Source organism: Eschscholzia californica, unplaced genomic scaffold (assembly GCF_041429995.1).
Source record: "Eschscholzia californica isolate CP2 unplaced genomic scaffold, dmEscCali1.0.p SCAF_2, whole genome shotgun sequence".
NCBI classification, from domain to species: domain Eukaryota; kingdom Viridiplantae; phylum Streptophyta; class Magnoliopsida; order Ranunculales; family Papaveraceae; genus Eschscholzia; species Eschscholzia californica.
Window position 1 is genome coordinate 16,383,744 of NW_028238309.1, and position 144,179 is coordinate 16,527,922.

At 35.7% G+C, this 144,179-nt stretch overlaps 7 protein-coding genes and 2 long non-coding RNA genes across 10 annotated transcripts; 3 read left to right on the forward strand and 6 right to left on the reverse strand.

The window, feature by feature from the left end:
• Nucleotides 1-7,816: 7,816 nt before the first annotated feature.
• On the reverse strand, nt 7,817-8,449 carry LOC147556546 (protein FAR1-RELATED SEQUENCE 6-like). The gene has a single exon (XM_086658657.1). It carries the CDS (start codon nt 8,447-8,449, stop codon nt 7,817-7,819), a length of 633 nt encoding a protein of 210 aa, XP_086514783.1.
• A 7,034-nt stretch (nt 8,450-15,483) lies between these two features.
• Nucleotides 15,484-57,866, forward strand: LOC147556547 (uncharacterized). Its single transcript, XR_015235455.1, has 10 exons — nt 15,484-15,671; nt 53,046-53,085; nt 53,204-53,255; nt 54,449-55,153; nt 55,237-55,376; nt 55,594-56,511; nt 56,589-56,757; nt 56,982-57,224; nt 57,396-57,511; nt 57,597-57,866. It is a non-coding gene; the product is annotated as an uncharacterized LOC147556547 (long non-coding RNA).
• LOC147556548 (uncharacterized) lies at nt 20,589-25,221 on the reverse strand. Its single transcript, XM_086664258.1, has 9 exons — nt 25,034-25,221; nt 24,321-24,337; nt 24,071-24,208; nt 23,809-23,889; nt 23,629-23,715; nt 23,435-23,488; nt 23,267-23,338; nt 22,872-23,024; nt 20,589-22,760 (listed from the first exon to the last, which is right to left on the reverse strand). The coding sequence occupies exons 4-9, from the start codon at nt 23,878-23,880 to the stop codon at nt 20,589-20,591; spliced, it is 2,610 nt and encodes an 869-aa protein (XP_086520384.1). The 5' UTR covers nt 23,881-23,889; nt 24,071-24,208; nt 24,321-24,337; nt 25,034-25,221.
• A 1,086-nt stretch (nt 57,867-58,952) lies between the features above and the next one.
• Nucleotides 58,953-61,639, reverse strand: LOC147556549 (protein FAR1-RELATED SEQUENCE 6-like). Its single transcript, XM_086658658.1, has 4 exons — nt 61,514-61,639; nt 61,182-61,383; nt 60,295-61,095; nt 58,953-59,986 (listed from the first exon to the last, which is right to left on the reverse strand). Exons 1-4 carry the CDS (start codon nt 61,637-61,639, stop codon nt 58,953-58,955), a joined length of 2,163 nt encoding a protein of 720 aa, XP_086514784.1.
• Nucleotides 61,640-86,883: 25,244 nt separating this feature from the next.
• On the reverse strand, nt 86,884-87,573 carry LOC147556550 (protein FAR1-RELATED SEQUENCE 6-like). Its single transcript, XM_086658659.1, has one exon. The coding sequence runs from the start codon at nt 87,571-87,573 to the stop codon at nt 86,884-86,886; it is 690 nt and encodes a 229-aa protein (XP_086514785.1).
• A 5,072-nt stretch (nt 87,574-92,645) lies between these two features.
• Nucleotides 92,646-100,057, forward strand: LOC147556551 (uncharacterized). Its single transcript, XR_015235450.1, has 12 exons — nt 92,646-92,761; nt 92,888-92,927; nt 92,994-93,037; nt 93,388-93,728; nt 95,713-96,429; nt 96,522-96,662; nt 98,207-98,376; nt 98,678-98,847; nt 98,924-99,092; nt 99,290-99,518; nt 99,611-99,725; nt 99,809-100,057. It is a non-coding gene; the product is annotated as an uncharacterized LOC147556551 (long non-coding RNA).
• Nucleotides 100,058-101,269: 1,212 nt separating this feature from the next.
• LOC147556552 (uncharacterized) lies at nt 101,270-102,931 on the reverse strand. Its single transcript, XM_086658660.1, has 2 exons — nt 102,766-102,931; nt 101,270-102,303 (listed from the first exon to the last, which is right to left on the reverse strand). The coding sequence occupies exons 1-2, from the start codon at nt 102,929-102,931 to the stop codon at nt 101,270-101,272; spliced, it is 1,200 nt and encodes a 399-aa protein (XP_086514786.1).
• Nucleotides 102,932-123,645: 20,714 nt separating this feature from the next.
• LOC147556553 (uncharacterized) lies at nt 123,646-128,883 on the forward strand. Of its 2 annotated transcripts, none has more exons than XM_086664563.1 (10): nt 123,646-123,858; nt 124,004-124,043; nt 124,160-124,203; nt 125,594-126,297; nt 126,381-126,519; nt 126,706-127,588; nt 127,666-127,834; nt 128,034-128,276; nt 128,414-128,529; nt 128,615-128,883. In XM_086664563.1, exons 6-10 carry the CDS (start codon nt 127,251-127,253, stop codon nt 128,640-128,642), a joined length of 894 nt encoding a protein of 297 aa, XP_086520689.1. In that variant the 5' UTR covers nt 123,646-123,858; nt 124,004-124,043; nt 124,160-124,203; nt 125,594-126,297; nt 126,381-126,519; nt 126,706-127,250; the 3' UTR covers nt 128,643-128,883. The 2 variants fall into 2 exon arrangements, with proteins under 2 accessions (XP_086520689.1, XP_086520690.1); XM_086664564.1 differs by having other exon boundaries at nt 126,445-126,519.
• A 5,691-nt stretch (nt 128,884-134,574) lies between these two features.
• Nucleotides 134,575-136,317, reverse strand: LOC147556554 (UDP-glucuronate 4-epimerase 1). The gene has a single exon (XM_086664566.1). The coding sequence runs from the start codon at nt 136,042-136,044 to the stop codon at nt 134,746-134,748; it is 1,299 nt and encodes a 432-aa protein (XP_086520692.1). The 5' UTR covers nt 136,045-136,317; the 3' UTR covers nt 134,575-134,745.
• Nucleotides 136,318-144,179: the final 7,862 nt, after the last annotated feature.

The following is a 144,179-nucleotide window of genomic DNA, read 5'->3' on the forward strand; positions in this document are numbered from 1 at the left end:
TTATACACACTTTCGAAATCTTCAATATGTGATTTGAATTCTAAAAGATAGATTACCCATGGTTATGTAGAGAAGGCCATAGGTTTTGCAGCGTCCATAGCCATGACAGAGGACTCCACAACTAAAGCAGCAACAAAGCATGGTTGGCACATTCTTTTGCTCAAGATTATTCTATCCAAACAATTAGTGTTGCTATGAACTGCATCATAATTGAGTCCTTCTTGAAATACTTCTTCAAGGGGGGTGTATTTTTGGGAAAGAGAAACCTAGATAATTTATACCACGAAAAAAAGTAGCTGGGATAACCACTAATGAAGAGTAGGAACCAAAGTTAGCATCTATAGTAGTAAGAAAGAAACAATCAAAAGCTTTCAACAAACTGCGAATCATCAAAATAAAATTATTTGAGAAAATGAAAAGAAACAACTGAGTAGCGATGATTTAACTCAAAATGATCACAACCCAAATCACCAAATCTAGAGAGAGTGACATATCACGCAACTTTGGACTTCTTTAGAAGAAGACGCCTTTCTGCCAGGGTCAGAACTGTTAGGGACCATCATCATCTTTTGGTCTATACATATACCATAAATATATATATATATATGTAAATAGAGATTGATAGAAAACTAAGAATAAAAATCTCATTATCATTTATCATTAATTATGTTCATTCGGAGAAAATAAAAAGAAGGTAAGCTTAGTTAGACTAAAACTATAAATTTCTAACTAAACTTGTGATTTGTGAACTATAATTATAACACTTAAAATCAATCAAGCGTAACAAGTTTCAACTTTATGAATTGCTTGATAGAAAGTTTTTTTTTTCCTTCCTTCAAAACAGATGAGATCATTATCCCATTTGCACTCCAAAAGGCATATTATAGATAAGATGGAAAAGAGTGGGCACTTGACAAAGATAAAATAATGGGTTGAATTGGTCCATAAACATCCAATGACTTTAGCTACGGTATTTCCTAGATTTTGCCTGATATAAGCATTACTAATTTTTCAAAGATTTGTGTTATTGTCAACAAAACAAAGTAGTCATCATACCCGAAGGTCAACCAATCAAAATCGACAAATATAGATCATGGGATTCACGCGGCAAATAGAATTATTAGAAATGTCAAAGAAAGACTTGTGATGTACGAAAGTACATTTTATCGACTGATATAATGCCTACTAAAGAAGTACAATATTAGACCTCTATTGTCGTGATACGGTTATATCGGTTTGGTTCTTATTTACCTGTAACAGATTTGTCGGTATAGTGCACCTCACATGTATGCTCATCGAACACCACATTTTCTAGTACTGCAAATAGAAAGATTTGGTATAAACAAACCAATGTTTGAAGAAAAAATTGTATGAAGAAAAAGACAAAGGAGGTTAATTACCAGTTCCAAACTTAATGACATTCCAGATAACTGATTCTTTCTCCCTTGAAAGATCAATGCACTTGGCATAACAACCACCCTCGATGTCTAAACACCATTCTCGCTCCAACAATGTTCATCATCTCCAATTAAATACCTATTATGATCTGTCGACAATGTTGTCTTCCCGGTACCTATTCAAATTTCATGTTTCTATAGATGGTTAAAACAGGACATACTAAAAGGACTCCATAAGCGCGACAATAAAAATTTTGAAGTTTACCCGACAAACCAAAAAAGAGACCGACATCACCGCCTTTCCCATATTACAACCAGAGTGCAAGGAGAGAATTTGACGCTTAGGCATTAGATAGTGCATAACGCCGAATAGACCTTTCTTTATTTCACCAGCATATTGAATTCCAAGAATGACGATCTCTCTCCTAGCAAGACTAAGGTCTACGCTGGTCGAGGGCATCATGTAATGGGTGTGACGGTTACACAGGAACTGCCCCGTGTTGTATATGGTGAAATCCGGTGTAACGAAATTATTTCTTCAGGGATAGAAGAAATAATTGTAATTGAGAAAAGAAAAAATGTTTTACCTTGTTCAATGAATTTAAATAATGAACAACTCTTTCTCTGTTCCCCATGAAGGTGTGCTCGTCCATTTCAATGTCGGGTGAGCCTCCTAAGAGATAAATATATGGATCAGATTAGTATCTAGACCAAAGCGCAATAAGTACGGTCTTGTTTCTGGCAGATACTAAACAAAAAAAAAAACAACTACAAAAGCAAAAAAAAGAAATTAAAAAGGGAATGACAAAACATTTGACTTCAAACCTCTAAGAGACATTCTCTCAAACAGTTAGTGTCTATATAAAGTTTAGTGGTAAAAATCGAATCAACCTGCAGGATTTTAATACCTTTGAGACATAAATTCAAGTTCAAGATCTGTTGTTTACCTGGGAAATGAGAATAGAAAAAAACTTATCAATTTGCTTGTAAATAATCAAATCTTTGACAACCGCAAACAATGAAATCAAATAAACATAAAAAGTAAGCAAATTAGATTCAATTCCAAACAGATTAATATAAAAAAACTCTCTAATTTGAACTACAGATTCATGATAGTTTTTATCAAATAAGCATATAAATCAGAGTTAAGGAACTCAAGGATTGTTAGGCCTAATTGATTGAGCCTTTAAAGACTTCGATTTCTACACACAAAATCCAAACCTATCTTAGGAAGTGTTCGAACTACATGAAAAATCAACCCCATCAAAACTCACGGAACTCTTTGATTTCATAGATAATTCGAAAGATAATAGTTAAAAAAACCTAGACCAGAAACAAATCACATTGAAAATGATGAGATAAATAACCATCTTACCTTCAAATTTGGGAAAGACGTGAGAGAGAAGCGACAGAGAGAGGGCGACTGAAGATGATGAGAAGCTATTACCTTGAGTTTGTTTCAGAGAGAAACAAAAGAATAAAGTTGTAGAGAGGGAAAATGGAGGGTCGTTATCAGAGATAATTGAGAATAGTAAGTGAAGGGACATGGAAGAATGGACGGACAGATTCAGTCTTGGAGAAGAAGATGGATGGCTGGATTTGTTTTTTTATATAGTGGTTGTCCTACTTGGCTGGAAAATGTATTAATTTTATCCTAGTCACATTGCCAAGTCACATTCATTTACATTAATTTTGTCCTAGTCACAAGGATCTGTTTTGTATAATAGATGTTACGAATTTCAGTTGCAGTAGTTTAAAACAAAGTTCCAAAGCATTGCAAACTCATTGTAGAGCTTTGCAATCTGGTTTGCAGAGCTTTGCAATTTAATTTGCAATAGGTTTCCGCCGCGTCCTACAGACGCTACATATCCCTCTTGAATAACGCTGGAGATGACATTTAAATCAAAATTCCTGAGAAAAGCTCTCTTGAGATGGAAAAAAGAGAGAACGATCAATAATAAAGATGACGTCGATTTTGGAAGAGTGACAGAAAATTGTGGGTAAGGAGAGAAATACATAGGTACTAGTTATTGTAGGGATATCCTAACCGATTTTGGTCAATTTACACTAATACCCTTATATTTGATTTAATTTACACTAAGAAGATTTTATATTAGCCGTCGGATGTGATCTCTGTCAAACTCCCAATAAAAATAGACGACCAGACTTATCCCTCATGTAACCGACTGACCTGTTTTAATTTAGAGTTAATTCCTATATGGCCCCCTACTTTGTGACCAGCTTCCTTTATGGCCCCTTTTTTTTCGTAAATTCAAATATGGCCCTCTATTTTCAAGTAAATGTCATTAATACCCTTCTTAATTCTAACTTTAAAACATTAAAAAAAAGTTATTTCCACCTCACCCCTCTCTCTCTCTCCACCTCATCTCTCCCTACACCTCATCCCTCTCTCTCTCTCCAATTCACCTCTCTCTCTCTCTCTCCAACTCACCTCTCTCTCTCTCCAACTCACCTCTTTCTTCTCTGGCAAGGTCGTCGGCCGAAAAATTTTCCCGCCGGCGACCTTCAAACCTAAAAAAAAAAAAAATTCTCTTTCCTCTCTCTCTAAAATTTAAAAAAATTTTAGAGAGAGAGAAGAGAGAGTGGAGAGATTTAAAAAAATAAAAAATTTAGAGAGAGAGAAGAGAGAGAATTTTTTTTTTTTAGGTTTGAAGGTTGCCGGCCGGAAAATTTTCCGGCCGACAACCTTGCCGGAGAAGAAAGAGTTGGAGAGAGAGAGAGAGGTGAATTGGAGAGAGAGAGAGAGGTGAATTGGAGAGAGGGGTGAGGTGTAGGGAGAGATGAGGTGGAGAGAGGGGTGAGGTGGAAATAACTTTTTTTAATGTTTTAAATTTAGAATTACGAAGGGTAGTAATGACGTTTACTTGAAAATAGTGGGTCATATTTGAATGTACGAAAAAAAAGGGGCCATAAAGGAAACTGGTCACAAAGAAGGGGGCCATATAGGAATTAACTCTTTAATTTATGGATAGCTTGCAATCTGGTTTGCATAACTTTGTAACTCAGTTTCAGAGCAATAAAATTTGAGCTTATAATAACTAACCAACATTCCGCTTGTAAATTTCATATAATATAGGTGACGAAGCCCAATCTGCATGACAATAGGCTTTCCAATGAGGTATTATCTGATGAGAGAAGGTTGTAAGAGCAAATTGTGTCTTGCAATTTGAAAGGAGTAAGTTATAGTGTACTTTTTTGTACTTCACCACCACCAATTATGGCGTCACCATCATTCTCGGGCGCCACCACTCTCTCCTTCATCTCTTATCTTCGTCACTCTCTTTTTTTTCTCTTCTCTCTCTCCATCCCTCTCCGTCTTTCTCTCTCTCTCTCTCTCTCTCTCTCTCTCTCTCTCTCTCTCTCTCTCTCTCTCTCTCTCTCTCTCTCTCTCTCTCTCTCTCTCTCTTTATAACTTCCAATAAAGGGGAAGGCCCATTCGCCGGAACCATCGTTCGATTTTTTAGATGAAAAATGGTTTAAAAAGTGGAAGGATTTTGACAGAGGGCCCTCCCCTGTGCCGAACTTAGATAGAGAGAAAAAGAAAGGCAGGGAGAAGGATGGAGAGAGAGAGACAGAGGAAAGAAAGAGAACATAAAGAAGTCGTCGGCAAGAGTCGGTCAGCAACATGAGAAGAAGGGTATTCTTGGAGTACATTTTTTTTATTTCCCATCTTATGAAATTTTGTGCCCCGCACGTTTGTTAGTTCCCCCCAAAACATCTACCTTCTTTTTACTATTTGAACCCCACTCTTGGCCGTGGAGATACAAACAAGTTACTATCACGCCAGGGTGGGTATTGAAAGACACTCGTACAGATTTCCAAACATCTCCTTAGAACACAGAGTAGGTCAACTACGATCCTCACTCGTTACAACTTAGCCGTCAAAAAGAATGAGTTAGTTAGAAATATAGTTATTTCAGTTATAAAGTTGTTAGCTCTCTTTCTTCAAGACTTTTATTGAAAGATCCTCTCTCTTCTTCTCTATTGTCTTCTTCAATGGCTACCCACTACTCTAATACTAATTTCCTGGTTGTTTTTTTGATCTCTTCTCTCCTAATCACATTCTCCATGGCTGAAACACCACAATCTCAAGAACAACTTCAATGCATTGTTGAAGTTTTAATCAACAATGGGGGTTTCAATTATTGGGCTAAACTTCTCTCTGAAACTTACCCATCATCATTCCCACTCTCTTCTGCAACTCTTTTCATCCCAACTGATGATAACAACCCTCTCTTCAATATCTCATCTTCCAAACTTGATTCATCGATCATGGCTTACCATAGCATCCCACAACTACTCACTTTCTCTCTCCTTGAAACCTTCCAAGTTGGTTCAAGAATCCCAACTCTCTTACCCAACAACACAATTCTTGTCACAAACAACTCAATCTTGAATTTTACGATCGACGATATTGGTATTACTCATCCTGATTTATACAAGAATGAAGCAATTGTGGTTCATGGAATTGGGTCTCTTCTCAATTACTCTGTTTATGGTGGTGAGATTAATATTCTTGATTCTAATGATGGTCAAGATAATGAAGTTCCTACTGGTTATCAGTCACCACCTGTCGAATCCCCTAACGTAGGAGGAATTCATCATAAGAACCCTAAATTGGGTCTTCATAGTTCCAATGGACAAAATGTGAACCCTTATAACAGATCTGTTGTTTTCCTTCTCAATTGTATTCTTGACGTTCTTTTAATAAAATGGTTAAGAGAGAATGTGGATTTTGAGAATCACGTAGGGCTTCACTATTGTTTCACTGTTCTCATGTTCACGAAGTTGCTTTACGTTATGTTCTACTAGTATATGAAGATGAGCAATTAATGTGCTTTGGTCACAACTATGGTTCTGTTGATTTTGTCTAGTTGATTTCGAGGAAGAGATCGGTTTGTTCTTATTTTGGTGCAGTGTGAAATTAGATCTTGTGGATTAAAATCTTGTTCTTTTTTTTTGTTGTTGATTGTAAAAAGAGGAGGTTTATAAATGGGCTTTTGCTCTGATACAATGTAGTAATTGGTTTGGGTCCTGTAATTCACTCATCAATTAAATGTCTCAATAAATGGCTTTCTTTTGTTTGATTTTTTCCTTGTAATCATGTCCTTTCAAAGAGAGAGAGAGAGAGAGAGAGAGAGTTTTTGCATAAGAAGTAAATTTCTTGAAAATATTTATTATCCGTCTCAAATTTTGGGCGAATAAATACCAAAAAATTCATTCCATAAGAACATATTGTCATGAGAAAACATGAGAAATGATATTGTGGATAATGCTTTGGGGGTAGAGATGACAAAATGAACTTGAACTATCATGAATTCCTTAAAAGTAGTCCTTATAAGTTGATTTTCATTTTTGGTTTGTGAGTAGGATTACTACAACATAAGAAGAGAAAAGAAGTTTGTAGGATGAATAGAATTGGAAGCACACTGACCAATAATTAAAACATATTGGGATAAGCTGCTATTATTCCTTCCTTCCGTCATTCGGTTCCTTTGTTTTTATTCATGTTTAGTTCGTCTTTTTTGATTGTTTTCATTTTGGTCCGTCGTACTTAAATCAACAGCCCAGATTTTAGTCTCCCACCTAACCAAGCAGAAATTGAACTCTCTGTGAGTTTTTCTTTCTTCCAGAGCTAGGTTTTCATCTTTCTTCTGTTACATCTCTACAACAAATCAAGTACTAGAGATGGACATAATTAACCACGTTGAGCACAAATCGAGCAGCCGAAGGTTTCAACCCCCACCGAAGCTGCCGAAGGTTACCCAAATCGAGTTCTAGATAGAGAGGTAAGCACAACACCTTATTTCAAATCCAACACATTACTCATCTTGGAAACTTCAAGGTATGAGATCTTAATCTAATTTTTTCGGTTTTTCTTTCTCTAAAATTGTCTTATTACTTTAGGATTTTCAACTTATATTCATGCTTAAAATTGTATGAGATCTTGATCTTATTTTTTCGGTCTATCTATCTTTTACCCACGTCAATCTCTAGATTGCTTTAGAGTTTGATATACAATCTTACCAAGAAAATAACTTATCTCGTCAAATTTTTTTATTTTTTGAGTTTTTCAGGAACTTTTTTCATTACATGCCAAAAACACCATCGGTGTCTTGTGTTGGGATTACGCCTGCAATGGCGTTTTGCATAGCTCTATCTTGGTTTGTAATAATGGCAGATGGAGCTATTTCCTCCATACAAGCAAGTCATGTCGTAAACAACCAAGTGAATGTATTTGTGTCTTTGTTAGACAACAAACTACAAAGCAGAAGAATAGAATATCCATGATGGTTTACTCTGACAAACGGAGCAAAAGGAAGACCATACTTATTTGTTAATTATCTCGTATCAAATGTCACAACATCTCTGAAGTCTTTATAGGCATCTCTACTCCTCTAGTTTGCCCAAAACACACATACACAACAATAGTCGTCTAAGTCCATTCTAAAAATGAAACCATTATTTCTTCTTTGGTGAGCCACAAAATACTCCTGAATCGCCGTACTATCTCCTTCCCCAAGACATAGCACCCTTGCCTTTTGGGTGTAATTTCTAATATCTCTTTCATCAAATGGGACATTTTCATGTCCATCCGCTGCTACAACTTGTTGTCTATAACTTCGACTTCCTGCCATATCATAGATTTCTAGTTGTCTAGCCACAAACGGATTGATCTTCCTATCACATTTATATTGACGGACTTGAAACACAATATTAGTCTCCTGTTTCCTGTTACTATGTAATTTAGCCGCAACTCTAGTTTTGCATCCATTCTTACCATTAGGTTGCGGACCATCTAAATTGGTTTCTTTCGGTTTAAATGCTCCATGTTTACCACATGCTACCGTAACACACTGAAGAATTCCATGAACATTTTGCATCGATGTCTTTTCAACTGGGTATCCTGTTTGTTTGGCATAACTAAGACAATAATCATACAAGTCGTCAACATTATCGAACTCCATCCCAACTGTAGGAAGTTCGAGTTCCGATGATTCCTTCAAAACATATTCTTTTTCCAAACTCATTCTCAAATACCAATGATAAATTACAACTTCCAAACAATAGAAAGATCAGTAACAACCCAACATATTAAAAAAAATCATGCCGATAGAAACCAATATATAGAAAAAAAAAAATCTCGATGACCATCAAAACAGTAGAGTAATATACAAAAAATGTTGATTAAACACCATTAAAAGCTTATTAAGTACCAACAAAACCTTGTCTGCCAATAAATAACAAACAAAACATCTAGCTTAATTAGCACCAATATAGCATCTACCTTAATAAGTTGCAGTAACAAACCAAATTGTTGATTAAACACCATTAAAATCTCAATAAGTAACAAAAAAATTGTTGATTTACCAGTAGAGTAACAAACAAAAATTGGTGTAGTTACCTCTCGGCTGCTCTCTAGAACTTAATTTGGGTAGTTAATCGGTGAGGATGAAGCCAAAGGTTGCGCAATTTAGGTAGTCTGTCGTGATTGAACCCTTATGTTGCATCGATGGATCCTCTTGTGGCCGCTTGGCTCCCTAGCAGTGAAGGCCAAGGAGTGGCTGATGTTCTATTTGGTGATTATGGGTTCACAGGCAAGTTAGCAAGAACTTGGTTAAAATCTGCCGATCAACTACCAATGAACGTCGGGGACTCACATTATGACCCTCTCTTCCCGTTTGGGTTCGGGCTCGAGACTAAGTCCAGAAAGACAAACTAGACAAAGAGATCTTATTCTTTCTGAAGATCCCTCTTTATCTAACCTTTCCACAATTAGTTTAGTACCTCTATTTAAAAAAAATGTCTAAATAATGATCTTGATTCTGGTATAAACCCAGAAACTAACAAACTAATAGTTGAGATATATTTATGTTAATATGACCCTAATATTCATTTGTTTTATCAAGAGAGAGAAAGAGAGATTACTCTACTCGAGAATAAAAATCGTTGATTTCGTTTAGGTCCGGAGTAGGCTTTGAGTTTTTCATTGATCTGCTAGTTTACAAACTTGCGGTTTCAACATCTACGTTGCCTTCTCTATCCAAAAAAGAAACGTAGATTCAAGGGCGGAGGCATTGATGAGACATGGAAATGTCCCATCTGAGTCTCTTAATTTAGACGAGTTAGTCTCTCTAGAGTAGTTACTCTCACGAATTACTCTCTTTTATGTTCAGGTACCTTTTTACAGAGTTACGCGTGCAAAACGGATAAAGTCGGAAAGAATACAGACTAGGGGCATTTTGGTCATTTGTTGAATCTGACTTCTTGGTCAAGATTAGTGTTCGTATGGAAAGTAGACTCCAAGACGAGCCCGTAGGCGAAAACGGAAGTCAAATCGGAGTCCGGATCAATAAAATAGAGAAGGTCAAAGTTCGGGTCAAACTTAGTGGACTAAATGACAAGATGGACACATGGCATGCATCCAGGAAACAATCGCACGAACCAGGAGAGACGCGGGCTACATTTGGGTACGGAAGGATGGCATTCGGGATTTTCTGTGGTCTTTGATTCCATATGATGCGGTCCAAGATAAAGTAGTAACCCGTGAGGATCTAATGGCCGGGTTCATGTACGTGACACGTGTGGACATCTAAAGCAGTGCAGTAACGATCTTCACTCTTCCGCGATACACTGGATCATTTTGATCCCTCCTCACGTGAAAGTTGAGCTGCCATTATTTTCAAACAGTTAGATAGAGAAACCGAGAGAGAGAGAATCAAAACAGATTATCTCCTTCTCTCTCTCGTCTCTATCTAATGCTTATGAAAGCTGTCTCATATAATACCGAGAAAGAGAAACAAATATTCTTGACGGAGGGATTGACCAAGTATGAGATAGAGTGAGAAGAAGATCAGATTTTGGGGGAGAACAGTCAGGGTTTTAGAGAGAGAAAGAGAACCGAGAGATTCGGTTCAATTAGAAATCAAAACAGAAACTTCGGTTGGTTTTCTTTTTCTATAAAAACAGAAGAGCTCGGCTGAAGTGGGGGAATGGGTTATATAGAACAGAACAGAAAAGGAGAAAAGTAGAGAGAGAGAGAAACCGAGAGCTTAACAGTTTAGTTTTTCTTGAATTTTTTATTTTCCTTTTGTTTCCTCTGCATCTTAGTGAGAGAGAAAGAGAGATTACAGAGGAAGAGAGAGAATTAGAGAGAGACAGAGAGATTAATATGAGAGTTATTGTAGAGAGAGAGAGAGAGAAACAGAAACTTGGTTTTAAGAAATTAATTTGATTCTTCGTGATTTTTGATTTCTTTTGTTGTTTTCTACTTCTTAGTGAGAGAGAGGGAGATTACAGAGAAAGAGAAAGAGAGATTACAGAAAGAGTGAGAAAGAAACAGAAAGTTTAGAGAGAGAAAGAAGGTTGAAGAAGATGAGAAAATAAATTTCCCAGAGGGAAACCATTTTCGGGAAGACGAGAAAATCGTTTTCCCAGAGGGTGCGTTTGGCAGATTTCGCGGAAAATCATAAGGAAATCACTTCCTTAGGCTCTGTTTGGTGGGAAAAGCGCAGAAAAGTTAAGTTTCTTTCTTCTTTGTCTTATATTAATTCAAATATTTATCGTTTCTAGCATGAGTAGCTAAATCTTTTATATCTAGGGATTTAGATGAAGTCATAATAATTATTTTCTCGATAAATTTATTAAAGTTTTTACCATTTTAACGATAAAATCTTCCGGGTTTTTAGACCGTTCATGGACTAAAACCTGAGTTATATGAAGAACTCTCTAATTAGATCAAAATTAAATTGTCGTTAGATTTATTAGAAAGACGAATTCGAAAACCCTAGGTTCCCTTTTTCTGAATACCGCCTTATTTCTTTATTTATTTTTTAGTTTTATATTTTATTTTTATTTTACCTCAATCAAACCATTTTTAAATCTCAATAGTTTTAAGGTTAGATTTTAGTTTAACTTAGTCTCTGAGGAACGAACCGGTCTTACCGGAACTATTACTTGACGCCCGTATACTTGTGGGTGGAGACCTTTTAGGGTAACCTTTTAGGCCCATCAGGCATTAAGAGACCACCCCTTGCTGCAGCCATGGGTAGTTATGTTAATTTTTCAAGTGGGAAGGGTTACTTTAGTAAAAGCAGCCAAGGGTCTTTTTTTTTTTTTACTTTGAACCAGGAAGAACGGAAGAACTAGAGAGAGAAAGAGCGTTCTGTACTTCAACCGAGAGGAATCCGAGATAGAGAGAGAGATCAAACCATGAATTGATTAGAGGTATTCATCAGTTTCTCCTTCTCAGCTTCTCTAACATCATCATCTCTCTCTAATGCTTGTATAAATTGAAGATTCAAACTTCAAACTGAAATCTAGGGTTCTTCATAAACAAAAACAAGTAATCAACGAATCTAGGGTTCTTCATAAATATTTGCTTTCATTTTTCCTGCTGATAACTTCATAATATTGATTTCTAACTGTTTGTTATTGAATTTGAGCAATTTGAGATTCTGGAAGAGGTCAGTGAAAGCCCTAGATATTAATATTCTGATTAGTCCAGATCGTTATTTGGTTTTAGAGGAAAAGACAATTTGTTTCATGCATTTTGTGTATTATATGATAGTTGAACTTCATTCATAAGATTAGGAATAGTCCCCAATTTCCTTCTAAAAAAAATCTAGAACTAGTGTTTATATTCCATTATAAATGTCTAGGGGTGGACTTAGGGTTTGAAGCAATCTAATTAAACCCTAAAACAAGAAAGGTCTCACTACATATTCGTAATCTACGTTTCTTTTTTGGAAACGAAAATCACAGAAGTAGGTAACGAAAATCACAGAAGTCCAACCACAACCAACCAATGCTACGAACCTAAGCCTAATATGAACGCAATTCGTACCTTAGAAAAGCTCGGTCCAGTATCATCACTATCTTCTGCAGGCAATGTGCTCAGAAAACAAGGTTATAATGTAAGTAACTTACCATTAAACGAACCTTACTCACATTATGCTATCTGAGTGGTCCTTCACGAAGGCCTGACTCAGATGTGCTGAGCACATAAAAGCCAGCAAAGGTAAAATCAAAATCTTAAAATCTCAAATAAGAACAAAAGAAAATCAATAACATTATTATCTTTTCATATTTTATCTTGAAGTTTTTACGGATATAACAAGCCTTGGTACTTTTAATTACACATTAGCGCTCAAAAGTATGTTCTGATGCCAGTCGGCCCAATGCACGTACTCATGCTCTGATACCAATTGTGACGCCCCGTGTTCCGAACCACGGTTTGCCTGACAGTTTATAAAAGAAACTCGGTATAATACTCACTCAAACCAGTTTCAAGTATAAACCCAATCCAAAACTCTCATCACGGGTTACAAATCAAGAACAAATGCAGCAAAAAATCAAATATAATTTAAACCTTTGAAAATATGTTTGGAAAATGTGTAATCCGAAATAGTTTTCATAAAGAGAAAAACAACTTGAATTCATGTATATGAACAATTCATAGAAGAGACTGAGTTTGGACAAAATCTCCTCTATAAATTGACCACATCAAACTTGAAAAATTTGTCAACATTCTATATGTTTTCATAAACTCCAACCTATCAATAACATCAAATTCAAAGTGATAGCTTGCATACTATTTACATGTGTACAATCACAAACAAGTGAGAGAACGATCCTAACTATTCTAGATGATACATATATAATATTAACGTCGTAATAAAATCGTAAGTTGAAAATATAATAGAAATTGTATTCTTACATAATGCCATCTAAGTAAACTGTGTCACTCTGGGTCACTAATACCTGCAATTGAACAAAAACAAATAGGAATGAGATAACCCGAAGGTCAGCTCAGTAGGATACCTAAACATCCTACCAGCACCACACACATCAACAATTTAATATATCAATAGTTATAAGTGTTACATATATACAGAGATATCAATATGCACACCAAATAAGACAATATAACAAGATAATTTTTCTAGCTTACCAAGATCATGACTGAATACGCCCTCAGTCGGGTTCACCTACTATTCGGCTAGGAAGAGCCGTTCGACCTTTGTTAGTTTGTAGGCAGGTGGCGCCTTATCGAACGTTTGGCTAATGCAGTGTAAACATGGATCCACGTAATACCTCGATAAGAGCTTCCGTAACTCTCCCGTCGTCATCATCGGCCATCGGGCTAGCTTGTGATCTCAACACGCATCGAACAGTAAATCTCACCCAAACAGTGATACGCTTAGCAAACCGTCATACCTGTTTGCCAACCCTCTAACCACCCTTCCTTTCACCTTTACACCTGAAGAGAGTCACCGATTTGAAGCACAAAGACACTGAGTGAAAGCTTCAGTTTATAGAGAGAGGAAAAAAGAGAACAAGAGACACAAAGGAGCATAAAGCTTTGGTTAAGAGAGAAAGGAGCAATAGTGTTCGAGAGAGAGGGAGAGAATGAAATAAGTATAATGGAAAAATATTTTATTTCTCTTGAAAATATAACAAATTCTGTGATGAAGATGGAAAGTTTTGACAAGACTTTTGGGCGAAAAACAGGAGGGATATGTATTTGAGAGTTTTTTTTTGAAGTGGGGATATTTTGGACAGTTTACACAAAGGATTAAAACTATTAAGGGTTAATTCCATTTTGGCCACCTAAAGATGACCAACTCACCAAAATGGCCCCCAAAAGATGACTAGCTTCCAAACTAGCCCCCTAAATTACTTTTTCATCTAATTACCGTCAGACATTAAATTTTTTCTTATCTATTACCAATTTTACCCTTCTGACATTATTCCCCATATTTATAGTCTCCAGATCATTAATCACCATGTTATATTCTTCATTAGTAAATTCTTATTTTCTTTCAACAAATAATTTGTTTCTCCCTATTAATTCTATCCCATCCTCCATTATCTTAACATCTTCCCATTTCCCCCCTTCATTACCATCATCATCTTTGACATATTTTTTTATCTTCTTCATTGTCGTCACCACTACCACTACCACCACCACCACCACCATCATCGTCACCACTACCACCACCACCACCACACCACCACCATCATCATCATTCTTTAATATTTAGTGTGTTCTAAGTCGATTAATATTTTATATTGTCTGGATATATTTTCATCTTTATTATTAATTATGATTGCTATGACTTTTTTTTATTCTCCATACTTTCTTTATCTAGATTAGGTGTTTTTGAAATACCCATTTACTGATGATGGTTGATATTAATGGAGTAGTTGATTTTGAAAAGAGTTTAGTAGATTGATTCCCTTGTTCAAGTTAAAGAAAAGGTGATGGATCTGGTCCAAATAGATATGACCTTGGTGAAACTTGGGAACTTGTTAGGGATGATGATTTATTAACTCCAATACAATGCATTTTGAATTAGGAAATTCTTCATCACACAAAATATAAATGAATGTATCCTCATAATGTACCAAAATAACATATCTTTACTTTTTATTTAACATCTGATCAATCTTCAACCTGCAAGAGTGGTGATTCATGAGAGAATAAAGTTAAAAAAAGTGATTTCGAAAAAAATCTAAAAAGAGAATGTTGAATGTGATGATAATAGAGATGAAGATACAAATATAGAGATGTTGATAAAGAGAGAAGAAGAACTAACTAAAAGTTTTAAAAAAATTATTGTTAAGTGAAAGGTGAAATTTAATATGAAATTTAATGTTCTTGAGACCATAAATATTGGACAAATCAATGTCAGCAGGGTATAATTGGTAATGAAAAAAACAGAAACTAATATTGGACGGTAAAGTAGACGGAAAAGTGATTTAGGAGACTATATTGGAAGTTGGTCATCTTTGGGGGGCTATTTTGGCGAGTTGGTCATCTTTAGGGGGTCAAAATAGAATTAACCCAATTATTCAATACCTATTATATGAGTGGGCATTTGATTGGTAAAAAAGAGACTTCTTTACCATTAGAGAGACTTCTTGACCAGGCTTACTCGTTGACTTTGATTTGTAAAAAAGAGGGAGTGAAGGGGGTGCCTATAGAAACTTGACTCCTCTACATTTTTTCTCTCTAACTTTACCATTCAGCTAAATGTCCCCCTACGAACCATTTCTCGGCACCAGCTGCTACATTGAAACCCTAACTCTCTTCAATAAATATACCACTCCCTCCTTTCATTTTCTTATAGTATTCTTTACCTTCTCTATACCTAAATCTGAAACGTTTTTCTTCTCCCACCTGAACCTCAAATGTCTTACATAAAATTTCTCGAAATTTTCAAGAAGATCATCAACATAAGAGATCAGGTAGTCATGAACTAGCTTTTCGTCTCTTTTTTTTTTTTTTTGAAGTGAACTTTCATAATAATTTTGAGTTTTACTTCAACAAGTTCTTTTCTTTTTTGATATATTAATAATGTTTCTTCTAATAGGATTAGCATGGAGCTGTTCCTGTGTGTTGCTCATCACTAAGTATGATATTCTTTAATTTACTGTTATATGAGGTTTTTAATTTACTGTTGTTGTGTTTTTTTTTATAGGAATAATAAATCATGATGACTTGCCCTCTCAAATTAAGACACAGGTAAGTGACAATGTTATATTGGTACAATGCTAAACCACCTAGGGCTATAACTAGTTTCTTTACGATACTTATCAAAAACGAAAGAAAATGGCAGTCAATTTATAACTAAAATAGACGAGAGCAGTTCGTTTCCTTTCTTTATCTTATTAGATGACATGATTTGTAAAGAGGGAAATTTTAAAAGGCCCCCCGTTTTTGTTAAAAGGCCTCCCCGCTAAAAGCGCCCCTCATTATAACCCATTTGGTTATAGGGCCCCCTCTACAAAAGAGCACCTCCTTCATCAATATTTGACCTAACGGCAAAGTTAACGCCGTTAGGTCAAACTTAACCCAAGACCAGAATAGACCTAAAACCAAATGACCTTCCATTTAATTTCAATTTCATCCCACAGCAACTATCTCCCGCCTTCTCTCTCTCTCTCTCTCTCGTCCTCTCTCTCTCTCGTCCTCTCTCTCTCTCTCTCTCGTCCTCTCTCTCAGCCCATTCCTACAACTTCTCTCACGGTTAGTATATCTCTCTCTCTCTCCTTGTATTTCTCTCTCTCTCCTTGTATCTCTCTTTCTATCCCTGATGATGTCTCAGCTATGGAATAAAAAAAAACCCCTAGGTTTTAGTTTGTTTGATTTTTGAAATTAATGGCTTAATAACTTCAATTGATTGATTTTCAACAAAAGCTAACAACTTTCAGACCTAATTTGTAGTTCATTGCGTCTGGTTGTGGGAGAAAAGAGAGAGAGATAGAAAACCCCCAAATTTTAGAGGGAAACCATTAAATCTAACCTTTACATGATTTTATTTAGTTGTTTTTGATTTGATGATGTGTGTTGTTATCATATTCATGATGTGTGTGATTTTTGTTCAATTTAGGGTTTCGATTCAGGGTTTTAATTATGATATTATTTACTGTGCATATTTTCGGTCGCACCAGACCGTTTTTTTGACATCATACGGCTCGTGGCCACCGTAAATATGCACAGTAGCTACTGTGCATATTTACGGTTGGCACGAACCGTTTTTTTGCCATTTCACGGCTCGTGCCCACCGTAATTTCGCCAGTAGGTCAAATCTTGGTGACTTTATTTATGCTTTCTAATGCCATTTTTTCCAAGTTGTTTGACTTTATTTATATATCCTATTTTACCTTTAGTCATGTCTGAACGTGTCGCACAAACTGTAAGTGCGAGAAAGAGAAAGGATGAGGCTAGGAAGCAGATTGTCGACGGTTCGACGAGTGAAGCAGGTGCGGATCCTTTTCCAGGAGGGCTGACGGACCGTCCGAAATTAAGTGTCCCATATTGGTAATCCAACTTATTTTCATATTTTTTCTTGTTCCAAGTTTACCCTCATTTATTTGACAACTATTCTTGAAGTAATTCAAACATTATAATTTTCATCATAGAAATACATGTAACTTTTCTTGACATAATTAACTTTTCTTAAAGTAATAGAAAGATTACAAAGAAAGACCAACTCTTGTATTGGAAAATGTCAAATATCTTAATTAGCTTAATTAATGCACTATATATTAAAATATCAAAGAAAGGGTATTAATGGAAAAGTAAGGGATTTTGTACGATATATTAGGAATGGGACTCTTAATTTGGGACATCCAAAAAAGGAATAGTGGACTCTTAATTTGGGACAGAGGGAGTAAAAAAAAATTTAGAGAGAGGGAGGAGAAAGAAAAAAAAAATATATATATATATATATATATATATATTATGTTTGAAGGTCGCCGGTCGAAAAATTTACCGGCCAGCGACCCTCGGCGGTGAAGACGATGAGGTGGCGAGAAGATGAGGTGGCAGAGAGAGAAGATGAGATGGAGGAGAGAAGGTGATGACGTGTTAACGGTGTGCTAATGGTAACTGAAAAAAGGGCCATATGAGAATATTTGATAAAGTTAGGGGCTGGGCAGGAAGTTGGTCACAAAGTTAGGGGCTATTTGGGAAATGACCCCCTTTTTCTTATTACGTTAATTACTAGGTATCTCCCGCGCCCTGCGGGCGCGGTCAATCCCGTCGGGCTTACGCCAGTCGTGATTAAAGACCTCCATGGCACACACACAACGAGTCTAAACATTCTCTCGGGTGCATGTAACACGATGTCTATGTAAATCGTCGTCTGACGTCACCCAGACCGAGCCCAAACCTAGACGTGCTAGCACTATATGAAGAAACACATGCACCACAGTGCTAGCATGTCTAGGTTTGGGCTCGGTCTGGGTGACGTCAGACGACGATTTACATAGACATCGTGTTACATGCACCCGAGATAATGTTTAGACTAGTTGTGTGTGTGCCATGGAGGTCTTTAATCACGACTGGCGTAAGCCCGACGGGATTGACCGCGCCCGCAGGGCGTCTTAAGACATTTACAATGGTAATAAAAAAATACATTTACAATGGTAATAAAAAAAGACATTCACAACGCATGGTAACAAAGCAAAAGGAAATTCTAGAGTAAAACTTCATTATAAACAACATTCGTTGTAGCATCTGATTCAGATTCTGGAAGTAACACATTTAATCTGATACTGATAGTGCATCTAGAAAAAGCTACATATAACTGTCCATGACTAAAAACGGGAGTTCGTAAATCAATCCCAACATATTTTACTGACTGCCCTTGAGACTTATTTATTGTCATTCCAAATGCCAACTTTATTGGAAACTGACGTCTTGTGAAATGGATGCCCAAATCAGAAGAGGTTGGTGTGAGTGAAATTCTTGGAATGAAGACTAAGTTGCCAACTTTGTCTCCATTTAAGATTTTAGCTTCAATTACTCGTGTCGCACACCTGACCACCATCAATCTAGTTCCATTACATAGTCCATCTTTTGGAGAAAGGTTTCTTAACAACATAATCGGACAACCCACTTTAACTTCTAAGTTGAATGGTGGGAACCCAGAAGGATTGAGATTATTATGCAACTCTTAGGATAGCGAACTTCCAAGTCATAGTTGTTATCTCCTGTTTCTACCATTTTGTCAGCTGCGAGATAACTCTTTTTTTTCTCCTGGAAGTAAATTTAGAGTCATATCATTGATTGCAGAAACATCTTCATTACGGGCAGATAAAATAGTTCTTTCTATGAAGTAGTCAGGTGTAATAGTTTCAACCACATCCAACCTTGGATAAATGGCATTAATAAGGTCCATCAGACTATTGCATCTGTTAATTGAAGATGGTAGTCTCAAACTTTCTTCTGGGCTTGACCCAACCTACCAAAATAGATGCAAGTTAAGTTGTTCAAAACCTATAAATATTTAAAATAATCCAATTTTAGATAAAAACAAATGATATTTATGTTTTGTTAAAATTTACCTCATGTAAAAAATTCCGAAACATGTGATTTGAAGGATCATCAATCCTTAATCGCATATTCTGAGAAAGAGTAACGACATCAATTGCATTCCAAATAGATGATCTTCTTAATGAGGCCCCCACAATCTGCTCCCTCACCCCTTTTGGTATAACAGGTAGAATCTGTCGAAAATCACCGCCAAGAACAACTGTTATACCACCAAAAGGTCTTGTACTATCACGTACATCTTGGAGTGTACGATTTACAGCTTCCACGTAAAACCGATGTTGCATTGGGACCTCGTCCCATATAATTAATTTCGTTTCTCTAAATAACTCTGCATGTGGAGTCTGCTTACTGACGTTACATATGGAGTCTTCATGTACATCCAAAGGAATACGAAACGCAGAATGAGCCGTTCGACCGCCAACCAATAGTAAAGACGCAATACCAGAAGAAGCAACAGTAATAACTATATTGCCCCTTATACGACATGAGGCAGCAATTGTGTTATATAAAAAAGTCTTACCAGTTCCAGCACCGCCATTTAAGAAAAATGTGCGACCTTCGTTATCATTTACAGACTTAATTATAGTCCCATAAGCGGATTGTTGATCACTATTTAGGCGTTCGACATTTGAAGTTACATCTGATTCATTTATAGACATTCGAAGTTGCATATGGTCATAAATCAATCTATTACCCAAAATTTCAGTCCACATTTGTTGGGGTTGTGGCATGGTTGGAAAGTTATCTTGAAGGGTCTTTCCCGACTCTAAGAGCAGTGCATTAAGGAGATACAACCCATAATCAAGTATTTGTGTCTCGGTTGGATTGGTAATTCCATGTGTTGTTCGAAGTTTATGTGCAAGATCATCACATATGTTTATTGCAAACTTGTCCCATAAATCATGCGGATTCAATGGATGACATTCTAAGAGAATGACACAGAAAAGCCTCCTCAACTGGTATCCAGTATTCATAACAACTGCTTCCTGTAAACATCTAATCCACTCTCCATCATCTTCTAAAAGTCCACGGGCAACACATGTCGATTTGAAAGTGTCATATAACTCACCATTTACAGTTCGCAAACTTTCAAATGATGAAGGACCTTTTACAACAGTTAATAATAACCGTAAGTAAAATCTTTCGCCTGCATTAGGACTAACAAAATACATCCTCCCTATAGCGAAACCTCTTCTTCTTTTATGCCAAACCTTATTTTGTTTATCCCAGACAAAGTGTTCGGGAAACTCTTGATAAGTGTAAGCTCTTGCACTTGGATCATTTTCACAACAGGTAAAAAATGACATTAAAGAAGACTTTTGTTATGCAGCTCGACGTTGAATAACCCCGGGTTGTTCATCTGGATCAAAGATAACATGATGCATACCAGGTAGATGTACTGCCAATCTCACTACAGTTGGTTTCTCTTCGTGTAACACATGACCAAATAATCTCCAAGCAGCTTCTGGTGGTGCAATGTACCTAGAATCGAGGTACTGTTGAATCTCATCTCTCGCTCCCACAATTACTGTAGAACGATCATCTCCCTTAAAGACGTATTTGTGAATATATTTCACACACCGTACACCTGCACATACTTCAACATTAATATGACAATCGAACAATTTCGAAAGATATGGATTGTAAGGAACCACATTTCTGTTATCAAAAGGATGACCCCTGACTGTAAAAACACGTCCATCATTCCGACGACGGTATATCGGATATCCATCTTCGCCTAATGTTGTTTTAGCTACAAAAGTTCGTGGATAACCTTTTGTACACTTTCCATTGCTCATGCATGGTGCGTCAAGCCTTTCCTTACCACATGGACCGTGAAGCATACAATTTTTTACGGTCTGAAAAAGTAATGGATCCTCATTTTCATCTGGAAATTCTGCAGAAATAACGCGATCGACTTGATCAACCTCGTGAATTTTGTCTGATTCCTGTAGAAATATGAGGGCATGCATATGAGGTAAACCACGTCTCTGAAACTCAATTGTGAAAACATGAGCAACAACTTTACCAAACACTTCATTTAATTTAATCACGTCCATTAACTTTTTCCTTTTTAACTCAAAAACTCGTGCAACCAAATCAGGACGGTCAAGAACCGTCTGATTAGGCAGAAGAGCAGACGTTATTTCAGGCCACTTCGGATTTGCAGTCATCGTCAGAAAAATGTCAGGATGGTGGTGGTATCGTGTGATTGCCATTGAATCTTGATATATTTCAAATAGATGTCTACTACCACCCATAAATGAAGATGGTAAGATGAATCTCTGACCCACTTGATCCGGTTGTAGCCCATCATCTGCTATATCAGTGAGCCCCTTGTATAACTCCGAACGCAGGTTACTTTGATGGTGCCTTATATATCTTAAGCGGTTTTGCTCCGTCGTTGCCCATGCATCTACTAAAAACTCTTGAAATAATTTACCGCCTCGTAAAATTGTTGAATATTCGTCTGGACGTTGAAAGAGGCGATAACTAAAGTACTGCATCTGAGTTAGTCGTGTAGTACTGCGTCTACTGAGTCGGACATCCCACTGCTTAAGTTCGGGTTCCCAACTAAGCTCACCAAAAGGAAAAAATAAGACATAATGCAGTGGCAAATATGCTGGGTGACATTCAGATATCCTCATTAGTTGTATGTTTCCCTTCAAGTGCAGAATAATATCTCTCGACGTGGTAATTTCACTACCATCTCCAGGTAAAATAACAGCAATTTCATCCGCATCTGGCAGATTATAATGAAGGCGAATAGGTAAATTTTGATCATCCGAATTTAACACATCTAAAATTGAGTAAGCCTGGCAGAATTTGGGATAAAACACATTATGAGCCAACATGGTATCTTGAATAATTTGGAAAACAGTAACATCTAAGTCCTCATTTCTTCCACTACGAATTCTTAAAGCAGAAGAAGGATCATAAATATAGAGTTGTGCATACGATCCCTCCATTTCTGAATCAGGTAATAGAGATCCTGTTCTATGACGCAACTCTCCATATATGGTAAAGGATTTAGGACCTCTTCTATTTAAAATTCTCGGTTCTAATGAGCAACCCAAACTTGTAAACGCATTTGCAGCATTGTATCGTCGAATGTTCGACCTAAATGAGGTCGATAGATAATCATCACCATCATATAAAGCTTTAAGGGCTAGAGGCGGTTCACGGAGGTCTGGGAGACATATCTTCCCTTGCAAACAACATGTTCCGAAAAAAGGCCTTCTGATAGAAGAACTGAGCAATCTTTCATCAATCCAATGTAGAGCTTTACAATGAGGGCAAACTATATTCATTGGTCCTAGAGAATGACGTTCGATAGAAATGGTAGTGATGCGATTCCTGAAAATCTGTGTATTTGTATTTAACTCATCTTCACTACTATCATCTTCAATAGGTAGCAAAATTTGTTCAGAACTTTCACAAAACTCCCTCGGACGCTTAGACGAATGTGTACGACTCAATGTCGAGTGTACTGCCTATTACCAAAATTATAAAAAAAATATTATTAAATTGAGTGTTTACGATTATTGAAGATATATTAAAGTAATTTATTATTATAATAGTACTATAAAATTTTATTAATTAACCTCATCGGTGACAAAAGCGTTTACTGGAGTTGTAGGATGTAAAATCACATCCGATCTTCTTTCACCAATTCGCAAAGGTGCTCGATTTCTCATTCGTAAATATTTAATTTCTCTGTCAACACGTCCCTCCGATAATTGTTGCGGGTGGTTCATCTAATTTCATTAGCATTTTGGTAAACAAAGGTAAGAAAGCTAAAATATACAATTATGAAAACTAATATTGTTTAAGAAATTGTTTCATTATTTAGATGTTTCTTAAATGTTATTCTGCATTTGTGAAAGAATAATTTGAATCTAAGTAAGAGTGAATACTAAATTTGTAAGAATAATTCTGACTTGAAGTCATTAATTTTGATAGAATAAAAAAAACGTAGACATAAATGTGAATGTTTTACCACTTCCTTTCCCTTTTGTTGACGTGTAAGTCGTTCATTCTCGCGACGCAAACGTTGCCCCATTATGCGATTCTGCTATAAAAAAATTTAGTTATATAGTATTATCAATATAAAAAGAATAAAATAACCTATTAATCTACTGCTTATTAGATTAAATTCAGATACTACTTGGTTGGGAGGAAGTCGTGAGTCGTTGTTATGAGTTAGATTGTCACCCGCTTCCTGTGTAATTAGTTGATCATGTAAGCTAGGAGTGAATGCAATTGAAAAGATAACAGCAGTTATACCATGATGTATTATAGGAAGTAGAAAAATATCAAGTTTTTCACAAAATTCATTACAGAGATAAGGGTGATACATACAGATGGTTGATTTTCTTTATCTTTCCCTTTTTCTAGACGTATCGCCCTTTCCCTTTCACGGCGGAGGCGTTGCGCAATTGTACGAACCTATTGCATAACATGTGTATTTTAGACATAAAGATGTAATCTAAATAATTGCAAAAATAATGATTAATAATTTGAATGATCTAGCCTGCATACATTTAATTGCTCCACCGTGTGGTCTCCAGAAGTATCATTAACCATATCACTTTGTCGTGTACTTTCCGACATGAAAAAATCCTAAGTAGCAAATACATTGTACCATTGTACAATTGAAAAGTTTTAGAAAAGAGAAAGAATAAGACACGAAAAACATATAAAAAGAAAATAGAAAAATAAGCAGTAGCCTATATCACATCACAAATAGGTCATTAAAAAATAAAAAAACAGATAGAAATGAATCTGAAATAAGGGAACATACATTTCAATTAGTGTCGGGCTTGCGCCAGTCGTCCAGCATAACGAGTTTAAATGTTAACCGGAGTGCATATAACGCGATGCCTACCTAAATCGTTGTCCAACGTCGCGCAGACCGAGCAAAAACCTAGACGTGTTAGCACTACAAGACATAAAACAAAAGATAGCCATTACAAACCAAAAAAGAGAAAGAAATAGAGAAGCTGAATCCAAAATTATATTAACACCTATGCTAGGATCCATGGTGATTTTACCGTCTTTTTCTTTCTGCCTACAAACAAAAACAAAATGAAAAATTAATTATCTTTTAAATACACATCAAATAAGGATAATATAAATACTGAAATAGAGTATCATTGAACTTGATATTGTTTATAAATTAGAACAATTGTTAGTTTTAGGAGCAAGAAATTAGAACAATTGTTAGTTCTCAATTATAACCAAAACAAAATAATGAACTTGAAAAATATCTACCAACATGAACATTAATCCCAGAGTCACCTAGAAAATGGAGAGGATTGTTGATTTAATGAGAGAGAAGAGAGAGCAAATCAAGTAATCGTATAAGTTGATATGAGAGAGGAAAGAGTATATTAGATAAGAAAGGGAGATATTCAGTTTCTATAGTGAATGAATTTCATGAATAAGTGATTATAGAGAACCAATTGAGTAAACAGGAGGTAAGATTAATTTCATTGCATTTAATACACATACCCCCAAAATTATCTCATGAAAAGCAGAAATAAAAAAATTCCTATGTAGAGTTCAATTGGAACATTTATTCAAACACCTTATGTGCATGAAGCTAAATTTGCTTCAAAACCAAGTGAATGAAAAAGTGATTGAAGATGACCAATTGAGTGATTGGAACATTTATCCAAACACCTTATGTGCATCAAGCACCAACAAATCAGTAATAAAAAATTCCTATGTTACTTAGAGTTCAATTGGAAAAAGAGTTACCAACCTTTCGACTGAGAGAGACGGAAGTACTCGAACTCCATACACTTTCCCCTGTTTAAATAAATTTAAACAAAAAATAATGGAGATCATGGTGGAGGTTGGAGGAGAGATCATGGTGAAAATGGTTTGAATCGGACCTTAGATGGAGGAAGTTGAGAGTAGAAAGAGAAAATCAGAAATATATTTTTTCTTTTAAACCGAAAATTAGAGATCATGGGGTCGGTTAGCATTCTAATGGGCTGGAAAACAATGTTCAAATTGGCACTTCAATCAAGGGACACGATTTACGCAGAAAGAATGCACGGCCAGGATTTATAGACAACGTTTATGACTAAGCAAAAAACCTAGCTGAATTGTTATATAGATATTTCTTTTTATATGTTGTAGTAAGTTTAAATTAAGTTGCAGTGCTATGCATTCGGTTTGCAAACTGACTTACATTGGTTTGCAAACTGACTTGCATTGGTTTGCAAACTGATTTGTAGAGCTTTGCAACTCAGTTGCAATGAGGTCTTTAAAAAATAACCACAACATACTAACATGTTTCTTTAATTATTTTTCAATAGAAGCCGCAGGTGACCGATAGTTAGAAAACAAAGTTATGCAACTTTGATGTTTCTTCTCAAATGCTGATATTCCCGCTTAATCATCCAAAGGAAAAGAAGGTTCCAACCTATTATCATTGGTCAGTTTTGATATTGTGCATGATGAAACCATGCACATGGTTTCACTTCAATTCCATGATGTCAAAAAAAAAAAGGGAATGACATTCTTCACATATGAAAAAAATACGGTAAAGATATACTACAATTCGTAAATAAAATGAATAGTGTAATTTAACTTATACTACAATGTTTAAATCAAGTATTTTCTTATATTTAGATAAATATTATGGAAAGTCTTCTTTATTTGGCTTACTATACGGACAACTTGCGTCCAAAACCTCCTGCAAGAATAAAAAGAGTGCAAGTAGACTGCCCACAACAATTAGAAACATCGTTAGTATAAATTAATCATGCTTATTAATCGACAAGTAATTTTTTTAATTTATCAGCTAAATTACTTGTCTTTTCTTTACAGGGTTGATTGTGGTTTATACGTATGTCAATTAATTTCCAATGCTACAAAAGACCTGGATTTTGAAGAAATGGAGGTTGAACCTAATGAGATTACGAAACTTAGAGGAAAGATAGTTGCTGAAATTATTTCAGATGGAAAATATTGTTGGATTCAATCAAAATAAGGTGTTTGAATATAATATATCTGAATATTTTGATGAATGTGTTTGTGCATATTTTTATGAATCTTTAACAGTTTTTTAATCTTATTTTGTTGAATATATATTTGATTACTTATTTGGTCTTATGAATTTAAGTTGCATTGGTTTCCAAACTGATTTGCATTGGTTTGCAGATTGATTTGCATTGTGGTTTGCATTGGTTTGCAAATTGATTTGCATTGTGGTTTACAAACTGATTTGCATTGGTTTGCAAATTGGTTTGCAAATTGGTTTGCATTGTGGGTTGCATTTGTTTGCAAATTGATTTGAATTGGTTTGCAAATTGATTTGCATTGTGGTTTGCATTGTGGTTTGCAAACTGATTGGCATTGGTTTGCAAATTGATTTGCTCTGTGGTTTGCAAATTGATTTGCATTGTGGTTTGCATTGGTTTGCAAATTGATTTGCAGTGGTTTGCATGTCTTCGCAAATTAGTTTCAATTTTTCTTTTCTTTTTAAATATTCACAACATGTTTCGTTAAGTCTTTTTCAATAGATGAATGAAAGATTAAAATATAAAACTTGAATCTTTTTCGAAAGATTGGTTCTTCACATTTTTTTATTCAATTAATCATTTTTAACATTTCAACAAGAAAAAAAACGGGGGCTACGCCCCCGAACCCCGTATAATAATACGTTATACAAATAGGTTGTCATTCATCAAAATTTAACATACATAGTGTACATGGTTTCAATAAGGTATGCAAACTGAATTGCAATATCGTTTGAAAACTGGTATGCAGTAGTTTGCAATATGGTTTGCAAATTGATTTGCAATATGGGTTGGAAACTGATTTGCAATATTTATCAGTTGCCAAGACCAAGATTTAAGGTTCACATACTATTATAAGTGTTAGAAGTGACTCGAATATGGATTGGTATCAAACCCGGTACAACCTACCGAAGCTTGAACCCATTAGCGAAGCTGATTACTGAGACAGAGCTGGTATGCGAAGCAGTGCTCTGAGGCAAAGCTGGACTCCGAGACAGAGCTGGAATGCGGAGCTAGGCTTATGTCGGTTATTAGAATTAGCGTATCCGTGTATAATGTCGGTTGTAAAGAGAGAGTCGGTGAGGAGGTGGGATTAGGGCTTAGTGGCTATATAAACTAAACCATAAGGAGATATCAGTAAGACACAATCTCACGAATCTCTTGTGTAAACTTGTTTGCTTATCATAGTGCAAATCATCGCGCCGTTGTCGCCGTGGAGTAGGTCTCACCAACCGCACCACGTAAATCTTTGTGTTATGTTCTTGATCGTTCTTTACTATTCCTTTTGCTTGTCTTGGATTACTCGTATTGCTCACATTAACTCCAATTGGGCACAACAATAAGCAATTACACCGACACTGTTCATCCAATAAAAATGAAGACAATATATGCAAAAAAGCAAGTGAATGCTAATGAAAACTAATTTATGAATTAAATTAACATGTCTTATTGTTAAAAAGTAATAATGTAATGAGAACTGGTTCAAACATCACGTTTACAAGTCTTCTTGTTGTGACCAGATGTATGACACACGCTACACTTTATCGACCTCTTCCACTTTGCTCCACTGCTTGGTATCCTCTTTTGCCTTGGCCTTCCAGGTTCAAAAGGGTCTGCTGAAGACGTTGAATGGGAAGGCTGAACTCACTGAATCATGTTCAAAAGCAGAGAAGGAAGATCTCACAGAGAGAGCTCATGGTCAGATTCTACTCCGTTTGAGCAATGAGGTCTTGCGGGAAGTAGCGACGGAAACTACAGCAGATGGGCTATGGAGTAAGCTGGAGAAAAGGTATATGACGAAATATCTAACTAATAGTTTGTATCTAAAGAAGAAATTATTTAGTTTACAGATGTTAGAAGGGGAATCTTTTAAAGACCATATGGATGAACTCAACCGAGTATTATTAGATTTGGCAAATATAGATGTCAAATTCGAAGAAAAAGATAAGGCAAGTACTATTGCTTGCATCCCTGCCACCATCATATGAGAGCTTTGTTAATTCTTTTATATCTGGAAAAACAACTACAACCTTTGAGGATGTTAAAGCAGCATTGAACTCGAAGGAGTTGAGACGGAGGTCAATGGAAGAAAACAGCTCAGGTGATGGTTTGGTGGTAAGGGGAAGGATGCAGCATGTGGTCGATGAGAAGGGCCGTTCTCGGTCTAAATCGAAACCAAAGAAGTATTAATGCTTTAAATGTAAGAAGGAAGGGCACTTCTAAAGGAATTGTCCTGAGCTTAGGAAGAAGCCAGCAGAGGCAGCAGTCATCGAAGAAGATGATGGTAGTGTCTTGGCAATCATTGAAGAATGTGATGAGCCTATAGTTTTGGCAATCAATGTCTGCTTCGCTGAAGATAGGTGGATTTTGGACACTGGTTGTACATTCCATGTATGTCCTCATAAGAATTGGTTTTCCACTTACCCAGTCATTAATGGCGGTAAGGTTTTAATGGAAAACGACGCTCCTTGTAAGGTGGTTGGAATTGGTACTATTCAGATCAAGATGCACGATGGTGTTGTGAGGACTATAACATACATCAGACATGTTCCAGATTTGAAGAGGAATCTAATCTCTTTGGGAACTCTTGATGATAATGGTTGCAAATATGTTGGTGAAGGTGGTGTTCTTCGAGTTTCTAAGGGGAGTCTTACAGTTATGAAGGGGTTGAAAAAGAATGGTCTATATGTGCTACAGGGTAACACTGTTACTGGATCTGTAGCGGTATCATCATCAGACAAGGAAGTTCAGACTATCAAGCTATGGCATATGCGGTTAGGGCATATGAGTGAAAGGGGGATGTCTATACTGAGTAAGAAGGGTTTAATCTGTGGGCAGAAGGTTGGAAAACTGGAATTCTGTGAACATTGCGTCTTTGGGAAACAATGTCGGGTAAAGTTCAGTACAACGGTTCATAATACCAAAAGAACTCTGGATTACATCCATTCAGATCTTTGGGGTCCCTCTCGGGTCAGCTCACATAGTGGGGGTAGATACATGTTGACCTTAATAGGTGATTTTTCCAGGAAAGTATGGGTCTCTATACTGAAACGCAAAGATGAGGCATTCGTCAAGTTCAAGCAGTGGAAGACCTTGATCGAGAAACAAACTGGAAAATCGATCAAACGCTTGAGGACTGACAATGGCATGAAATTTTGCGGAAATGAGTTTAATAGGTTCTGTGTAGACGAAGGGATAATGAGACACCATACGGTCAGAAAGACCCCACAGCAGAATGGGGTGGCGGAACGTATGAATAGAACTCTATTGGAACGAGCTCGTTGTATGCTTTCGAATGCAAGGCTGCCGGAGGTGTTCTGGGCTGAAGTAGTGAACACGGCAGCGTATTTTGTAAATATTTCACCTTGTACATCTATTGAGTGTAAAACTCCTAATGAGGTATGGTCTGGTTATCCTGGTAATTATGAGAACTTGAGGATCTTTGGTTGTTCGTCTTATGCACATGTTAAGGAAGGTAAACTTGATCCGAGGGCTAAGAAATGTGTATTTCTTGGGTATGAGCCTGGAGTTAAGGGTTATCTGTTATGGAATCCGGATGCAAAATCGAAGAAGTTTCTCATAAGTAGAGATGTTACTTTTGATGAGTTAGCCATGGTAACTCAGAAGGTAACTCCTGTAGATGCTCGTTAGGGTGTTGGTAAACAGGTGGAGCAGGAAGATCATAGGGAACAGGTGGAGTTTGAGATAGACACTCCGGAAGAGGTTCGGCCTCAAGTAGATGAGCAAGCTGAGGAAGCTGAACCAGAGCTGGTTCAGTACAGTGTTGCGAGGAACAGGGGAAGGAGAGACATCCGGGCACCGAAAAGGTATGGGATGGCAGATATGGTTGCATTTGCACTTAGTGTGGGAGAAAGCATAGATGGAGGTGAGCCATGCACCTATGAAGAAGCTATGAGGAGCGATGATTCACGGTAGTGGTCTCTTGCCATGAATGAAGAGATTGAGTCTCTTTGGAAGAACCAGGTTTGGGATCTAGCTGAGCTGCCTTAGGGTCAGAAGATTGTCGGTAGCAAATAGGTTTTCAAGAAGGAAGGAATCCCAGGGGTGGAAGACGCACGTTACAAAGCACGGTTAGTAGCTAAGGGGTTTACACAGCGAGAAGGGATAGACTTCAATGAAGTATTTTCTCCTGTTGTTAAACATAGCTCTATTAGAGTGATACTTTCTATGGTTGCTTTGTATGATATGGAATTGGAGCAGCTTGATGTTAACACTGCGTTCTTACAAAGCACGGTTAGTAGCTAAGGGGTTTACACAGCGAGAAGGGATAGACTTCAACGAAGTATTTTCTCCTATTGTTAAACATAGCTCTATTAGAGTGATACTTGCTATGGTTGCTTTGTATGATATGGAATTGGAGCAGCTTGATGTTAAGACTGCGTTCTTACATGGGGAGCTGGAGGAACAAATCTATATGCGTCAGCCAGAGGGGTTTGAGATTCTCGGGAAAGAAGACCAGGTCTGTTTGCCGAAGAAGTCTTTGTATGGACTGAAACAGTTTCCTAGGCAGTGGTATAAGCGTTTTAACACGTTTATGGTTAAAAACGGCTATGACAGAAGCAGATATGATAGTTGTGTGTACCACAGGAAACTATCAGATGGTTCTTATGTGTACCCACTCCTGTATGTGGATGACATGCTGATAGCTTGCAAGGATATATCGGAAATCCACATATTAAAGGGTCAATTAAAGGGTGAATTTGAGATGAAAGACTTGGGTGCCTCAAGGAAGATATTGGGTATGGAGATACGGAGAGACAGATCTGTTGGGAAACTGTTCTTGTCTCAGAAAACTTACATCGAGAAGGTATTGGAACGTTTTGGTATGACTGAGGCAAAACCTGTCAGTACTCCATTGGCAACACACTTCAAGCTTTGGGGGGAACTGTCACCAACAACTGATGACGAGACGGAGTACATATCTCGGGTGCCTTATGCAAATGCAGTAGGTAGCATTATGTATGCTATGGTGTGCACAAGGCCTGATATTTCACATGTTGTTAGTGTAGTAAGCAGCTCCAAGAGCAGACTTAGGAAAGGTCATTGGCAGGTTGTGAAATAGATATTGTGGTATCTTAGAGGAACTGCGGAGGTTGGTCTTGTTTACGACAGAAGGGCTGACACTTCTGGTTCGGTAGTTGGATTTGTAGACTCTGATTTTTCGGGGGATCCTGATAGGAAGAGGTCGCTAACGGACTATACGTTCACACTTTACGGGAGTGCCATTAGTTGGGGAGCAGTGCTACAATCGGTGGTAGCGCTTTCTACGACGGAAGCTGAGTACATGACAACAACAAAGGCGGTGAAGGAGGCAATATGGCTGAGTGGTTTAGTTCGGGATTTGGGCCTGAAGCAGGAGGTGACAGAGGTCTACTGCGCCAACCGGAGTGCATTTGACCAAAAACCAAATGTATCACGAGAGAACTAAACACATTGACGTCAGGTATCACTTTATCAAGGACGTGATTGAACAAGGGAAGATCACGATGAAGAAGGTTTCTACGGCAGAAAATCCAGCGGATATGCTGACCAAGGCAGTTACAACTTTCAAGTTTAAGCATTGCTTAGACTTGATTGGGATTTCCAGATGTTAGCCCTAGCAGGGCTGGAGCGACGATGGCTCAGAGGCGCAGAGCTATAATGGTGGCAGATCTAAGTCAAGAGGAGCATATTCATGTCAAGGTGGAGAATTATTAGAAGTGACTCGAATATGGATTGGTATTGAACTCGGTACAACCTACCGAAGCTTGGACCCCATTAGCGGAGTACTGAGACAGAGCTGGTATGCGAAGCAGTGCTCTGAGGCAAAGCAGGACTCCGAGACAGAGCTGGAATGCGAAGCTAGGCTTATGTCGGTTATTAGAATTAGCGTATCTATGTATAATGTCAGTTGTAAAGAGATAGCCGGTGAGGCGGTGGGATTAGGGTTTAGTGGCTATATAAACTAAAGCCAAAGGAGATATCAGTAAGACACAATCTCACGAATCTCTTGTGTAAACTTGTTTGCTTATCATAGTGCAAATCATCGCGCCGTTGTCGCTGTGGAGTAGGTCTCACCAACCGAACCACGTAAATCTCTGTGTTCTATTTTTTATCGTTCTTTACTATTACTTTTGCTTGTCTTGGATTACTCGTATTGTTCACATTAACTCCGATTGGGCACAACAATAAGCAATTACAACGACATTGTTCATCCAATAAAAATGAAGACAATATATGCAAAACGGCAAGTGAATGCTAATGAAAACTAATTTATGTATTAAATTGACATGTCTTATTGTTAAAAAGTAATAATGTAATGAGAACTGGTTCAAACATCACGTTTACAAGTCTTTTTGTTGTGACCAGATGTATGACATACGCTACACTTTATCGACCTCTTCCACTTTGCTCCACTGCTTGGTACCCTCTTTTGCGTTGGCCTTCCAGGTTTCTTCTTCTCAGTCAGTGGTAAAGCAATAAGCTCGTCGGGATGATGATTCGGAAGATCACAATCAACCACAGGTTCAATAACTTTCTCGTATGACGCACAATAATGAGAAGCACGATAGAAATCACAGATGAAGTCGTATGGACTATAACCTGTACGTGAAATACAACATAGAGCATGATAGCAAGCAAAATCGTATACTCTCCAATACCCACAACTACATGTACGATTCTCAAGGTCCACCAAAAAAGATCTATCATCAACAACCTCAAAAGTCGAGGATGAAGCCCGTAGTGCTCTAAAAACTCTACCTTTATTCAATCCTTTATCAAGTTCTTTTTTCATCTCCGGTCCAAGAATAGTGGTCCAACTATCCCCATGATCACGTCTAGTAGAAAATAAAACCATCAATTTTTTGCGAATCTAGTCAATCAATGATGTGATTGGATAACTGCGACCTTCTAAAATCCATGAGTTAAAACTCTCAGCTATACCGGAACATGTACCACCATATCTGTTGACTGGAAAGTAAGCATTTGCGTATTTCTCAACAGGTGTTGCCCTAAGAACTGCTTCAAAAGATTGGCCACCAACAGTTTTTAACTCTTCAAAAGAGGTTTGAACTCTAAATGGTTTGGTGCATAAGCACATCGAGTGAAAAGATCAAGGATGTGAGACAATGCTTAGTTATTATCTTTTTTTCTAGTAGATATATTATGCTTTAAATGCCAAACACAATAACCATGGTGACTCGAATGGTGACTCGAAGGGAATACAGTAGATATACCATTTATAAGCCCAGTATGTATATCTGTAAGAAATGTGTAAGTTCTTTCGGGAATAATCTTATAAAGAATCTCCAAAAACCACAACCAGTTAGCTTGATTTTCCGTGTCTACGAGGGCAAATGCAAGTGGATAAAAACATTCAAAAACAATAAAAGGAACAACACTATAATCAGCATGTTTGCAATGCATTTGTAGAAGAGTTCCAAATCAGTTTGCAAAGTCTTGCAAGTCAGTTTGCAAACCACAATGCAAATCAATTTGCAAACCAATGCAAACCACAATGCAAATCAATTTGCAAAGCACTGCAAATCAGTTTGCAAAGCACTGCAAATTAATTTGCAAAGGCTTGCAATGATTTGAACAAAATAAATACAAGAACAAAGCTGAAAAGAACATGTTTTACCTCCTTCGGCATTCTTGCCCATTGCAGCTTATAAACATCCACTAAACTTTTCTTTGAAAAATGTTGCATCTAAATAAAGAATCGGACGGCAAAATCTAAATCCATGAATACAAGTCCCAAATGCAACAAATAAACGCTGAAATTCTTTCGAATTAGGGTCAATCTCAAGTTTCACAAAATTATTTGTGTTACTTCTTTGTAGAGCATCGACATAAGAAACTAAATGATGGTAAGACGAAGATGCGTCCTCGTGAATATCCTTCAAAGTTAGTGTCTTGCCAGTATAAGAGTAATAGTAACTAACATCAAACCCATATGTATTCAATATATAATCACTAATTTGCCTAGGCTTGATATATGATCACTTTGAACACTATGCATCACCAATGTTTTTATCACAACACTTGTGAAACGACGTTTCTTAGTGTCTTTTAGTCTAGCACCACAAGAATGATAATTATTCATCATTTTGATAACAAAGATATCACTCTCTTTGGAGAATTTCGTGGATTGAATTCTCCATTTACACCCAGGTTCTTTTCTAGTACATTCCACTGTAACCCTATAAGGATCGTTTTTCACAAAACGAAATCCATAACCCGACTCAAGAGAGTATTTTATTAACTCCATACGTATTTCATGTACACCACCTGGAAATTTCTGACCTACCTGTTTAAAATTGAATGCCCAAGTACTAGAAAGTAAAGGAACAACACTTGGACTTGTGTTATGATTTGATGATGACGCGGTAGTGACGATAGATGAAGAACAACTTGCATGATTTGTAACAGTAACTTGTATTTTAATAAGGTGAATATGTTTCGCCAAACAATAATAAAATACTGATTGTAAATGTAAATCAGAATCTACCTTCATAACTTGGTTGTTTATTTTGCAACTCAATTCAAAAAGTGATGGAGTCAAATCATTCCATTGTTTGCATAAGAACTCTTTCAAATGGAGTATAGTACTATCATTTCCAATTTTCAAGCAAACAAATTTAACCACATGTTGAAATACTCCGAGAACGGTCGGAACCATCAAACTGTAACAAAGAAACAGTTATGAGTTATAATAAATAACAACCGACTATTTGCAAATCACTGCAAAAGCAATGCAAACAATTTGCAATGTCTTGTAAACCTCTTCCTAACTCTTGTAAACATAATTAATCTTATAGAACAAAATTTAAAGAAATCAAAATCAAATTGTATTTTTAAATAAATTATCATGAATGACTCTAAATTATTAGTCATAACTCATAATCTGTTGTGAAAAATATTTCTTATATTTGTTGATGAATGAAAATATACAACTAAGAAGAAATTATACCTTGAAACAACAGATTCTCCTTCCAAACTATCGAAACCCTAGCAAAACTATCTCCAAACTATCGCCCAACCCACAGGTCTCGTTTTTTCTCTCTGACTTAGAACTTATCCCAAATCTTAGGGTTTGTTGTAAATTCCCCAAATATAAAGGTTATTTAAGGTATAAAAAAAGAGGGGCTTTTAAAATTGTCCTTCAAGCCTATTTCTAAAGTTTTCAAGGTGCCTAGAAGAAGAAAACTTTAATTTGTCTTTATAACAAAATAAAACAGGAAATTGGGCCTCCAACCCAATATCCTGTAGTTCAAATATGTTTTTGAAAAAAATCACACCATACTCAAATGTTTCTTTAAATCTATATAATAAAACACAAAGTTTTATATTGACTGGGACAAACCAAAAGACAAATCCAAACGTTTATCACATTTTCATTATCATCTTAACCGTTCGATCTATTACCTACTTCAAAAAAGTAAAATTTGATCACCCTCTCGCATACCACTCATAAAAACGTCCTTTAAATGACCTCTACTAAATGGATATTATATTAAACAAATGTCATTAAAATTTCTCCATAACTCCTTAAAGAATTGTTCTTTAGGTTATGAAAACATGACCCTTACATCCCAACCCTTCTTTCTTCTTTTAATCACGGCCTTTGGTATTTCACTCATAGTCTCTTCATCTCTATAACTTCTCAAGAAGTAATTGTTCATCGGTTATAAAAATGAGATTAATGGATTCCATACTTTCCTCTATATATACTTTCCTCTCATAACCTCTCATCCTCATACCTCTTTCTCCTTCGTAGTAGAAGAATTACAAAGAAATATTAGCTAATAAAAAAAAACATTGCTAGAAACAATGGGTCATAAGTACTTAGTTGATGGTGAAATTCTTTTATTTCATTTTAATTGTTGATCTCTGTGAGCCTCGTCAGGAGAAGAGATAACAAAATGTGATTAAGAGAGACAAATGAAACAAATTTCACAATTCAATTTTAATTTTTCTTAGTTATTTAGTATTCGATATTATAATTATGTAATTTTCGATATATGGTTAATTCCGAAATTTCAATATAACTCTTTTATCAATTTAATTGTAAATACAATTGTGGATAGTAAAATGTTTGATTGCAAATACAATTGTAAATATTTAATCATAAATACTAAACAAATCTCTCGCTCTCTCTATAGTCTATATATATCTTCTCATCTATGTCATTTTCTTCACTTTCATCCTATTATACAAATTATATAGTGATTTTGGCTTAACTACCGATTTGGCTTCTATGTTTATCTTTTTGTAGTGAACAAATATATTTTTTTTTTTGAAGTTTTGATTATTCAATCTTTCCTAACACTCGAATCGTTTCCAATTAATTGGTGTGGAAGAACATCTTTTGGGAAGTTTATTGTTATTTTTTTTTTTTTAATCTTGATCATTTGAAATCTATACATTAGTTGATATTCTTATATCTTTATACTTACTACACATTACGAATTATGTAAATTGATAGCGGCATATCTCCTCCTCATATGTAAATTTTCACTAAGTTTTTTTTTTATAATTTATCTGAAATTTTTTTATGTAAACTTTCCTAATAATTTCTTACGTGAATTTATAAATTTTATCTTTTATCAATTTTCGTGTCAAAATAATTTGTATATAAATTAAGAAAGTAGCATTTTTTTTATAATTTATTAACCATCTTTAATTTTTTTTTCATTACCTTGCAAATAACTAACTATTTGTAGGTTACAACCTATCATCTCTAAGTTGTCATTTTACAAAAATCTACACAATTTTCTCCTCCTAAAATCCTTCAATCCAATTTTCTTATGTTTGCTTCTCCACCTATCCACTGCAAAATTTATCTACATACTCATCTTTTATTTCTTGTAAGTAAAATTTTTTCATTTAAAAGTAAAAAACAATATATTTTTATCCTTTAAACCATATTTACAATTCTTTGTTTCTTTGTATTATGTTCAAAACCATAAATTATTTCAGATTTTTATTTTATTTTAAAGCTATATTTTTCCAAAACTATTTACATATTTTAATTTTTAGTTTCAATTCTCCATACATGTTCAGGTTCTTTTATTTGTTATTGTTTGCGAAGGTGAATTACGCCTTTTTCATATTAATGGGTTCCAAAATCACTAATCTTTTGTACGAGAGAATGAACACACAAGTGAAGGCAAAGGTGAAGCAAGTCGTTTTTTTTCTTATTGATGTGTTAGGCACAACTATCTGTGCCCCAGTGGCGAGGCCAGGATTTTCTTGATGTGGGGGCACATTTAAATCAAATGAAATAAAAATTCATACGTTAAAAGAGATTGACTTTTATTGTTTCATAAAATTTTACCTATTTACATATTTGGAGTTGTACTCGATGAGTTTCTACCTATTTACGTATTCATAAAATATTATCACGATTTTCTTTCAATCCTCATCTTTGTTCCGGTCTTGTGACTTATTACGAAGATTCTTAAATTGTGAAACAGTTTGTCCATAACTTTTCGTTTAAAATATCTCTCCACGACTTTGTAAAATTTTTTTACTACCAAACTTTATAATCCTTGTTTCTTGTTTGTTTCTTGTTTGTTTCTTGTTGAGTCAAAATTGGATTTAAATAGAAACAATTAAGGGATGAGTTTCAATTAGAACTAGTTTGAATAATTAAGAATTTGTTTCTTACTCCATTTGCTTTATGATGGTGGATAGAATATTTAATTTTGAATAAAATACAAGCAATTAAGAACTGCAGTAATTTGATTTAGGAAATTTTTAGTAGTTGCGATTTTCCAAGGTAGATGGGTGGTTTTTAAGGGATGGGCGAAGGATATATGGTGCCTTTACTGTCATGATTGAGATGGGTAATTAAATGGGCAGTTCTTGGGTACATGGACAATTATTTATTGGGTTGGGTGAATTTAATAGCTGGAGTTAGTTAGGTTGGGTTGGCAAGCTTCATTTGGGTACTTAAAAAGGGAACACTAAAGGCACCACTTTAAAAACTAATGGAGCTCACATTTGGGCCTGTGGGGGCACGTGACCCCACAGGCCCCTATGTGGGCTCGCCCCTGCTGTGCCCTAAGGGCGGGTTATAACTAGTATTTTTCAATAGATGCCCTTGATGACCAAAAGATTAAAATAAAAATTATGCAACTTTGATGTTTCTTTCTGAAATGTTGATATTTCCGCTTAATCATCCGAAGATAAAGAAGGATTCAAGTGGTTATCATTGGTCAGTTTTGATATTGTACATGATTAAACCATGGAAAGGTTTCACTTTAACTCCATGATGCCAAGAAAAGAAAAGGGCGACAAATTTTATTAATGCGAAAAAAACTACAATTCGCAAAAATAAAATGAATAGTGTAATTTAACTTATACTATAATGTTTAAATCAAGTATTTTCTTATATTTTAGACAAATATTGTGGACGGCCTTCTTTATTTCGCTTACAATACAAATAATTCGCGTCCAAAACCTCATTTAAGAATAAAGAGAGAGCAAGTAAAATACTTTATATTATTTATCAGCTAAATGACTTGTCTTTTTCTTTGCAGAGTTGGTTGTGCTTTATACGTATGTCAATTCATTTCGAATGTTACAAAAGGCCACAATTTTGAAGAAATGAAGGTTGAGCCTAATGAGACGAGGAAACTTAGAGGACAGATAGTTGCTAAAATTGTTTCAAATGATAAATATTGTTGGATTAGATAAAAAAAGGCGGTTAAATATAGTTTTTGTTCTGAATATTTTGATGAATGTGTAAATTAAACTGCCCACAACAACTAGAAATGCGTAAGTATAAATTATTCATGCTTACACATATTTTTTTTATGATTTATCAGCTAAATGACTTGTCTTTTTCTTTGCGGAGTTGATTGTGATCTATACGTACGTCAATGCATTTTGAATGTTACAAAAGGCCACGATTTTGAAGAAATGAAGGTTGAACCTAATGAGACGAGGACACTTAGAGGACAAATAGTTGTTGAAATTATTTCAGATGATAAATATTGTTGGATTAAATCAAAAAAAGGCATTTGAATATAGTTTTTGCTCTGAATATTTTGATAAATGCGTTTGTGAATATTTTGATGAATGGTTATGATTTAGAATGTGATAATTTGGAACAGTTAACCACATATTTGTTCTTTGCAGTATCTTTAATTGTTTCTTTTCTTATTATACTATACATTTGATTACTTATTTGTTCTTATATGTTATGAATTTCAGTTGCAGTAGTTTAAAACAAAGTTCCAAAGCATTGCAAACTCATTGTAGAGCTTTGCAATCTGGTTTGCAGAGCTTTGTAATTTAATTTGCACTAGGTTTCCGCCGCGTCCTACAGACGCGACGTATCCCTCTTGGATGATGCTGGAGATGACATTTAAATCAAAATTTCTGAGAAAAACTCTCTTGAGATGGAAAAAAGAGAGAACGCTCAGTAATAAAGATGACGTCGATTTTGGAAGAGTGACAGAAAATCTTGGGTAAGGAGAGAAATACATAGGTACTAGTTATTGTAGGGATATCCTAACTGATTTTGGTCAATTTACACTAATACCCTTATATTTTGATTTAATTTACACTAAGAAGATTTTATATTAGCCGTCGGATGTGATCTCTGTCAAACTCCCAATAAAAATAGACGACCAGACTTATACCTCATGTAACCGACTAACCTGTTTTAATTTATGGATAGCTTTGCAATCTGGTCTGCATAACTTTGTAACTCAGTTTCAGAGCAATAAAATTTGAGCTTATAATAACTAACCAACATTCCGCTTGTAAATTTCATATGATATAGGTGACGAAGCCCAATCTGCATGATAATAGGCTTTTCAATGAGGTATTATCTGATGAGAGAAGGTTGTAAGAGCAAATTGTGTCTTGCAATTTGAAAGGAGTAAGTTATAGTGTACTTTTTTGTACTTCACCACCACTAATTATGGCGAAACCATCATTCTCGGGCGCCACCACCACTCTCCTTCATCTCTCATCTTCGTCACTCTCTCTTTTTTCTCTTCTCTCTCTCTCTCTCCATCCCTCTTTGTCTTTCTCTATCTCTCTTTCTAACTTCCGATAAAGGGGAGGGGCCCTTCGCCGGAACCCTCGTCTGGTTTTTTAGACGAAAAATGGTTTGAAAAATGGAAGGATTTCGACAGAGGGCCCTCCCCTGCGCCGAAACTTAGAGAGAGAGAAAGAAAGGCAGGGAGAAGGATGGAAAGAGAGAGAGAGAGAGACAGAGGAAAGAAAGAGAACATAAAGAAGTCGTCGGCAGAGAGTCAGTCAGCAACATGAGAAGAAGGGTGTGCTTGGAGTGCATTTTTTATTTCCCATCTTATGAAATTTTGTGCCCAGGACATTTGTTTGTTCCCCCAAAACATCTACCTTCTTTTTACTATTGGAACCCCACTCTTGGCCGTGGAGATACAAACAAGTTACTATCACGCCACGGTGGGTTTCAGAGATAGTAAGACACTCGTACATATTTCCGAACATCTCCTTAGAAGACAGAGTAGGTCAACTAGATTCTCACTCGTTACAACTTAGCCGTCAAAAAGAAGGTGATGAAAAACTTCCAGCACTGAATTAGTTAGTTAGAAATATAGTTATTTCAGTTATAAAGTTGTTAGCTCTCTCCTTCAAGACTTTTATTTGTATATATATATATATATACACACACTCTTCTCCTCTGTTTCATACTTCTCTCTCATTGTTTCTCTCTCTATAATTTCATTAATCTGTCTACTGAAAATTGAAAGATCCTCTCTTTTCTTCTCTATTGTCTTTTTTAATGGCTACCCACTACTCTAATACTAATTTCCTGGTTGTTTTCTTGATCTCCTCTCTCCTAATCACATTCTCCATGGCTGAAACACCACAATCTCAAGAACAACTTCAATGCATTGTTGAAGTTTTAATCAACAATGGGGGTTTCAATTATTGGGCAAAACTTCTCTCTGAAACTTACCCATTATCATTCCCACTCTCTTCTGCAACTCTTTTCATCCCAACTGATGATAACAATCCTCTCTTCAATATCTCATATTCCAAACTTGATCCATCAATCATGGCTTACCATAGCATCCCACAACTACTCACTTTCTCTCTCCTTCAAACCTTCCAAGTTGGTTCAAGAATCCCAACTCTCTTACCCAACAACACAATTCTTGTCACAAACAACTCAATCTTGAATTTTACGATCGATGATATTGTTATTAGTCATCCTGATTTATACAAGAATGAAGCAATTGTGGTTCATGGAATTGGGTCTCTTCTCAATTACTCTGTTTATGGTGGTGAGATTAATATTCTTGATTCTAATGATGGTCAAGATAATGAAGTTCCTACTGGTTATCAGTCACCTCCTGTCGAATCCCCTAACGTAGGAGGATTTCATCATAAGAACCCTAAATTGGGTCTTCATCGTTCCAATGGACAAAATGTGAACCCTTATAACAGATCTGTTGTTTTCCTTCTTAATTGTATTCTTGACGTTCTTTTAATAAAATGGTTAAGAGAGAATGTGGATTTTGAGAATCACGTAGGGCTTCACTATTGTTTCACTGTTCTCATGTTCACGAAGTTGCTTTACGTTATGTTCTACTAGTAGATGAAGATGAGCAATTAATGTGCTTTGGTCACAACTATGGTTCTGTTGATTTTGTCTAGTTGATTTCGAGGAAGAGATCGGTTTGTTCTTATTTTGGTGCAGTGTGAAATTAGATCTTGTGGATTAAAATCTTGTTCTTTTTTTTTGTTGTTGATTGTAAAAAGAGGAGGTTTATAAATGGGCTTTTGCTCTGATACAATGTAGTAATTGGTTTGGGTCCTGTAATTCACTCATCAATTAAATGTCTCAATAAATGGCTTTCTTTTGTTTGATTTTTTCCTTGTAATCATGTCCTTTGAAGAGAGAGAGAGAGAGAGAGAGAGAGAGAGAGAGAGAGAGAGAGAGAGAGAGAGACAGAGAGAGAGAGAGAGTTTTTGCATAAGAAGTAAATTTCTTGAAAATACGTATCATCCGTCTCAAATTTTGGCGAATAAATACCGAAAAAATCCATTCCATAAGAACATATTGTCATGAGAAAACATGAGAAATGATATTGTGGATAATGCTTTGGGGTACACTCACAGTAGACAAAATGAACTTGAACTACCATGAATGCCTTAAGAGTAGTCCCTACTAGTTGATTTTGCATTTTTGGTTAGTGAGTAGGATTACTACAACATAAGAAGAGAAAAGAAGTTTGTAGGATGAATAGAATTGGAAGCACACTGACCAATAATTAAAACGTATTGGGATAAGCTGCTATTATTCCTTCGGTAATTCGGTTCCGTTGCTTTTATTCATGTTTAGTTCGTCTTTTTTGACTGTTTTCATTTTCGTTCGTCGTACCTAAATGAACAGCCCAGATTTTAGTCTCCCACCTAACCAAGCAGAAATTGAACTCTCTGTGAGTTTTTCTTTATTCCAGAGCTAGGTTTTCTTCTTTCTTCCGTTACATCTCTACAACAAATCAAGTACTAGAGATGGACAGAATTAACCACGTTGAGCACAAATTGAGCAGCCGAAGGTTTCAAGCCCCACAGAAGCTGCCGAAGGTTACCCAAATCGAGTTCTAGATAGAGAGGTAAGCACAACACCTTATTTCAAATCCAACACATTACTCATCTTGGAAACTTCAAGGTATGAGATCTTAATCTTATTTTTTCGGTTTTTCTTTCTCTAAAATTGTCTTATTAATTTAGGATTTTTCAACTTGTATTCATGCTTAAAATTGTATGAGATCTTAATCTTATTTTTTCGGTCTATCTATCTTTTACCCACGTCAATCTCTAGATTGCTTTAGAGTTTCATATACAATTTTACCAAGAAAATAACTTATCTCGTCGATTTTTTTTTTATTTTTTGAGTTTTTCAGGAACTTTCTTCATTACATGCCAAAAACAACATCGGTGTCTTGTGTTGGGATTACGCTTGCAATGGCATTTTGCATAGCTCTATCTTGGTTTGTAATAATGGCAGATGGATCTATTTCCTCCATACAAGCAAGTCATGTCGTAAACAACCAAGTGAATGTAATTGTGTCTTTGTTAGACAACAAACTACAAAGGAGAAGAATAGAATGTGCATGATGGTTTACTCCGACAAACGGAGCAAAAGGAAGACCATACTTATTTGTTAAGTATCTCGTATCAAATGTCACAACATCTCTGAATTCTTTATAGGCCTCTCTGCTCCTCTGGTTTGCCCAAAACACATTACGTACACAACAATAGTCGTCTAAGTCCATTCTAAAAATGAAACCATTATTTCTTCTTTGGTGAGCCACAAAATACTCCTGAATCGCCGTACTATCTCCTTCCCCAAGACGTAGCACCCTTGCCTTTTGGGTGTAATTTCTACGATCTCTTTCATTAAATGGGACATTTTCATGTCCATCTGATGCTACAACTTAGTTGCCTATAACTAGGGGTGTACTCGAGTCGAGCCGAGCCGAGTAGTAAGATGTTCAAGCTCGGTTCGTGTATTTTACTGTCGAGCTCGAGCTCGAACTCGAGCTCGTTCGAGTAATTGTCCACTTGTTCAAGCTCGGTTCGTATAAGTTTGAACGAGCTCGAGCTCGAACTCGAGCTCGCATTGTTTTAAGCTCGTTTATCAAAATACTTCAAATTAAAACTTTCAAAATCATCAAAATACTTCAATGATCATTTGTCACATACAATAATAATGATTAATGATTCATATTCCGATAATTTTTTAATGGTTGATATTTCATGTACAAGTTTCAATACTAATACGTAATTATGTACTATACTATTATAAGAGTATGTTAAACGAGCTGTTCACGAGTAGCTCGTGATACACTAAAGAATGTTCAAGCTCGGCTCGTTTATGTAAACGAGCTTGATTTTGATCTCGTGTTAAGCTCGGGCTCGTTAATATTCGAGTCGAGCACGAGCAATAGTCGAGTCGAGCTCGAGCAGCTCGTTAAGAGCTCGGCTCGTGTACACCCCTACCTATAACTTCGACTTCCTGCCATATCATAGATTTCTAGTCGTCTAGCCACAAACGGATTGATCTTCCTATTGCATTTATATTGACGGACTTTTCCATGACTAAGGTTATGATTATGGTCTTGACACACAATAGTAGTCTCTTGTTTCCTGTTACTATGTAATTTAGCCGCAACTCTAGTTTTGCATCCATTCTTACCATTAGGTTGGGGACCAACTAAATTGGTTTCTTTCGGTTTAAATGCTCCATGTTTACCACATGCTACCGCAACACACCGAAGAATTCCATGAACATTTTGCATCGATGTCTTTTCAACTGGGTATCCTGTTTGTTTGGCATAACGAAGACAATAATCATACAAGTCGTCAACATTATCGAACTCCATCCCAACTGTAGGAAGTTCGACTTCCGATGATTCCTTCAAAACATATTCTGTTAAATTCACGATTATATTATAATCGGAGATATGAACATAAAATAATGACACGATAATTTAACGTGGTTCGGTCGAATATTCAAGACCTACATCCACGGAGAAATAATTCTTTATTAATAATTCACCACATACAATTGTATGTGGGAGTTGATCGGTTACATTGGTCAGACATAACTCGATGAGTTTTATTCCTACAACCCTCTCCTATTTATAGATGACTTAGGGTTTAAGGTTTCCTAGTTTCTGATTATTAAACTAGGAAATAATACAAAATCTATCTAATATTACCATTAGATAGTTACAAGAGATATTCTGAATATAAGAAACTAAATCTTCACATATCTTCAATATATCTTCAAATATCTTCAATATTCTGAATTCTTCTTGATCGTCGGATCTCGTCTTCTCGATCCGTCACGTACATACACGTATATTATTTCTGCAACTCATCTTGACCGCCGGATCTCCTATTTTCGATCCTCCTTATGTAACGTATCCTATTATATTCTTTTACCAAACTCATTCTCAAATACCAATGATAAATTACAACTTCCAAACAATAGAAAAATCAGTAACAACCCAACATATTAAAAAAAATCATGCCGATAGAAACCAATATATAGAAAAAAATCTTGATGACCATTAAAACAGTAGAGTAATATACAAAAATTGTTGATTAAACACCATTAAAAGCTTAATAAGTACCAGCAAAACCTTTGTTGTCTGCCAATAAATAACAAACAAAACATCTAGCTTAATAAGCACCAATATAGCATCTACCTTTATAAGTTGCAGTAACAAACCAAATTGTTGATTAAACACCATTAAAAACTCAATAAGTAACAAAAAGATTGTTGATTTACCAGTAGAGTAACAAAAAAAATTGGTGTAGTTACCTCTCGGCTGCTCTCTAGAACTTAATTTGGGTAGTCAATCGGTGAGGATGAAGCCAAAGGTTGCGCAATTTAGGTAGTATGTCGTGATTGAACCCTTATGTTGCATCGATGGATCCTCTTGTGGCCGCTTGGCTCCCTGGCAGTGAAGTCCAAGGAGTTTCTGATGTTCTATTTGGTGATTATGGGTTCACAAGCAAGTTAGCATGAACTTGGTTAAAATCTGCCGATCAACTACCAATGAACGTCGGGGACTCACATTATGACCCTCTCTTCCCGTTTGGGTTCGGGCTCGAGACTAAGTCCAGAAAGACAAACTAGACAAAGAGATCTTATTCTTTCTGAAGATCCCTCTTTATCAAACCTTTCCACAATTAGTTTAGTACCTCTGTATAAAAAAAAATGTCTAAATAATGATCTTGATTCTGGTATAAACCCAGAAACTAACAAACTAACAGTTGAGATATATTTATGTTAATATGACCCTAATGTTCATTTGTTTTATCAAGAGAGAGAAAGAGAGATTACTCTACTTGAGATAAAAATCGTTGATTTCATTTAGGTTCGGAGTAGGCTTTGAGTTTTTCATTGATCTGCTAGTTTACAAACATGCGGTTTCAACACCTACGTTGCCTTCTCTATCCAAAAAAAAAAACGTAGATTCAAGGGCGGAGGCATTAAGAGACTACCCCTGGCAGCCTGGCTGCAGCCATGAGTAGTTATGTTAATTTTTCAAATGGGGAGGGTTACTTTAGTAAGAGCAGCTAGGGTTTTTTTTTACGAGAGATGCTAGAATCACAAAAGATTTTGACAAAAAAAGTTCCCAGCTGATGTGGCAGTTGTGATTTTCATCTTTCAACGGCCTAGATTTGGTCAAAGTTTGAAACCACACCCGCAACATCAGCTGGGAACCTTTTTTTGTCAAAATCTTTTGTAACTTTATCATTTCCCTTTTTTACTTTGAACAAGGAAGAACCGAAGAACTAGAGAGAGAAAGAGCGTTCTGAACTTCAACCGAGAGGAATCCGAGAGCGAGAGAGATCAAACCATGAATTGATTAGAGGTATTCATCAGTTTCTCCTTCTCAGCTTCTCTAACATCATCATCTCTCTTTAATGCTTGTATAAATTAAAGATTCAAACTTCAAACTGAAATCTAGGGTTCTTCATAAACAAAAACAAGTAATCAACTAATCTAGGGTTCTCCATAAACATTTGCTTTCATTTTTTCTGCTGATAACTTCATAATATTTCTAGTTGTTTGTTATTGAATTTGAGCAATTTGAGATTCTGGAAGAGGTCAATGAAAGCCCTAGATATTAATTATCTGATTAGTCCAGATCGATATTCAGTTTTAGAGGAAAAGACAATTTGTTTCATGCATTTTGTGTATTATATGATAGTTGAACTTCATTCATAAGATTAGGAATAGTCCCCAATTTCCTTCTAAAAAAAAATCTAAAAGTAGGGTTTATATTTCATTATAAATGTGTAGGGGTCGACTTAGGGTTTGAAGCAATCTAATTAAACCCTAAAACAAGAAAGGTCTCACCACATATTCGTAATCTACGTTTCTTTTTTGGAAACGAAAATCATAGAAGTAGGTAATGAAAATCACAGAAGTCCATCCACAACCAACCAATGCTATGAACCTAAGCTTAATATGAATGCAATTCGTACCTTAGAAAAGCTCGGTCCAGTATCATCACTATCTTCTGCAGGCAATTATGCTCAGAAAACAAGATTGTAATGTAAGTAACTTACCGTTAAATGAACCTTACTCACATTATGTTATCTGAGTGGTCCTTCACGAAGGCCCGACTCAGATGTGCTGAGCACATAAAAGTCAGCAAAGGTAAAATCAAAAGCTTAAAATCTCAAATAAGAACAAAAGAAAATCAACAACATTATTATCTTTTCATATTTTATCTTGAAGTTTTTACGGATATAACAAGCCTTGGTACTTTTAGTTACACATTAGCACTCAAAAGTATATTCTGACGTCAGTCGGCCCAATGCACGTACTCATGCACTGATACCAATTGTGACGCCCCGTGTTCCGAACCACGGTTTGCCAAACAGTTTATAAAACAAACTCGGTATAATACTCACTCAAACCAGTTTCAAATATAAACCCAATCCAAAACTCTCATCACGAGTTACAAATCAAGAACAAATGCAGCAAAAAATCAAATATAATTTAAACTTTTGAAAATATGTTTGGAAAATGTGTAATCCAAAATAGTTTTCATAAAGAGAAAAACAACTTGAATTCATGTATATGAACAATTCACAGAAGAGACTGAATTTGGACAGAATCTCCTCTATAAATTGAACACATCAAACTTGAAAAATTTGTCAACATTCATATATGTTTTCATAAACTCCAACCTATCAATAACATCAAATTCAAAGTGATAGCTTGCATACTATTTACATGTGTACAATCACAAACAAGTGAGAGAACGATCCTAACTATTCTAGATGATACATATATAATATTAACGTCGTGATAAAATCGTAAGTTCAAAATATAATAGAAATTATATTCTTATATAATGTGAGCCATCGAAGTAAACTGTGTCACTCCGGGTCACTAATACCTGCAATTGAACAAAAACAAATAGGAATGAGATAACCCGAAGGTCAGCTCAGTAGGATACATAGACATCCTACTCGCACCACACACATCAACAATTTAATATATCAATAGTTATAAGTGTTACATATATACAAAGATATCAATATGCACACCAAATAAGACAATATAACAAGATAAATTTTCTAGCTTACCAAGATCATGACTGAATACGCCCTCAGTCGTGTTCACCTACTATTCGGCTAGGAAGAGCCGTTCGACCTTTGTTAGAATGTAGGCAGGCGGCGCCTTATCAAACCTTTGACTAATGCAGTGTAAACATGGATCCACGTAATACCCCGATAAGAGCTTCCGTAACTCTTCCGTCGTTATCATCGCCCATCGAGCTAGCTTGTGATCTCAATACGCATCGAATAGTAAATCTCACCCAAACATTGATACGCTTAGCAAACCGTCATATCTGTTTGCCAACCCTCTAACCACCCTTCCTTTCACCTTTACACCCGAAGAGAGTCACCGATTTGAAGCACAAAGACACTGAGTGAAAGCTTCGGTTTACAGAGAGAAAAAAAGAGAACAAGAGAGACAAAGGAGCATAGCTTTGGTTAAGAGAGAAAGGAGCAACAGTGTTCGAGAGAGAGGGAGAGAATGGAAGAAGTATAATGGAAAAATATTTTTTTTTCTCTTGAAAATATAACAAATTTTGTGATGAAGATGGAGAGTTTTGACAAGACTTTTGGGCGAAAAACAGGAGGGATATGTATTTGAGAGTTTTTTTTTGAAGTGGGGCTATTTTGGACAGCTTACACAAAGGATTAAAATTATTAGGGTTAATTCCATTTTGGCCCCATAAAGATGACCGACTCACCAAAATGGCCCCCAAAAGATGACTAGCTTCCAAACTAGCCCCCTAAATTACTTTTTCGTCTAATTACCGTCAGACATTAAAATTTTTTCTTATCTATTACCAATTTTACCCTTCTGACATTATTCCCCATATTTATAGTCTCCAAATCATTAATCACCATGTTATATCCTTCATTAATAAATTCTTATTTTCTTTCAACAAATAATTTGTTTTCTCCATATTAATTCTATCCCATCCTCCATTATCTTAACATCTTCCTATTTTCCCCCTTCATAACCATCATCATCTTTAACATCTTTTTTTATCTTCTTCATTGTCGTCACCACTACCACCACCACCACCACCGCCACCACACCACCGCCACCACCACCATCATCATTCTTTAATATTTAGTGTGTTCTAAGTCGATTAATATTTAATATTGTCTGGATATATTTTCATCTTTATTATTAATTATGATTGCTATGACTTTTTTTGATTCTCCATACTTTCTTTATCTAGATTAGGTGTTTTAAAATACCCATTTACTGATGATGGTTGATATTAATGGAGTAGTTGATTTTGAAAAGTGTTTAGTAGCTTGATTCCCTTCTTCAAGTTAAAGAAAAGGTGATGGATCTGGTCCAAATAGATATGACCTTGGTGAAACTTTGGAACTTGTTAGGGATGATGATTTATTAACTCCAATACAATGCATTTTGAATTAGAAAATTCTTCATCACACAAAATATAAATGAATGTATCCTGATAATGTACCAAAATAACATATCTTTACTTTCTATTTAACATCTGATCAATCTTCAACCTGCAAGAGTGGTGGTTCATGAGAGAATAAAATTAAAAAAAGTGATTTCGAAAAAAATCTAAAAAGAAAATGTTGAATGTGATGATAATAGAGATGAAGATACAAATATAGAGATGTTGATAGAGAGAGAGAATAACTAACTAAAAGTTTTAAAAAAGTTATTGTTAAGTGAAAGGTGAAATTTAATAATGAAATTTAATGTTCTTGGGACCATAAACAAATCAATGTCAGCAGGGTAGAATTGGTAATGACAAAAAGAGAAACTAATATTGGACGGTAAAGTAGACGGAAAAGTGATTTAGGTGACTATATTGGAAGTTGGTCATCTTTGGGGGGCTATTTTGGCGAGTTGGTCATCGTTAGGGGCCAAAATAGTATTTATGAAATCCCTATTATATGAGTGGGCCTTTGATTTGTAAAAAAGAGACTTCTTTACCATTAGAGAGACTTCTTGACCAGGCTTACTCGTTGACTTTGATTTGTAAAAAAGAGGGAGTGGAAGGGGGTGCCTATAAAAGCTTGACTCCTCTCTATTTTTTCTCTCTAACTTTATCATTCAGCTAAATGTCCTCCCCCTACGAACCATTTCTCGGCACCAGCTGCTACATTGAAACCCTAAAGATGGCCAACTCACCAAAATGGCCCCCAAAAGATGACTGACTAGCTTCCAAACTAGCTCCCTAAATTACTTTTCCGTCTAATTACCGTCAGACATTAAATTTTTTTCTTATCTATTATCAATTTTACCCTTCTGACATTATTCCCCATATTTATAGTCTCCGGATCATTAATCACCATGTTATGTCCTTCATTAACATATTCTTATTTTCTTTCAACAAATAATTTTTTTCTCCCTAATTAATTTTATCCCGTCCTCCATTACCTTAACATCTTCTTATTTCTCCCCTTCATTACCATCATCATCTTTAACATCTTTTTTATCTTCTTCATTGTCGTTATCATCACCACCACCACCACCACCACCACCACCACCACCACCACCACCACCACCACCACCACCACCACCACCACCACCACCACCACCACCACCACCACCACCACCACCATCATCATCATCATCACCATCATCATCGTTCTTTAATATTTAGTGTGTTCTAAGTCGATTTATATTTAATATTGTCTGGATATATTTTCATCTTTATTATTAATTATGATTGCTATGACTTTTTTTGATTCTCCATACTTTCTTTCTCTAGATTAGGTGTTTTTGAAATACCCATTTACTGATGATGGTTGATATTAATGGAGTAGTTGATTTTGAAAAGAGTTTAGTAGCTTGATTCCCTTGTTCAAGTTAAAGAAAAAGTGATGAATTTGGTCCAAATAGATATGACCTTGGTAAAACTAGGGAACTTGTTAGGGATGATGATTTATTAACTCCAATACAATGCATTTTGAATTAGAAAACTCTTCATCACACTAAATATAAATGAATGTATCCTGATAATGTACCAAAATAACATATCTTTACTTTCTATTTAACATCTTATCAAACTTCAACTTGCAAGAGTGGTGATTCATGAGAGAATAAAATTAAAAAAACTGATTTCGAAAAAATCTAAAAAGAAAATGTTGAATGTGATGATAATAGAGATGAAGATACAAATATAGAGATGTTGATAGAGAGAGAAGAAGAACTAACTAAAAGTTTTAAAAAAGTTATTGTTAAGTGAAAGGTGAAATTTAATAATGAAATTTAATGTTCTTGGGACCATAAATATTGGACAAATCAATGTCAGCAGTAGGGGTGGGAATCGGTCCGGACCGGTCGGTATCGGACTCTAACTTCATCGAACCGGTCGACTCGGACATAAACTGTTGGTGACCACCTATTTACTCGGGCGGAATCGGACGGTCACTCTTAAGAATTTTTTGTCCATTGACCGTCCAAGACCGTTTATTTTACCGGTCCAGTCGGACACCGGACGGTCTCGGTCCGGACTTTCCAATAAATTTACTTAATTCAGAACTTTATTTTTATTACCACAAACAAAATTACTTACAAATGAAGATGTTTAGCCAAGAAATCAAAAGTAAATATAAAAAAGAAAAAACACAGTGGATCATCATTTGACAAGATATAATTAAGCCATGCACTAATGTTTGGTCTTCCAGAGGACTATATGACTATAGCCAACGATCATCATATATTCATATGTCTATAAAATTCAACGGTCAACTTCTAAAAATGAGGACAGTTTAGTCGGTCAACCTATTCGGTCACTCGTACCAGTCGGTCAGCGGTCGGTCCTTCGACATAGAATTTTGACCGTGACCGTCCGCCAATTCTTTCGGACCGGTCGGACACTGACCGTTATGAACATCGGGTGTTCATGGACACTTTTTATCTCGGTCGAACGGGTCGGATAGCGGTCTTCCGGATCTTTTTCCCACCCCTAGTCAGCAGGGTAGAATTGGTAATGACAAAAAGAGAAACTAATATTGGACGGGTAAAGTAGTCGGAAAAGTGATTTAGGTGACTATATTGGAAGTTGGTCATCTTTGGGGGGCTATTTTGGCGAGTTGGTCATCGTTAGGGGGCCAAAATAGTATTAACCCAATTATTAAATACCTATTATATGAGTGGGCCTTTGATTTGTAAAAAAGAGACTTCTTTACCATTAGAGAGACTTCTTGACTGACCAGGCTTACTCGTTGACTTTGATTTGTAAAAAAGGAGTGGAAGGGGGTGCCTATAGAAACTTGACTCCTCTCCATTTTTTCTCTCTAACTTTACCATTCAGCTAAATGTCCCCCTACGAACCATTTCTCGGCACCAGCTGCTATATTGAAACCCTAACTCTCTTCAATAAATATCCCACTCCCTCCTTTTATTTTCTTATAATATTTTTTACCTTCTCTATACCAAAATCTGAAACGTTTTTCTTCTCCCACCTAAACCTCAAATGTCTTACATAAAATTTCTCGAAATTTTCAAGAAGATCATCAACATAAGAGATCAGGTAGTCATGAACTAGCTTATCGTTTCTTTCTTTTATTTTTTTGAAGTGAAGTATCATAATAATTTTGAGTTTTACTTGAACAAGTTCTTTTCTTTATTGATATATTAATAATGTTTCTTCTAATTAATGGTCTCTCTTCTAATAGGATTGGCATGGAGCTGTTCCTGTGTGTTGCTCATCACTAAGTATGATATTCTTTCTAATACTATATATATTTTCTTTCCTAGGCATTTTTTTTAAGTTTCCTGAAGTAGTTGTTATATGAGGTTTTTAATTTACTGTTGTTGTGTTCTTTTTTTATAGGAATAACAAATCATGATGACTTGCCCTTTCTTTTTCTTAGATGACATGATTTGTAAAGATTCTTCATTAGCATGTAATTCATCTAAATTCTAGTAACTCTATAAAATGGTGAGCTATTTAACATTTGTATTCATTCAAAGGGAAATTTGGCCAAAACTCCCTAAAAAATTATGACTTTGGTTAAAAAAGTTTCATCAAACTTTTTTAGGCTTCACCTCCCTGGTGGCAATTAGATAATTTACTATGATAGTGAAAAGACCAACTTACCCTTAAGCAGAAAATTAGATTTTCCCTCTTTCCCTCCCGTCTTTCTCTCTCCAACTTCGTCGTTCTCTCTCGTTTCTAAAGCTGGCTAGGGTTGGCTGAGGCATTCTCTCTTCTCAATCTCCAAGAACAATGTACGACCTAATTACTCTCAATCTCAATCTTCTTTATTTTCAATGTAGTTTGTTTCGATTTCATTTATTTCTCTAACCCTAGATATTCACTTTATTTCTGACTTGTTATTAGATAATTCCAAATTGTTAAATTTCATTTTATTGTTTGGAGTTCCAAATCGATTTCATTTTGTTCCTGTGTGCATATCTGGAAACCCTAGAATTAAAATGGATGATTCTAGGGCTTCTTCAAACCCCATCTCAACTTCCCACCGACCATTAGCAACAAACCCAATCTCGATTTCATTTTGTTCCTGTTTGAAGCACGTAAGTTGTTGGATGATATTCCCCAAAGGAATATCTTCTCTTAAAAGTGTAATGCTATTTATTGATATCTTCACTAGAAGTTTAATGATTTGGCTTCCAAGTGGATAAAGCATTGAAATGAAACAACCAAGTCTTGTTGTAACTAATCATCATGATTGTACTTCGAAGCTCCTTCATGAAATCAAGGTGTTTACTAAACTAGGTTATGAGAGTGAATAACATGCCGAGAAGAAGATTTGATAAGTGTTCTTCTATTTTTGAAATCCAGGATGCTAAAGCGATCAAATGAGCTTGCAAACACTTTGCATTGCCTTGCAAAGACCTTGCAAGGCCTTGCAAGAACCTTGCAGAGTCTTGCAAGCACCTTGCAGAGCCTTGCAAAGTCTTTGCGGAGCCTTGCAAAGACTTTGCGGAGCCTTGCAAACACCTTGTTTAATTTAATTTATGTTCTATAATTAGACAATCCTACAATATCTTTGTAAGGTTACTAATCTCTTGACTAACCATAAAATTCTCTTGATGGACAATATGGGTAAAGCAGAAACAAACAAAAAACAAAAGGGATCAAATGCTAAAGCCGTCGTAGAAAGAAAATTATCAGTTCGATCAGGCTTAAATGGATAACGCAACTGCATATCCGATTTGAAGGGTTCGATAAACTTAACCACTATGGAGATACTCAAGGAGATGCCATTTGGGAGGATTTTTTGAACTGATTTTTAAGAATTTAATTACTAGTAGCAATAAAGACAAAATTGCTAGTTTTGTGGATAAAGTACTCAATTTTTTTGATTTCAATAGTTAGCATTTCAACATAGGAGGCCGAAAGATAAAGTTTACGGCAGATGATTTTGCACTATTGTTTGGAGTTCCAAATCGAGGAAGTACAAATCTAGCAAGAGGAAATCCAAAAAATTCTGACTTTGTCCGTGAACATTTCAATCAATTAGGAGAATTAAAAAAAATCAAATATCTACGATTGTTTGTTTCACCATGCAAAAAATTCAGAGGATAGAGATGAAAATCATGATCAAGATTTTGCTACGATGTTGAAACTCTACATGCTAGCATCACTTTTTTATGCAAGTGGTCCGGGAGTTATACCACAGAATGTACTTAATGCTGTCATTGATTTTGATACTATGAAATCAATCAATTGGCAGCTGATATACATAAAGATTTGATGGACAAATTGTCAAAATGTGACAAAAACTCACATCTAGCTGGGTGTGCAATATCTCTTTTGGTAAGTTTCTAATCATATTTACCTTTCTGTTCTTTCCTATTTTATTACAAAATGTTTTCTCATGAGTCGTCATCTTTTTGTAGTATTTTTTTTGCGAAAGAGTTAACATCATGGACAAGATAAAAGGGAATCAACATTGACTCCTCGGGTTGCTAGGTGGGATTTTTTTACATTACAATCCACATTGAAAGAATTTGATCTCGACAATATAAGGAGCGAAGATGTAAGATTTTTTTTGTTATGTTTTTACTGCCTGTTATTGTTATTCCTTTGGTTATCTTTTGTAATGTAAGATCTTTTCATTAAAATAACATACTTGCAAGGCCTTGCAAGGCTCTGCAAGGTGTCTGCAAGGCCTTGCAAAGCTCTTTCGTTTTAAATCTCTTTTGTGTTGCACTTTAGCATGAATGTAGATATTAATTACAATAACATCAATGCAGGTTTATGATGAGTGTCTAGAAATTTCTGATGAAGAAAGACATTTACTCTCTTCTTCGAACATTTTGGAAGGAACTGAAAAGAACGAAAGCTCACCGGTGCAACGAGTGAATGTTCCTTCTAGAGCAACAATAGAAACTTTGATGGAAAGACTGAATAGTCAAGAGAATGAAATCAGTATGCTTAAAAAAGAAGTAAGAGAATTGAAAGAATGAATGTTGTTACTAGAAAAACATCCAGAAAATCATCATGGGGGAGAAATGAATGAGGAGAGAGAAAAAGATTATGAGGAGGATGAAGAGGGCAGCAACAAAGATGCAGAAGAATCTGAATCCGAAAACATTGAAGAAGATGAGGGTAAAGAGCAAGAAAGAGAAGAAAATAGTTGCAAGAACATCGGCGCAGAGATGACAAAAGAATCAGGTGCCATCAACGATGTAAGCAAATAGATTTTAGATGTAGTTAAGGAAATCAAAGATGATATAGCAAAAAAAGATGAAAATGAAGAAAATGAGGTAAACAACGAAGATGACGAAGAAACAGAAAGCGATGCTGAAGTTACTGAAGAAATAGTTGAAATGGTTAAAACACTTGCTTAAATGAAGAATAACATTGCTAAGGGGTCCATCGAAAGAGGGGTTAAGGCACGCCCGAAGAGAAAGAAACTAGAAGACCCACTTTTTGTTTATGTTGAAAAGATGAAGAAACTGAAAAAGCCAAATGACACTTCAATGGGAATAACAGTGACTGAAAAGGGAAAGATGGTTTCGATTAATGACGACTCGGATGATGAGAACTTTGAGGATCCACCTCTTGAAGCTGGAAAAATGTTAAACTTAAGCAGGTGCAGAAATTTCAAAATGCTAACAGCGGAAGAAAAAAAATATAATCATGAAAGATTGGTATGCTTATCGAAAAAGGTAATCATCAATTTCTTTATTTTCAGAAGGTTATAATTTTTCTCAAATAACTTAACTTTTTGTGTGTAATTCTGTAGCGATCTTGTGTGGTGTTTTCAAAAGGAATGGATCAACATAAATGTTGAACAACTAGAAGAACTTCTCGCAAATTCTTTTGTAAATGGATCTGTAATAGATTTTTTTGTTTGGAAATTGAAGAAAGAAGGGACAGAGAGGAAGTTCTCATACATCCACCACTTCGATTGTGTGAGTATCTTTAAATTTTTTATTAATATGTTTAAGTACACTTGATTTATATTCATATTTGTTCTCGTGTATACTAAAAAGGTATGTATTCATAAGCTTGCAAAGTATTTGCATAGCCTTGCAAAGTATTTGCATAGCCTTGCAAGCACTTTTCAGAGCCTTGAAAACACTTTGCAGAGCCTTGCAAAGAATACTTACATGCTTCTATTAATATTTTTTAATAGCTTCCCAAGAGAACCGATAGACTTCAATCAAAATTATCAACATTTGATGATTCCTCTGAAATGCTGATATTCCCAATCAATCATCCGAAGTCAAAGAATGACCTCAGTGGTTATCATTGGTCGCTTTTGGTATTGACTATAAATCCTTAGAAATGGTATCACTTGAACTCCATGATGGCACACTATGAAAATGAAGATCTTAAGAGAAAGCCCGACAAATTTTTCACGTATGCAAAGAGAGTGGTAAATTTCAACCCTTGGTGTTTGTCTTCTTTTTATTTTCATGTTTGTGTTTACACACTCAGAGCCTTGCAAAGTCCATGCAGAGCCTTGCAAAGACCATGCAGAGCCTTGCAAAGTGATTACAGAGCATTGAAAACTCCATGTAAACTAAGTATTTGTTTTATATTGTAGATACATGTTGTAGATGCCTGTCTTTTGTATGCTTATGGTAGCAATAATTCGCGTCCAAAACCTCCTTCGCGAATAATGAGAACACAAGTACACTGTCCACAACAATTAGAAACTTCGTAAGTATAAAAGCATCATTTTTTTATTATAGCAAGTAATGCTTTTGGTTATTTATCAACTCAATGACTTGTCTTTTCTTTACAGAGTAGATTGTGCTTTATACGTGTGTTAGTTTATTGCAAATATTACGAAGGGTGGTGATTTTGAAGGAATGCAGATCAAACCATCTGAGATGACAAAACTTAGAGCAAAGTTAGTTGTTGATATCATTTCTGATGAGAATTACTGTTGGTCAAAAAAAGGAAAAAAAGTTTAAATTTGTCTCTTGGATATGAATATTTTGATGAATGAATGAATATTTTTGTTAATTGGTTGAGAAATTGAAGGTATTTATTATAATTACATTTTGAAGAATGTTTGTGTATTTTATTTTCATATTATCTTTACATGTTTTGAATAGATTGCAAACTCCTTGCAGTGTCTTGCAAAGTGATTGCATAGCCTTGCAAACCCTTTGCATAGCCTTGCAAAGTCTTTGCAGAGCCTTGCAAAGTCTTTGCAGAGCCTTGCAAAGTACTTGCAGAGCCTTGCAAAGTCTTTGCAGAGCCTTGCAAACAATTTCCAGGGTGTTTTGCGTGTAAATGGGAAACAAGTTGCACTACAAACAGCTAAGTTGTAAAATTAAATTGTAAAACACTACAAAGAAGTGCAAAGTCAATGTAAACTTCAATGTAAACGAAGAATGTTTGTGTATTTCATATTACCTTTACATGTTTTGAATAGATTGCAAACTCCTTGCAGTGTCTTGCAAAGTGATTGCAGTGCCTTGCAAACACTTTGCATAGCCTTGCAAAGTACTTGCAATGCCTTACAAAGTTACAAAATCTAAAGTTAGATATTTTTTGTATGAATTGTTTTGAAAATTTCTTAAAAAAAAAATAACTTCGACAACATTTACGATTAAATTATAAAGATACATATAAATTTCTTAAAAAAAAAGGGAGCTCCGCCCCCGAACCCTGTAGCAAGAAAACGAAAATGATGTGAATATGGTTCATGGTTATTACAAGTGATTTTGATCAATCCTGAGAAAATTTCCAAGGTTTTGTTAGAGCTTGCATAGTACTTGCAATGTCGTCTAAAGTTATATATATTTTTAGTATGATTATTTTGAACATTTCTTTAAAAAAACGGGGGGCTCCGCCCCCGAACCCCCGTATAAGAACGTCAACAACAATTACAATATAAAATTTCAAAGCTTTGCTAGAGCTTAGAAGGCTTTGGCAGAGCCTTGCAAAGCACCTTGCAGAGCCTTGCAAAACACCTTGCGGAGCCTTGCAAGCACCTTGCAGAGCCTTGCAAACACCTTGCAGAGTTTGCAATTATGTTACAGCTGCTGCCACAATGAAGACAATAGTAAGTGAAAACATAATGAAAACTAATTCATGAATTAAGTTGACAAGTATTCTTGGTAGAAAGCAAAACATAATGAAAATTTATTCAAACATCAAATTTACAAGTCTTCTTGTTGTGACCACGTGCATGGCACACGCTACACTTTATCGACCTCTTCCACTTTGATCCACTGTTCGGTATCCTCTTTTGTCTTGGTCTTCCAGGTTTCTTCTTCTTAGACGGTGGTAAAATAGTAGGCTCATCGGGATGATAACACGGAAGGTCATAATCAACAACAGGTTCAATAACCTTCTCATACGACACACGATAATGAGAAGCATGATAGAATTCACTAATGAAGTCATATGGACTATAACCTGCAGTTGAAATACAACATAGAGCATGATAACAAGGAAAATCATTTACTCTCCAATATCCACAACTACATGTACGATTCTCAAGGTCAACTCGAAAAGATCTACCATCAACAACCTCAAACGTCGAGGATGAAGCTCGTATAACCCTAAAAACTCTACCTTTATTCAATCCTTTATCAAGTTCTTTTTCCATCACTGGTCCAAGAATAGTGGTCCAACTATCCCCAAGATCACGTCTAGTAGAAAATAAAACCATCAACTTTTTGCGAATATAGTCAACCAATGGTGTGATTGGATAACTGCGACCTTCTAAAATCCATGAGTTAAAACTCTCAGCTATACTAGAACATGTATCACCATATCTATTGCCCGGAAAGTAAGCATTTGCCCATTTCTCAAAAGGTGTTGTCCTAAGAAATGCTTCAAAAGATTGGACACCAATAGACTTCAACTCTTCAAAAAAAGGCGTGAACTCTAAATGGTTTGGTGCATAAGCACATCGGGTGAAAAACTCAAGGATGTGTGACGATGCAAAGTTATTATCTCTTGTTCTAGTAGATATATTATGCTTTAAATGCCACACACTATAACCATGGTGACTTGAAGGGAATACAGTAGATATACTAGTTATCAACCCAGGATGTCTATCAGTAAGAAATGCGTAAGTTCTTTCGGGAATAATCTTACGAAGAATCTCCAAAAACCACAACCAGTTAGCTTGATTTTCCGTGTCTACGAGGGCAAATGCAAGTGGATAAAAACCTGCAAAAACAATATAAGGAACAACTATATAATCAACATCTTTGCAAGGCAGTGCAAAGTGTTTGCAAGGGTCTGCAAAGTGTTTGCAAGGCAGTGCAAACTTGTTGCAAGGCTCTGCAAAGTGTTTGCAAGGCTCTGCAAAGTGTTTGCAAGGCTCTGCAAAGTGTTTGCAAAGCAGTGCAAAGTGTTTGCAAACTACATGCAAACTATTTGCGAAGTGATTGAAATAGTTCTGAAATGTCTTGCAACTTGTTTGTAATGATTTAAAAAAAATAATACCAAGTACAAAGCTAAAAAACATGGTTTACCTCCTTCGGCATTCTTGCCCGTTGCAGCTAGTAAACACCCACTAAACTTCCGTTTGAAAAACGTTCCATCTAAATAAAGAATCGGACGACAAAATCTAAATCCATGAATACAAGCCCCAAATGCAACAAATAAACGTTGAAATTCTTTCAAAATAGGATCAACCACAAGTTTCACAAAACTATTCGGATTGCTTCTTTGCAAAGCATCGACATAAGAAACTAAATGATGATAAGAATATGATGCGTCCCCGTGAATGTCCTTCAAAGCTAGTGCCTTGCCAGTATAACAGTAATAGTAACTAATATCAAACCCATATGTATTAAATATATAACCAATAAGTTGCTTAGGTTTGATAGATGGATCGCTTTGAACATTCTTCATCACCAATGTTTTTATCAAAGCACTTGTCAAACGATGTTTCTTAATGTCTTTCATTCCAGCTCCACAAGTATGACAATTATTCATCGTTTTGATAATAAAGACATCAACCTCTTTCGAGAATTTCGTGGAATGAATTCTCCAATTACAACCAGTATCTTTTCTAGCACATTCCACTGTAATCCTATAAGGATCGTTTTTCACAAAACGAAATCCATAGCCTGATTCAAGAGAGTATTTCATGAACTCCATAAGGAATTCTTCTACACCACCTTGAAATTTCTGATCAAGATGTTTAAAAATTAATGCCCATGTACTAGAAAGTAAAGGAACAGTGGTTGGACTTGTGTTATGACTTGAAGATGATGCAGTAGTAACTATAGATGAAGAACAACTTGGATGATTTATAACAGTAACTTCTCCTTCAATAATGTGAATACGGTTCGCCAAACAATAGTGAAATACTGATTGTAAATGAAAATAGAATCTATTTTCATAATTTGGTTACCTGTCTTGCAACTCAATTCGAAAAGGGATGGAGTCAAATTGTTCCATTGTTTACATATATACTCCTTCAATTGAAGAACAGTACTATCACCTCCAATCTTGAAACAAGCAAAATCACATTGATATTGAAAGACTCCAATAACAATAGGCAACATCAAACAATAAATCAAAACAAAAAACTCAATATCAATGTTTGCGAAGCACTGCAAAGAAGCGCAAAATCAATGTAAAATATTTGCAAGATCTTGTAAATCTCTTCCAAGCATAATAATGTTTTAAAACATAAATTAAGGATAATTCATATTTGTTCTCATGTATACAAAGTTCACATACATCTACCACTTCGATTGTGTGAGTAACTTGCAAACATCTTTGAGTATGCATTAGCTTGCAAAGCCTTTGCAAGGCTTTGCAAACACTTTGCGTAGCCTTGCGAACAAATTGTAGATTCTTTTGCATCTAAGTGGGAAACAACTTGTACTACAAACAACTAAGTTGTAAAATTAAACTGTAAATCTATTGTAAAACATAAATTAAAGATAATTCAGAGACTATCATTCATAACACATGATTATCATTCATAACTCATGATTATCATTCATAACTCATAATCTATTGTTTAATGAAAATAAATCAATGAAGAAGTTAGATTATACATTGAAACACTATCAGATTCTCCTTCCATTGAAAGTATATAAACTTTTGAAACCCTAGCAAATTATGAAGGAAATTGCAACTTTCTCTCTCTAGAATTTAGAACCAAAAACAAAATCAAACCCCTTAAAAGCCTCTTCAAACAACAAGCAAATAGATTAAATCACCAAAACCTACAAACATCAACCTATCTTACAGCCAAAATCGATTCAAACCCTAGAAATTCTGCTTGGCGTCGACAATCCAACATTCTCGGTTCGTTGGTGAAGAAAATTCAAGTTCCAGATATATTAGATAGGTTACTAGGTATTTCTAATTGAAGAAAGGGTATTTTTGACTTGTAAAAAGTGGGCGCCTTTAAAAATGTCCTTCAAGACTATATTTAAAACTTACTTGGAGCCTAGCTAGTTAAAAAGATGGGTTGTCTTTTTAACAAAAAAACAGGAAATTGGCATTCAAAATCAAAACCAATACCATTCAAAATGACAAATTTCCTAGCAACTATTCTCTTACTTCTTCTTTCCACTGATGTTATCTTGTCCATTGTTGTTACTGAAATCCCAGAAAACACAAGGAGTCTAGAAGAGTGGGAGAGAAGTAATATTCTCTCCTTCAAAGATCGAGAAACAGATCCTGTTCTTGACCCTTCTCTAAAAGAAGCAGAATCGCAGCTTATAACAATCACAGTTCGAAAAGATGGGTCCGGCCAATTTGATACTATTTCAGATGCTCTTGGTAGTATACCAGAACAAAACACCAAAAGAACGATTATCTGGATTGGTGCTGGTACTTATAAAGAAAAAATTATGATTGATCAGAAGAAGCCATTCGTAATGTTTTATGGATCGTCGGAGCCAATGCCAAAGTTGACATTCAATGGTACTGCAAAGCAGTACGAAACGTATGCTAGCGCGTCTGTCATAATAGACTCAGATTACTTCCTGGCTGCTAATATCATATTTGAAGTAATATTCATGTAAAGAATTGTTTTTATTAGCTACATTATTTAATTTACACTAGGAAGCTCAGGGAGGCCGGGAGGGCCATGACCCCTTTGCTCTGTGCAATTTTCTTACTGTTAAACAGCAGTTAGGATCAACCTTTTGGGTAAACATTTCAAAAATATATAGAGTTGGTATTAGTTATGGAATGTTATGTTACTGTCAAGGTTTAGGTTTATCTTGTGTTTTAATCTCAGGCAACAACCCTCTCTCACTCTCGAATTAGAAGTATTAGTTGGCCTCCCTTGTTGTTCTTGTGCACCTTGTATTAAGTGGTCTCATTTAAGCGCCTTGACATCTTTCTCTGTATATATGATGTCTCCTTCATCAAACTGAGTTGCAAAGCTTTGGAAATTGGTTTTCGCTGCTTTGCAAACTAATTTGCAGTGCAAATCAGTTTGCAGAGCTTTGCAATCTGGTTTACATAGTTTTGCGACAGGGAAATTGGGCCAAAACTCCCTAAAAAATTGGGGATTTGGTTAAAAATGATCTATCAACTTTGTGTAGGCTTCAGCTCCTGGGGCATTTTTGTAAATTATTTCATATAAAAAAAACTAAATTACCCTTATTTGTTAGAGAAAATTAAAAAATCAAATTCGGTCATGATATTTCCCTCTTTCTCTACCCATCTTTCTCTCTCTAACCAGAAAAATCTATTCCCCTCTTTCTCTATCCCATCTCTTGTTCAACAATCGAAGGTTCTCATCTAGGATTTTCATCCTTGATTTTGCTAGGGTTATAAGTTGATTTTGCTAGGGTTTTCATTGATTTACTTTAGAGAGTTTGTTGATTTTGTTAAGTTGATTTTGCTAGGGTTATAAGTTGATTTTACTAGGGTTATAATCCATTTTTCTAAGATGTACTGTTTTAATCGATTTTGTTAAGATGAACTGTTAGTAAAATGTTCTCAACCCAGATCCAGAGAACTTCGTAGCAGTTGGAATAACCGATCTTCTAACTTGGGCAAGTGTTCAAGTTTTGTGGCAACTTCATCTTATCTCAATTTTTATCCTTGTAGCTGTTCTCAAGTACTCATTTATAGTTGTTCTTCTTATTTTGTATACTCATTGCCCTTCTCTGATTGGATTCTTATTCTATATAATTTGCATATTATATTTGATAGATTAGTTGTACTTATTTGATAACTTTCTAAATGTGCTCATTTGTATTCTCTGTGAAATCTCTTATCTTTTTGGTACCAAATTGTGATCTTGTAATTTGTTTTTCACATCAAATTTGAATGATTATTTGGTAAAATTTGAGGGCTTCTGTTATAATAGTTTGTATGAATGAAAAGACACTTAGTCCCACATTGCTTAGAAAAATTCGGGGTATAAGATAATACTTGATTTTGCTAGGGTTATAATCAATTTTGTTAAGATGAACTGTTATATTGGTTTCATAATACTTTGTTTTTTTTTTTGAAGCACAATATGGGTCGAACGAAAGGAAACAAGAAAAGCAAATCAGTTGATACATCTACTAGAATAGGTAGTAAGATATCAATTAGATCTAGTTTGAATGGGTTGTGCATTTGTTTAAAGAGTTTTAGTGAAATCATAAATGAGAACATCATCCGGATGTTCGAAGAGACACCATTTAGAAACTTATTTGATGCAATGTTGCGAAAGAGGATTACAACTAGTAACAAGGACAACACTGCCGATTCAGTGGACAAAGTACTAAAAACCTTCAATTTTAGAAGTTCTGAATTCCATATTGGAAGCAAATGTATAACGTTTAGACCTAATATTTGGCATTATTGTTTGGGGTGCCAAACATTGGGAACACTACATTTCCAAAAGAAAACCTAAAAGTTAGTGAATTCATCTGCGAATATTTCAATGGATCGGGAAAGATATAAAAGACGCATGTCAAAACTTGTTTGGATGAACTATCAAAGAAGATGAAGGAAGAATACGATGAAAAACTTGATGAAGATTTTGTTAAATTGTTGCTTCTTTACATGTTAGCGACACTTTTCTATGCTAATGGTCCGGGAACTATACCACAACATTCAATTAGTGCTATTATCGATTTAGAAAAAATCAATGACTACAATTGGGCTGCTGATATACACAGAGAATTAGTGGATAAGTTGTCAAAATGTGAGACAACTTCATATTTGGGTGGTTGTGCAGTAGCTATTTTGGTAAATTTCTAATCCGTTCTTTTTAACGTTATCTTATCAACATTATTGCTCATTCCAAAAATTTCTAATGATCTTTTATTTTTTGTAGTACTTTTTATGTGAAAAAGTAAATCTTATTGAACTGATTAAAGGAAATGAACATTTAACTCTACGGGTAACTAGACGGGATCTTCAAATGTTACAATCAACATTGAAAAAAGTTGATCTTGCCACTGTTGGGAGTGATAATGTAAGATCTCTGTTGTTAAATGTTATTATTTTTCTTGAGAATGTTTGCAAGAGGTCTGCAAAGTCTTGCAAACCAGTTTGCAAATCAATTTGCAAGTCAGTTTGCAAATCAATGTGCAAGTCAGTTTGCAAATCAATTTGCAAGTCAGTTTGCAAAACTATATGCAAAGCTTTGCAAACTATTTTGCAACTGGTTTGTAAATTGGTTTACAGAGCTTTGCTTTGTAGTTTGCATATACTCCCTCCGTCTCATATTAAGAGTCACGCTTTGGAACTCCTACTTTTTTTCATATATTTTGTTCTTCCATTTGTACCCTTATTTATTGTAGGAAAAAAAATCTAAACTAAAGAGAGTCTCATTTTCCCATCTCACTACACATTTAGGTGTTTTTATTGCAAAACCAAATTCCAACAAATTATAGTTGACTCAAGGTAAGTACATTGTGGGAAAGTAGATGGATTTTATATGATAAAAAAGGAAGTGGGACTCTTAATATGAGACATCTCTAAAAGGAAAGTGAGACTCTCAATATGAGACGGAGGGAGTAGGTTTTTGAATGTTAATTTTGGGATGCATGCTTATAAATTATTAATAAATTGTTCATTATGCACTTAATGCAAGTAAATGATGAATTCCAACAACTTAGTGATGAAGAAACTCTATTACTCTCTTCTTCGGACAATTTGCAAAGGACGGAGAGCAATGAAAATCAACTAAACTCACTGCAGAGCTGTGCAAACTGGTTTGCAGAGTCTTTTAGTTGCAGTTTTTTTTAAAAAAATTCATCAATATCTGAAGCCTAACCACTCTTTTGATGACATTGTTGATTCTATCAAATGCAGGAACAAAAAATTGAAAAGAGAAAAACGGTGTTAATTGATGACAACTTGGATGACGATGATTTTGAGGGTCCACCAGTTGAAGGTGGAAATATTTTTGATCTAACAAGGTGAGAATCTTCAAAATGTCGTCATCAAAAGAGAAAAATGCAATTCAGAAAGATTGGTGTGATTACCGTAGAACGTAATGCACATTTTCTGTGTTTTTAGAAAAATTTACTTTACTAAAATAACAAAAGTGTATGTCAATATTTTTGAAGTGATCTTGTATGGTGTTCAAAAGAAGAGTGGATCAACATAACAGTTGATCAATTAGAAGATCTTCTATCAAATCGATTTGTTAATGGGTCAATCATCGATAGGTTTACATATAAATTGAAGAAGGAAGGGACTGAAAAGAAATTCACTTACATCAGCCACTTTGATAGTGTAAGTATCTTTCAGTTTTGTTTTTCTTAGGGTTATTTCCCAAATAGCCCCTAACTTTGTAACCAGCTTTCTACCTAGCCCCTAACTTTATCAAATATTCCCATATGGCCCCTTTTGTCAGTTACCGTTAGCACACCGTTAACTAGTCATCACCTTCTCTCCTCCATCTCATCGTCTTCACCGGCGAGGGTCGCCGGCCGGCAAATTTTCCGGATGGCGACCTTCAGACATAAAAAAAAAAACTTGTTTTCTCTTTCCTCTCACTCACTAAATTTTATTTTTTTTCCTCTCTTTCTAGAACAGATCTAGAGAGAGGGGGTCTCTCAAAACTCCGGTGAAGGGGTTTTCCTTCGCCGGAGGGGCTGTTGACGAACGGATCTGTTCGTGAACAACAAGTCTGTTCACGAACGGATCTGTTCGTGAACAACATGTATGTTCACGAACGGATCTGTTCGTGAACAACATGTATGTTCATGAACGACGCTGTTCGTGAACAGCAGGTATGTTCACGAACGACTCTGTTCATGAACAGCAGACCTGTTCACGAACCGATCTGTTTGTGAACAGACCCTCCGGCGAAGAGAAACCCCTTCGCTGGAGTTTTTAGAGAGAAAGAGAGAGATGAGAGATTTAATAAAAAAAAATTTAGAGAGAGAGAGAGAGAAAATATATATATTTTTTTTATGTTTGAAGGTCGCCGGTCAAAAAATTTGCCAGCCGGCGACCCTCGCCGGTGAAGACGATGAGGTGGCGAGAAGATGAGGTGGCAGAGAGAGAAGATGAGATGGAGGAGAGAAGGTGATGACGTGTTAACGGTGTGCTAACGGTAACTGAAAAAAGGGGCCATATGAGAATATTTGATAAAGTTAGGGGCTAGGCAGGAAGCTGGTCACAAAGTTAGGGGCTATTTGGGAAATAACGCCCTTTTTCTTATTACGTTGATTAATATTTCTTTTTATATGTTGCAGTAAGTTTAATTTAAGTTGCAGTGTTATGCATTCGGTTTGCAAACTGATTTGCATTGATTTGCAAGCTGAATTTGCAGAGCTTTGCAACTCAGTTGCAATGAGGTCTTTAAAAAATAACCACAACATACTAACATGTTTTTTTAGTTATTTTTCAATAGAAGCCGCAGGTGACCGATAGTTTGAAAAAAAAAAGTACAATGAAGTCTTGCAAGTCAGTTTGCAAACCACAATGCAAATCAATTTGCAAACCTATGCAAATCAATTTGTAAACCAATGCAAACCACAATGCAAATCAATTTGCAAAGCACTGCAAATCAGTTTGCAAAGCACAAAGGCTTGCAATGATTTGAACAAAATAAATACAAGAACAAAGCTACAAAGAACATGTTTTACCTCCTTCGGCATTCTTGCCCGTTGCAGCTAATAAACATCCACTAAACTTTCCTTTTAAAATTGTTGCATCTAAATAAAGAATCGGACGGCAAAATCTGAATCCATGAATACAAACCCGAAATGCAACAAATAACCGCTGAAATTCTTTCGAATTAGACCATCTCAAGTTTCACAAAACTATTTGGGTTACTTCTTTGTAGAGCATCAACATAAGAAAATAAATGATGATAAGACGATGATGAGTCCTCATGAATATCCTTCAAAGTTAGTGTCTTGCCAGTATAAGAGTAATAGTACATCAAACCATATGTATTCAATATATAATCACTAATTTGCCTAGGCTTGATAGATAGATCACTTTGAACACTATGCATCACCAATGTTTTTATCAAAACACTTGTGAAACAACGTTTCTTGATATCTTTTAGTCCAGCACCACAAGTATGACAATTATTCATCGTTTTGATAACAAAGATATCACTCTCTTTGGAGAATTTCGTGGAATGAATTCTCCATTTACACCCAGTTTCTTTTCTAGTACATTCCACTATAACCCTATAAGGATCGTTTTTCACAAAACGAAATCCATAACCCGACTCAAGAGAGTATTTTATTAACTCCATACGTATTTCACGTACACCACCTGGAAATTTCTGACCTACATGTTTAAAATTAAATGCCCAAGTACTAAAAAGTAAAGGAACAACACTTGGACGTGTGTTATGATTTGATGATGACGCCGTAGTAACGATAGATGAAGAACAACTTGCATGATTTGTAACAGTAACTTGTATTTCAATAAGGTGAATATGTTTCGCCAAACAATAATAAAATACTGATTGTAAATGTAAATCAGAATCTACCTTCATAACTTGGTTGTTCATTTCCCAACTCAACTCAAAAAGTGATGAAGTCAAATCGTTTCATTGTTTGCATAAGAACTCTTCCAAATGGAGTATAGTACTATCACTTCCAATCTTCAAACAAATTAATTTAACCACATGTTGAAATACTCCGAGAACGGTCGGAACCATCAAACTGTAACAAAGAAACAGTTATGAGTTATAATAAATAACAACCGACTATTTGCAAATCACTGCAAAAGCAATGCAAACAATTTGCGATGTCTTGTAAACCTCTTCCTAACTCTTGTAAACAGAATTAATCTTATAGAACAAAATTTAAAGAAATCAAAATCAAATTGTATTTTTAAATAAATTATCATGAATAAATCTAAATTATTAATCATAACTCATAATCTGTTGTGCAAAATATTTCTTATATTTGTTGATGAATAAAAATATACAACTAAGAAGAAATTATACCTTGAAACAACAGATTCTCCTTCCACTGTTGTGTATGAGTCCAATAATGAAGAAAACAATGTTAAACTCTAGAAAATCTTCCAATAGTTGATCTAAATGTACTTTCTCTCTCTAGAATTCTTTCCCAAAGACTAATTGAAAACCATAAAATTCAACTTCAAACACCAAATCCAGATATTCAAAGCTAAACCTAAAGTAAATTGTTGATTTGATAGAGAAATCGATCGAAACCCTAGCAAAATTATCTTCAAACTATCGCCCAACCCACGGGTCTCGTTTTTTCTCTCTGACTTAGAACTTATTCCAAATCTTAGGGTTTGTTGTAAATTTCCCCAAATATAAAGGTTATTTAAGGTATAAAAAATGAGGGGCTTTTAAAATTGTCCTTCAAGCCTATTTCTAAAGTTTTCATGGTGCCTAGAAGAAGAAAACTTTAATTTGTCTTTTTTAAAAAATAAAACAGGAAATTAGGCCTCCGACCCAATATCCTGTAGTTCAAATATGTTTTTGAAAAAAATCACAGCATACTCAAATGTTTCTTTAAATCTATGTAATAAAACAAATCCAACCGTTTATCATATTTTCTCTATCATCTTAACCGTTCGATCTATTACCTACTTCAAAAAAGTAAAATTTGATCACCCTCTTGCATACCACTCATAAAAACCTCCTTTAAATGACCTCTACTAAATGGATATTATATTAAATAAATGTCATTAAATTTTTTCCATAACTCCTTAAAGAATTGTTCTTTAGGTTATGAAAACATGACCCTTAGATCTCAACCCTTCTTTCTTCTTTTAATCACGGCCTTTGGTATTTCACTCATAACCTCTTCATCTCTATAACTTCTGAAGAAGTAATTGTTCATCGGTTATAAAAAATAAGATTAATGGATTCCATACTTTCCTCTATGTATACTTTCCTCTCATAACCATTCATCCTCACACCTCTTTCTCCTTCGTAGTAGAAGAACTACAAAGAAATATTAGCTAATACAAAAAAAACATTGCTAGAAACAATGGGTCAGGAGTACTTAGTTGATGGTGAAATTCTCTTTTTTCATTTTAATTGTTGATCTCCGTGAGCCTCGTCAAGAGAAGAGATAACAAAATGTGATTAAGAGAGACTAATGAAACAAACTTCACAATTCAATTTTAATTTTTCTTAGTTATTTAGTATTCGATATTATTATTATGTAATTTTCGATATATGGTTAATTCCGAAATTTCAATATAACTCTTTTATCAATTTAATTGTAAATACAATTACAGATAGTAAAATGTTTGATTGTAAATACAAGTATTTAATCGTAAATACTAAACAAATCTCTCGCTCTCTCTATAGTCTATATATATCTCCTCATCTATGTCATTTTCTTCACTTTCATCCTATTATACAAATTATATGGTGATTTTGGCTTACCTACCGATTTGGTTTCTATGTTTATCTTTTTGTAGTGAACAAATATATTTTTTTGAAGTTTTGATTATTCAATTTTTCGTAACACTCGAATCGTTTCCAATTAATTGGTGTGGAAGAACATCTTTTGGAAAGTTCATTGTTATTTTTTTTAATCTTGATCATTTGAAATCTATACATTAGTTGATATTCTTATATCTTTAAACTACACATTAAGAATTATGTAAATTGATAGCGGCATATCTCCTCCTCATATGTAAATTTTTACTAAGTTTTTTTTTATAATTTATCTGAATTTTTTTATGTAAACTTTGCTAATAATTTCTTACGTGAATTTATAAATTTTATCTTTTATCAATTTTCGGGTCAAAATAATTTGTTTATAAATTAAGAAGGTAGCATTTTTTATAATTTATTAACCATCTTTAATTTTTTCATTACCTTGCAAATAACTAACTATTTGTAGGTTACAATCTATCATCTCTAAGTTGTCATTTTAAAAAAATCTACACAATTTTCTCCTCCTACAATCCTTCAATCAAAAAAAGGCATTTGAATATAGTTTTTGCTCTGAATATTTTGATGAATGCGTTTGTGAATATTTTGATGAATGGTTATGATATAGAATGTGATAATCTGGAACAGTTAACCACATATTTGTTCTTTGCAGTATCTTTAATTGTTTCTTTTCTTATTATACTATACATTTGATTACTTATTTGTTCTTATATGTTACGAATTTCAGTTGCAGTAGTTTAAAACAAAGTTCCAAAGCATTGCAAACTCATTGTAGAGCTTTGCAATCTGGTTTGCAGAGCTTTGCAATTTAATTTGCAATAGGTTTCCGCCGCGTCCTACAGACGCGACATATCCCTCTTGAATAACGCTGGAGATGACATTTAAATCAAAATTCCTGAGAAAAGCTCTCTTGAGATGGAAAAAAGAGAGAACGATCAATAATAAAGATGACGTCGATTTTGGAAGAGTGACAGAAAATTGTCGGTAAGGAGAGAAATACATAGGTACTAGTTATTGTAGGGATATCCTAACCGATTTTGGTCAATTTACACTAATACCCTTATATTTGATTTAATTTACACTAAGAAGATTTTATATTAGCCGTCGGATGTGATCTCTGTCAAACTCCCAATAAAAATAGACGACCAGACTTATCCCTCATGTAACCGACTGACCTGTTTTAATTTAGAGTTAATTCCTATATGGCCCCCTACTTTGTGACCAGCTTCCTTTATGGCCCATTTTTTTCGTAAATTCAAAAATGACCCTCTATTTTCAAGTAAATGTCATTAATACCCTTCTTAATTCTAAATTTAAAACATTAAAAAAAAGTTATTTCCACCTCACCCCTCTCTCTCTCCACCTCATCTCTCCCTACACCTCATCCCTCTCTCTCTCTCTCTCCAATTCACCTCTCTCTCTCTCCAACTCACCTCTCTCTCTCTTCAACTCACCTCTTTCTTCTCCGGCAAGGTCGTCGGCCGAAAAATTTTCCCGCCGACGACCTTCAAACCTAAAAAAAAAAAAAAAAATCTCTCTCCTCTCTCTCTAAAATTTTTTTTTAAAAAAAAAACTCTCCACTCTCTCTCTCTAAAAACTCCGGCGAAACCCTTCGCTAGAGTTTTTAGAAAGAGAGAGAGTGGAGAGATTTAAAAAAAATAAAAAATTTAGAGAGAGAGAAGAGAGAGAATTTTTTTTTTTTTAGGTTTGAAGGTCGCCGGCCGGAAAATTTTCCGGCCGACGACCTTGCCAGAGAAGAAAGAGTTGGGGAGAGAGAGAGAGAGGTGAATTGGAGAGAGAGAGGTGAGTTGGAGAGAGAGAGAGAGAGAGGTGAATTGGAGAGAGAGAGGTGAGTTGGAGAGAGAGAGAGGTGAATTGGAGAGAGAGGGGTGAGGTGTAGGGAGAGATGAGGTGGAGAGAGAGAGGGGTGAGGTGGAAATAACTTTTTTTAATGTTTTAAATTTAGAATTACGAAGGGTAATAATGACGTTTACTTGAAAATAGTGGGTCATATTTGAATTTACGAAAAAAAGGGGTCATAAAGGAAACTGGTCACAAAGAAGGGGGCCATATAGGAATTAACTCTTTAATTTATCGTTAGCTTTGCAATCTGGTTTGCATAACTTTGTAACTCAGTTTCAGAGCAATAAAATTTGAGCTTATAATAACTAACCAACATTCCGATTGTAAATTTCATATAATATAGGTGACGAAGCCCAATCTGCATGACAATAGGCTTTCCAATGAGGTATTATCTGATGAGAGAAGGTTGTAAGAGCAAATTGTGTCTTGCAATTTGAAAGGAGTAAGTTATAGTGTACTTTTTTTGTACTTCACCACCACCAATTATGGCGTCACCATCATTCTCGGGCGCCACCACCACTCTCCTTCATCTCTCATCTTCGTCACTCTCTCTTTTTTCTCTTCTCTCCCTCCATACCTCTCCGTCTTTCTCTCTCTCTCTCTCTTTCTAACTTCCAATAAAGGGGAAGGCCCCTTCGTCGGAACCATCGTTCGATTTTTTAGATGAAAAATGGTTTAAAAAGTGGAAGGATTTCGACAGAGGGCCCTCCCCTGTGCCGAAACTTAGAGAGAGAGAAAAAGAAAGGCAGGGAGAAGGATGGAGAGAGAGAGACAGAGGAAAGAAAGAGAACATAAAGAAGTCGTCGGCAAGAGTCAGTCAGCAACATAAGAAGGGTATGCTTGGAGTACATTTTTTTTATTTCACATTTTTTTTATTTCCCATTTTTTTTTATTTCCCATCATAAGAAGGGTATCCGGAGAATGAGTTAGTTACAAAGACAGTTATTTCAGTTACAAAGTTGTTAGCTCTCTTCTTCAAGACTTTTATTTGTATATATATACACACACACTCTTCTCCTCTGTTTCATACTTCTCTCTCATTGTTTCTCTCTCTATAACTTCATTAATCTGTCTACTGAAAATTGAAAGATCTCTCTCTTGTTCTTTATTGTCTTTTTTAATGGCTACCCACTACTCTAATACTAATTTCCTGGTTGTTTTCTTGATCTCCTCTCTCCTAATCACATTCTCCATGGCTGAAACACCACAATCTCAAGAACAACTTCAATGCATTGTTGAAGTTTTAATCAACAATGGGGGTTTCAATTATTGGGCTAAACTGTCATATTGTGGGGCCAATGAACAAGTTCCCATTAATGGGAGAATGAAAGTCCAACAAGCTACTACACCCTACTTTGAAAAAGTATACACACACAGTTATCCATTCCTTGTTTTAAGGAAGAAAGGTGGTGGGAAAACATTAATGAGGGAAGGTGTATGAAGAAATTTTTTCCCATGCATTTATTGCTCTCCTGACTCTTACGGGTGAATGAAGGCCTATAAATTGGTTCTTCATTCACAATACAATCCATCCCATCTCCAGAGAGTTTTCTCTTCTGTAATTGAAAGAGAATGAGAGAGTGTGAGATCAAGAGAGTTTTGTAAGTGTGAGGGTGAGAGTTGTAGTGAAACTTTGTGATCGGGGAGTACACTAGACTTTGTGTACAGTAACTCGGGTAGGTTGTAACTTCATATTCATAGTGGATTTGCTTGGTGCGGCTAAAGAGGACGTAGGACTTGCTCCGAACCTCTATAAATCTTGTGTGTCATTATTCTTCATTTGCTTCGTGGTTATTTTCTATTTATTCACCATTTCATCCAAGATCCTGGTTTTCCGCATTAGAGAAAAACTCTAAGTAGACTGATCACCTATAAGGAGTGGTTATTTTTCTCAACAACTGGTATCAGAGCTTCCGGGTTAGGAATTGCTGAATTTTTCTGTTGTCGGTGGACGGAGTTACTATTCACGTGAATAGTGTTTTTGATGTGAATAGTGTTTTCCGGCGTGAATAGTGTTTCCGCCGTGAATAGTGTTTATATTGGTGTTGGAGCTATGGATGATAAATCAGATAACGTTGCAAGGGTTCGGGTTTTCAATGGTAAAAATTTCTCATATTGGAAATCACAGATGGAGGATTATTTATATGAGAGAGATCTTCATGCTCCATTACATGGAGTGGATAAGAAGGGTAAACTCGATGATGAAGAATGGGCTATTCTTGACCGCAAGTGTGTTGGCGTGATCCGTAGGTGTCTTACGGAGGAAGTTTACAACAATGTCGAAGAAATATCTACAACAAAGGACCTAATGGACACTTTGGAGAGACTCTATCAGAAGTCGTCAGCCTCAGGTAAAATTATGTTGTGTGAACAATTATTTAATTTAAAAATGAATGAAGGCGAGACAGTATCTGCTCACCTTGGAAAGTTTAAATCAATTATCTCCCAACTTTCTAAGGTTGACATTACATTTTCGGATGAGGTTAAAGCATTAAGGTTGTTATCATCATTACCGTCGAGTTGGGATACGGCTGTGACGTCTATAAGCAACTCGGCGGGTAGTGAAAAATTAATGCTAGAAAATGTAACGGCTATGATACTCGGTGAAGAAGAGAGGAAACTAGAACGAGGCTACACTGCTTCTAGCTCTTCTTCAGGATCCGTCTTAAGCATGCAATATGAAAGAGGCAGGAATTTTAATAAAAATTCAGATAAATCTAAAGGTAAATTTAGAGGTAAATCTAGGGGGAGATCAAAATCTAGACCTAGAGGTGTGTGTTGGACATGTAATAAAGAAGGGCACATGAAGAAAGACTGTCCAGAAAGAAAGGGTGCTAACAATACGGGAAACAGGGGTGATCAAGAGGTCCATGTAGTTGCAGCTGCAGAGGACGATGCAGTCTTCATTGTTAATGACAACAATGTGATCACTGAGAGTTTCCTATTACTCTCCGAGGACGGTATGAACGAGTCTTGGATAGTAGACTCAGGAGCTTCTTTCCATGCTACAGGAAATAAGGGGATCATGACCTCTTACAAGGAAGGGAACTTTGGCCAAGTCTTCCTTGGTGATGGTGAAGCATGTGATATCATCGGTGTAGGTGATGTGAACGTGAAAGTCAATGGTTCGACGTGGAAGCTGAAAGATGTGCGACATGTTCCAAATTTGACGAGGAACTTGGTTTCTGTGGGCCAAGTTTGTGACGACGACTGTGAGGTTCACTTTTCTAAGACAAATTGGAAAGTGACCAAAGGAGCTATGGTATTAGCTCGAGGACTTCGAAATGGTACTCTCTACCGAGCTTCAGAAAGACCTACTCTAGCAGTGGCTAGCAGTGTTGAAGATGTCAGACTATGGCACAAAAGGTTGGGACATATGAGTGAGAAGAACATGAAGATTCTGCATTCGGCGGGTCATTTGCCGGAGGTAAAATCTGTAGAAATGGGCTTTTGTGAAGAATGTGTTCTGGGAAAGCAAAAGCGGGTGAGTTTCAACAGAGGCGGCAGAAGCTTAAGAAAACAAAAGTTGGACTTGGTTCATACAGATGTATGGGGACCAGCTGATGTCCCTTCTCATGGTGGTGCTCAATACTTTGTTACCTTCATCGATGACCACTCGAGAAAGGTATGGATTTATTTTCTGAAACATAAATCTGATGTGTTTGATGCATTTCAGAAATGGAAGGCATTGGTTGAAACAGAAACTGGTCTGAAGCTAAAATGTATAAGGTCAGATAATGGTGGTGAGTATGACAAGAAGGAATTCTTACAGCTTTGTGCTACTAATGGGATACGTATGGAGAGGACGCTCCCAGGGACACCACAGGAGAATGGAGTAGCTGAGCGTATGAATTGGACGCTAAATGCACGAGCAAGGTGCATGAGACTGCAATGCGGGTTGCCTGAAGCTTTTTGGGCACAAGCTTTAGAAACGGCTGCTTATTTAATCAATCGGACACCCAGCAGTCCATTAGATATGAGGATTCCAGAAGAGGTTTGGACCGGTAAGAAGGTAAACCTCTCTTATCTGAAAGTTTTCGGATGTGTTGCTTATGTTCATCTTAATCCTACAGAAAGGAAAAAGATAGGGCCACAGGCAAAGAAATGCATTTTCATTGGTTATGGAGGTGATGCATTTGGATATAAATTGTGGGACTATGAAAGTCACAAGGCAATCCGGAGCAGGGATGTAACCTTTAATGAAGATGTATTATACAAGGACAAGGATGCAACACAGGTCAGAGGTGAAGGATCAATTACTCAAGTCGACAAAGAAAAATATGTTGACATGGGTGATACTACAGGGATGACTAGTAGAGTGGTGGAAGAAGCAGAGACTCCAGGTGAAGAGGAATCTCAGATGCAACAGGGAGACACTCCACAAGCAGTGGGAGTTTCTTCCCCAGCTCCACAGGACCAATCAGGTGTTCAGACCGAGACATCTACGGTGTTCGTCCCAAGGAGATCATCACGTGTACCAAAGCCGAATCCAAAATATGCTAATGTGATGGATCATTTGTTACTGACAGATGATGGTGAGCCAGAACATTTTGATGAAGCACTACAGGACGAGGACTCAAGCAAGTAGGAGTTTGCCATGAAAGACGAGATGGATTCACTTGTGCAGAACGACACATGGGTGTTGGCAAAATTACCAAGAGGTAAGAAGGCACTGGAGAACAAGTGGGTTTATCGGAGAAAGTCTGAAGCAAATGGTGACATTCGCTACAAAGCGAGATTAGTAGTGAAAGGGTTTCAGCAGAAACCAGGTATCGACTACAATGAAATATTCTCCCCAGTTGTGAAGATGACAACAATCAGAGTGGTACTCGGGTTAGTGGCTTCAGAAAATCTCTTCCTTGAACAGCTAGATGTAAAGACAGCATTTCTTCATGGAGACCTTGATGAAGAAATTTACATGAAGCAGCCAGCTGGATTCGTTGAAGAAGGAAAGGAGGAGATGGTGTGCAAGCTTCAAAAGAGCTTGTATGGTTTAAAACAGGCTCCAAGACAATGGTACAAGAAGTTTGATAACTTCATGCTCAGGAATAACTACTCAAGATGTAACGCAGATCATTGTTGCTATGTTCGAAGGTTTGATTCTGGTTACATTATTTGTTACTGTATGTTGATGATATGTTAGTGGCTGGAACATCTCTACAGGAAATCAAGAACTTGAAGGATCAGTTGGCAGGTGAATTTGCCATGAAAGATCTTGGTGAAGCTCGACAAATTCTTGGCATGAGAATCAGCAGGGACAAGTCTAAGGGTACACTTATGCTTAGTCAAGCTGAATATATTGAACGGGTTCTGAAAAGGTTCAATATGGAGGGTGCCAAACCAGTTAGTATGCCACTTGGAAGTCATTTCAAGCTTTCCAAGTTGCAGAGTCCTGTGACAGATGTGGAAAAAGAATTTATGGCAGGTGTGCCATATGCATCAGCCATTGGGAGTCTTATGTACGCTATGGTGTGCACAAGACCAGATATTGCCCATGCAGTGGGAGTAGTGAGCAGGTATTCTAGCAATCCTGGTAAGCAGCACTGGGAAGCGGTGAAATGGATTCTCAGGTACTTGAGAGGTTCCACCAATGTACCTTTATGCTATGGACGGGGAAATTCTGTTTTAAATGGATATGTAGATGCAGACTTCGCAGGTGACCTTGATAAAAGGCGAAGTACGACAGGGTATGTTTATACCTTGGGATCGACTGCAGTGAGTTGGAACTCACGGTTACAGAAGCTGGTGACATTGTCAACAACAGAAGCAGAGTATGTAGCGGTGACAGAAGCAAGCAAGGAGATGATATGGTTGAAAGGTTTATTAGCAGAGTTGGGGCACGAGAAGAAGAATAGTATTTTGTACAGTGATAGTCAAAGTGCTATTCATCTTGCCAAGAACTCAGCCTATCATGCAAGGACAAAGCATATAGATATTCGATACCATTTCATTCGGTCGCTTCTGGAAGATGGTGAGCTACTACTGGAAAAGATTCTTGGTTCGAAGAATCCAGCAGACATGTTTACCAAAGGGGTCACAATTGAGAAGCTGAAGCTCTGCAAGGCTTCAGTAGGTCTCTCGGTCTGAGAGAGCCGGATGGCCGCATCAAGAAGGTTGTGTTAGCACCAATCCAAGTTGAAAGAGAAGTGTATGTTCTACAACTCAGAGTTCACTGGTTCATTTGACCCCAAGTGGGAGATTGTCATATTGTGGGGCCAATGAACAAGTTCCCATTAATGGGAGAATGAAAGTCCAACAAGCTACTACACCCTACTTTGAAAAAGTATACACACACAGTTATCCATTCCTTGTTTTAAGGAAGAAAGGTGGTGGGAAAACATTAATGAGGGAAGGTGTATGAAGAAATTTTTTCCCATGCATTTATTGCTCTCCTGACTCTTACGGGTGAATGAAGGCCTATAAATTGGTTCTTCATTCACAATACAATCCATCCCATCTCCAGAGAGTTTTCTCTTCTGTAATTGAAAGAGAATGAGAGAGTGTGAGATCAAGAGAGTTTTGTAAGTGTGAGGGTGAGAGTTGTAGTGAAACTTTGTGATCGGGGAGTACACTAGACTTTGTGTACGGTAACTCGGGTAGGTTGTAACTTCATATTCATAGTGGATTTGCTTGGTGCGGCTAAAGAGGACGTAGGACTTGCTCCGAACCTCTATAAATCTTGTGTGTCATTATTCTTCATTTGCTTCGTGGTTATTTTCTATTTATTCACCATTTCATCCAAGATCCTGGTTTTCCGCATTAGAGAAAAACTCTAAGTAGACTGATCACCTATAAGGAGTGGTTATTTTTCTCAACATAAACTTCTCTCTGAAACTTACCCATTATCATTCCCACTCTCTTCTGCAACTCTTTTCATCCCAACTGATGATAACAACCCTCTCTTCAATATCTCATATTCCAAACTTGATCCATCAATCATGGCTTACCATAGCATCCCACAACTACTCACTTTCTCTCTCCTTGAAACCTTCCAAGTTGGTTCAAGAATCCCAACTCTCTTACCCAACAACACACTTCTTGTCACAAACAACTCAATCTTGAATTTTACGATCGACGATATTGTTATTAGTCATCCTGATTTATACAAGAATGAAGCAATTGTGGTTCATGGAATTGGGTCTCTTCTCAATTACTCTGTTTATGGTGGTGAGATTAATATTCTTGATTCTAATGATGGTCAAGATAATGAAGTTCCTACTGGTTATCAGTCACCACCTGTCGAATCCCCTAACGTAGGAGGAATTCATCATAAGAACCCTAAATTGGGTATTCATCGTTCCAATGGACAAAATGTGAACCCTTATAACAGATCTGTTGTTTTCCTTCTCAATTGTATTCTTGACGTTCTTTTAATAAAATGGTTAAGAGAGAATGTGGATTTTGAGAATCACGTAGGGCTTCACTATTGTTTCACTGTTCTCATGTTCACGAAGTTGCTTTACGTTATGTTCTACTAGTATATGAAGATGAGCAATTAATGTGCTTTGGTCACAACTATGGTTCTGAGTAGTTGATTTCCAGGAAAAGATTGGTTTGTTCTTATTTTGATTTCTTAAAGTGAAATTAGTTCTTGTGGATTAAAATCTTGTTCTTTTTTTTTGTTGTTGATTGTAAAAAGAGGAGGTTTATAAATGGGCTTTTGCTCTCATACAATGTAGTAATTGGTTTGGGTCCTGTAATTCACTCATCAATCAAATGTCTCAAACTCTCAATAAATGGCTTTCTTTTGTTTGATTTTTTCCTTGTAATCACGTCCTTTGAAAGAGAGAGAGAGAGTTTTTGCATAAGAAGTAGGAGTAAATTTCTTGAAAATATGTATTATCCGTCTCAAAGTTTCGGCGAATAAATACCGAAAAATTCATTCCATAAGAACATATTGTCATGAGAAAACTTGAGAAATGATAGTGGATAATTCTTTGGGGTAGAGATGACAAAATGAACTACCATGAATTCCTTCAAAGTAGTCCTTATTAGTTGATTTTCATTTTTGGTTTGTGAGTAGGATTACTACAACATAAGAAGAGAAAAGAAGTTTGTAGGATGAATAGAATTGGAAGCACACTGACCAATAATTAAAACATATTGGGATAAGCTGCTATTATTCCTTCCGTAATTCAGTTCCGTGCTTTTATTCATGTTTAGTTCGTCTTTTTTGATTGTTTTCATTTTGGTCGGTCGTACCTAAATCAACAGCCCAGATTTTAGTCTCCTACCTAACCAAGCAGAAATTAAACTCTCTGTGAGTTTTTCTTTCTTCCAGAGCTAGGTTTTCTTCTTTCTTCTGTTACATCTCTACAACAAATCAAGTACTAGAGATGGACATAATTAACCACGTTGAGCACAAATCGAGCAGCCGAAGGTTTCAAGCCCCACCGAAGCTGCCGAAGTGTGAGAGGAGGTTTCAAGATTATAGGCGGTTTAGAATGGGTAGTTTCCAAAAGATGGCTATTGGCGGTTTAGGCTTGATGGCGGTTTCAATTTGGTTTCCCAAATTGGATGGTTTCCAAATTGGATGGTTTCCAAATTGGATTCAATTTGTGTGGCATAATGGTCGGCTTATATAATTATAAATAGGGGGTCTTAGAGTGATTCTAAACATCAACCAACACAACTACTCAACAACAACTCTTCTTTAGAGAGCTAGAGAGAGAGAGCAAGAGTGAGAGAAATTTTTCATAGTTTTTGAGCGGTGTTAAATTTCTCGGTCGTCGAAGATTTAGTATAGAAGGTTATTACTATACGGTACCATCTAGGGACGAACTTGCGGGTTGTGTGAGTCGTCTTCATCTATCCTTCAATAAAGATTTCTTGTTCGCCCGAGGACGTAGGCTTTAAAGCCGAACCTCGTTAAATTCTGCTCGCATATTTGATTTTGGCTTAGCTTTTCGATTAATCTTCATAATCGGATCAATTTCTAGGTAGGTTCGATAGCTTCCGCGACTTTCAGTTCTAACAATTGGTACCAGAGCCTTGTTGAGATTGAACGAAGAGAAGATGGGATCGAGAAGTGGTACGGTCAAAGCAGGGAAATATGAGATAGAGAAGTTCAATGGGAAAAACGATTTTTCTTATTGGCGGATGCAGATGAAGAATCTGTTAATCTCGCAGAAATTACACAAAACGTTGACGGGAAAGAAACCAGGAGATATGTCAGATGAGGATTGGGAGGAGTTAGATCTCGAAGCACGGGCTACCATTATGTTGTGTCTTGAGAGGGACGTGGCGTTCCTAGTAGACGGAGAAACAACGGCGGCGGGTGTGTGGTTAAAGCTAGAAAGCAGTTTCATGACGAAAACTTTAACGAATCGGGTCTACTTAAAATCCAAATTATTCACATGTAGAATGGAAGAGGGTTCTTCTATTCAGGAATATGTGAATAGGTTTGACAGGATTATCTCAGATTTGAAGGATATTGATGTTAAGGTTGAGGATGAGGACCAAGCCCTCATATTGTTACTTTCATTGCCTAAATCCTATGAGAACCTTGTTCAAACTTTGATGCTTGTTGGTGATAGTCTAAGCATGGAAGAGACGAGAAATTCGCTATTAGCGGATGACCTTCGTAAGGTTGCTACTAGCAGTATGGCGTCGGGTGGAGTAGACAAGGATCAAGCACAAGGGTTGTTTGTAACGAGGGGGAGGAGTAATGAAAGGGGAAAGGGAAAGGGCGGGAAATCTAGATCCAAATCTAGAGGCTCTTTCAAGAAAACGTGCTTTAGTTGTGGTGAGCTTGGCCACTTTAAAGCGGCTTGTCCAAAGAGAAAGTTGAAGCAAAAGAACGAAGGCTACAAGGAGAAACAAGAGATGCAAGAGGCGGGATATGTGTCAGAAGAGGCGGACGAATGTTTCTCGGTGACAGAGGTGTCTGAGAAGATCTTCGATAAGTGGATGCTTGATTCAGGGGCGTCACACCATATGTGCCCAAATAGGGAGATGTTTACTACCTATAGGAGTATAGATGGTGGTACAGTTATACTGGGTGATGATAGTATATGTAAAACTGTGGGACTCGGAACAATACGGATCAAGATGCACGATGGAGTGGTGAGAACATTGACGGACGTAAGACACATACCCGATTTGCGGAAAAATCTAATTTCCCTTGGTGTGTTGGAGCGGAACGGCTGTAAGATAATTATAGAGAATGGCTCCATAAGAGTCGTTAAGGGTTCTTTGGTGGTAATGAGAGGTACTCGTTACGGTAATTTATACAAACTTTTGGGGACAACAATTACGGGAGATGTAGCAGTAGGAATCAGTGGAAGGGATCCAACGGCTAGTACGAGGCTTTGGCATATGCGCCTTGGGCATATGTCAGAAAAGGGTCTATCTTTGATGTGCGGGAAAGGCTTGTTGAAGGACATGAAGAAGCCTTGCATGGAGTTTTGTGAGCATTGTGTGTTCGGGAAGGCACACAGGGTGACGTTCTCTACAAGCAAGCACAGGAGCAAAGAGGTATTAGACTACGTACACACCGATGTCTGGGGACCGGCAAAGTTACCTTCCAAGGGTGGTTCCAGGTATTTTGTTACATTCGTTGATGATCATTCGAGATTTGTCTGGCTTTATTTTCTGAAGCATAAGAATGAGGTATTCAACACATTCCTGGTGTGGAAAGCAATGGTTGAGAACAAAACTGGTCGAAAGCTGAAGACGTTAAGGTCGGATAATGGGACCGAGTACACGGATGGGGCATTCAAGGAGTTTTGTAATCAGGAAGGCATTGTGAGGCACTGGACAGTAGTAAACACACCTCAGCAGAATGGAGTCGCAGAGAGATTGAACCGTACACTACTTGAGAAGGCTAGATGTATGCGCTCCAATTCGGGACTAGGCGTAGAATGGTGGGCAGAATCTGTTGCTACAGCTTGTTATATTGTGAACAGGTCTCCACATTCTTCTTTAGATGGCGGCATACCTTACGAGGTGTGGTCAGGTGAACATGCAGATTACGGGAGACTTAAGGTTTTCGGTTGTACGGCCTATTACCATGTTAAAGGTAACAAACTTGATAATAGAGCAAAGAAGGCAATTTTCTTAGGATATGCTACAGGAGTCAAGGGTTATCGGCTATGGTGTACGGAAGACAAGAAGTTTGTAATCAGCAGAGATGTGGTGTTTGATGAGTCATCTATTGTAGCTATGGCGAAAGCTACGGTGCCTAGTTGTGGTGATGTTGGGTCTACTAAAGCTCAAGTTGTGGAAGTAGAAATCGAAGACCAACGGATTTCTAGGAATCATGATCAGGTGGAGCATCAGGATAATACTCAGGATGAGGAAATTGATGAACCCGATCATGAGGAGGTTCAAGGGGAAGGTACACAAGTTTTACAACAACAACAGCAGGATGTTTCGGTACACACTAGGCCAAAACGGTTATATAAGCCGGTACAGAGGTTAGGGTCAGACAAACCTCTTAGGCATTATGGGCAGGCAAATCTGGTTGAATATGCACTCTCGGTGGAAGACGACGAGCCGGTCACCTTCAAACAAGCTATTACCGCGGAGGAAAGAGAGAGTTGGTTGGTTGCTATGCAAGAAGAGATGGAGTCTCTTCACAAGAACCAGACATGGGAGGTTGTCCCATTGCCCGAAGGTAAGTCTGTTATTGGTTGTAAATGGGTGTACAAGAAGAAAGAGGATTCTTCCGAGATCAAGGGTACAAGGTATAAGGCAAGACTAGTGGCCAAGGGTTATGCACAGAAAGAAGGGGTCGACTACAATGAGATTTTCTCACCGGTCGTGAAACATACTTCTATTCGGGTGCTATTGAGTATTGTTGCTCACATGGATCTTGAGCTGGAACAACTCGATGTTAAAACCGCCTTCTTGCACGGAGATTTGGAAGAAGAAATTTATATGGCTCAACCTGAGGGATACAAGGTTGAGGGCAAAGAAAATCAAGTATGTCGTTTGAGGAAATCTCTTTACGAATTGAAACAATCCCCTCGCCAATGGTACAAACGATTTGATTTTTTCATGCTAAAACATGGTTTTCGCAGAAGTGACTATGATTGTTGTGTATACATCAAGAAACTTCGCGAAGGTGACTTTATTTATCTCCTTTTGTATGTGGATGACATGCTTATTGCTTCTCGAAGCATGGTGGAGATAGATAAGTTGAAATCTCAACTCAGTCAAGAATTTGAGATGAAAGACATGGGCGCTTCAAAGAAGATACTGGGAATGGAGATTAAAAGAGAGCGGTCAAGTAAGAAACTGTACTTGAATCAGAAAGGTTACATCGAACGAGTAGTTTCTCGGTTCAGGATGCAGGATGCGAAGGCGGTGTCAACACCTTTGGCACCACACTTCAGGCTCTCGGGAAAACAATCTCCCACTACTACGGTGGAGAAGGATCATATGGATCGTGTACCGTATGCTAGTGCAGTTGGCAGTTTGATGTACGCTATGGTGTGTACTCGTCCGGATATTTCACAAGCGGTCAGTGTGGTTAGTAGGTTTATGGCAAACCCGGGGAAGACACATTGGGAAGCTGTGAAGTGGGTCTTGAGGTACTTGAAGGGTACCGTTGATACGGGTTTGTGCTTTGGTGGAGACACATGTCAGGTAAGCGGTTATGTTGACTCGGATTATGCTGGCGATCTAGATAGAAGACGATCTACTACTGGTTATGTATTTAGGGTACATGGTGCTCCAGTTAGTTGGCGATCGATGTTACAATCTACAGTTGCGTTATCTACTACGGAGGCCGAGTATATGGCTATGGCCGAGGGTGTGAAGGAAGCATTGTGGTTGTGGGGTCTTCTGGATGATCTAGGGATTAAGCAGGAGTGCGTGGATGTATGGTGTGATAGTCAAAGTGCGATCCACTTGGCGAAGAATCAGGTTCATCATGCTCGTACTAAGCATATCGATGTCAAGTATCACTTTGTACGAGATGTCATAGAGGAAGGTGATGTTTCTCTTATGAAGGTACACACAGATGAGAATCCCGCGGACATGTTGACTAAAGTGGTGACGTGTAGCAAGTTTCAGCATTGCCTGGAATTGCTACAAATCGGCTCGTGTTAAGTTGCCCGAAAGGGCGTAATGGCGACAAGATAATCTTTATGTGAAGGGTTGGTAGAACTACGGTAGGCTTGATCCTGTAAAAGGGTACGTAGGCAACCATGGTCATATGGTGCAGTCGGATGAAGTTACAAGAAGCAGATATATCTTACAAGGAGTATCCTGGTGTTCGTCCAAAATTTGAAGAGTATCAAATTGTGTACGAGGTGGAGAATTGTGAGAGGAGGTTTCAAGATTATAGGCGGTTTAGAATGGGTAGTTTCCAAAAGATGGCTATTGGCGGTTTAGGCTTGATGGCGGTTTCAATTTGGTTTCCCAAATTGGATGGTTTCCAAATTGGATGGTTTCCAAATTGGATTCAATTTGTGTGGCATAATGGTCGGCTTATATAATTATAAATAGGGGGTCTTAGAGTGATTCTAAACATCAACCAACACAACTACTCAACAACAACTCTTCTTTAGAGAGCTAGAGAGAGAGAGCAAGAGTGAGAGAAATTTTTCATAGTTTTTGAGCGGTGTTAAATTTCTCGGTCGTCGAAGATTTAGTATAGAAGGTTATTACTATACGGTACCATCTAGGGACGAACTTGCGGGTTGTGTGAGTCGTCTTCATCTATCCTTCAATAAAGATTTCTTGTTCGCCCGAGGACGTAGGCTTTAAAGCCGAACCTCGTTAAATTCTGCTCGCATATTTGATTTTGGCTTAGCTTTTCGATTAATCTTCATAATCGGATCAATTTCTAGGTAGGTTCGATAGCTTCCGCGACTTTCAGTTCTAACACGAAGGTTACCCAAATCGAGTTCTAGATAGAGAGGTAAGCACAACACCTTATTTCAAATCCAACACATTACTCATCTTGGAAACTTCAAGGTATGAGATCTTAATCTTATTTTTTCGGTTTTTCTTTCTCTAAAATTGTCTTATTACTTTAGGATTTTTCAACTTGTATTCATGCTTAAAATTGTATGAGATCTTAATCTTATTTTTTCAGTCTATCTATCTTTTACCCACGTCAATCTCTAGATTGCTTTAGAGTTTCATATACAATCTTACCAAGAAAATAACTTATCTCGTCGTAATTTTTTATTTTTGAGTTTTTCAGGAACTTTCTTCATTACATGCCAAAAACACCATCAGTGTCTTGTGTTGGGATTACGCCTGTAATGGCATTTTTCATAGCTCTATCTTGGTTTGTAATAATGGCAGATGGAGCTATTTCCTCCATACAAGCAAGTCATGTCGTAAACAACCAAGTGAATGTATTTGTCAACAAACTACAAAGCAGAAGAATAGAATGTCCATGATGGTTTACTCCGACAAACGGAGTAAAAGGAAGACCATACTTATTTGTTAATTATCTCGTATCAAATGTCACAACATCTCTGAATTCTTTATAGGCATCTCTACTCCTCTGGTTTGCCCAAAACACACGAACACAACAATAGTCGTCTAAGTCCATTCTAAAAATGAAACCATTATTTCTTCTTTGGTGAGCCACAAAATACTCCTGGATCGCCGTACTATCTCCTTCCCCAAGACGTAGCACCCTTGCCTTTTGGGTGTAATTTCTACTATCTCTTTCATTAAATGGGACATTTTCATGTCCATCCGCTGCTACAACTTGTTGTCTATAACTTCGACTTCCTACCATATCATAGATTTCTAGTTGTCTAGCCACAAACGGATTGATCTTCCTATTACATTTATATTGACGGACTTGAAACACAATAGTAGTCTCCTGTTTCCTGTTACTATGTAATTTAGCCGCAACTCTAGTTTTGCATCCATTCTTACCATTAGGTTGGGGACCATCTAAATAGGTTTCTTTCGGTTTAAATGTTCTATGTGTACCACATGTTACCGTAACACACTGAAGAATTCCATGAACATTTTGCATCGATGCCTTTTCAACTGGGTATCCTGTTTGTTTGGCATAACTAAGACAATAATCATACAAGTCGTCAACATTATCGAACTCCATCCCAATTGTAGGAAGTTCGAGTTCCGATGATTCCTTCAAAACATATTCTTTTTCCAAACTCATTCTCAAATACCAATGATAAATTACAACTTCCAAACAATAGAAAGATCAGTAACAACCCAACATATTAAAAAAAATCATGCCGATAGAAACCAATATATAGAAAAAAAAATCTTGATGACCATCAAAACAGTAGAGTAATATACAAAAAATGTTGATTAAACACCATTAAAAGCTTAATAAGTACCAGCAAAACCTTTGTTGTCTGCCAATAAACAACAAACAAAACATCTAGCTTAATAAGCACCAATATAGCATCTACCTTAATAAGTTGCAGTAACAAACCAAATTGTTGATTAAACACCATTAAAAGCTCAATAAGTAACAAAAAGATTGTTGATTTACCAGTAGAGTAACAAACAAAAATTGGTGTAGTTACCTCTCGGCTGCTCTCTAGAACTTAATTTGGGTAGTCAATCGGTGAGGATGAAGCCAAAGGTTGCGCAATTTAGGTAGTCTGTCGTGATTGAACCCTTATGTTGCATCGATGGGTCCTCTTGTGGCCGCTTGGCTCCCTGGCAGTGAAGGCCAAGGAGTGGTTGATGTTCTATTTGGTGATTATGGGTAGGGGTGACAATTTAGTCCGAACCGACGGTTTTTTCCCAAACCCGACCCTAATGGAACGGGTTTTACCGACCCGTTTATTAAACGGTTCGGGTTTGGTATGAAGTTGAAACAAATAATCGGGTTTGGGGCGGGTTTGGTATTAGATAGTAAACTCCGCCCCGAACCGATAGTACCATATATATTAAATATATGTTTTATTTAAGGTTATGTTTCTAAACCTTTAATCTTATATTATCAATTTAACTATGTTATGTTTTATATTATTTAAATAGTTGTAGTGTTTATGATTGATAAACTCAAAGTCTTATAAAATTTTGTTAACGATTGTTATGTTACTTCAAACTAAAATAACTTTTGTGAAACAAAACACAAAATATTTTGTTTGAACCCGACCCGACCTGACCCATGTTATATTAAACGGGGCGGGGCGGGATGGTAATGTGATGTGGCGTTAAAATGCCACATTTGGATACTTTAACTTTGATGAGTTAGTTCGTTTCGGGTTTTAATTCTAATTATTTATATGTTTTCGAAGAACGGAAGACTAGAGAGAGAAAGAGCGTTCTGTACTTCAACCGAGAGGAATCCGAGAGAGAGAGAGAGAGATCAAACCATGAATTGATTAGAGGTATTCATCAGTTTCTCCTTCTCAGATTCTCTAACATCATCATCTCTCTCTAATGCTTGTATAAATTGAAGATTCAAACTTCAAACTGAAATCTAGGGTTCTTCATAAACAAAAACAAGTAATCAACTAATCTAGGGTTCTTCATAAACATTTGCTTTCATTTTTTTTGCTGATAACTTCATAATATTGATTTCTAACTGTTTGTTATTGAATTTGAGCAATTTGAGATTCTGGAAGAGGTCAGTGAAAGCCCTAGATATTAATTATCTGATTAGTCCAGATCAATATTCGGTTTTAGAGGAAAAGACAATTTGTTTCATGCATTTTGTGTATTATATGATAGTTGAACTTCATTCATAAGAGTAGGAATAGCCCCCAATTTCCTTCTAAAAAAAATCTAAAACTAGGGTTTATATTCCATTATAAATGTCTAGGGGTGGACTTAGGGTTTGAAGCAATCTAATTAAACCCTAAAACAAGAAAGGTCTCACGAAATATTCGTAATCTACGTTTCTTTTTTGGAAACGAAAATCACTGAAGTAGGTAATGAAAATCACAAAGTCCAACCACAACCAACCAATGCTACGAACCTAAGCCTAATATGAATGCAATTCGTACCTTAGAAAAGCTCGGTCCAGTATCATCACTATCTTTTGCAGGCAATGTGCTCAGAAAACAAGGTTATAATGTAAGTAACTTACCATTAAATGAACCTTACTCACATTATGTTATCTGAGTGATCCTTCACGAAGGCCTGACTCAGATGTGCTGAGCACATAAAAGCTAGCAAAGGTAAAATCAAAATCTTAAAATCTCAAATAAGAACAAAAGAAAATCAACAACATTATTATCTTTTCATATTTTATCTTGAAGTTTTTACGGATATAACAAGCCTTGATACTTTTAATTACACATTAGTGCTCAAAATTATGTTCTGATGCCAGTCGGCCCAATGCACGTACTCATGCTCTGATACCAATTGTGACGCCCCATGTTCCGAGCCACGGTTTGCCTGACAGTTTATAAAAGAAACTCGGTATAATACTCACTCAAACCAGTTTCAAATTTAAACCCAATCCAAAACTCTCATCACGGGTTACAAATCAAGAACAATGCAGCAAAAAATCAAATATAATTTAAACCTTTGAAAATATGTTTGGATAATGTGTAATCCAAAATAGTTTTCATAAAGAGAAACAAAACATGAATTCATGTATATGAACAATTCACAGAAGAGACTGAATTTGGACAGAATCTCCTCTATAAATGGACCACATCAAACTTGAAAAATTTGTCAACATTCATATATGTTTTCATAAACTCCAACCTATCAATAACATCAAATTCAAAGTGATAGCTTGCATACTATTTACATGTGTACAATCACAAACAAGTGAGAGAACGATTCTAACTATTCTAGATGATACATATATAATATTAACGTCGCGATAAAATCGTAAGTTGAAAATATAATAGAAATTATATTCTTACATAATGTGAGCCATCTAAGTAAACTGTGTCACTCTGGGTCACTAATACCTGCAATTGAACAAAAACAAATAGGAATGAGATAACCCGAACGCCAGCTCAGTAGGATACCTAGACATCCTACCCGCACCACACACATCAACAATTTAATATATCAATAGTTAAGTGTTACATATATACAGAGATATCAATATGCACACCAAATAAGACAATATAACAAGATAATTTTTCTAGCTTACCAAGATCATGACTGAATACGCCCTCAGTCGGGTTCACCTACTATTCGGCTAGGAAGAGCCGTTCGACCTTTGTTAGTTTGTAGGCAGGCGGCGCCTTATCGAACGTTTGCTAATCCAGTGTAAACATGGATCCACGTAATACCTCGATAAGAGCTTCCGTAACTCTCTTGTCGTCATCATCGGCCATCGGGCTAGCTTGTGATCTCAACACGCCTCGAACAGTAAATCTCACCCAAACAGTGATACACTTAGCAAACCGTCATACCTGTTTGCCAACCCTCTAACCACCCTTCCTTTCACCTTTACACCTGAAGAGAGTCACCGATTTGAAGCACAAACACACTGAGTGAAAGCTTCGGTTTACAGAGAGAGAAAAAAAGAAAACAAGAGAGACAAAGGAGCATAAAGCTTTGGTTAAGAGAGAAAGGAACAACAGTGTTCGAGAGAGAGGGAGAGAATGAAATAAGTATAATGGAAAAATATTTGATTTTTCTTGAAAATATAACAAATTCTGTGATGAAGATGGAAAGTTTTGACAAGACTTTTGGGCGAAAACAGGAGGGATATGTATTTGAGAGTTTTTTTTTGAAGTGGGGATATTTTGGACAGTTTACACAAAGGATTGAAATTATTAAGGGTTAATTCCATTTTGGCCCCCTAAAGATGACCAACTGACCAAAATGGCCCCCAAAAGATGACTAGCTTCCAAACTAGCCCCCTAAATTACTTTTTCATCTAATTACCATCAGACATTAAATTTTTTCTCATCTATTACCAATTTTACCCTTCTGACATTATTCCCCATATTTATAGTCTCCAGATCATTAATCACCATGTTATATCCTTCATTAGTAAATTCTTATTTTCTTTCAACAAATAATTTGTTTCTCCCAATTAATTCTATCCCATCCTCCATTATCTTAACATCTTCCCATTTCCCCCCTTCATTACCATCATCATCTTTAACATCTTTTTTATCTTCTTCATTGTCGTCACCACTACCACCACCACCACCACCACCACCACCACCACCACCACCACCATCACCACCACACCACCACCATCATCATCATTCTTTAATATTTAATGTGTTCTAAGTCGATTAATATTTAATATTGTCTGGATATATTTTCATCTTTATTATTAATTATGATTGCTATGACTTTTTTTGATTCTCCATACTTTCTTTATCTAGATTAGGTGTTTTTGAAATACCTATTTACTGATGATGGTTGATATTAATGGAGTAGTTGATTTTGAAAAGAGTTTAGTAGCTTGATTCCCTTGTTTAAGTTAAAGAAAAGGTGATGGATCTGGTCCAAATAGATATGACCTTGGTGAAACTTGGGAACTTGTTAGGGATGATGATTTATTAACTCCAATACAATGCATTTTGAATTAGGAAATTCTTCATCGCACAAAATATAAATGAATGTATCCTGATAATGTACCAAAATAACATATCTTTACTTTTTATTTAACATCTGATCAATCTTCAACCTGCAAGAGTGGTGATTCATGAGAGAATAAAGTTAAAAAAAGTGATTTCGAAAAAAATCTAAAAAGAAAATGTTGAATGTGATGATAATAGAGATGAAGATACAAATATAGAGATGTTGATAAAGAGAGAAGAAGAACTAACTAAAAGTTTTAAAAAAGTTATTGTTAAGTGAAAGGTGAAATTTAATAATGAAATTTAATGTTCTTGGGACCATAAATATTGGACAAATCAATGTCAGCAGGGTATAATTGCTAATGACAAAAACAGAAACTAATATTGGACTGTAAAGTAGACGGAAAAGTGATTTAGGGGACTATATTGAAAGTTGGTCATCTTTGTGGGGCTATTTTGACGAGTTGGTCATCTTTACGGGGTCAAAATAGAATTAACCCAATTATTAAATACCTATTATATGAGTGGGCATTTGATTGGTAAAAAAGAGACTTCTTGACCAGGCTTACTCGTTGACTTTGATTTGTAAAAAAGAGGGAGTGGAAGGGGGTGCCTATAGAAACTTGACTCCTCTCCATTTTTTCTCTCAACTTTACCATTCAGCTAAATGTCCCCCTACGAACCATTTCTTGGCACCAGCTGCTACATTGAAACCCTAACTTTCTTCAATAAATATCCCACTCCCTCCTTTCATTTTCTCATAACTTTCGTCAATAAACCCTAATATGAAACGTTTTTCTTCTCCCACCTGAACCTCAAATATCTTACATAAAATTTCTCCAAATTTTCAAGAAGATCAGCAACATAAGAGATCAGGTAGTTATGAACTTGCTTTCGCTCTTTTTCTTTTATTTTTTTGAAGTGAAGTATCATAATAATTTTGAGTTTTACTTCAACAAGTTCTTTTCTTTTTTGATATATTAATAATGTTTCTTCTAATAGGATTAGCATGGAGCTGTTCCTGTGTGTTGCTCATCACTAAGTATGATATTCTTTAATTTACTGTTGTATGAGGTTTTTAATTTACTGTTGTTGTGTTTTTTTATAGGAATAACAAATCATGATGACTTGCCCTCTCAAATTAAGACACAGGTAAGTGACAATGTTATATTGGTACAATGCTAAACCACCCAGGGCTATAACTAGTTTCTTTATAATACTTATCAAAAACGAAAGAAAATGGCAGTCAATTTATAACTAAAATAGATGAGAGCCGTTCGTTTACTTTCTTTTTCTTAGATGACATGATTTGTAAAGATTCTTCATTAGCAAGTAATTCATCTAAATTCTAATAACTCTATAAAATGCCGACCTATTTAACATTTTTATTCATTCAAAATCAAAACCAATACCATTCAAAATGACAAATTTCCTAGCAACTATCCTCTTACTTCTTCTTTCCATTGATGTTATCTTATCCATTGTTGTTACTGAAATCCCAGAAACAGATCCTGTTCTTGACCCTTCTCTAAAAGAAGCAAAATCGCAGCTTATAACAATCCCAGTTCGAAAAGATGGGTCCGGACAATTTGATACTATTTCAGATGCTCTTGGTAGTATACCAGAACAAAACACCAAAAGAACGATTATCTGGATTTGGGCTGGTACTTATAAAGAAAAAAGTATGATTGATCGGAAGAAACCATTCGTAATGTTTTATGGATCGCCGGAGGCAATGCCAAAGTTGACATTCGATGGTACTGCAAAGCAGTACGGAACGTATGATAGCGCGTCTGTCATAATAGACTCAGATTACTTCCTGGCTACTAATATCATATTTGAGGTAACATTCATGTAAATAATTGTTTTTATTAGCTACATTATTTAATTTACACTAGGAAGCTCAGGGAGGCCGGGAGGGCCATGACCCCTTTGCTCTGTGCAATTTTCTTACTGTTTAACAGCAGTTAGGATCAACCTTTTAGGTAAACATTCCAAAAATATATAGAGTTGGTATTAGTTATGGAATGTTATGTTACTATCAAGGTTTAGAGGTTTAGGTTTATCTTGTGTTTTAATCTCAGGTAGCAACCCTCTCTCACTCTCGAATTAGAAGTATTAGTTGGCCTCCCTTGTTGTTCTTGTGCACCTTATTAAGTGGTATCAATTAAGTGCCTTGACATCTTTCTTTATATTATATGATGTCTCCTTCATCAAACTGAGTTGCAAAGCTTTGCAAACTAATTTGCAGTGCAAATCAGTTTGCGGAGCTTTGCAATCTGGTTTATAGAGTTTTGCGACTAGGAAATTGAGCCAAAACTCCCTAAAAAACTAGGACTTTGGTTAAAAATGATTTACCAACTTTTTGTAGGCTTCGGCTCCTGGGGCATTTTTGTAAATTATTTCATATAAAAAAAAGACTAAATTATCCTTATTTGTTAGAGAAAATTAAAAAATCAAATGGAAATTTGGCCAAAACACCCTAAAAAATTGGGGTTTTGGTTAAAAAGGATCTATCAACTTTTTGTAGGCTTCAGCTCCCGGGGCATTTTTGTAAATTATTTTATATAAGGAAAAGACTAGATTAACCTTATTTGTTTGAGAAATTACAAACCCAAATTAGGTCCTGATATTTCCCTCTTTCTCTATCCCGTATTTCTCTCTCTATCCCGTGCAAAATCGATTCTTCTCTTTCTCTATCCTGTCTCTCTTTCAACAATCGAAGACAATAATCGAAGGCAACAATCAAAGGTTCTCATCTAAGTTTTTTCATCCTTGATTTTGCTAGGGTTTTCATTGATTTTGCTAGGGTTTTCATTGATTTTGCTAGGTTATAAATATCTTCTTGGACCGATCCATTTCTTCTCTGGGTAGGATCTGATTCTTGTCTGATTCGTGTTATTACTGCTATTCTCTTAGTTTCAATGCTTGATTTAATCACTTCTATGATTATTGAATTCCTATTTTTATATTTGTGATGTTTTGGTGCTCTTTGCTTGATCCCAATTTGATTAATGGCAAGTGTTTTGTTGAAAGACACAAATGTTATTTCTTAATTGTGTTCTCTCCCTTGTATGCCTAAGAGTAGTCTAAGCTGAGCAAGTACCTTGAAAACTTGTTGGGGAACAAGATAAAGGTAACAGGGAGAAGGTAATACTTATTAGTATTATTTTTTTCTCAAATTAAAACCATATATATATCACCATTAATTTCTTTTGGATACAGTAAGATTCGAAATCTAGTCTCCCCATTGCAGAAACACATACGTTACCACGCAACTAAAGTTGGCTTCACGAGTTGATGTTGAGTGTTTTCAAGTTGTAAACCCTATTCTCTCGCGAAAATAAGCATTTATAAATAATTTAAATGAGTTTTGGGAAGATATGCCTTTTCTTGTGTAGATTTTGGTGGATATTTCATGGAATACTGTCTCAATTATGTGTAAGTGAATGCATGTGTTTAAGTATTTTCATCCTAAAGTCTTGTTTCAGTCCAACAGGAGACATTAGAATATATGAATTCAGATTCATAAGTTACATAAATGTTTTCTCGGTTCTTATTCCCTTTCACACACAAAACAAAGAAAAACAAGCACAAACAAAAGTATATACAATTCAAACAAACACATAGTCATTAAGATTCAGCATCTTCTTTATACATTATTAACTTATTTCAACTTCTTACTCATGATCAGTTTTAGCTGATTTCTATCTCCTTAATATCATCACTTTTGCTGCTTTCAGTTCTTGGTATGGTTATAGATGCATCTCATATCAAGATTATTTTGGTGGTTACGTAATACTTTGTTTGTTTGTTTTGAAGCACAGTATGGCTCGAACAAAAGAAAACAAGAAAAGCAAATCGGTTGATACATCTACTGGTATCGAACGCAAGGTATCAATTAGATCTAGTTTGAACGGGTTGTGCAGTTGTTTAGATGATTTCAGGAAAAATATAAACGAGAACATCATCTGGATGTTGAAAGAGACACCATTCAGAAACTTGTTTGATGCACAATATTGCAGAAGAGGATTACGACTAGTAAGAAGGATAACACAGCCGATTCAGTGAACAAAGTACTCAAAACCCTCAATCTTAGTAGTTGTGAATTCCGTATTGGAAGCAAAAGTATAACGTTTACAACTAATGATTTGGCATTATTGTTTGGGGTGCCAAACGTTGGGAGTATTAAATTTCCAAAAGGAAACCTACAAAATAGTGAATTCATCCAAAAATATTTCAATGGATCAGATAAAAAAGACGGATGTCAGTACTTGTTTGAAAGAACTATCAACGAAGATAGAGGAAGAATACGATGAAGGACTTGATGAGGATTTTGTTAAGTTGTTGCTTCTCTACATGCTAGGGACACTTTTTTATGCTAATGGTCCGGGAACTATACCACAGCATGCAATTAGTGTTGTTATTGATTTAAAAAAATCAATGACTTCAATTGGGCTGCTGATATACACAGAGTATTAGCGGATAAGTTATCAAATTGTGAGACAACTTCATATTTTGCTGGTTGTGCAGTAACTATTTTGGTAAGTTTATAATATGTTCTTTTTAACTTCATGTTATTGACATTATTGCTCATTCCCAAAATGATTTTTTAACGATCTATTATTTTTTGTAGTACTTTATATGTGAAAAAGTGAAAATTATTGAACCGATTAAAGGAAATGACGCTCTAACTCCACGAGTAACAAGATGGGATCTTCAAATATTACAATCAACATTGAAAGAAGTTGATCTTGCCACTGTTGGGAGTGAAAATGTAAGATCTCTGTTGTTAAATGTTACTATTTTCCTTGAGAATTGTTTTGCAAGAGGTCTGCTAAGTTTCGCAAATCAGTTTGCAAATCAATTTGCAAACTGGTTTGCAGAGCTTTGCTTTATAATTTGCATATAGGTTTTTGAATATAGTTTTAAATATTAATTTTGAAATGCAGGCTTTAAAATTGTTAATAAGTTCTTCATTATGCACTTAATGCAACTATATGATGAATTCCTAGAAATTAGTTATGAAGAAACTTTATTACTATCTTCTTCGAACAATTTGCAAAGAAAGGAGAGCAATAGAAATCATCCAATGCCAAAGGAAAGACCTCCAATGCCAGTAAATGATGCTTCAGCTGGAAAAACAACACTTGCCATTCTTGAGAAAAGGATTGATGATCAAGCGAATGAAATCAAAATGCTCAATAATGAAGTAAGTAAATTAAAAAAAAGAGTGAAGTATTTAGAAAAAAAATGGCAAAGTTGAGGCAGGAGTAAATGAAGATGATGAAGAAAAAAGTGGTGAACAAGGTGATGAACGTGATGAAGAAAAAACACAAGATGCTGAAGAAAGCTCTGGAAATGAGAAAGAAGAAGAAGACGACAATGATGCTAATGAAGAAGGAGAGAGCAGTAAAAATGGGAGAGAAAATTATAAAAAAGATGGATGGGCAGGGTAAAAATGGAGAAGATAACAGTAAAGATGATGTTGGGAGTGATAATGTAAAATTTTTGTACTCAAAGTCTTGGTTTGCAAATTGATTTGCAAACTGATTGCCTTGCATTTTAGGTAAAACTTAATAAATGTTTATTATGTACTTAATGTAGGTTAATGATAAGTTCCAACAAACTAATCATGAAGATGAAGAGAGAGGCGAGGGAGATGAAAAAGACGGTGTAGATGAAGATAGTAGAGGATGAAAGGAATTGGATGAACATGATGTGAGCAAAGATAAAGTTGATGTTGTGAAGGAGATAAATGAGGGACTAGAAAAGGAAAAAGCAAACGAGGAAAACAAAGATGAGGAAAAAACAGAAAGTGATGCCGAAATGAAGAAAGAGAAGAGAAAAGGGAAAGTGGAAATGGAAGGCCTTAATGAGGAAGAACAAATAGATGAAAATGTTGCTGAATTGAGGGAAATAGTTAAAGGATCCATTGAAAAGGGTGTGAAGGAGCGTCCTAAGAGAAAACAACTGGAAGACCCTATGTTTACACTAAAAAGGAAAAGAAACAAAAAAAGGCAGGACACACTTCAAAGGTGAATGAGAACAATTAAAAACATGTGTTCTAAACAATATCTTTAATAGTTTATTATTTTGAGTACATTCGATTACTTCACTGTTCTTATATGAATTTGAATTTTGGTATCACTTTTTGAATTGACTTGCAAAGCTCTTCAAACTCACTGCAGAGCTGTGCAAACTAGTTTACAGAGCTGTTTGCAGAGTCTCTCTTTCTAGTTTCATTTTTTTTAATCTTTTTCATTAATATCTGAAGTCTAACAAATCTTTTGATGACATTGTTGATTCTATTAAATGTAGGAACAAAAAGTTGAAAAGGGAAAAACGGTGTTAATTGATGACGATGATTTTGAGGATCCACCAGTTGAATATGGAAATGTTTTTTACCTAACAAGGTGTAAAATCTTCAAAATGTTGACATCAAAAGAGAAAAATGCAATTCAGAAAGATTGGTGTGATTACCGTAGAAGGTAATGTTGACATCAAAAGAGAAAAATGCAATTCAGAAAAATTTTGGTATCACTTTTTGAATTGACTTGCAAAGCTCTTCAAACTCACTGCAGAGTCTCTCTTTCTAGTTTACAGAGCTGTTTGCAGAGCTTTGCAAACTGGTTTGCAGAGCTGTGCAAACTAGTTTACAGAGCTGTTTGCAGAGCTTTGCAAACTGGTTTGCAGAGTCTCTCTTTCTAGTTTCATTTTTTTTAATCTTTTTCATTAATATCTGAAGTCTAACAAATCTTTTGATGACATTGTTGATTCTATTAAATGTAGGAACAAAAAGTTGAAAAGGGAAAAACGGTGTTAATTGATGACGATGATTTTGAGGATCCACCAGTTGAATATGGAAATGTTTTTGACCTAACAAGGTGTAAAATCTTCAAAATGTTGACATCAAAAGAGAAAAATGCAATTCAGAAAGATTGGTGTGATTACCGTAGATGGTAATGCACATTTACTGTGTTTTTAGACAAAATTTACTTTACTAAAATAATAAAAGTGTTTGTCAATATTTTTTAGTGATCTTGTATGGTGTTCAAAAAAAGAGAGGATCAACATAACAGTTGATCAATTAGAAGATCTTCTATCAAATTGATTTGTTAATGGGTCAATCATCGATTAGTTTGCATATAAATTGAAGAAGGAAGGGACCGAAAAGAAATTCACTTACATCAGCCACTTTGATAGTGCAAGTATCTTTAATTTTTGTTTTTCTTATTACGTTGATTGTATTTGTTCTTATATGTTGCAGTAGTTTAAAACTAAGTTGCAGTGTTATGCAAATTGATTTGCAAACTGATTTGCAGCTTTGCAACTCAGTTGCAATGATGTCTTTGAAAAATAACCACAACATACTCACATGTTTCTTTAATTATTTTTCAATAGAAGCCGAAGATGACCGATAGTTTGACAACAAAGATATGCAACTTTGATGTTTCTTCTCAAATGCTGATATTCCCGCTTAATCATTCAAAGGAAAATAAGGATCCAACTGGTTATCATTGGTCAGTTCTGATATTGTGCGTGATGAAACCATGGAAATGGTTTCACTTCAACTCCATGATGCCAAGAAAAAAAAAAGAATGACAAATTCTCTACATGTGCGAAAAATACGGTAAACATATACCACAATTCGCATAAATAAAATGAATAGTGTAATTTAACTTATACTACAATGTTTAAATCAAGTATTTTCTTATATTTTAGATAAATATTGTGGAAGGCCTTCTTCATTATGCTTACGATACGGATAAGTTGCGTCCAAAACCTCCATCAAGAACTAAGAGAGTGCAAGTAGACTGCCCACAACAACTAGAATGTCGTAAGTATAAATTAATCATGCTTATTAATCGACAAGTAATTTTTTTTAATTTATAAGCTAAATGACTTGTTTTTTCTTTACAGAGTTGATTGTGGTTTATACTTATGTCAATTCATTTCGAATGCTACAAAAGGCCAGGATTTTGAAGAAATGGAGATTGACCCTCATGAGATAACGAAACTTAGAGGAAAGATAGTTGCTGAAATTGTTTCAGATGAAAAATATTGTTGGATTCAATCAAAAAAGGTGTTTGAATATAGTGTTTGTTCTGAATTTTTTGATGAATGTGGTTGTGAATATTTTGATGAATCTTTAATAGCTTTTTAATCTTACTATGTTGAGTATTTATTTGATTACTTATTTGGTCTGATGAATTTAAGTTGCAGTGGTTTGCAAACTGATTTGCAAATTGGTTTGCAAATTGATTTGCATTGTGGTTTGCATTGGTTTGCAAATTGATTTGCAGTGATTTGCAAATTGATTTGCATGTCTTTGCAAATCAGTGGTTTACAAGCTTGATTCTTCTAATTTTGTAATTCAATTAATCCTTTTTTAAATCTCGACAAAAAAAACGAGGGCTACGCCCCCGAACCCCTGTAAAAAGACACGTAATACAATTAGTTTGTATTCATCAAAATGTTGCATACATTGTGTACATAAATTGAGTTCCTTAATCAACATCTAAGTTGCAAAAGGATTCTAAATTTATTTGGTGACTTTGCAATCTAGTATTCAGTGGTTTGCAAACTGATTTGCAGTGATTTGCAAATTGATTTGCAGTAGTTTGCATTATGGTTTGCAGTGGTTTGCAAACAAGATTTTTTTCAAAATAGTCACAACATACTCATATGTTTATTTAAATATTTTTCAATAGATGTAGGATGAACGAAAGATTAAATCCTTTTCGAAAACTTTATTCTTCATTTTTTTATTCTATTAATTATTTTTAAAATTTCTACAAAAAAGAATGGGAGCTACGCCACCGAACCCCTGTAAAATAATACGTGAACTTATCAAAATTGAAGGATATGCAAGTATTTTCAAAAGTAATTTCAATCGAAGTTGCAAAATGATTCTGAATTTTTTTTATGACTTCGCAATCTGGTATGCAGTGGTTAGCAATATGGTTTGCAATATGATTTGCAATATGGTTTGCAAACTGATTTTCAAACTGATTTGCAATGGTTTGCAATATGGTTTGCAAACTAATTTACAAACTGATTTGCGATATGGTTTGCAAATCAGTTTGCAATATGGTTTGCAGTGGTTCGCAATATGGTTTGCAATATGATTTGCAATATGGTTTGCAAACTGATTGGAAACTGATTTGCAATGGTTTGCAATATGGTTTGCAAACTGTATCAGCTGCCAAGACCAAGATTTAAGGTTCACATACTATTTATATGCAATTACACCAACATTGTTCATCCAATAAAAATGAAGACAACATATGCAAAAAGGCAAGTGAAAGCTAATGAAAACTAATTTATGAATTAAATTGACATGTCTTATTGTTAAAAAGTAATAATGTAATGAGAACTGGTTCAAACATCACGTTTACAAGTCTTCTTGTTGTGACCAGATGTACGACACACGCTACACTTTATCGACCTCTTCCACGTTGCTCTACTGTTTGGTATCCTCTTTTGCCTTGGTCTTCCAGGTTTCTTCTTCTCAGTCGGTGGTAAAGAAATAAGCTCGTCGGGATGATGATTCGGAAGATCATAATCAACCACAGGTTCAATAACTTTCTCGTACGACGCACAATAATGAAAAGCACGATAGAAATCACTAATGAAGTCGTATGGACTATAACGTGCACCTGAAATACAACATAGAGCATGATAGCAAGGAAAATCGTGTACTCTCCAATACCCACAACTACATGTACGATTCTCAAGGTCTACCTGAAAAGATCTACCATCAACAACCTCAAAAGTCGAGGATGAAGCCCGTACTGCTCTAAAAACTCTACCTTTATTCACTCCTTCAGCAAGCTTTTTTTCCATCTCTGGTCCAAGAATAGTGGTCCAACTATACCCAAGATCACGTCTAGTGGAAAACAAAACCATCAAGTTTTTGCGAATATAGTCAACCAAAGGTGTCATTGGATAACTTCGACCTTCTAAAATCGATGAGTTAAAACTCTCAGCTACACCAGAACATGTATCACCATATCTGTTGCCTGGAAAGTAAGCATTTGCCCATTTCTCAACAGGTGCTGTGCTAAGAAATGCTTCAAAAGATTGGCCACCAACAGTTTTTAACTCTTCAAAAAGAGGTTTGAACTCTAAATGGTATGGTGCATAAGCACATCGAGTGAAAAGATCAAGGATGTGAGATGATGCATATTTATTATCTCTTGTTCTAGTAGATATATTATGTTTTAAATGCCAAATACAATAACCATGGTGACTCGAAGGGAATACAGTAGATATACCATTTATAAGCCCAGTATGTCTATCAGTAAGAAATGTGTAAGTTCTTTCGGGAATAATCTTATAAAGAATCTCCAAAAACCACAACCAGTTAGCTTGATTTTCCGTGTCTACGAGGGCAAACGCAATTGGATAAAAACCTGCAAAAACAATAAAAGGAACAACACTATAATCAACATGTTTCAATGCATTTGTAGAAGAGTTGCAAATCAGTTTGTAAAGTCTTACAAATCAGTTTGCAAAGCTCTGCAAATCAGTTTGCAAACCACAATGCAAATCAATTTGCAAACCAATGCAAACCACAATGCAAATCAATGCAACTCACAATGAAAATCAATTTGCAAACCACAATGCAAATCAATTTGCAAACCAATGCAAATCAATTTGCAAAGCACTGCAAATCAGTTTGCAAAGCACTGCAAATTAATCAAAGGTTTGCAATGATTTGAACAAAATAAATACAGGAACAAAGCTGAAAAGAACATGTTTTACCTCCTTCGACATTCTTGCCCGTTGCGCTAATAAACATCCACTAAACTTTCCTTTGAAAAATGTTGCATCTAAATAAAGAATCGGACGGCAAAATCTGAATTCATGAATACAAGTCCCAAATGCAACAAATAAACGCTGAAATTCTTTCGAATTAGGGTCAATCTCAAGTTTCACAAAATTATTTGGGTTACTTCTTTGTAGAGCATCAACATAAGAAACTAAATGATGATAAGACGATGATGCGTCCTCGTGAATATCCTTCAAAGTTAGTGACATGCCAGTATAAGAGTAGTAGTAACTAACATCAAACCCATATGTATTTAATATATAATCACTAATTTGTCTAGGCTTGATATAGGATCACTTTGAATACTATGCATCACCAATGTTTTTATCAAAGCACTTGTGAAACGACGTTTCTTAATGTCTTTTAGTCCAGCACCACAAGTATGACAATTATTCATCGTTTTGATAACAAAGATATCAGTTTCTTTGGAGAATTTCGTGGATTAAATTCTTTATTTACACCCAGTTTCTTTTCTAGTACATTCCACTGTAAACCCTATAAGGATCGTTTTTCACAAAACGAAATCCATAACCCGACTCAAGAGAGTATTTTATTAACTCCATATGTATTTCATGTACACCACCTGGAAATTTCTGACCTACATGTTTAAAATTGAATGCCCAAGTACTAGAAAGTAAAGGAACAACACTTGGACTTGTGTTATGATTTGATGATGACGCGGTAGTAACGATAGATGAAGAACAACTTGCATGATTTGTAACAGTAACTTGTATTTCAATAAGGTGAATATGTTTCGCCAAACAATAATAAAATACTGATTGTAAATGTAAATCAGAATCTACCTTCATAACTTGGTTGTTTATTTTGCAACTCAATTCAAAAAGTGATGGAGTCAAATCATTCCATTGTTTGCATAAGAACTCTTTCAAATGGAGTATAGTACTATCACTTCCAATCTTCAAGCAAACAAATTTAACCACATGTTGAAATACTCCGAGAACAGTCGGAACCATCAAACTGTAACAAAGAAACAGTTATGAGTTATAATAAATAACAACCGACTATTTGCAAATCACTCCAAAAGCAATGCAAACAATTTGCAATGTCTTGTAAACCTCTTCCTAAATCTTGTAAACAGAATTAATCTTATAGAACAAAATTTTAGAGAAATCAAAATCAAATTGTAATTATAAATAAATTATCATGAATAACTCTAAATTATTATTCATAACTCATAATCTCTTGTGCAAAATATTTCTTATATTTGTTGATGAATGAAAATATACAACTAAGAAGAAATTACACCTTCAAACAACAGATTCTCCTTCCAAACGTTCGAAACCCTAGCAAAACTATCTCCAAACTATTGCCCAACCCACAGGTCTCGTTTTTTCTCTCTGACTTAGAACTTATTCTAAATCTTAGGGTTTGTTGTAAATTTCCTCAAATATAAAGGTTATTTAAGGTATAAAAAATGAGGGGCTTTTAAAATTGTCCTTCAAGCCTATTTCTAAAGTTTTCATGGTGCCTAGAAGAAGAAAACTTTAATTTGTCTTTATAACAAAATAAAACAGGAAATTAGGCCTCCGACTCAATATCCTGTAGTTCAAATATGTTTTTGAAAAAAATCACAGCATACTCAAATGTTTCTTTAAATTTATATAATAAAACACAAAGTTTTATATTGACTGGGACAAACCAAAAGACAAATCTAACCGTTTATCACATTTTCTCTATCATCTTAACCGTTCGATCTATTACCTACTTCAAAAAAGTAAAATTTGATCACCCTCTCGCATACCACTCATAAAAACCTCCTTTAAATGACCTCTACTAAATGGATATTATATTAAATAAATGTCATTAAAATTTCTCCATAACTCCTTAAAGAATTGTTCTTTAGGTTATGAAAACATGACCCTTAGATCTCAACCCTTCTTTCTTCTTTCAATCATGACTTTTGGTATTTCACTCATAGCCTCTTCATCTCTATAACTTCTCAAGAAGTAATTGTTCATCGGTTATAAAAATAAGATTAATGGATTCCATACTTTCCTCTATATATACTTTCCTCTATATATACTTTCCTCTCATAACCTTTCATCCTCACACCTCTTTCTCCTTCGTAGTAGAAGAATTACAAAGAAATATTAGCTAATACAAAAAAAAACATTGCAAGAAACAATGGGTCATGAGTACTTAGTTGATGGTGAAATTCTTTTTTTTCATTTTAATTGTTGATCTCCGTGAGCCTCGTCAGGAGAAGAGATAACAAAATGTGATTAAGAGAGACTAATGAAACAAATTTCACAATTCAATTTTATTTTTTCTTAGTTATTTAGTATTCGATATTACTATTATGTAATTTTCGATATATGGTTAATTCCGAAATTTCAATATAACTCTTTTATCAATTTAATTGTAAATACAATTGTAGATAGTAAAATGTTTGATTGTAAATACAATTGTAAATATTTAATCGTAAATACTAAACAAATCTCTCGCTCTCTCTATAGTCTATATATATCTCCTCATCTATGTCATTTTCTTCACTTTCATCCTATTATACAAATTATATAGTGATTTTGGCTTACCTACCGATTTGGCTTCTATGTTTATCTTTTTGTAGTGAACAAATATATTTTTTTGAAGTTTTGATTATTCAATCTTTCGTAACACTCGAATCGTTCCAATTAATTGGTGTGGAAGAACATCTTTTGGAAAGTTTATTGTTATATTTTTTTTTTAATCTTGATCATTTGAAATCTATACATTAGTTGATATTCTTATATCTTTAAACTACACATTACGAATTATGTAAATTGAGAGCTGCATATCTCCTCCTCATATGTAAATTTTTACTAAGTTTTTTTTTATAATTTATCTGAATTTTTTTATGTAAACTTTGCTAATAATTTCTTACGTGAATTTATAAATTTTATCTTTTATCAATTTTCGTGTCAAAATAATTTGTATATAAATTAAGAAGGTAGTATAAATTAATCATGCTTACAAGTAAAATACTTTATATTATTTATCAGCTAAATGACTTGTCTTTTTCTTTGCTGAGTTGATTGTGCTTTATACGTATGTCAATTCATTTCGAATGTTACAAAAGGCCACAATTTTGAAGAAATGAAGGTTGAGCCTAATGAGACGAGGAAACTTAGAGGACAGATAGTTGCTAAAATTGTTTCAAATGATAAATATTGTTGGATTAAATCAAAAAAGGCTGTTAAATATAGTTTTTGTTCTGAATATTTTGATGAATGTGTAAATTAAACTTCCCACAACAATTAGAAATGTCGTAAGTATAAATTATTCATGCTTACACATATTTTTATTGGATTTTTGAGCCAGCGGTCCAAAAAGTGGGGGGTAAACCCAAAAAAAATCCACTCTTGTCCAAAAATTAGTTGCAGGTCCAAATGTCAGATTTTTTTTTTTTATTCCCCTCTTGCCCTTGGACGGGACATGCTGACGTTTCCCTGAAAAAAAAAATGTCTGGTAAATAAAATAATTTACCAGTATACGAAAAATTCAAAGTTTCAAAATTTTTTGAAAATTTGAAAACGAAATTTCAAATTCCCGCCCAGCAAACCATCTCTTCCCGGTAAATAAAATAATTTCTCTTACACAAAAAATTTCAATTTTCAAATTTTTTTGAAATTTTCAAACGAAATCTTTTTTTCGAAATTTTCAAATTTTTAAACGAAATTTCAAATTCCCGGCCAAAATATCAAATTTTTTTGAAAATTTTAAATTCCCGGACAAATTTTGAAATTTTTTTAAATTCCCGCCCAGCAAAAGTGTCTAGTACAGAAAAAAATATCCAGTAAATAAAATAATTTCCCGGTCTCAAATTTTTTTTTTCGAAGTTTTGAAATTTTCAAACGAAATTTCAAATTCCCGCCCAAATTTTTTTTACGAAATTTCAAATTCCCGCCCAAAATTTCAAAAATTTTTGAAAATTTTAAATTTCCGGGCAAATTTTGAAAATTTTTTGAAAATTTTAAATTCCCGCCCAGCAAAAGTGTCTAGTACAGAAAAAAATTTCCAGTAAATAAAATAATTTCCCGGTCACAAATTTTTTTTTTCGAAGTTTTGAAATTTTCAAACGAAATTTCAAATTCCCGCCCAAATTTTCAAATTTTTTTACCAGTAAATAAAATAATTTTCAGAAAAAAAAATCGTTTCCCGAGAATTTTCGATGGCAATTTTGTAATTTTCGATGGCATGAACGGTAAATACTTTATTTTCTAAGGGCCCTTTACGTAATTTTGACCCCCAAACTGACACATTGGACCTCCCTTTCATTTTTAGGCAACTTTGGGTGAAATTTTCATTTTGGCCCCCTTTTTGGACCAATGGCTCAATCCCTCTATTTTTATTATTATTTATCAGCTAAATGACTTGTCTTTTTCTTTGCAGAGTTGATTGTGATCTATACGTACGTCAATGCATTTTGAGTGTTACAAAATGCCACAAATTTGAAGAAATGAAGGTTGAACCTAATGAGACGAGGACACTTAGAGGACAAATAGTTGTTGAAATTATTTCAGATGATAAATATTGTTGGATTAAATAAAAAAAAGCATTTGAATATAGTTTTTGCTCTAAATATTTTGATGAATGCGTTTGTGAATATTTTGATGAATGGTTATGATATAGAATGTGATAATTTGGAACAGTTAACCACATATTTGTTCTTTGCAGTATCTTTGATTGTTTTTTTTCTTATTATACTATACATTTGATTAGTTATTTGTTCTTATATGTTAGGAATTTCAGTTGCAGTAGTTTAAAACAAAGTTCCAAAGCATTGCAAACTCATTGTAGAGCTTTGCAATCTGGTTTGCAGAGCTTTGCAATTTAATTTGCATTAGGTTTCCGCCGCGTCCTACAGACGCGACATATCCCTCTTGGATAATGCTGGAGATGACATTTAAATTAAAATTCCTGAGAAAAACTCTCTTGAGATGGAAACAAGAGAGAACGATCAGTAATAAAGATGACGTCGATTTTGTAAGAGTGGCAGAAAATCTTGGGTAAGGAGAGAAATACGTAGGTACTAGTTATTGTAGAGATATCCTAACTGATTTTGGTCAATTTTCATTAATACCCTTATATTTTGATTTAATTTACACTAAGAAGATTTTATATTAGCCGTCGGATGTGATCTCTGTCAAACTTCCAACAAAAATAGACGACCAGACTTATCCCTTATGTAACCGACTAACCTGTTTTAATTTATGGATAGCTTTGCAATCTGGTCTGCATAACTTTGTAACTCAGTTTCAGAGCAATAAAATTTGAGCTCATATTAACTAACCAACATTCCGCTTGTAAATTTCATATGATATAGGTGACGAAGCCCAATCTGCATGATAATAGGCTTTCCAATGAGGTATTATCTGATGAGAGAAGGTTGTAAGAGCAAATTGTGTCTTGCAATTTGAAAGGAGTAAGTTCTAGTGGTACTTTTTTGTACTTCACCACCACCAATTATGGCGTCACCATCATTCTCGGGCGCCACCACCACTCTCCTTCATCTCTCATCTTCGTCACTCTCTCTTTATTCTCTTTTCTCTCTCTCTCTCTCCATCCCTCTTTGTCTTTCTCTCTCTCTCTTTCTAACTTCCGATAAAGGGGAAGGTCCTATTAATATATCTACAGCATCACAAATTAAGGAACAACACAAAGAGATAAAATATCTCCCAAGCAGCAAGACAACTACACAATCCCATCAAGAAGGAAAGAGCATAGTGGCATATCAAGATAAGTAGCAACCATAATAACCAAAATATGAATATATATTTATTTATATATGGATATCCAAATATTAGAGAAATAAATATATACGATATATTACTATGTCCAGCTATATATATTTGTATATATATTTATACTAGAGAATTATATTAATATATATATATATATATATATATATATTATTAGAATAAGTATATCATAGCTATATTATATTTTTGTAAGGATTTTGTATCCCAACACTATAAATAGTGTTCATTGTAATAGACAAAATAAACAAGCAATTCTATCATTTTTCCTTTCTCATAAATTCTTTATGGTGTCCGAGCCAAAAACACTCTAACGAGTTTAGTTGTTAATAATTCATGGCAAACAACACAACCACCTCACTATTTCTTTCAACTAGTACTTTACCTCATCTAATTAGCATTATTTCAGTTAAACTCAATGGAGCAAACTATCTCTTATGGCGTATGCAGATTCTACAACTAATTGAGGGAATGAAATTGCTTAATTTTATTAAAGAGGAGGCACCGGAGATTGAAAATAATGAAAGTTCAGTTAGAATTCTTGAAGAATGGAAAAATACAGACCTTCTTCTTCGAAGTTGGATGCTTGGAACTTTGACAGAGGATGCTTTTAGCCATGTATTAGGGCTAAGCACTGCAAAACAAATGTGGGAGACACTCGAGAATACTTATCTTCAAGCAACTAAAGACCGTGAGTTTCAATTGAAGCAGCAACTTACCTCCCTAAAAAAGGGAACCACAAGTCTTGTTGAATTTCTTCGTCAATTTAAAACAATTTGTGATGGTCTTACTGCCATACAAAAGCCATTAACAGATGACGACAAGGTATTGGTATTATCAAATTCTCTTGGAACAAGGTATGACACTTTTGTCACCACTATGCTATCAAAACCCCCATTTCCCTCATATAATCAATTTGTGACAGCACTTAATGGATATGAAATACGTCATCCAACCCCAGCTCATCAAAATGAATCTATAGATCACAATTACGCTTTCTTTTCAAAATCTAACAATGGTAGAAATTTTTATCATAAAAGAGGACAATCTAATCATCATTTTACATCCAAAGGTAAAGGATTTTCACCTGCAGCACATTCTCAACACTATGACAGACGTTCACCATTGAAAAACAGAGAAGGCCCTCCTAAGTGTAGCATATGTGGTCGCTTTGGTCACTTCGCCAGCAAATGTTGGTACCGTGATAATCCTACTTTTGATCAAGAAGATGCCGCTTTTGAGAAACAAAATAACTTATCAAAAGCTCTTGCTGCCACTAATTTGAATGATCCACGTGAACATGACCCATCATGGTATGCTGACAGCGGTGCTACATCTCACATGACATCTGATGCAGGTAAACTTCAGAACTTGAGACAGTACTGTGGCCATGATCGTGTGGTTATTGGTGATGGTGCAAGTCTATCAATATCTCATGTGGGAAACAAAAATATTGTTTCATCTCGTGGGAATATAATTAGTTTAAAAGATGTTTTAGTTGTTCCTCACTTAACAAAAAATTTATTATCTATTAGTAAACATACTCGTGATCACTCATGTTTGTTTGAATTTGTAGACGAGGGATTTAAGATAAGGGATCGAAGGACGCTTCAACTTCTAGCAACAGGAACTAGAAGAGGGGATCTTTATGCTCTTGATGTAGGGGGAGGAACAACAACATTATCTTCAATAAAACAAGAGAGTGTGCCTATAGATATATGGCATCAGCGTTTGGGCCATACACACTCCAAACCATTAGAATATCTATCTAATAAAAATTTAATTTTAGTCTCAAATTGGACGAAAACCTATCAAGTTTGTAGTAGTTGCCAACTTGGTAAAAGTTGTCGTCTCTCTTTCCCATCTTTGAATAAAGTTGTTTCTGAACCTATTATCAAGATACATTGTGACTTATGTGGTCCATCTCCAATTCTTTCTAATCAAAATTTTCGGTACTATGCACTATTTATAGATGATTTTACACGGTTTACATGGTTATATCCACTTAAACATAAATCTGATTTTTTCAATACATTTATCGTTTTCCAAAAAATGGTAGAAAATCAATTTGACCGTAAAATAAAAGTTTTTCAATGCGATGGAGGGGGATAATTTAATTCTAAAGCTTTTACCTCCCACCTTCAAAAATGTGGAATTATGCAGAATATCTCATGTCCTCATACTCCAGAACAAAATGGAGTAGCGGAGCGGAAACACCGACACATAGTTGAGATGGGTCTCAACCTACTATACCATTCTCAAGTACCACTAAAGTATTGGGTGGATGCATTCTTCACAGCAACATATATCATCAATCGACTACCCACATCAAAGTTCAAAATGGAAAGTCCATTTTTCAGGTTATACCGTTCTAACCCAAATTATAATATGTTGCGAATTTTTGGTTGTCGTTGTTTTCCTTATCTTCGTGACTATACAAAAAAATAAATCTGAACCTAAGTCTTATCCATGTGTTTTCTTAGGTTATAGTCCCTCTCATAAGGGATATCGTTGCTTGAACTCTTCGACTAAAAGAATATTTATTTCAAGGCATGTCGTATTTGATGAGAGTATATTTCCTTTTCAGGTCTCATCATCTTCGCCAACCAGTGATGCTAACCTCATATTGTCAACTTATGATGACTGGTTACCAACAAAAATGCAAAAAATATTACTTCCAACAACATCGGTGCCACCCTCCATTGTCAAAGAATCTAATAAGTCTAATAATTCTCCTTATGTATTACCTCTTACTTTAAATTTGGATAGTACACCTATATCAACCAACCCATATATTGACACAAACTCTTCTATAGAGTCTACTCCACTCCTAACCTCAAATAGTAACATCCAACCTATTGATACAATTTCTTCGCCCACCGCTTCTCCTCCCGCACTCACCAACTCTGACCCATCATCGAGTCCCGTACCACATAATAATGAACATGTAGAATTATCTCGACCTACCCGTGAAAGAAGACCACCTGCATATTTAAAAGATTATGCATGTTCTCTGATAAGTATATCTAATTTAGATAACTCTACAAAAAATAATATCTTTATCCAACCTAAGACTTCAATTCGGAAAACTGAAGCTCAAAAACTTTTACTTACCGTAGGACCTGCCGAACCACCAGAACCAAAAATTCTCAAAACAACTCTAAAACAACCTCAATGGGTCAATGCAATGCATGAAGAACTTGCAGCACTTCATGCAAACAAAACATGGACTTTAGTCCCTCGACCACCTCACCAAAATATTGTAGGTTCGAAATGGGTATTCAAAACCAAACTCAAAGCAGATGGTACAATTGAAAGACACAAAGCTCGCCTTGTGGCCAAGGGTTATAGCCAGATAGAAGGAGTAGATTTTGCTGAAACCTATAGTCCAGTCATCAAAACACCTACCGTCCGAGTTGTCCTTAATGTCGCTCTTGTTCGTGGTTGGCCCCTTCGTCAGTTGGATGTGAAAAATGCATTCCTCCATGGACATCTTAAAGAAACCGTATACATGGAACAACCTCCAGGATTTGTGGATCAATCTAAATCTAATTATGTGTGTCGTCTCAACAAAGCTCTTTATGGCCTTAAACAGGCACCGCGAGCATGGTTTGATCGTTTTAGCTATTATCTTCTAAATTTAGGATTTTTTTGTAGTCGTGCAGATCCTTCATTGTTTGTTTTTCATTTTAAATCTGACACAATCATCTTACTAGTTTATGTTGATGATCTTATCTTAACAGGTTCTTCTACCAATCTGATTAATAATTTAATTCATAAAATAAATTCAGAATTTTCAATGAAAGATCTCGGTGAATTAAATTATTTTTTAGGTGTTGAAGTAACTAAATTTAATGAAGGTCTTTTTTTGTCTCAACAGAAATATGCCAAAGAAATTTTGTCTGGCACTGACATGGATGAATGCAAACCAGTGAAGACCCCGCTTGCCACAAAAAATGATCTACACTCTCCATCTACTCAACTAGTTGATGCAACAGAATATCGAAGACTTGTTGGCTCTCTTCAATACTTAACACTCACCCGACCAGATATCACTCATGTCGTCAACTATGTGAGTCAGTTTATGCATCAACCAGCAAGACAACACCTACAAGCCGTGAAAAGAATTCTTCGTTACGTTTAAGGAACTATTGATTTTGGTCTACGTTTATCATCCAATTCAACTCTTGATTTATATGCCTTCTCAGATGCTGACTGGGCAGGTTGTCCATCTACAAGAAGATCAACTACAGGATATTGCCTTTACCTCGGTGCAAATTGTATTTCATGGACCTCCAAACGACAACCTACGGTTTCACGATCTAGTACTGAAGCTGAATATAGAGCTATGGCATCTACAACTGCTGAGTTGACTTGGACAACTTACTTACTTACTGATCTTGGTATTCCCTTGCACAAAACTCCAGTTCTCTTTTGTGACAACATGAGCGCACTCTACATGACAATCAATCCTCAATTTCATGCCCGCACTAAGCACATTGAGTTAGACTACCACTTTGTTCGAGAAAATGTTGTTGTTGGACAACTTATTACTAAATATATCCCCACCACAGCTCAAATAGCAGATATCTTCACCAAAGCATTACCCAAACAACTGTTTTCCTCCATACGTACCAAGCTCGGAGTGATCACCTTACCACCCTCTCGCTTGAGGGGGAGTATTAATATATCTACATCATCACAAATTAAGGAACAACACAAAGAGATAAAATATCTCCCAAGCAGCAAGACAACTACACAATGCCATCAAGAGGGAAAGAACATAGTGGCATATCAAGATAAGTAGCAACCATAATAACCAAAATATGAATATATATTTATTTATATATGGATATCCAAATATTAGAGAAATAAATATGTACGATATATTACTATGTCCAGCTATATATATTTGTATATATATTTATACTAGAGAATTATATTAATATATATAACTAGAGAAATATATATATATATATATATATATATATATATATATATATATATATTATTAGAATAAGTATATCATAGCTATATTATATTTTTGTAAGGATTTTGTATCCCAACACTATAAATAGTGTTCATTGTAATAGACAAAGTACACAAGCAATTCTATCATTTTTCCTTTCTCATAAATTCTTTAGGCCCCTTCGCCGGAACCCTCATCTGGTTTTTTTAGACGAAAAATGGTTTGAAAAATGGAAGGATTTCGACAGAGGGCCCTCCCCTGTGCCGAAACTTAGAGAGAGAGAAAGAAAGGCAGGGTAAAGAAAGAGAACATAAAGAAGTCGTCGGCAGAGAGTCCGTCAGCAACATGAGAAAAAGGGTGTGTTTGGAGTGCATTTTTTATTTCCCATCTTATGAAATTTTGTGCCCAGGACATCTGTTTGTTCCCCCAAAACATCTACTTTCTTTTTACTATTGGAACCTCACAGATTGTAAGACACTCATACAGAATTCCAAACATCTCCTTAGAACACAGAGTAGGTCAACTAGGTTCTCACTCGTTACAACTTAGCCGTCAAAAAGAATGAGTTAGTTAAAAAGACGGTTATTTCAGTTATAAAGTTCTTAGCTCTCTTCTTCAAGACTTTTATTTGTATATATATATATACACACACTCTTCTCCTCCGTTTCATACTTCTCTCTCATTGTTTCTCTCTCTCTATAATTTCATTAATCTGTCTACTGAAAATTGAAAGATCCTCTCTCTTCTTCTCTATTGTCTTTTTTAATGGCTACCCACTACTCTAATACTAATTTCCTGGTTGTTTTCTTGATCTCCTCTCTCCTAATCACATTCTCCATGGCTGAAACACCACAATCTCAAGAACAACTTCAATGCCTTGTTGAAGTTTTAATCAACAATGGGGGTTTCAATTATTGGGCTAAACTTCTCTCTGAAACTTACCCATTATCATTCCCACTCTCTTCTGCAACTCTTTTCATCCCAACTGATGATAACAACCCTCTCTTCAATATCTCGTATTCCAAACTTGATCCATCAATCATGGCTTACCATAGCATCCCACAACTACTCACTTTCTCTCTCCTTGAAACCTTCCAAGTTGGTTCAAGAATCCCAACACTATTACCTAACAACACAATTCTTGTCACAAACAACTCAATCTTGAATTTTACGATCGACGATATTGGTATTACTCATCCTGATTTATACAAGAATGAAGCAATTGTGGTTCATGGAATTGGGTCTCTTCTCAATTACTCTTTTTATGGTGGTGAGATTAATATTCTTGATTCTAATGATGGTCAAGATAATGAAGTTCCTACTGGTTATCAGTCACCACCTGTGGCATCCCCTAATGTAGAAGGAATTTATCATAAGAACCCTAAATTGGGTTTTCATCGTTCCAATGGACAAAATGTGAACCCTTATAACAGATCTGTTGTTTTCCTTCTCAATTGTATTCTTGACGTTCTTTTAATAAAATGGTTAAGAGAGAATGTGGATTTTGAGAATCACGTAGGGCTTCACTATTGTTTCACTGTTCTCATGTTCACGAAGTTGCTTTACGTTATGTTCTACTAGTATATGAAGATGAGCTATTAATGTGCTTTGGTCACAACTATGGTTCTGTTGATTTTGTCTATTTGGTTTCGAGGAAGAGATCGGTTTGTTCTTATTTTGGTGCAGTGTGAAATTAGATCTTGTGGATTAAAATCTTGTTCTTTTTTTTTGTTGTTGATTGTAAAAAGAGGAGGTTTATAAATGGGCTTTTGCTCTGATACAATGTGGTAATTGGTTTGGGTCCTGTAATTCACTCATCAATTAAATGTCTCAATAAATGGCTTTCTTTTGTTTGATTTTTTCCTTGTAATCATGTCCTTGCAAAGAGAGAGAGAGTTTTTGCATAAGAAGTAAATTTCTTGAAAATACATATTATCCGTCTCAAATTTTGGCGAATAAATAACGAAAAAATTCATTCCATAAGAACATATTGTCATGAGAAAACATGAGAAATGATATTGTGGATAATGCTTTGGGGTACAGTCACAGATGACAAAATGAACTTGAACTACCATGAATGCCTTAAGAGTAGTCCTTATTAGTTGATTTTGCATTTTTGGTTAGTGAGTAGGATTACTACAACATAAGAAGAGAAAAGAAGTTTGTAGGATGAATAGAATTGGAAGCACACTGACCAATAACTAAAACATATTGGGATAAGCTGCTATTATTCCTTCGGTAATTCGGTTCTGTGCTTTTATTCATGTTTAGTTCGTTTTTTTTTTATTGTTTTCATTTTGGTCCGTCGTACCTAAATCAACAGCCCAGATTTTAGTCTCCCACCTAACCAAGCAGAAATTGAACTCTCTGTGAGTTTTTCTTTCTTCCAGAGCTAGATTTTCTTCTTTCTTCCGTTACATCTCTACAACAAATCAAGTACTAGAGATGGACAGAATTAACCACATTGAGCACATGTGGAGCAGCCGAAAGTTTCAAGCCCCACCGAAGCTGCCGAAGGTTACCCAAATCGAGTTCTAGATAGAGAGGTAAGCGCAACACCTTATTTCAAATCCAACACATTACTCATCTTGAAAACTTCAAGGTATGAGATCTTAATCTTATTTTTTCGGTTTTTCTTACTCTAAAATTGTCTTACTATTACTTTAGGATTTTTCAACTTGTATTCATGATTAAAATTGTATGAGATCTTAATCTTATTTTTTCGGTCTATCTATCTTTTACCCACCTCAATCTCTAGATTGCTTTAGAGTTTCACAAACAATCTTACCAAGAAAATAACTTATCTCGTCGAAATTATTTATTTTTTGAGTTTTTCAGGAACTTTCTTCATTACATGCCAAAAACACTATCGATGTCTTGTGTTGGGATTACGCCTGCAATGCATTTTGCATAGCTCTATCTTGGTTTGTAATAATGGCAGACGGAGCTATTTCCTCCATACAAGCAAGTCATGTCGTAAACAACCAAGTGAATGTATTTGTGTCTTTGTTAGACAACAAACTACAAAGCAGAAGAATAGAATGTCCATGATGGTTTACTCCAACAAACGGAGCAAAAGGAAGACCATACTTATTTGTTAAGTATCTCGTATCAAATGTCACAACATCTCTGAATTCTTTATAGGCCTCTCTACTCCTCTGGTTTGCCCAAAACACATTACGTACACAACAATAGTCGTCTAAATCCATTCTAAAAATGAAACCATTATTTCTTCTTTGGTGAGCCACAAAATACTCCTGAATCGACGTACTATCTCCTTCCCCATGACGTAGCACCCTTGCCTTTTGGGTGTAATTTCTACGATCTCTTTCATTAAATGGGACATTTTCATGTCCATCCGCTGCTACAACTTGTTGCCTGTAACTTCGACTTCCTGCCATATCATAGATTTCTAGTTGTCTAGCCACAAACGGATTGATCTTCCTATTACATTTATATTGACGGACTTTTCCATGACTAAGGTTATGATTATGGACTTGACACACAATAGTAGTCTCCTGTTACTATGTAATTTAGCCGCAACTCTAGTTTTGCATCCATTCTTACCATTAGGTTGGGGACCAACTAAATTGGTTTCTTTCGGTTTAAATGCTCCATGTTTACCACATGTGTAGCGCCCCAAATCCCAAATCTCAAGCCAACCGCCTTGAAATCGAAGATTTGAGACCTTCAAACTGGATCCACGAGCGACGCCTACCATGAGTGCAAAATCAATACCTGAAAAAATAAAATAGCTGGGTTAAAACCCAACTGCAGTAGATTTCCTCAAACCTAAGTCTCGAGTAGGCAAGCTCAATCCCCAATTAATGAAGTATTTCATTCATATTCATTATTGGCGTTATCTGAAATTTAACGTGACAACTAACATAATACAACGAGATTTACCACACGCATGTAGAAACTAGTAATTTATGTTCTTGGTTATTAGGCTTTAAACGTCGTCGTATTCTAATCCAATATTAACTCTCGTGATAATAATCTTTCTCTTTTTCAATAGATATAAAAAGATCACACTATTTACCAAGATAGACCTTTATAGAACCCTAACTTGACAATTAAGTCGACAACACATTATGCCAAAAGACACAATCATCCAACTCTCATCGAATGATATGACAAGTTGGTGTCCACGTTGTATGAGAGTGTGGTCCACAAGGTCATCCATTGTGTTAACGCCGACCCCATACACTCCATACCTCGATCACATCCGGTAGAGAGGGTCGAACCAACCACATAAACTCATACAACCCTCCATCAACTCCATCATCACACACATAATAGCATCATACAACATACATAAGTTGAATGAGAGTGTGGTCCACAAGGTCATCCATTGTGTTAGCGCCGACCCCATACGCTCCATACCTACATCGCCTCCGGTAGAGAGGGTCGAACCAACCACATAAACTCATACAACCCTCCATCACATCACACACATAATAACATCATACAACAAACATAAGTCGAATGAGAGTGTGGTCCACAAGGTCATCCATTGTGTTAGCGCCGACCCCATACGCTCCATACCTACCTAAATCATGCCGATAGAAACCAATATATAGAAAAAAAATCTTGAGGACCATCAAAACAGTAGAGTAATATACAAAAATTGTTGATTAAACACCATTAAAAGCTTAATAAGTACCAGCAAAACCTTTGTTGTCTGCCAATAAATAACAAACAAAACATCTAGCTTAATAAGCACCAATATAGCATCTACCTTAATAAGTAGCATGAACAAACCAAATTGTTGATTAAACACCATTAAAAGCTCAATAAGTAACAAAAAGACTGTTGATTTACCAGTAGAGTAACAAACAAAAATTGGTGTAGTTACCTCTCGGCTGCTCTCTAGAACTTAATTTGGGTAGTGATCAATCGGTGAGGATGAAGCCAAGGGTTGCGCAATTTAGGTAGTCTGTCGTGATTGAACCCTTATGTTGCATCGATGGATCCTCTTGTGGCCGCTAGGCTCCCTGGCAGTGAAGGCCAAGGAGTGGCTGATGTTCTATTTGGTGATTATGGGTTCACAGGCAAGTTAGCAAGAACTCGGTTAAAATCTGCCAATCAACTACCAATGAACGTCGGGGACTCACATTATGACCCTCTCTTCCCGTTTGGGTTCGGGCTCGAGACTATGTCGAGAAAGACAAACTAGACAAAGAGATCTTATTCTTTCTGAAGATCCCTCTTTATCAAACCTTTCCACAATTAGTTTAGTACCGCTGTATAAAAAAAATGTCTAAATGATGATCTTGATTCTGGTATAAACCCAGAAACTAACAAGCTAATAATTGAGATATATTTATGTTAATATGACCCTAATGTTCATTTGTTTTATCAAGAGAGAGAAAGAGAGATTACTCTACTTGAGAATAAAAATCGTTGATTTCGTTTAGGTCCGGAGTAGGCTTTGAGTTTTTCATTGATCTGCTAGTTTACAAACTTGCGGTTTCAACACCTACGTTGCCTTCTCTATCCAAAAAAGAAACGTAGATTCAAGGGCGGAGGCATTAAGAGACTACGTCTGGCTGCAGTCATGGGTAGTTCTGTTAATTTTTTCAAATGAAGGGTTACTTTAGTAAAAGCAGTCAGGGGTCCTTTTTTTACTTTGAACAAGGAAGAACCGAAGAACTAAAGAGAGAAAGAGCGTTCTGAACTTCAACCGAGAGGAATCAGAGAGAGAGAGAGATCAAACCATGAATTGATGAGAGGAATTCATCAGTTTCTCCTTCTCAACTTCTCTAACATCATCATCTCTCTCTAATGCTTGTATAAATTGAAGATTCAAACTTCAAACTGAAATCTAGGGTTCTTCATAAACAAGTAATCAACTAATCTAGGGTTCTTCATAAACATTTGCTTTCATTTTTCCTGCTGATAACTTCATAATTTTGATTTCTAGCTGTTTGTTATTGAATTTGAGCAATTTGAGATTTCGGAAGAGGTCAGTGAGAGCCCTAGATATTAATTATCTGATTAGTCCAGATCGATATACGGTTTTAGAGGAAAAGACAATTTGTTTCATGCATTTTGTGTATTTTATGATAGTTGAACTTCATTCATAAGATTAGGAATAGTCCCCAATTTTCTTCTAAAAAAAATCTAAAACTAGGGTTTATATTCCATTATAAATGTCTAAGGGTGGACTTAGGGTTTGAAGCAATCTAATTAAACCCTAAAACAAGAAAGGTCTCACTACATATTCGTAATCTACGTTTTTTTTTGGAAAAGAAAATCACAGAAGTAGGTAATGAAAATCACAGAAGTCCATCCACAACCAACCAATGCTACGAACCTAAGCCTAATATGAATGCAATTCGTACCTTAGAAAAGCTCGGTCCAGTATCATCACTATCTTCTGCAGGCAATGTGCTCAGAAAACAAGGTTATAATGTAAGTAACTTACCGTTAAATGAACCTTACTCACATTATGTTATCTGAGTGATCCTTCACGAAGGCCTGACTCAGATGTGCTGAGCACATAAAAGTCAGCAAAGGTAAAATCAAAATCTTAAAATCTCAAATAAGAACAAAAGAAAATCAACAATATTATTATCTTTTCATATTTTATCTTGAAGTTTTTACGGATATAACAAGCCTTGGTACTTTTAGTTACACACTAGCGCTCAAAAGTATGTTCTGATGTCAGTCGGCCCAATGCACGTACTTATGCTCTGATACCAATTGTGACGCCCCGTGTTCTGAATCAAGGTTTGCCAGATAGTTTATAAAAGAAACTCGGTATAATACTCACTCAAACCAGTTTCAAATATAAACCCAATCCAAAACTCTCATCACGGGTTACAAATCAAGAACAAACGCAGCAAAAAATCAAATATAATTGAAACCTTTGAAAATATGTTTGGAAAATGTGTAATCCAAAATAGTTTTCATAAAGAGAAAAACAACTTGAATTCATGTATATGAACAATTCACAGAAGAGACCGAATTTGGACAGAATCTTCTCTATAAATTGAACACATCAAACTTGAAAAATTTGTCAACATTCATATATGTTTTCATAAACTCCAACCTATCAATAACATCAAATTCAAAGTAATAGCTTGCATACTATTTACATGTGTACAATCACAAACAAGCGAGAGAACGATCCTAACTATTCTAGATGATACATATATAATATTAACGCCGTGATGAAATCGTAAGTTGAAAATATAATAGAAATTATATTCTTACATAATGTGAGCCATCGAAGTAAACTGTGTCACTCCAGGTCACTAATACCTGCAACTGAACAAAAACAAATAGGAATGAGATAATCCGAAGGTCAGCTCAGTAGGATACCTAGACATCCTACCCGCACCACACACATCAACAATTTAATATATCAATAGTTATAAGTGTTACATATATACAGAGATATCAATACGAACACCAAATAAGACAATATAACAAGATAATTTTTCTAGCTTACCAAGATCATGACTGAATACACCCTCAGTCGGGTTCACCTACTATTCGGCTAGGAAGAGCAGTTCGACCTTTGTTAGTATGTAGGCAGGCGGCGCCTTATCGAACGTTTGACTAATGCAGTGTAACATGGATCCACGTAATACCCCGATAAGAGCTTCCGTAACTCTCCCGTCGTCATCATCGTCCATCGGGCTAGCTTGTGATCCCAATACGCATCGCATAGTAAATCTCACCCAAACAGTGATACGCTTAGCAAACCGTCATATCTGTTTGCCAACCCTCTAACCACCCTTCGTTTCACCTTTACACCTGAAGAGAGGCACCGATTTGAAGCACAAAGACACTGAGTGAAAGCTTCGGTTTACAGAAAGAGAAAAAAAGAGTATAAGAGAGACAAATGAGCATAAAGCTTTGGTTAAGAGAGAAAGGAACAACAGTGTTCGAGAGAAGGGAGAGAATGGAATAACTATAATGGAAAAATATTTTCTTTCTTTTGAATATATAACAAATTCTGTGATGAAGATGGAAAGTTTTGACAAGACTTTTGGGCGAAAAACAGGAGGGATATGTATTTGAGAGTTTTTTTTGAAGTGCGGCTATTTTAGACAGTTTACATAATGAATTAAAATTATTAAGGGTTAATTCCATTTTGGCCCCCTAAAGATGACCAACTCACCAAAATGGCCCCCAAAAGATGACTAGCTTCCAAACTAGCCACCTAAATTACTTTTTCGTCTAATTACCGTCAGACATTACATTTTTATCTATTACCAATTTTACCCTTCTGACATTATTCCCCATATTTATAGTCTCCAGATCATTAATCACCATGTTATATCCTTCATTAATAAATTCTTATTTTCTTTCAACAAATAATTTGCTTTCTCCCTATTAATTCTATCCCATCCTCCATTATCTTAAGATCTTCCTATTTCCCTCCTTCATTACCATCATCATCTTTAACACCTTTTTTATCTTCTTCATTGTCGTCACCACTACCACTACCACCACCACCACCACCACCACCACAACACCACCACCACCACCACCATCATCATCATTCTTTAATATTTAGTGTATTCTAAGTCGATTAATATTTAATATTGTCTGGATATATTTTCATCTTTATTATTAATTATGATTGCTATGACTTTTTTTGATTCTCCATACTTTCTTTATCCAGATTAGGTGTTTTTGAAACACCCATTTACTGATGATGGTTGATATTAATGGAGTAGTTGATTTTGAAAAGAGTTTAGTAGCTTGATTCCCTTGTTCAAGTTAAAGAAAAGGTGATGGATCTGGTCCAAATAGATATGACCTTGGTGAAACTTAGGAACTTATTAAGGATGATGATTTAGTAACTCCAATACGATGCATTTTGAATTAGGAAATTCTTCATCACACAAAAATAAATGAATGTATCCCTATAATGTACCAAAATAACATATCTTTACTTTTTATTTAGCATCTGATCAATCTTCAACCTGCAAGAGTGGTGATTCATGAGAGAATGAAATTAAAAAAAAAAAGTGATTTCGAAAAAAATCTAAAAAGAAAATGTTGAATGTGATGATAATAGAGATGAAGATACAAATATAGAGATGTGGATAGAGATAGAAGAAGAACTAACAAAAAGTTTTAAAAAAGTTATTGTTAAGTGAAAGGTGAAATTTAATAATGAAATTTAATGTTCTTGGGACCATAAATATTGGACAAATCAATGTCAGCAGGGTAGAATTGGTAATGACAAAAAGAGAAACTAATATTGGACGGTAAAGTATAGGGGTGGGAAAAAGATCCGGAAGACCGCTACCCGACCCTTTCGACCGAGATAAAAAGTGTCCATGGACACCCGATGGTCATAACGGTCAGTGTCCGACCGGCCCGAAAGAATTGACGGACGGTCACGGTCAAAATTCTATGTCGAAGGACCGACCGCTAACCGACCGGTACGAGTGACCGAATAGGTTGACCGACTAAACTGTCCCCATTTTTAGAAGTTGACCGTTGAATTTTATAGACATATGAATATATGATGGTCATTGGCTATAGTCATATAGTCCTCTGGAAGACCAAACATTAGTGCATGGCTTAATTATATCTTGTCAAATAATGATACTGTGTTTTTTCTTTTTTATATTTACTTTTGATTTCTTGGCTAAACATCTTCATTTGTAAGTAATTTGGTTTGTGGTAATAAAAATAAAGTTCTGAATTGAGTAAATTTATTGGAAAGCCCGGACCGAGACCGTCCGGTGTCCGACTGGCCCGGTAAAATAAACGGTCTTGGACGGTCAATGGACAAAGAATTCTTGAGAGTGACCGTCTGAGTCGGCCCGAGTAAATAGGTGGTCACCAATAGTTTATGTCCGAGTCGACCGGTTCGATGAAGTTAGAGCCCGGTACCGACCGGTCCGGATCGATTCCCACCCCTAGTAAAGTAGACAGAAAAGTGATTTAGGTGACTATATTAGAAGTTGGTCATCTTTGGGGGGCTATTTTGGCGAGTTGGTCATCTTTAGGGGGCCAAAATAGTATTAACCCAATTATTAAATACCTATTATATGAGTGGGCCTTTGATTTGTAAAAAAGAGACTTCTTTACCATTAGAGAGACTTCTTGACCAGGCTTACTCGTTGACTTTGATTTGTGAAAAAGAGGGAGTGGAAGGGGGTGCCTATAGAAACTTGACTCCTCTCCATTTTTTCTCTCTAACTTTACCATTCAGCTAAATGTCCACCTACGAACCATTTCTCGGCACCAGCTGCTACATAGAAACCCTAACTCTCTTCAATAAATATCCCACTCCCTCGTTTCATTTTCTTATAATATTTTTTACCTTCTATATACCTAAATCTGAAACGTTTTTCTTCTCCCACCTAAACCTCAAATGTCTTACATAAAATTTCTCCAAATTTTCAAGAAGATCATCAACATAAGAGATCAGGTAGTCATGAACTAGCTTATCGTCTCTTTCTTTTATTTTTTTGAAGTGAAGTATCATAATAATTTTGAGTTTTACTTGAACAAGTTCTTTTCTTTATTGATATATTAATAATGTTTCTTCTAATTAATGGTCTCTCTTCTAATAGGATTGGCATGGAGCTGTTCCTGTGTGTTGCTCATCACTAAGTATGATATTCTTTATAATACTATATATATTTTCTTTCCTAGGCATTTTTTTAAGTTTCCTGAAGTAGTTGTTATATGAGGTTTTTAATTTACTGTTGTTGTGTTCTTTTTTATAGGAATAGCAAATCATGATGACTTGCCCTCTCAAATTAAGACACAAGTAAGTGACAATGTTATATTGGTACAATGCTAAACCACCCAGCGCTATAACTACTTTCTTTACAATACTTATCAAAAGCGAAAGAAAATGGCAGTCAATTTATAACTAAAATAGATGAGAGCCGTTTCCTTTCTTATTCTTAGATGACATGATTTGTAAAGATTCTTTATTAGCAAGTAATTCATCTAAATTCTAGTAACTCTATAAAATGCTGAGCTATTTAACATTTGTATTCATTCAAAGGGAAATTTGGCCAAAACTCCCTAAAAAATTATGATTTTGGTTAAAAAAGTTTCATCAAACTTTTTTAGCCTTCACCTCCCTTGTGGCAATTAGGTAATTTACTATGATAGTGAAAAGACCAACTTACCCTTAAGCAGAAAATTAGATTTTCCCTCTTTCCCTCCCGTCTTTCTCTCTCCAACTTCGTCGTTCTCTCTCGTTTCTAAAGATGGCTAGGGTTGGCTGAGGCATTCTCTCTTCTCAATCTTCAAGAACAATGTACGACCTAATTACTCTCAATCTCAATCTTCTTTATTTTCAATGTAGTTTGTTTCGATTTCATTTATTTCTCTAACCCTAGATATTCACTTTATTTCTGACTTGTTATTAGATAATTCCAAATTGTTAAATTTCATTTTATTGTTTGGAGTTCCAAATCGATTTCATTTTGTTCCTGTGTGCATATCTGGAAACCCTAGAATTAAAATTGATGATTCTAGGGCTTCTTCAAACCCCATCTCAACTTCCCACCGACCATTAGCAACAAACCCAATCTCGATTTCATTTTGTTCTTGTTTGAAGCACGTAAGTTGTTGGATGATATTCCCCAAAGAAATATCTTCTCTTAAAAGTGTAATGCTATTTATTGATATCTTCCCTAGAAGTTTAATGATTTGGCTTCCAAGTGGATAAAGCATTGAAATGAAACAACCAAGTCTTGTTGTAACTAATCATCATGATTGTACTTCGAAGCTCCTTCATGAAATGAAGGTGTTTATTAAACTATGTTATGAGAGTGAATAACATGCCGAGAAGAAGATTTGATAAGTGTTCTCCTATTTTTCAAATCCAGGATGCTAAAGCGATCAAATGAGCTTGCAAACACTTTGTATTGCCTTGCAAAGACCTTGCAAGGCCTTGCAAGCACCTTGCAGAGTCTTGCAAGCACCTAGCAGAGCCTTGCAAGAACCTTGCAGAGCCTTGCAAGAACCTTGCAGAGCCTTGCAAAGTCTTTGCGGAGCCTTGCAAAGACTTTGCAGAGCCTTGCAAACACCTTGTTTAATTTAATTTATGTTCTATAATTAGACAATCCTACAATATCTTTGTAAGGTTACTAATCTCTTGACTAACCATAAAATTCTTTTGATGGACAATATGGGTAAAGCAGAAACAAACAAAAAACAAAGGGATCAAATGCTAAAGCCGTCGTAGAAAGAAAATTATCAGTTCGATCAGGCTTAAATGGATAATGCAACTGCATATCCGATTTGAAGGGTTCGATAACCGTAACCACTATGGAGATACTCAAGGAGACGCCATTTGGGAGGATTTTTTGAACTGATTTTTAAGAATTTAATTACTAGTAGCAATAAAGACAAAATTGCTAGTTTTGTGGATAAAGTACTCAATTTTTTTGATTTCAATAGTTTGCATTTCAACATAGGAGGCCGAAAGATAAAGTTTACGGCAGATGATTTTGCACTATTGTTTGGAGTTCCAAATCGAGGAAGTACAAATCTAGCAAGAGGAAATCCAAAAAATTCTGACTTTGTCCGTGAACATTTCAATCAATTAGGAGAATTAAAAAAATCAAATATCTACGATTGTTTGTTTCACCATGCAAAAAATTCAGAAGATAGAGATGAAAATCATGATCAAGATTTTGCTACGATGTTGATACTCTACATGCTAGCATCACTTTTTTATGCAAGTGGTCCAGGAGTTATACCACAGAATGTACTTAATGCTGTCATTGATTTTGATACTATGAAATCAATCAATTGGGCAGCTGATATACATAAAGATTTGATGGACAAATTGTCAAAATGTGACAAAAACTCACATCTACCTGGGTGTGCAATATCTCTTTTGGTAAGTTTCTAATCATATTTACCTTTCTGTTCTTTCCTATTTTATTACAAAATGTTTTCTCATGAGTCGTCATCTTTTTATAGTATTTTTTTGCGAAAGAGTTAACATCATGGAAAAGATAAAAGGGAATCAACATTGACTCCTCAGGTTGCTAGGTGGGATCTTTTTACATTACAATCCACATTGAAAGAATTTGATCTCGACAATATAAGGAGCAAAGATGTAAGATTTTTTTTGTTATGTTTTTACTGCCTGTTATTGTTATTCCTTTGGTTATCTTTTGTAATGTAAGATCTTTTCATTAAAATAACATACTTGCAAGGCCTTGTAAAGCTCTTTCGTTTTAAATCTCTTTTGTGTTGCACTTTAGCATGAATGTAGATATTAATTACAATAACATCAATGCAGGTTTATGATGAGTGTCTAGAAATTTCTGATGAAGAAAGACATTTACTCTCTTCTTCGAACATTTTGGAAGGAACTGAAAAGAACGAAAGCTCACCGGTGCAACGAGTGAATGTTCCATCTAGAGCAACAATAGAAACTTTGATGGAAAGACTGAATAGTCAAGAGAATGAAATCAGTATGCTTAAAAAAGAAGTAAGAGAATTGAACGAATGAATGTTGTTACTAGAAAAACGTCCAGAAAATCATCATGGGGGAGAAATGAATGAGGAGAGAGAAAAAGATTATGAGGAGGATGAAGAGGGCAGCAGCAAAGATGCAGAAGAATCTGAATCCGAAAAGATTGAAGAAGATAAGGGTAAAGAGCAAGAAAGAGAAGAAAACAGTTGCAAGAACATCGGCGCAGAGATGACAAAAGAATCAGGTGCCATCAACGATGTAAGCAAATAGATTTAGCAAAAAAAGATGAAAATGAAGAAAATGAGGTAAACAACGAAGATGACGAAGAAACAGAAAGCGATGCTGAAGTTACTGAAGAAATAGTTGAAATGGTTGAAACACTTGTTGAAATGAAGAATAACATTGCTAAGGGGTCCATCGAAAGAGGGGTTAAGGCACGCCCGAAGAGAAAGAAACTAGAAGACCCACTTTTTGTTTATGTTGAAAAGATGAAGAAACTGAAAAAGCCAAATGACACTTCAATGGAAATAACAGTGACTGAAAAGGGGATGGTTTCAATTGATGATGACTCGGATGATGAGGACTTTGAGGATCCACCTCTTGAAGCTGGAAAAATGTTAAACTTAAGCCGGTGGCGAAATTTCAAAATGCTAACAGCGGAAGAAAAAAATATAATCATGAAAGATTGGTATGCTTATCGAAAAAGGTAATCATCAATTTCTTTATTTTCAGAAGGTTATAATTTTTCTCAAATAACTTAACTTTTTGTGTGTAATTCTGTAGCGATCTTGTGTGGTGTTTTCAAAAGGAATGGATCAACATAAATGTTGAACAACTAGAAGAACTTCTCGCAAATTCTTTTGTAAATGGATCTGTAATAGATTTTTTTGTTTGGAAATTGATGAAAGAAGGGACGGAGAGGAAGTTCTCATACATCCACCACTTCGATTGTGTGAGTATCTTTAAATTTTTTATTAATATGTTTAAGTACACTTGATTTATATTCATATTTGTTCTCGTGTATACTAAAAAGTTATGTATCCATAAGCTTGCAAAGTATTTGCATAGCCTTGCAAAGTATTTGCATAGCCAAGCACTTTGCAGAGCCTTGCAAAGAATACTTACATGCTTCTATTAATATTTTTTAATAGCTTCCCAAGAGAACCGATAGACTTCAATCAAAATTATCAACATTTGATGATTCCTCTGAAATGCTGATATTCCCAATCAATCATCCGAAGTCAAAGAATGACCTCAGTGGTTATCATTGGTCGCTTTTGGTATTGACTATGAATCCTTGGAAATGGTATCACTTGAACTCCATGATGGCACACTATGAAAATGAAGATCTTAAGAGAAAGCCCGACAAATTTTTCACGTATGCAAAGAGAGTGGTAAATTTCAACCCTTGGTGTTTGTCTTCTTTTTATTTTCATGTTTGTGTTAAATAGATTGCATACTCAGAGCCTTGCAAAGTGATTACGGAGCATTGAAAACTCCATGTAAACTAAGTATTTGTTTTATATTGTAGATACATATTGTAGATGCCTGTCTTTTGTATGCTTATGGTAGCCATAATTCACGTCCAAAACCTCTTTCGCGAATAATGAGAACGCAAGTACACTGTCCACAACAATTAGAAACTTCGTAAGTATAAAAGCATCATTTTTTTATTATAGCAAGTAATGCTTTTGGTTATTTATCAACTCAATGACTTGTCTTTTCTTTACAGAGTGGATTGTGCTTTATACGTGTGTTAGTTTATTGCAAATATTACGAAGGGTGGTGATTTTGAAGGAATGCAGATCAAACCATCTGAGATGACAAAACTTAGAGCAAAGTTAGTTGTTGATATCATTTCTGATGAGAATTACTGTTGGTCAAAAAAAGGAAAAAAGTTTAAATTTGTCTCTTCGATATGAATATTTTGATGAATAAATGAATATTTTTGTTAATTGGTTGAGAAATTGAAGGTATTTATTATAATTATATTTTGAAAAATGTTTGTGTATTTTATTTTCATATTATCTTTACATGTTTTGAATAGATTGCAAACTCCTTGCAGTGTCTTGCAAAGTGATTGCAGTGCCTTGCAAACCCTTTGCATAGCCTTGCAAAGTCTTTGCAGAGCCTTGCAAAGTCTTTGCAGAGCCTTGCAAAGTCTTTGCAGAGCCTTGCAAACAATTTCCAGGGTCTTTTGCGTGTAAATGGGAAACAACTTGCACTAAAAACAATTTCCAGTCCTTCACATTAACTGAATAAGTTAGTTACAAATACAGTTATTTCAGTTATAAAGTTGTTAGCTCTCTTCTTCAAGACTTTTATTTGTATATATATATACACACACTCTTCTCCTCTGTTTCATACTTCTCTCTCATTGTTTCTCTCTCTATAATTTCATTAATCTGTCTACTGAAAATTGAAAGATCATCTCTCTTCTTCTCTAAAGTCTTCTTCAATGGCTACCCACTACTCTAATACTAATTTCCTGGTTGTTTTCTTGATCTCTTCTCTCCTAATCACATTCTCCATGGCTGAAACACCACAATCTCAAGAACAACTTCAATGCATTGTTGAAGTTTTAATCAACAATGGGGGTTTCAATTATTGGGCTAAACTTCTCTCTGAAACTTACCCATCATCATTCCCAATCTCTTCTGCAACTCTTTTCATCCCAACTGATGATAACAACCCTCTCTTCGATATCTCATATTCCAAATTTGATCCATCAATCATGGCTTACCATAGCATCCCACAACTACTCACTTTCTCTCTCCTTGAAACCTTCCAAGTTGGTTCAAGAATCCCAACACTATTACCTAACAATACAATTCTTGTCACAAACAACTCAATCTTGAATTTTACGATCGATGATATTGTTATTACTCATCCTGATATATACAAGAATGAAGCAATTGTGGTTCATGGAATTGGGTCTCTTCTCAATTACTCTGTTTATGGTGGTGAGATTAATATTCTTGATTCTAATGATGGTCAAGATAATGAAGTTCCTACTGGTTATCAGTCACCACCTGTCGAATCCCCTAACGTAGGAGGATTTCATCATAAGAACCCTAAATTGGGTCTTCATCGTTCCAATGGACAAAATGTGAACCCTTATAACAGATCTGTTGTTTTCCTTCTTAATTGTATTCTTGACGTTCTTTTAATAAAATGGTTAAGAGAGAATGTGGATTTTGAGAATCACGTAGGGCTTCACTATTGTTTCACTGTTCTCATGTTCACGAAGTTGCTTTACGTTATGTTCTACTAGTAGATGAAGATGAGCAATTAATGTGCTTTGGTCACAACTATGGATGGTTCTGTTGATTTTGTCTAGTTGATTTCGAGGAAGAGATCGGTTTGTTCTTATTTTGGTGCAGTGTGAAATTAGTTCTTGTGGATTAAAATCTTGTTCTTTTTCTTTTTTTGTTGATTGTAAAAAGAGGAGGTTTACAAATGGGCTTTTGCTCTGATACAATGTAGTAATTGGTTTGGGTCCTGTAATTCACTCATCAATTAAATGTCTCAATAAATGGCTTTCTTTTGTTTGCTTTTTTCCTTGTAATCATGTCCTTTGAAAGAGTGAGAGAGTTTTTGCATAAGAAGTAGGAGTAAATTTCTTGAAAATATGTATTATCCGTCTCAAAGTTTCGGCGAATAAATACCGAAAAATTCATTCCATAAGAACATATTGTCATGAGAAAACTTGAGAAATGATAGTGGATAATTCTTTGGGGTAGAGATGACAAAATGAACTACCATGAATTCCTTAAAAGTAGTCCTTATTAGTTGATTTTCATTTTTGGTTTGTGAGTAGGATTACTACAACATAAGAAGAGAAAAGAAGTTTGTAGGATGAATAGAATTGGAAGCACACTGACCAATAATTAAAACATATTGGGATAAGCTGCTTCAATTCCTTCCATCTCCTCTGTTTTATTCATGTTTTGTTATAAAGATGTAATGGAAGAAAGAAGAAAACCTAGGATTGGAAGAAAGAAAAACCTAGGTTTGGAAGTTTTAAAGAACTCACCAGAGAGTTCGGAGGAAGAGGAAAAATCAAAGTATTTTGCTGGGATTGTTAAACCCATTTTGGAATATCAAAATTTGGACTGTTGATGAGAGCAATACTCCAGATTCACAGGTACCTAGGGACAAAAAAAACAATCAAAATAGGCGGACTAAACATGAATAAAAACGATGGAATCCAAGGTTCATGGTTTGGCGGAAGGTTCAGGGTTTGGCGGACCCTTCGCCTTCTTTATCATTTTTGTTCCTTCAACAACCTCTATCTGTTTAGATTATGATTTGGAGTTCGAAACTTGTGAATAACTTATCACTGGTCAAATCTGCTAACGCTAGAGGTTTTAGATGGATGTGAGTTTTGGTCAATACAATCCAATGCTATTGAAAAATCACTATTTAGATCCTCTCTATATGAATATTAGATAAATTATTGTATAATGTGTCTTCCATCATTCTTTCCTACAAATCTCCACATGAGATTTGGTATGCTCTCCCCCGGATTACTCTCACCTCCCGATATTTACTTGCCTTTGTTTTGCACAAAATGTTCGTACTTCGACCAAGCTCGACATGATGCATGAAAAATTAGGCATTCTCTTTGGTTACCTTTGTGGCAAAAAAGGCTACACCATTTATTAGCTAGACACAAAGACTCTACATTGGTTACCCTGGTGAACAATGTTGCTAATTCCCCTTTGGCTGACTCCAATGTCTGTTACTTCCTCTGAGGAGGTTCTTACCCCTGCGGATCCTTCATATGTGACTCCACCTAATGCTTCCGCTCGTTCTGCACCTGTATCTAGCGCTTCACCACCTAATGACCCGACCGACCCTACTATGATTTCCTCCTGGCCTATTCGGGAACGACATAACCCCGCCTATTTAGCGGACTACATTCTACCTAGTTTTAATCTTTGACTTCCGGAACTCCTTTGGTTGCTTATATCGCCTTCACAGTCTTAGCACTTCCCATCGGGCCTTTTTCACTTCTGTCATCGTGACCAAAGAACCAACGTCCTATAAGACTGCTTCATCTTCTCCTGTCTAGCGTGATTCCATGACCAAGGAGAAAAAATACTCTCGAGGCCAACAATACATCTAACTTCTCCACCACAGGCAAGCGTTGTTATTAATTGTAAATGATCTACAAAATTTAATATCGCTCTGATGGTTCAATTGAATGACATAAGGTTCCTTGTTGCCAACCCAATCAAAAGGCATCAACTATTATGATACTTTTGCTCATGTTTCTAAACTAGTGACGGTGCGTGTTACTATATCTCTTGTTCCCATTAAAGGATAAACTTTACATCACTTGGACGACCACAACGCTTTTCTCTAGGGTGACCTAGAAGAGGAAGTCTATACAACGGTTCTTCCTAGTTTTGACAAATCCAGCGATAACCCTAGTTTTAGTTTGTCGGTTAAACAAATCCTTACATCGTTTAAAACAAGCCTCTCGACAATGGTTTGCCAAGTTTTCCACTGACCTACATGTTGAAGGTTTTACCCAGACGACTTCCAACCGCTTTTTTGTTCTTTCCGTGGTCCGACTATTATTTACGTTCTTGTCTATGGTGATGATTTCGTCATCACTGACAACTATGACATTGTCATTCACTCTCTTCGACGACGTCTCGAAATATTTTCTGCAAAACAATGATGGACATCTCTATTTTTTTTTTATTCAGACTCGAGGTTTCTCATTCGATAAGCATTTTTCTTTGTCAAAGGAAATATATATTGGACATTCCTCGGGATTCTGGCGTTCTTGGATCCAAACCATGTATTTCTCCTAAGGAAAAACGCTTAAAACTGTTACCTATGGAAGACTCCCCATTAGACAATCTGACTCTTTTCCGTTGTCTAATTGGCCGACTTCTCTATGTGACGGTTACTCCTTGACATTGTCTTTTCGGTAAATTAAGTAAGTCAATTGATGCAACACCCTCGTTCTTTTCACATGGATGTTGCCACTCGATCATTAGGATGTTTAAAAAGGGACTCTGGATCATGGGATTCTCCTCACATCTTCCAGTTCACTATAATTATGGGTTTCATTGACTCTGATTAGGCCAGTTGATCCTTGACTCATCATTCTAGCATTGGGTACTTTACAATGGTTGGTGCAGATATGTTATCTTGACACTCCAAAATTCAGCCAACTGTGTCCCGGTCTTTTGTGGAAGCAGAATACCGTGTTCTTGTTTCTTTAACCGCGAAGCTCCGATGTTTAAATACCTATTTCGGGGTCTCCTTATTCCTATCCCGAAACCCTTCATTGCTTATTGCGACATTCAAACACCGATTTATATTGCTGCAAATTCGTTTTTAATTAGCAAAGCAGGCATTGAAATTGATTCACTTTGATCTAGAAAAACTCGCTTCGGGTTTTACAAAAACCTACCACCTTCGCTCTCCTGATTAGCTTGCTAACATTATTGACTTTCCTTTTACTAGCATTTATTCCTAATTTCACATCCTTGTTCAAGGGTAAGGTTGATTTCCTTTTGTCTCTCCTTGACACTGACAGGGTGTGAAAAACACAATGTAAGAGGTGAATGAGAATTTTTAATGCACTCACCATTTCTGTTATACACACTCACATCAAAAGTAATTTTGTTTAAGTCAAAGAAGATACGAGTGTATATAAAACACAAAGTGAGAGCATTTAAATTTCCCAAGGTGAACTTATAAATATGTGAGGTAGCTAAAATCTCAATGCCCTAATACTCTTGTTCATTTGGGCTATTCAAACAGGTTAGAGGTACATGCCAAGAAATAGGGTAAGAAAAGCCTTAAATATATTCACCATTTCGTTATTTAACTTCACGTTCAATTCAAGGTGTATCTTTTTGTTCAAATTGAAAGAGATGTGAGTGTGACAGATAAAAATGGTAGATAAAATTTTGGGTGCTTAGGGTTTCTTTTAGTGAAACCCAAGCAAGCCGGTCCAACACCTTTAGGCCGGCCGGCCGGCGAACAAAGCTCATCCAGACTTCAGGCAAGCCTTCCGAGTTTAGGTTAGGGGTTCCTGCCTCAATTTCCACCCTAACATCGAAGAGACAGCGCGTACTAGTGACAAATCACAGCTGGATCACAAGTGACTTTTAGCTGTTCCAATATTTAAGCCAAAACTCTCAATAATGACTACTTGACTCCCAAGCACAGCGGGTCCCTATTACAACCATGATCACATGTGCCTTTCCAGTTGTCTTCATTCTTTTCCTTCCTTTCTCCACACCTTCTTCTCCCTCCAAATTAATCCAAAAACACGTTTTTTCATTTCCTCACAAGAAAATTTACAAGTAATGGCTATTTTTCAATTTCTTATGAAAATCACTTCTTCTATAATATGTTTGATGAGCTGTTTTTCAACAAAAGAAAAAAAAAAAAGTTTGATGACCTTTCTATCGATATTAGTTGCAACCAGTATTTTGGTATTTCCGTTTGAACGGTACGAGTTGAAATTTTCAGATATGGCTCTAGGAGGGAGAATCCCCTTGGTTCACCTATCTTAATAAAGTATATTGTAGCGGTTGAATCTAACTCATTTCTCATGGAGCTAAATGTACGAATTTGCTACACGTGTATTGACCACCGACACCATAGTCCATGAAGTAAAAGCAATTTCCGATATAGAATCAAATAACACAATTACTCTTTAATCCCAAACGCTTCATTTAGGATAATAAAAACAGTACATTTTACATTCAAAGAAAAAAAAAAACTAAAATTGGGGGAGAACAAAGCGTCTTCTTTTTACTCACCCCAAGAAAAGAATCAGATATTTTTCTCTTTTCTAACACACAAAAGTACCGAATAAGATAAAATTTAGTTTACAGATTTGTCAACATTGTTATAACCATAATACGAAAGATACCATCTAACAAACTTCTTCAAACCAGTTTGCAAATCAGTTGTAGGTTTATATCCGAACTCTGTTCGAGCATGACTAATATTAGCATGAGTAAACGGCACATCTCCGTTACCCGGCATGTCAATAACGTTTTTCTTCGCTTTTGTTTTCAAATGACGTTCCAAAATCGAAACCAAAGTTGGTACCGTAACGGGCGATGTATTTCCAAGGTTAAAAATACGGTACAATGCCGGACCTGTTTTTTTCCCACCAGTTCCAGTACTTTTCCCACTTGTATCTAATGAACCCAAACACCCCTTAACAATATCATCAATATAAGTAAAATCTCTAGCTAAATCAACCCGATTTTTACCCCGATATACCGTTATTGGTTTTCCTTGTAAGATATTTCGAGTAAATGAAAAATACGCCATATCCGGTCTTCCCCAAGGACCATAAACAGTAAAAAAACGTAAACCAGTAATTGATAAACCATAGATATGATTATATGTATGAGTAATTTCTTCACCTGCTTTTTTCGTAGCGGCATATAAACTAGCAGGTTGATCCGTTTTATCGGATTCAGAAAACGGTACTTTTTCATTTAATCCGTACACAGAACTCGAGGAAGCCCAAACAATGGACGGTTGAGGATTAGCCGATTTACAAACTTCAAGAAGAGTAACTAAACCAGCAATATTGCTATGAACATAAGAATTAGGGTTTTCCATAGCGTAACGAACACCTGCTTGAGCAGCTAAATGCATAACGTGTGTGAAAGCAACCACATCAAAAAGCTTTGATAGTAATCGGACATCATTAATATCACCTTCAACAATGAAAACTCCATTACTAGTTAGAAGAGATTTTCTTGCTTTTTTCAAAGAAGGGTCATAATAATTGTTAAAATTATCAATACCCACAACTCCATCTCCTCTTTTTTTAAGAGAGAGAGAAACATGACTACCAATGAAACCAGCAGCACCAGTAACTAATACAGACATACCTTTTGATCTAGAGATCTGTGCTGAATTTCTTACTTGTTTTTCCCATTGAATTCCACCCCATGAAACTGTAAAATATTTGCTACTTGTATCAACAAAACTTTGAAAACTTAGATATGAAGCTGTTAATGCTATTAAAAATAAAGCCCATAAGAACATTGTACTTGTTGAAGCAAAACATCTGTAAACTTGTCGATTCATATTGTTTGATCTGTCGATTTTTACTTTTCCTGGTGTTGATGGGAACAATTCTTCTTCTAATGATCTCATTATTTCTGGGTTTGATCTAGATTTCCAATTCTCTCTCTAGATTTCTAGATTTCTAGATTTGTTCTTCCTTCTTCTTCTTTCTCTCTCTAGAATTTGATAAACAGATGCAAAGAGAAAATGAGGGGTCTAATTTTTCTCGTTTATGCACCTGCTAATTTGAGTAAGGGAAACATGAGGCTTATATAGCGGATTGCCGACAATTTTAACGCGTTAACGGCGTTAACTTAATGGTGTTAACTACTAAAAGAAGAGATTCAGATAATAGTATATGAAATGACAGGTCAGATCATTTTATCTTTGCACCCTTAATATTTACTTATATTTGTCTCCAGACCTTAAGTATCAAAATCCCACTTGGATTAGTCCCTTTGTTTGTAAATTGACCCTTTTATCCTTGTTTGGGAAAAATTGATATTGGCATATTCTTTGGATTATTCAGTTTGGATTGTGTACTACTTACTCATATATATATAGTGTACTCAATTGAGATTTGGCAATAATGTGATTTATGTCCAGGAAATAGAAGGTTTTGCCAATTTATGTAGAATTACACGTTATAACTAGTTAGAATAAACTGTTTATGCAATAAGCGTAAGGGTGGATAGATTGCCTATCCAAACTCATACCATGGTGTTTTTATAAGGGGCGACCGAGAAAGAAAATTATGAGGCCACGAAAGAAACTATACACTATGAATCCAAGTCTGAAGGTGAGGTAAAACTGTAGAAGATAAAGGTGAATGTACCTGACATGACTAATTATTAAGCAACAACCCGACAGTGTAAAGCCAAGCTGGATGTAGAAGACAAAATGAAGAAGAGAAAGTCACGATGATAGAGAGACCTTCCACTCTCATCCACCCCAAAGTATACCTATTCTAGGTTGCTTCCTGGTTTGGGCTTAGAAAAAATGCCCCTGATACTTCCATAGCAATTTAAAGGACCTCTAATATAAATTCGATTTATTTTTCAGATCTGAAATCTATGTTGGACTTCAATTCAGATTTTAGATATTTATTTTTTTATTTATAAAAAAATCTGAAATCTTGACCGAACTAACTTAACATCTGAATGGCCCAAATAAAGACCTACGTTTCAAACTTTAAAACAAGCCTGAAATGAAAGTTTAATATCTGAAATAACAAGTATACCCCTACTCCCCTGCCAAAAAATGGAATTCTTTTTTCTTCCATCTTTTTACATCACTGGCTACTACCACCACCGACCAGAACCACCACCACTCTCTCCTTCCTTCTCTCACTCTTTAGGTCTCTCTATGTAGCTCTGCATCTCTTTCTTAAGAAGGTTCATTTGAACACTCAGCCAGAACCAGTAACAATGAGGGCAAGAGATTTACTAGTACTACATGAGGTGTTGGACTTTCTGGTAACCATGGTGGTAAATGGCCAAGAGATCATTTACCACCCATTTTCATTCACATGGTTTCTTGCTTCACACCATTTTGATATATGAGAGTTCCCCAAAGCATGAGCATTACCTGCTCCACTCATCGCCAATTGTATCTCATAGGCCAAGAGATCAGTCGTTGATGAAAGACCAGGGAACGGTTCAGCTGCTGCTGCATTTAGTATTCTGGTGAGGGTAGAGGAGTCGAACTTGTTCCTTGTAGAGTTGATTTTTTACCCCACGAGCATTGGCGAAAAAATCAAGATTCTGTACATCACACATGATGATACAAAAAGTGGCCATCAATTCACTAAGGTCAGTGAGTCAAGAAAAGACCATAGGCCCGTGGGTCATCCCGCGTCAAATCAACAAGGAACTTAGGCGCCTAAGCTATGTCCTGACTCAAATACAACCGAGTCTCCTCTGGGATTTACGAGAAGGATAGGTAAGTCCACGTAAGCAAGGGAATACATAACCCACTTGCACTAGATCCTCTGTGTTTTTTTTTTTTGTTGAGGGATATCCTCTGTGTTTGCAAATTGACCTTTTTATCTGTGTCTTTGAAAAATTGGTGTTGGCATCTTCTTTGGATTACTCAATTTCGATTGTGTACTTGGTCATATATAGTATACTCAATGGAGCTTGGCAGTAGTGTCATCTTTGTACAGGAAATGGAAGGTAATTTTTCAATTTAGGTAAGAACTAGACGTTATAACTAGCTAGGGTTAACTGTTTATACAATAAGTGTAATCAACTGTTGGTGCCTGTTAGAAATTTAAATTGTCCTCCAATAATGAATTTCTTGAAGAAAAATGATAGAAGATGGGATAAAAGTGGACCTACTCCAAACCCATACAGAAATCAATCGTCAATCAAGCGTGAAAAAATCCATCAAGAGAGAGAGAGAGAAAAACAAATTGACTCGAAAATCTAGACCGTTGATTTTGTAAAGGTCTAGAACAAACTCTAACTTGTAGTCTCTTCTAGCATTGTTCTTTTTCGAATGCCTGATGATAAGATACGAGCTAGTTGTGGAACTCTTTACTTTGTGTCCTTTTCAACATGATTCGAGCCATAAATCAAGCATCTATCACTCATTAAAAACACATCGTATACCAATCATGGGTTTCTTATAGGACTATGGAATGTATTGAATCATGTACGTGCACACTTTCGTCAAACACATTATAATGGTGTATGTATGTCCACAATATGTACACAATACTGTGGTATATTTGTAAGTGTGAGTCACTGGTAATTTATCAAAAGTTAGTGTCCAAATCCCATCCAACTCGTACACCTTTTCATATTTTTACAGGTTAAGACAGTCCGACTCTCATGCAAAATTCGAAGAGCACTGAGTGATAATTTATCAACTTTTTTTTTTGTTAAAATGGCCTTATCTTTAACACAAAATTGGTTCAGTTTGAGATTTTTTGTATAACATTTTCAATTTAGTCTTCGGTTAAACTTGAAGAATTCACTGTCTCACTGTTGTCATAGAATATATTTCTTCTCGCTAATTGCATAAATTATGTAACATAGTATTTTTACTTAGCAATCGGGTATTGTCTGACAAATACTAACAAGTCTGGATCACACGGGATGACGGGTACCACTTCAAAATCCGAACCCAATCTGTTTATTTTATTAGAGAATCTGGGTCGAACTTGTTTTTGGATTTTGGGTGTCCTAGGTCTCTAACTGATTTAGGTATGTCCATGAAGAATTTTGGGTTTTCAACCTTTTTTTTTAGGCCGCGACTTTGAGGAATAAAGAAAAACTCCGGGGAATAAATTCTCGAGGGAATCCAGATTTTTTTTAAAGTTCTCCGGTGAATAAATTTTTGTGGGGAATACAGGATACATTTTTTTGAAAGTTCTCCTCCATCTCATGACCTCTCTCTGCCACCTAACCTTCTCGCCACCTCATCGTCTTCTCCGACGAAGGTCGCCGGACGGCCAATTTTCCGGCCAGCGACCTTCAAACATAAATAAAATTATCTTTTTCCTCTCTCCTCTTTCTCTCTCTAAATTTTTTTTTCTTTTTTTTTCAAAACCCCTCTTCTCTCTCTCTAGATCAAGATCTAGATGGTCTGTGAACAGACCTTGTTGAAGGTCTGATTGCAGACCCTTTAGTGGTCTGTTCACAGACCATCTAGATCTGGTTAACCAGACCTGGGTCACCAGATCTAGAGATAGAAGAGGGATTTTGAAAAAAAAAATGTTAGAGAGAGAAAGAGGAGAGGAAAAAAGAAATTTTTTTTTATGTTTGAAGGTCGCGGGAGATGATGATGAGGTGGCGAGAAGATGAGGTGGTAGAGAGAGGTGATGAGATGGAGGAGTCTTCTAATTTATTTTATTTTGAACTACCAAAATTAGAAGCCCTTTAGCAATAAAAAGAAACATAAAAGTCAATCTTATTTGACTAATTTTAAGAAAAATCTTTATTCCTCGGAATTTTCTTTATTCCCCTAAGCCGCAGCCTCTTTTTTATCAGACTGTGGTATTTTAGAGTATGCTGGACTCTTTTAGAAAGCAAAAGTTTTCACTATCCGTTATTTCTCTCCAAATAAACTTTTGGTATATTCATATCACATTAAAGACTAAATCAAAAATTCTTTCATATAGGTAAAAGATATTCTTTTATCTTCTTCATCTCCAACCCCACTAACAATACTCTACTAACACCCCGGCAACCACCAACACCTGACCATTACAAACACCACCCAAGTATATAGCATCCGTTAGAAAATTCATTTTGTTACATCAATGGAGGAAGTAAACAACGATGATGCTCTATTAATTGAAGAGCTTGATATTCAAGAAGTTTCATTAATGGAGGATGTTAACATTCATGAATCTAACTGTAAAGATTGTAAACTCGTATAGTAATTGTAGATGTAGGACAAACTTTATCATGGTGGTTCACAAAAAAAACTCAGATTTCTAAGTTAAATTATTTTATTTATTTTTGTCACTGATCAAAATTTTCGGCGATGTTTTTAACGATGGTGAAAATATTTGACTACAAGTGCTTTTAACTATGAAGTTTTTCGGTGTGGTGTTTCTTTTGAATTTCTGTTCAAAGCTGCCTTTTTTGCTTCAAAATTATTTATTATTTAAGTTACGCGGATTTTACCAAAAATTCAAAGAATGGCAACACCGTAGATCTTCATCGTTAAAGCCTTTATTCGCCGAAATCTTCATCATTAACTAACAACTATCGCTTTAATCCCTAAAAAAAAATCCGAGTATGACCTCCAATTTTAGGCTGATTTCTCTTTGCAACTTATTATATAAATTCATCACCAAATTAATTGCAAACCGAATCTGACCGTATCTAGAGGATTGCATAATGTGGACTCATAACACTTTTCTTCCGAGTAGTCAGATAATGGACAATATTGTGGTGACACCAAGAATTGTTACACTCTATGTACCATTCTAAGGCAAAAATGGGAGCGTTTTTCTCTTAAGATGGATATGATAAAGGCCTACGATAGAGTTAGTTGGGATTTTCTCGAAAAAGTCTTGAAGGCCTCAGGTATCCAGGGACAAATGCTTAGACTTATAATGTCTTGTATTATTACTTCTAAGTTTAACATTTAGGTAAACAGTAAACTAGTGGGCAATTTTACGACCTCGAGATGCCTCAGGTAAGGGTGCCATTTATCACCTTTCCCGTTTATACTAACCTCCCAGTCACTCTCCCTCTTAATTTCTTATTACGAAAATTAGAGTCAGTTTACAGGATACAAGATAAATCAAGTCAGTCCCAGGATTCCACATCTTTTATTTGCTGACGACTTGATTATCTTCGGAAAATAAACTACACAATATCTTAATTCAGTAACCCAAATGATGGACCAATACTCATCATTTTTTGTTCATCAAGTAAACTACGACAAGTCATCCCTGTATTTTAGTAGAGGGGTGGTAGAAAATATAAAATCCCACTTTATTAGTCAGTTGAAACCCCCATTAATGACAGACCAAGCTAAGTATCTAGGCTTATTGATTCTAAAGCCTGGAAATAAGATCCAAAGCACCAATAGTTGCTAGAAAAATTTCAGAAGTATCTTTCGGGATGGAAACAAAAATTCATCTCTCGGGCTGGGAGAACAGTCTTAATCAAATCTGTTCTAGCCCCTTTCTGCACTTACCCCTTCAGCTACCAAATATTGGCCAAATAGATTTTTGCTCAATTAAAAAAAGCAAAGCGTAGTTTTTAGTGGGGAGATGAAGCAAATGAGAAAAAAATGTATTTCATTAAATGAGAAATAATAAGCGGCCCTAAAAATCCTGGTGACGTGGGCATCTGAACACTACAACAGGTTAATGGGTCTTTAATACGCAAAATGTCATGGAGGTTGTTAACTAATTCGCAAGCAGTATGGGTCAAACTTCTTAAGTCCAAATATGTAAAAAATGATGACTTTGGATTTCGAATAGTCCTACTGCCCCTTCCCCTTTATGGCAATCACACAATGAGAGAATACGTGCTCTGACTTATAGAGGATGGAACCTTTGTGCAGATCCAATTTGACCATTGGCTTCCCGAATTACCTAACCATGTACAGATGGTGGAAAATGGATTGCCTTTTAATGTATTTTGGGTTTCAGATCTTATTATAACTAACACAAACAGATGGAATGTAAACCTCATACCACAGTATTTCGACAACATTATTGTTCAAGCTATCACCAATCTTACATTACCACAATACCCGCAATGAGATAAATTCATATGGTCCAACAAAAGGTGGAAAACTCTCAACCAAATTGTATTACACACAGATAAAAGTTCTACCAAAACTATCTTAAGAGACACACCAATTTTCTTGGAAAATATTTTGGAAGAAAAGTGAACTTAAATCCACTATTCAGAACTTTATATGGAAGATAATTCATAATGGTATTCCAACTCTAACTAATATTGGCAGTCGAGTTCAAAATGTAGCTCTGGTGATGAATTATAAACCACGTTTCACCTTTTAGGCGACTGCCCCAAGTTTAAAGAGCTATTATTGGTCACTGGAAACAAAGATCTATAACACATGCATTTGGATCCCATATCAGACTAAGAAATATCTGTTGGGTTATGTATTAATATATGAATGAATATAAGTATTTTGTTAATTATTGTGTGAAAAAAAGATAATTATTTAAGTATATAATTTCACACCCCTTACTCCCGTAGATGGGAATCCTGGATCCGACCCTGTTCTCTCTCATTTTTCTCTTAGGGGATCTTTGTTAGAGGTCTTACTTGAATATTTGTTCGGAAAACATATCGTTCTTTCTCAGTTCGGTTAACATTGTTGATTAAAATCATACTTGTAAACGTCATACTATACTGTCTTTCATGCAATGTATCTATCATGATGCACAATGTGCATGCCATGAATATCAGCAAAACTCTTCCTCTTTATTAAAGAAATTTCATGAGGAAAACTCTTGTGGTCATTTTATACATTCACACGCATGAGATCTTCATACCATAAACAAAACTTCCTGCCCTAGATGGTACCTATTTACTCAAGCCACACCACCAACAAATATTCCACATAAACTTTTAAAGCCATTACTACAATTACTAAGGACACAACCTTTACTATGATGCAGCAAATGTTTAGCAAGCTGAACTGAGTAATTTAGGGGTGCTTTAAAACTTACTATATTTCCTTCTATAGATCTGCAAGAAACAAAATGGCAGAGGCCTTGTAAAATTTCTTGGGCGCCACCAAAATTGGTTGATGCATGACTAATAGAATATCCAGAGTTCTATGGGCGCCACCAAAATTACTGTCTATAAGACACTATATTTACCACAAATACTTTCAAGCAGTCATCTTATAATTTGTCACAATACGGATCCAAATTGTCAACCACATCAATAACACCCAATGGATTCCACCTTTATTTCCTTATTGTAGAATCAATCTCAAGGCCTCCTATACTAATGTGAGGATGATTAATGGATAGCAGGATAGATATTGTCTATTCTCAATTCTAACTCTTTTTTTATAGCAACAAAAATATTATTTTGTACAACTAGTACAAGCGAGGACGAAGAAGCCAAAGTTTTTTTTTAAAGGATCAGAGTGCCTCGAACCCTTGACCTCTAAGGTGAAAGACTATACCTCTTACCACTTCAACCAAAGATTGTGGGCAAGCCAGAGTTTTATTACAAAGTATTAAATGGGTGATCTATAGGAACACCTCACCTTGAGATTGAAAGTGACATTAATTACGACAAATCTTCAATCACCTTAGATACTTATCATGTCAATGGCAGCGACTATAATAAAAGAAAAAAAAACTAAAGTACCAATAGCATGATTACCTTTATTATTACTTTCCTACACTCCAAGAAAATATAACTCTGTAGCGGATGCACTATCAAAATGGCCAAAAAACGAAGACTAGAGTATAAGAATGAAATTTTGTTCATCGTGTAATTTCATCTTTTTACAAAAATTTTTACCTTATTATGTACTTCACTGTTTGGCAGTAAAGAAATAGTTCAAAAAAGAAGCTAGAGAAAAAGATAGACTAAATTGACTGGGTAAAGAAATACTTCACTGTGTAGCTTTGAAGTGTCAAAATGGTATTTTACCATGCTTTGAAGGGACTCGGTCAATTAAGTATAAATTGTTTAATCTTTTCTTCTCATTTTCAGGACATATCATGAGTGGAGTGATACATATGCTTTTGAAGTTCTAAC

Bases quoted from the DNA above. Each gene is read 5' to 3' on its own strand.
- LOC147556546 (XM_086658657.1), bottom strand. From the start codon at position 8,449: ATGAGTTTGGAAAAAGAATATGTTTTGAAGGAATCATCGGAACTCGAA.
- LOC147556548 (XM_086664258.1), bottom strand. From the start codon at position 23,880: ATGTCGGAAAGTACACGACAAAGTGATATGGTTAATGATACTTCTGGA. The intron at 23,025-23,266 runs GTAAAACATTCA...TAATGAAATTAG, and splicing joins AACAAAAGGGAAAGGAAGTG to ATGAACCACCCGCAACAATT. The intron at 22,761-22,871 runs GTTAATTAATAA...TTTTGGTAATAG, and splicing joins ACGCTTTTGTCACCGATGAG to GCAGTACACTCGACATTGAG.
- LOC147556549 (XM_086658658.1), bottom strand. From the start codon at position 61,639: ATGCAAAAGAATCTACAATTTGTTCGCAAGGCTACGCAAAGTGTTTGC. The intron at 61,384-61,513 runs GTATGTGAACTT...GCTTCTTTGCAG, and splicing joins ACACAATCGAAGTGGTAGAT to TGCTTCGCAAACATTGATAT. The intron at 59,987-60,294 runs GTAAACCATGTT...TTGTTTTTGCAG, and splicing joins GGGCAAGAATGCCGAAGGAG to GTTTTTATCCACTTGCATTT.
- LOC147556550 (XM_086658659.1), bottom strand. From the start codon at position 87,573: ATGAGTTTGGAAAAAGAATATGTTTTGAAGGAATCATCGGAACTCGAA.
- LOC147556552 (XM_086658660.1), bottom strand. From the start codon at position 102,931: ATGTCACTAACTTTGAAGGATATTCACGAGGACGCATCATCGTCTTAT. The intron at 102,304-102,765 runs GTATTCATGAAT...TTGTTTTTGCAG, and splicing joins ATTTGTTGCATTTGGGACTT to GTTTTTATCCAATTGCGTTT.
- LOC147556553 (XM_086664563.1), top strand. From the start codon at position 127,251: ATGGTTGAAACACTTGTTGAAATGAAGAATAACATTGCTAAGGGGTCC. The intron at 127,589-127,665 runs GTAATCATCAAT...GTAATTCTGTAG, and splicing joins TGGTATGCTTATCGAAAAAG to CGATCTTGTGTGGTGTTTTC. The intron at 128,277-128,413 runs GTAAATTTCAAC...TTTATATTGTAG, and splicing joins TCACGTATGCAAAGAGAGTG to ATACATATTGTAGATGCCTG.
- LOC147556554 (XM_086664566.1), bottom strand. From the start codon at position 136,044: ATGAGATCATTAGAAGAAGAATTGTTCCCATCAACACCAGGAAAAGTA.